Here is a 144,179-nt window from a genome sequence, read left to right on the forward strand (position 1 = left end):
AATTGTTACTGAGTGCCAGAGAATTGTTACTTGCACAGACACAGAATTGTTACTCGCACAGACACAGAATTGTTACTCGCACAGACACAGAATTGTTACTCAGGGCCACAGAATTCATACTCAGGGACAGACAGAATTGTTACTGAGTGCCAGAGAATTGTTACTCAGGGACACCTAATCGTTGAATTAAATAGTATGTCAGACAACATGCAGAGGAGTGGCAGAGGAGGCAATGTTTTAGGAGCGAGCAGACGTGGCAGCAGAGGAAGGGGTCGAGGCAGCAGTATTCGCAGCCAGAGGCCAGTGCTCCCGGTGTCATCCAGCGGTCGTGTCTCCACCGACAACCCTGCCGTCATTGATTGGTTGGCTCGGTCGTCTTCCTCTTCCCAGGTCACCTCTGACACCTACAGCCAACGGTCGGTGGGTACGTCAGACACAACCGTTAGTTGGCATGGCCCGGGAGCAAGCCCACTGAAATCACGTGTCCTCTACCTGCCCCTGTCCTTTGCTGTTCCCTCACCAAGCGAAGTATCGCATGCTGTGGGCTCAGCCCCACTGTACAGTGAGGAAGAGCTAACAGAGGGCGGTCAGGAACGGGGGGAGACATCGGCCTTTTCAGCAGCCAAGCGAACAAGTACTGGCGAGGAGAGTGGCTCGGTAGCCGGTCTAGAGACAGGTCTGTCTCCTGACCCAGACGCAGCCGAGGGGGCTAGTAGTGAGGCGGAGACCCTACTTGATGATGAGGAGGTTGATCGCACTTGGCAGCCTCGTCGTCATCAGGCAATTTCTTCCGCATCATCAGGAGAAGAGGGTGGCAGCTTGGCAGCGAGCAAAACAGTCGGTGGGTTGCCCAGGAGACAGCAGCAGGGTCGCATCAGTGTCAGTGGAGCCAAACGTCCACGGAGTAGAGCACCAGCTCCACTGCAGCCTACCACCACGGCCAGTAGTGGTGCCGGTGCGCACGGAGGAAGTAGCAGTCAGCCAGTGAAGAGTAGCGGGGGCAAAGTTTCCTACTCGGTGGTGTGGCAATTTTTCCTCAAGCCGCCCGAGGAAGTAAACGTAGCCGTATGTCGACTATGTGGCCAGAAATGCAAGCGTGGCCAGGGGGCCCATGTTGGGACTACAGCGTTGCGTCAGCATATGCAGCGTCACCATTCGGTGGCCTGGGAAAACCGTGATAAACATACGGCGGTTCTGCCTGCCCCAGCCCCCGCTCCATCACCCGCTCCGTTACTTGCTCCGTCACCCGACGTCGTCAATCGCCCTCTATCAGCCAGTCAAGGCTCCAACACCTCTGCTGAGGGGAGTTGTCGCTCGTTGGCATCTTCCGCTCGTTCAGATGCTCCTTCTCCTGCTACTCCTCTTCTCGGATTCCGTCAACAGTCTTTCTTGGAATCCGTATCCAAGAGACAACAGTTTGCGAGCACGCACCCGACGGTGCAAAAGCTGAACGTCCTCCTGTCCAAGTTGCTGGTGCTGCAGTCCCTCCCTTTCCAACTGGTGGACTCAGCACCTTTCCGAGAAATGATGGCTTGTGCCGCGCCGCGGTGGAGAGTGCCAAGCCGTCATTTCTTTGCCCAAAAGGCAGTGCCAGCCCTGCATTCACATGTAGAAGAGATGGTGGGCCAGTCTTTGAGCATGTCGGTCTCTGCCAAAGTGCACGGCAGCGCCGACGTGTGGAGCTGTAACTACGGTCAGGGACAGTACATGTCATTTACGGCCCACTGGGTGAACGTGGTGCCGGCACAGCCGCACCAGCAACTTGGACAGGTCACGACGCTTTTGCCTCCACGTTTGCACGTCCTTGGTCCAGCAAGCATGTCCGCCTCTACCACCTCTTTTTCCGCCGTGTCCTCAGCCGCCACCCCCGTGCCAAGTCCCATTACCCGACCGGCATATCACATGTGCAGGGCGCAACGGTGTCACGCTGTGCTGCACCTGGTATGCCTTGGCGAACGTAGTCACACAGGGGAGGAACTGCTGAGTGTAATGAACAGAGAAATCGACAGATGGCTGTCTCCGCGCAAACTGAAAATCGGAACCATGTTGACTGACAACGGAAAGAACATGGTGTCTGCTCTGCGTCAAGGAAGGTTGTGCCATGCGCCATGCATGGCTCACGTGTTCAATCTGGTTGTCAAGCGGTTCCTAAAATCCACCATCCCACTGCAAGACATCCTTAAAATGTCACGTAAACTGTGCATGCATTTCAGCCATTCCTACACCGCAAAGAACACCCTCATTGAGCTGCAGCGGCAGAACGGAATTCCACAGCATCGCCTGATCTGCGACGTTGCAACAAGGTGGAATTCAACCCTACACATGTTAGACCGCCTTTACGAGCAGCGAAAGGCCATCACCGATTTCCTGATGTTACAAGCGGATAAAGGTACTCCCCTGTGTAACTTAGATGTCAGCCATTGGCAGCTCATGCGTGACACCTGCCGCTTGCTCAGGCCCTTTGAGGAGGCCACGCTATTCGTGAGTCGGCAGGACTATGGGATGAACGACGTCATTCCTCTGTTGCACGTCCTGGAACAAATGCTGTTAACAATGGCTGGTCAGGGTGCGGTAGACGTGGCGCACAGATCTCAACGCCACATGACCCCTGTGGGGGCAGGACAGGAAGAAGAGGAGGAGGTAGAGGAGGACATTTGTGCTCAGGAATTATTGAGTGAAATGGGTGGTTTTTCCACTCAGCGGACAGGAGTGGAGGAGCAGGAGCATCTGGTAGAGGAGGAGGAGGAGGAGACAGAGGACCCAGACGCACCGTGGCAGTATGCTGTGGAGATGGAGGCAGGGAGTCCCTCGCATTCCTTGGCACAAATGGCCCATAGCATGCTCGGTTGCTTGCGTAGCGACAGCCGAATAATAACCATCAGACAGAGGGATGACTTTTGGCTGTCCACCTTGTTGGACCCTCGCTACCGGTCCAAAATGGTGGCCTTTTTCACACCTGCTGAGAGGGAGGCCAAAATTACGTACTATAAAAACCACCTATGTAGTCAGTTGGTCTCTGCCTTTGTGCGCCAACGTCCATCCTCAGACACTGTGGGCCCTGTGCGCTCGCGTTCCGCTGGCATGGCAGCAGGGGAGGGGTGGGGTGGTAGGAGCAGTGGCAGCTCCACCAGCAGTGGCTGCCTCAGTCTGCAGTCGATGATGAGTAGCTTTCTTCACCAGCGCAGTGAGGAAACTACTAACCAGCCGCAGCAGCAGCAGCAGCATCAGGTGGACCTGGAGCAGGAGCTCAAACAACAGGCTTGGGCCTACTTGGACAGCACCCTGCCAACCGAGGTAGACAATCCCCTTGACTACTGGGCAACGAAACTTGACCTTTGGCCCCAACTAGCTGAATTTGCCCTTGAAAGGCTGTCATGCCCGGCCAGTAGCGTGGCATCGGAGCGCGTGTTTAGTGCGGCAGGAGGTATTGTAACTCCGCGGAGGACACGACTGTCCACCCAAAGTGTGGAGAGACTCACGTTTGTGAAAATGAATCAGGCGTGGATTAGTCTGGATTTCAAACCACCAGTTCCTGACACAACTGACTAAATCCGCCATGAATCATGCCTCAAACATGTGCCACTTTCAGGTCTCCTCACACTGCTGGTGTGTTTAATTTTTTGACATAGGGTGCTGGCAGATTACGGGCCTCCTATAGCTGCTGCCAGGCCCCTAATCTGCCCCTATATACCGCCTCCTCATGCTGCTGCTAGGTCCAGAGTCTCTCATGGGTCCCTGTACGGCCTCCCATTGCTGCTGTCTCCATCGCCACACTCTGCTGCCATGTGCCACTTTCAGGTCTCTTCACACTGCTGGTGTGCTAAATTTTTTGACATAGGGTGCAGGCAGATTACGGGCCTCACATAGCTGCTGCCAGGCCCCTAATCTGCCATGGGCCCCTATATACCGCCTCCTCATGCTGCTGCCAAGTCTAGAGTCTCTCATGGGTCCCTGTACGGCCTCCCATTGCTGCTGTCTCCATCGCCACACTCTGCTGCCATGTGCCACTTTCAGGTCTCTTCACACTGCTGGTGTGTTAAATTTTTTGACATAGGGTGCAGGCAGATTACGGGCCTCACATAGCTGCTGCCAGGCCCCTAATCTGCCATGGGCCCCTATATACCGCCTCCTCATGCTGCTGCCAAGTCTAGAGTCTGTCATGGGTCCCTGTACGGCCTCCCATTGCTGCTGTCTCCATCGCCACACTCTGCTGCCATGTGCCACTTTCAGGTCTCTTCACACTGCTGGTGTGTTAAATTTTTTGACATAGGGTGCAGGCAGATTACGGGCCTCACATAGCTGCTGCCAGGCCCCTAATCTGCCATGGGCCCCTATAAACCGCCTCCTCATGCTGCTGCCAAGTCTAGAGTCTCTCATGGGTCCCTGTACGGCCTCCCATTGCTGCTGTCTCCATCGCCACACTCTGCCATGTGCCACTTTCAGGTCTCTTCACACTGCTGGTGTGTTAAATTTTTTGACATAGGGTGCAGGCAGATTACGGGCCTCACATAGCTGCTGCCAGGCCCCTAATCTGCCATGGGCCCCTATATACCGCCTCCTCATGCTGCTGCCAAGTCCAGAGTCTCTCATGGGTCCCTGTACGGCCTCCCATTGCTGCTGTCTCCATCGCCACACTCTGCTGCCATGTGCCACTTTCAGGTCTCTTCACACTGCTGGTGTGTTTAATTTTTTGACATAGGGTGCTGCAAGATAACGGGCCTCACATAGCTGCTGCCAGGCCCCTAATCTGCCATGGGCCCCTATATACCGCCTCCTCATGCTGCTGCCAAGTCCAGAGTCTCTCATGGGTCCCTGTACGGCCTCCCATTGCTGCTGTCTCCATCGCCACACTCTGCTGCCATGTGCCACTTTCAGGTCTCTTCACACTGCTGGTGTGTTTAATTTTTTGACATAGGGTGCTGCAAGATAACGGGCCTCACATAGCTGCTGCCAGGCCCCTAATCTGCCATGGGCTCCTATATACCGCCTCCTCATGCTGCTGCCAAGTCCAGAGTCTCTCATGGGTCCCTGTACGGCCTCCCATTGCTGCTGTCTCCATCGCCACACTCTGTTGCCATGTGCCACTTTCAGGTCTCTTCACACTGCTGGTGTGTTTAATTTTTTGACATAGGGTGCAGGCAGATTACGGGCCTCACATAGCTGCTGCCAGGCCCCTAATCTGCCATGGGCCCCTATAAACCGCCTCCTCATGCTGCTGCCAAGTCTAGAGTCTCTCATGGGTCCCTGTACGGCCTCCCATTGCTGCTGTCTCCATCGCCACACTCTGCTGCCATGTGCCACTTTCAGGTCTCTTCACACTGCTGGTGTGTTTAATTTTTTGACATAGGGTGCTGCAAGATAACGGGCCTCACATAGCTGCTGCCAGGCCCCTAATCTGCCATGGGCCCCTATATACCGCCTCCTCATGCTGCTGCCAAGTCCGGAGTCTCTCATGGGTCCCTGTACGGCCTCCCATTGCTGCTGTCTCCATCGCCACACTCTGCTGCCATGTGCCACTTTCAGGTCTCTTCACACTGCTGGTGTGTTTAATTTTTTGACATAGGGTGCTGCAAGATAACGGGCCTCACATAGCTGCTGCCAGGCCCCTAATCTGCCATGGGCCCCTATATACCGCCTCCTCATGCTGCTGCCAAGTCTAGAGTCTCTCATGGGTCCCTGTACGGCCTCCCATTGCTGCTGTCTCCATCGCCACACTCTGCTGCCATGTGCCACTTTCAGGTCTCTTCACACTGCTGGTGTGTTAAATTTTTTGACATAGGGTGCAGGCAGATTACGGGCCTCACATAGCTGCTGCCAGGCCCCTAATCTGCCATGGGCCCCTATAAACCGCCTCCTCATGCTGCTGCCAAGTCTAGAGTCTCTCATGGGTCCCTGTACGGCCTCCCATTGCTGCTGTCTCCATCGCCACACTCTGCTGCCATGTGCCACTTTCAGGTCTCTTCACACTGCTGGTGTGTTTAATTTTTTGACATAGGGTGCAGGCAGATTACGGGCCTCACATAGCTGCTGCCAGGCCCCTAATCTGCCATGGGCCCCTATAAACCGCCTCCTCATGCTGCTGCCAAGTCTAGAGTCTCTCATGGGTCCCTGTACGGCCTCCCATTGCTGCTGTCTCCATCGCCACACTCTGCTGCCATGTGCCACTTTCAGGTCTCTTCACACTGCTGGTGTGTTTAATTTTTTGACATAGGGTGCTGCAAGATAACGGGCCTCACATAGCTGCTGCCAGGCCCCTAATCTGCCATGGGCCCCTATATACCGCCTCCTCATGCTGCTGCCAAGTCCAGAGTCTCTCATGGGTCCCTGTACGGCCTCCCATTGCTGCTGTCTCCATCGCCACACTCTGCTGCCATGTGCCACTTTCATGTCTCTTCACACTGCTGGTGTGTTTAATTTTTTGACATAGGGTGCTGCAAGATAACGGGCCTCACATAGCTGCTGCCAGGCCCCTAATCTGCCATGGGCCCCTATATACCGCCTCCTCATGCTGCTGCCAAGTCCAGAGTCTCTCATGGGTCCCTGTACGGCCTCCCATTGCTGCTGTCTCCATCGCCACACTCTGCTGCCATGTGCCACTTTCAGGTCTCTTCACACTGCTGGTGTGTTAAATTTTTTGACATAGGGTGCAGGCAGATTACGGGCCTCACATAGCTGCTGCCAGGCCCCTAATCTGCCATGGGCCCCTATAAACCGCCTCCTCATGCTGCTGCCAAGTCTAGAGTCTCTCATGGGTCCCTGTACGGCCTCCCATTGCTGCTGTCTCCATCGCCACACTCTGCTGCCATGTGCCACTTTCAGGTCTCTTCACACTGCTGGTGTGTTAAATTTTTTGACATAGGGTGCAGGCAGATTACGGGCCTCACATAGCTGCTGCCAGGCCCCTAATCTGCCATGGGCCCCTATATACCGCCTCCTCATGCTGCTGCCAAGTCCAGAGTCTCTCATGGGTCCCTGTACGGCCTCCCATTGCTGCTGTCTCCATCGCCACACTCTGCTGCCATGTGCCACTTTCAGGTCTCCTTCACACTGCTGGTGTGTTAAATTTTTTGACATAGGGTGCAGGCAGATTACGGGCCTCACATAGCTGCTGCCAGGCCCCTAATCTGCCATGGGCCCCTATAAACCGCCTCCTCATGCTGCTGCCAAGTCTAGAGTCTCTCATGGGTCCCTGTACGGCCTCCCATTGCTGCTGTCTCCATCGCCACACTCTGCTGCCATGTGCCACTTTCAGGTCTCTTCACACTGCTGGTGTGTTTAATTTTTTGACATAGGGTGCTGCAAGATAACGGGCCTCACATAGCTGCTGCCAGGCCCCTAATCTGCCATGGGCCCCTATATACCGCCTCCTCATGCTGCTGCCAAGTCCAGAGTCTCTCATGGGTCCCTGTACGGCCTCCCATTGCTGCTGTCTCCATCGCCACACTCTGCTGCCATGTGCCACTTTCAGGTCTCTTCACACTGCTGGTGTGTTAAATTTTTTGACATAGGGTGCAGGCAGATTACGGGCCTCACATAGCTGCTGCCAGGCCCCTAATCTGCCATGGGCCCCTATATACCGCCTCCTCATGCTGCTGCCAAGTCCAGAGTCTCTCATGGGTCCCTGTACGGCCTCCCATTGCTGCTGTCTCCATCGCCACACTCTGCTGCCATGTGCCACTTTCAGGTCTCCTTCACACTGCTGGTGTGTTAAATTTTTTGACATAGGGTGCAGGCAGATTACGGGCCTCACATAGCTGCTGCCAGGCCCCTAATCTGCCATGGGCCCCTATAAACCGCCTCCTCATGCTGCTGCCAAGTCTAGAGTCTGTCATGGGTCCCTGTACGGCCTCCCATTGCTGCTGTCTCCATCGCCACACTCTGCCATGTGCCACTTTCAGGTCTCTTCACACTGCTGGTGTGTTTAATTTTTTGACATAGGGTGCAGGCAGATTACGGGCCTCACATAGCTGCTGCCAGGCCCCTAATCTGCCATGGGCCCCTATATACCGCCTCCTCATGCTGCTGCCAAGTCCAGAGTCTCTCATGGGTCCCTGTACGGCCTCCCATTGCTGCTGTCTCCATCGCCACACTCTGCTGCCATGTGCCACTTTCAGGTCTCTTCACACTGCTGGTGTGTTAAATTTTTTGACATAGGGTGCAGGCAGATTACGGGCCTCACATAGCTGCTGCCAGGCCCCTAATCTGCCATGGGCCCCTATATACCGCCTCCTCATGCTGCTGCCAAGTCCAGAGTCTCTCATGGGTCCCTGTACGGCCTCCCATTGCTGCTGTCTCCATCGCCACACTCTGCTGCCATGTGCCACTTTCAGGTCTCCTTCACACTGCTGGTGTGTTAAATTTTTTGACATAGGGTGCAGGCAGATTACGGGCCTCACATAGCTGCTGCCAGGCCCCTAATCTGCCATGGGCCCCTATAAACCGCCTCCTCATGCTGCTGCCAAGTCTAGAGTCTCTCATGGGTCCCTGTACGGCCTCCCATTGCTGCTGTCTCCATCGCCACACTCTGCTGCCATGTGCCACTTTCAGGTCTCTTCACACTGCTGGTGTGTTAAATTTTTTGACATAGGGTGCAGGCAGATTACGGGCCTCACATAGCTGCTGCCAGGCCCCTAATCTGCCATGGGCCCCTATATACCGCCTCCTCATGCTGCTGCCAAGTCTAGAGTCTCTCATGGGTCCCTGTACGGCCTCCCATTGCTGCTGTCTCCATCGCCACACTCTGCTGCCATGTGCCACTTTCAGGTCTCTTCACACTGCTGGTGTGTTAAATTTTTTGACATAGGGTGCAGGCAGATTACGGGCCTCACATAGCTGCTGCCAGGCCCCTAATCTGCCATGGGCCCCTATATACCGCCTCCTCATGCTGCTGCCAAGTCTAGAGTCTGTCATGGGTCCCTGTACGGCCTCCCATTGCTGCTGTCTCCATCGCCACACTCTGCCATGTGCCACTTTCAGGTCTCTTCACACTGCTGGTGTGTTTAATTTTTTGACATAGGGTGCAGGCAGATTACGGGCCTCACATAGCTGCTGCCAGGCCCCTAATCTGCCATGGGCCCCTATATACCGCCTCCTCATGCTGCTGCCAAGTCCAGAGTCTCTCATGGGTCCCTGTACGGCCTCCCATTGCTGCTGTCTCCATCGCCACACTCTGCTGCCATGTGCCACTTTCAGGTCTCTTCACACTGCTGGTGTGTTAAATTTTTTGACATAGGGTGCAGGCAGATTACGGGCCTCACATAGCTGCTGCCAGGCCCCTAATCTGCCATGGGCCCCTATATACCGCCTCCTCATGCTGCTGCCAAGTCCAGAGTCTCTCATGGGTCCCTGTACGGCCTCCCATTGCTGCTGTCTCCATCGCCACACTCTGCTGCCATGTGCCACTTTCAGGTCTCCTTCACACTGCTGGTGTGTTAAATTTTTTGACATAGGGTGCAGGCAGATTACGGGCCTCACATAGCTGCTGCCAGGCCCCTAATCTGCCATGGGCCCCTATAAACCGCCTCCTCATGCTGCTGCCAAGTCTAGAGTCTCTCATGGGTCCCTGTACGGCCTCCCATTGCTGCTGTCTCCATCGCCACACTCTGCTGCCATGTGCCACTTTCAGGTCTCTTCACACTGCTGGTGTGTTTAATTTTTTGACATAGGGTGCTGGCAGATTACGGGCCTCCCATTGCTGCTGCCAGACATGTAATCTGCCATGGGCCCCCGTACCGACTCCTCATGCTGTGACGTTGCAACAAGGTGTAATTCAACCCTACATATGTTAGACCGCCTTTACGAACAGCTAAAGGCCATCACAGATTTCCTGATGTTAAAAGCGGATAAAGGTACTCCCTGTGTAACTTAGATGTCAGCCATTGTCAGCTCATGTGTGACACCTGCGCTTGCTCAGGCCCTTTGAGGAGGCCACGCTATTCGTGAGTCGGCAGGACTATGGGATGAATGAGGTCAAATCGGCCATGGGCCCCCGTACCGCCTGTTCACGCTGATGCTGGTCCCACAGTGTGACCTGGGTCCCTGTACGGCCTCCCATTGCTTCCACTCTGCCATGTACCTCTTTGAAATCTCCTCACACTCCTGCGGTTGTCCATTTTGTCATAGGTTGCTGGCAGATTAGCGGCCTTCCATAGGTGCCGCCAGGCCCCATATCGACCATGGGCCCCCGTACCTCCTGGTCACGCTGCTGCTGAGCCCACAGTGTGACCTGGGTCCCTGTACGGCCTCCCATTGCTTCCACTCTGCCATGTGCCACTTTGAAATCTCCTCACACTCCTGCGGTTGTCCATTTTGTCATAGGTTGCTGGCAGATTACAGGCCTTCCATAGGTGCCACCAAGCCCCATATCGGCCATGGGCCCCCGTACCGCCTGGTCACGCTGCTGCTGGGCCCACAGTGTGACCTGGGTCCCTGTACCGCCTCCCATTGCTCCCACTCTGCCATGTGCCACTTTCAGGTCTCCTCACGCTCCTGCTGGTTTCCATTTTGTCATAGGTTGCTGTATGGCCTCCCATTGCTGCTGCCTCCACCGCCACACTGTGGCTCCAAACACTGGTTTTGGCCCCGTGACTGGCCAAAGGAGTGAAGTGTGCAGTGATTCTAAGATCGACGGCACTCATCTGCATGTCATACTGACAGACAGTATTATTTCTCTTCCCCAGCAGACTCCAAGGGCATTTAAATTAAAGGTACAGTGTTCTGCACTAATATTAAGTCTCTCTGAAGCCTAGAAACACCCTTTTTTAAGTTAAATTCACAGCGAATTTATTCGACTCGAATCGAATATTGTCCACGAATTCGCCGAATCAGTCGAATCGAATTTTTCATTTCTTCGCTCATCTCTAATTGTATGTTAGTACCAATCAAAAAAGTATCACGGACAGTACTCAATTGTTTCTGTTACTTTTGGTGATTCATTTTTTTTTAGGAAGGAGGAGGAAAAAAGATAGAAAGAATGGAGAGGTCATGTATCTTCTGTTTTACCATCAATAATGTAGAGTTCTCTGACTGAAAAAAGTGTAAGGAGTGTCCACTCTTTGCTAGGATCCACTACAAGAAGGTTTGGCATGACCACTTAGCATTCTCATTTATTGGCTCACGGGTTGGAGTAAAGAAAGAGGGAGGGGATGGAAAAAGGAAAGGAATGAGGGAAGGGATGGAAAAAGGAAGGAAGGAAGAGAAGGAAGGAAGGAGGGAAGGAAGGAATGAGGGAAGAGAAGGAAGGAATGAGGGTAGGAAGGAAGGAGGGAGCGAAGAGAAGGAAGGAAGGGAAGGAAGGAATGAGGGAAGGGAAGGAAGGAAGGAGGGAAGGAGGGAAGGAAGGAAGGAAGGAAGGAAGGAAGGAATGAGGGAAGGGAAGGAAGGAATGAGGGAGGGAAGGAATGAATGATAGAAGAAGGAAGGAATGAAGGAAGGAAAGGGAAGGAAGGAATGAGGGAAGGGAAGGAAGGAATGAGGGTAGGAAGGAAGGAAGGAAGGAAGGAGGGAGCGAAGAGAAGGAAGGAAGGGAAGGAAGGAATGAGGGAAGGAAGGAAGGAATGAGGGAAGAGAAGGAAGGAATGAGGGTAGGAAGGAAGGAAGGAGGGAGCGAAGAGAAGGAAGGAAGGGAAGGAAGGAATGAGGGAAGGGAAGGAAGGAAGGAGGGAAGGAGGGAAGGAAGGAAGGAAGGAAGGAAGGAATGAGGGAAGGGAAGGAAGGAATGAGGGAGGGAAGGAATGAATGATAGAAGAAGGAAGGAATGAAGGAAGGAAAGGGAAGGAAGGAATGAGGGAAGGGAAGGAAGGAATGAGGGTAGGAAGGAAAGAAGGAAGGAAGGAGGGAGCAAAGAGAAGGAAGGAAGGGAAGGAAGGAATGAGGGAAGGAATGAGGGAAGGAAGGAAGGAAGGAAGGAAGGAAGGAAGGAAGGAAGGAAGGAAAGAAGGAAGGAATGAGGGAAGGGAAGGAAGGAATGAGGGAAGGAATGAAGAAAGGAATGAGAGAAGAAGGAAGGAATGAAGGAAGGAAAGGGAAGGAAGGAATGAGGGAAGGAAGGAATGAGAGAAGGAAGGAATGAGGGAAGCGAAGGGAAGGAAGGAAGGAAGGAAGGAAGGAGGGAAGCGAAGGGAAGGAAGGAGAAGAGCGAAAGGAAGGAAGGAGGAAAGCGAAGGAAGGAAGGAAGGAGGGAAGGAAGGCATGAGGGAAGGGAAGGAAGGAATGAGGGAAGGGAGGGAAGGGAAGGGTAGGAAAGGAAACCCTCAACAATAATGGGCTTCCTGACTCCATAGTGTAAGAAATGCCCACTCTTCCCTAGGGTACACCACAATAAGGTCTGCCATGACCACAGAACATTTCCATTCATTGTGTTAACAGTAATGGGTTTTCTGGCTCACAAAGTGTAAGGAGTGTCTACTGTTCACTAGGGTCCACCACAAGAAAGTTTGGCATGGCCATCTAACATTCCCATTTAGTGGCTCTTAGGTTAGAGGAAGGAAGAAAAGTAGGAAGAAAGGAAAGAAAGGGTCATATGTCCTCTATGTTACCACAGTAATGGGCTCTCTGACTCATGAATGCCCATTCTTTGGTAGAGTATACAACAAAAGGTTTAGGGTAACCACCTAAAGAGGAGCTCTAGTCGTTTTTGTGTTTATTATTAATAAACACAAACTAACCTGTACCAGGATCTAGCGATGTGCTCACCCGAGCCATCCCTTCTTCTCTCCCTGACACAATCATCTCAACTGTGGGCAGGCAGTGGCTTCACAGCCGCGTGCCCACTGCGCATGTGTCGCACTATGCCTCCTGAAGTCTTCTGGGACCCGTGAAGTGTCCCCGAAGACTGTGGGTGGAAGGAGGGGGACCCCACTTCCGGCTCATTTGCCTCCCACACATAACTACTTGTTTCATTTGGACATCTGCATATACTGTAGGTGGTGGACTCCCATCAGCAACTATGTTTTTTGATTTAATTGGTATTTTTTATTTTTTTGTGTCACTTTTGAATAATGGTGTCACCCTCTGAATTTTCATTGTATTTGGATTTATGATGTTGGTACACATATCACATTTATTTTTGACAACATGATCCTTTGTATTGGGATATCTGTTACTTAGACACATTTCATTTAGTAACACAGAGCAACATTTGTATTGTTTTAATTGTCACATACTACAGAGCTCAGTGAGTGAAGGGAGGGGGGGGGGGTGTCCCCTTCCTCCAATCAGTTCTGTACTTTGTCACTTGGGGAACAGAAGTCTGTAATAAATGAAATGAGATTTCTTTAAACTCTTGCCCTCCAGAGGATTTACCCCCCTTCCTGACCAGGCCATTTTCTGCAATAAGGCACTGCGTTACTGACAATTGCGTGGTCATGCAACGTTCTACTGAAATTTATGTCCTTTTTTTCCCACAAGTAGAGCTTTCTTTCGGTGGTATTTGATCGACTGTGCGCTTTTTATTTTTTGCGCTATAAACAAAAAAACACTGAAAATTTTGGGGGAAAAAACATATTTTTGACATTTTGCTATAAAACATATTCCATAAAATTTTTTTCAAAAATCAAATTTCGTCATAGATTTCGGCCAAAATGTATTCTGCGACATGTCTTTGCTAAAAAGAAAACCCCAATTCGTGAAAATGAATTGGTTTCCGTGAAAGTTCTAGCGTTTATAAATGGTGGCATGTATAATGGGATTTTTATTTTTATATTTTTTATACTAGTACTGGTGGCGATCAGCGACTTATAGTGGGACTGCGGCGGGCATTCTGACACTGGGGGGAACTGACTAACTGCCACTGACATCCCCAGTGACACTAATACAGTGATCAGTGCTAATAAAAAGCACTGACACTGTACTAATGGCACTGGACAGGAAGGGGTTAATGTCTAGAAAGATCAAAGAGTTAATTGTGTGCTGTTTAACATTATGTGCTGTGTGTGTTTTACTAGGGAAACATGCTGCTGTGTATTTATCTGCTGTGCAGAGAAATACAAAGCAGCATGTCCTTGCTGGCAGGAGAGAGACCTGTGTCGTTTACACACAAGTCTCTCCTGTCAGTGTTACTCTGTGATCACCGCATGCCTGGTGAGGAATCTCTGTCCGGGACCCTGTGATTGACATCTGTAGCCGCCAATGGCGGCGCGGGTAGGGCGGCACGCTCGCGCCCCCTATCCGGAAATGCAAATCACGTGTATATATACGTGATTTTGCGCAGTATTTCTACTATAGGGCGGTGGGGAAGCCGTTAAATACGTATTTTACAAATTCATTGTTAGAGTGTCTACAACAAAGTCTCTACAGAGTAGAGGATCAGAGGTTCGCCAGATCTACCGACTGTCCAGCTGATCATCATTCTCCCAAACCTCTTTGGTAGAAACCACAGGACCAAAGCTGCAACATTGGTCACATGACCCCGACCAGCGTGAAGATTTGTAAGGATTTTGTTACTTGTGAGGGAGGGGGACTACAGAAGGAAAGGTGAGGGTAAGGGTACAGGTTGTCTGTACTCTGTAATACGCTCCCTCTGGGTCTTATGTACTTTCCTCTTATTTGCTTTCTCTAACAGGTTTATTCAGCAAATACGGGATGAATCTCTGCAGCAAACACTATGCTGAGCTAATGCGGCTTAGGATAATAGAACGTGATGAGTGTTTACTAAGACAATTAGGTTTCTGATCCTCGCTGAAGTGCAGCCAGAAAGGTTTATTGTTTTCTTCCTAGAAATTTAATAAGTGTCATTTAAAGCCGAGCTCCAGACGGTACTGGGGCAGGTTCATCTAGTGCCCTGGGCAAGGATGCAGAATGGCGCCCCCTTCCCTGCAGCTAATGAGTGCTGCACAATGGCATGGCACAGAGTGGCTACACTACACTTCATCCCAGACATGGTACATAGTGGCTACTCTACTCTTCATCCCAGACATGCTACACTGCACTTCATCCCAGGCGTGGTCGGGAGTGGCTACACTACACTTCATCCCAGGCATGCTACACTGCACTTCATCCCAGGCATGGCTACGCTAGGTGGCTACACTACACTTCATCCCAGGCATAGCACAGAGTGGCTACACTACACTTCATCCCAGGCGTGGCACAGAGTGGCTACACTACACTTCATCCCAGGCATGGCACAGAGTGGCTACACTACACTTCATCCCAGGCATGGCACAGAGTGGCTACACTACACTTCATCCCAGGCGTGGCACAGAGTGGCTACACTACACTTCATCCCAGGCGTGGCACAGAGTGGCTACACTACACTTCATCCCAGGCGTGGTACATAGTGACTACACTACACTTCATCCCAGGCGTGGCACAGAGTGGCTACACTACACTTCATCCCAGGCGTGGCACAGAGTGGCTACACTACACTTCATCCCAGGCGTGGCACAGAGTGGCTACACTACACTTCATCCCAGGCGTGGCACAGAGTGGCTACACTACACTTCATCCCAGGCGTGGGACAGAGTGGCTACACTACACTTCATCCCAGGCGTGGGACAGAGTGGCTACACTACACTTCATCCCAGGCGTGGGACAGAGTGGCTACACTACACTTCATCCCAGGCGTGGCACAGAGTGGCTACACTACACTTCATCCCAGGCGTGGGACAGAGTGGCTACACTACACTTCATCCCAGGCGTGAGACAGAGTGGCTACACTACACTTCATCCCAGGCGTGGCACATAGTGGCTACACTACACTTCATCCCAGGCATGGCTACACTGGGTGGCTACACTACACTTCATGGCACAGAGTGGTTGTTGCATTGGGAGGGGAATTGGAATTATTACTGGGGAGGGGAATTGAAATTTCTATTGTAGAAGAGGAATCTGAGTTGTTGCTGTGGGAGGAGAATTGGAATTGTTGCTGTGGGAGGGGAATCTGAATTGCTGCTGTGGTAGGGGAATCTGGATTGTTGCTGTGGGAGGGGAATTGAAAATGTTGCTGTGGGAGGGGAATCAGAATTGTTGCAATGGGAGGGGAATCCGAATTGTTGCATTGGGAGGGGAATTGGAATTAATACTGCGGGAGCAGAATTGGGGCTGTTGTTGTGGGAGGAGAATAGGAATTGTTGCTGTGGGAGGAGAATAGGGGTTGTTGCTGCAGTAGGAGAATTGGAATTATTACTGTGGAATTGGAATTGCTGTTGTGGAAGAGGAATCTGAATCGTTGCTGTGGGAGGGGAACTGGAATTGTTAGTCTGGAAGGATAATTGGGATTGTTTCTGTGTGAAGAGAATAGAGATTGTGGCTGTGTGAGGAGAATTGCAGTTGTTGTTGTGAGAGGGAAATCTGAATTGTTGCTGTGGGAGAGGAATTTTAATTGTTGCTGTGAGACGAAAATAGGGATTGTTGCTCTGGGAGGAGAATTGGAATTGTTGCTGCCGAAGGAGAATTGGAATTGTTGCTGTAGGAGGAGAATTGGAATTGTTGCTGAGGAAGGAGAAATGGAATTGTTGCCGCAAGAGGAAAATTGGAATTGTTGCTGCGGAAGGAGAATTGGAATTGTTGCTGTAGGAGGAGAATTTGAATTGTTGCTGTGGAAGGAGAATTAGAATTGTTGCCGCAGGAGGAGAATTGGAATTGTTGCTGAGAGAAGATTGGAATTGTTGCTGCGAGAGGAGAATTGGAATTGTTGCTGTGGGAGGGGAATTGCAATTGGTGTGGGAAGAGAATTGGAATTGCTGTTGTGGAAGGGGAATCTGAATTGTTGCTGTGGGAGGGGAACAGAAATTGTTGTTGTGGGAGGGGAATTGGAATTGTTGCTGTGGGAGGGGAATTGGAATTATTACTGTGGGAGGAGAATTGGAGTTCTTGTTGTGGTAGGTGAATCTAAATTGTTGCTGATGGAGAGGAATTTGAATTGTTGCTGTGGTAGCAGACTTGGGATTGTTGCTGTAGGAGAGGAATTGCAATTGTTGTTCTGGGAGGAGAATCGGAATTGTTGATGCCAAAGAGAATTGGATTTGTTGCTCTCAGGGTGGAAATCTGAATTTTTGCTGCAGGAGGGGAATTGGAATTGTTGCTGTGAGAAGGGAATTGTTGCTGCGGGAGTAGAATTTTAAAAATTTTGCTGTGGGAGAATTGAAATTGTTACTGCGGGAGGAGAACTAAAATTAATGCTGTGGGAGAAGAATTCAAATTTTAAGTGGGATGGGAATCTGAATTTTTGCTGTAGGAGGGGAGTTGGAATTGTTGCTGTGGGAGGAAAATTGGAGTTGTTGTGGAAGGGGAATCTAAATTGTTGCTGTGGGAGAGGAACTTGAATTGTTGCTGTGAGAGGAAAATAAGGATTGTTGCTGCTGGAGAATTGGAATTGTTGCTGTGAGAGCAGAATTGGTATTGTTGCTGCGGGAGGAGAATTGGAATTGTTGCTGTGGAAGGGAAAAAGGAATTGTTGCTGTGGGAGGGGAATTGCAATTGTTCTTGTGATAGGACACTTGGGATTGTTGCTGTGGGAGGGGAATTTGAATTGTTGTTTTGGGAGGAGACTTGGAATTTTTGCTGCCAAAGAGAATTGGAATTGTTGCTGCAAGGGAAGAAATTAGAATTTTTGCAGCAGGAGGGGAATCGGAATTGTTGCTGCGGGAGTAGAATAAACATTTTTCTGTGGGAGGAGAATTAGAATCGTTGCTATGAGAAGGGAATTGGAATTGCTACTGCAGTAGGGTAATTGTTGCTGTGGAAGGGGAATCGGAATGGATTCTTTCCTGGCCTCGATGGCAGGGGTCATGGCAAAGGGGACCCGGAAGTGATGTCACACATGACGGTTCCGGGTCAAGATTGGGAGGACAGCAGAACTGCGTCCCCTCTTCTCCTTCCCCTCTACCCGGTCGCACCCACTATGTTGGTCCCAGGCCCACAGATGGGCAAGCGGAGCCCGGGATACATAGCAGAAGGGGGGCACGGCGGGGGTAGCCATCGAACAGCAGTGCAGCTGCCCGAATGCTTCAACCGGACAAGAAAGCCCGGCTGCTTGCCCGCAGTGAATGGGCTGACAAAATCCCAGGCGCAAGGATGCAAATTCTAGTCACCATGGTGGGATTTGTCAAGCCCTGGAGTATGTCTGTATATATATATATATACATACATATACATGCATACATATTTTTTTTTTTCAACCACTTCCCATCCAGCCCATGTGGATAAACGGCCAGATGGGGGCGCTCTTGATGTGGGTGGACGTTTCAAAACGTCCCACACATCCATTGCCTGTGCTCGCTCCCTGGGAGCGTGCGGCACTGCAGTCAGTGCCCGCTGTGTCCAGATCACTGTACGGGATTTGTGTGAGGTCCCGATTCATGTGATCACTGATTGCTCAATCAGTGATCACAGTCACAGTAGTAAACAAGATGTCACTTCCTGACATCATTGCTTACAACTTATGAAATCTGTGACTGATTACAGAGATCACATGGTACAGGGCTATTCACAACAGCTTTGTACCATGTGACAAACTGTGACCAATCACAGCTCTCACAGTATTTCTCAATGGCTGCAGGAATGCAGCCAGAGAGAAGGAGAAATGGTTGCTTTTATAGCCTTTATGGGTGCAAAAGCAGTGTCAAAAAAGAAAAAAAAAATCTTCATCACCCCCCACTACGGTGACACTGTACTGCAAGGGTGCCAGTATGTAAAAAAAAAAACAACACATAAATAATCATATACAAAAATAAAATAAAAATGTAAAAAATTTTTTTTAGAAAAATTATAATTTTTGGTTATAAACTAATTTCTAATTAGTGTGTTTTTTTTGTTTTTTTTTACTAAAAAGGTAGATGAATACATATTGACCAAGATTTATGAAGAAAGATTATTTATTTGCAAATTTTTTTAAGAAAAACACTTTTTTTTTCAAAATGTTTTGACTCTTTCATTTATATAGCAAAAAACATTAAAAATCCCAGTGGTGAATAAATACCACCAAAATAAAGTTTTATTTGTCTAAAAAAAAATGCTAAAAAATTCATATGGGTACAGTGTTGCATGACCGCACAATTGTCATACAAAGTGTGATAGCACTGAAAGCTGAAAATTGTCTGGACTGGAAGGGGGTGAAAGTGTCCGGAATTGAAGTGGTTAAGTATATTTAATAAAACGTCAGATAAGTACAAAATACATTCATATGCAATATATAATAATTACTTGCCTAAAAAATATTTAATAAAAATGTGTTGTGTATTCCAGGCCAAAATATATACAGAAAACGCATTGAAAGCCGCTATGAATCACTTTAAGACCTTCAAGAAATCTACTTGATGCCGGAACGCTTGCTAAAGCTGCGGCTCTTCAGATGAGTATCTCAAGCTACGATGAAACCACCCTCGTGTCTTTAGGGCCCGTAATGTGTGTCGAAAATTAAGCATGTATCCAACAAAAATGTATCAGCCTCAGTTCTCGAGGTTCAAAGGTGAATTTTGACTTTCATGTGTCATGGAAAGCCAGCCGGGCCAAAGCCGGCGCGCAACTTTTAACAAGTTTCATTATGGCCCTTTGATGTGAAAATGTTTCTCTTCCATCGGTATTATGCCTTTCCCCGCAGCCCGCAGAGAAGTGCGTACCTAATTGCAATCACGAAATGCCTGGAGGAGACAGCCATTAATAATTCATCGGGCGAAATCACGCAGGATTGCCTTTTTGTGAAAGTGACGTCCCCTTGGTTTTATCCGGAGAGGTTGGGAGGGGAGCGCCGAGATGGCAGACATCACTCATTATCGGCTGAGCTTCAAACAGCGACAGCGAACGGCGCTAGGATGTGAGAGCTGAATCGCATGTTTACACTGACATCTACACGGGCATTCTGCTCCTAATTAGCTTTGATGGCGTTGGCTGTTGGTAGAAGTGCTGGGTGTAGCAGAGGGGCTGTAAATAATGGCGGTGTTGATCTGTTTTATACGCGCTGCCAGGGTAAAGTATCAACCACCGGAGGAGTTTTATCGTCTTTGGACGAGATCCTGGAGAGATGAGGGATCATCTTCAAACTTCCGGCTAAATGGAAACAATTAAAATGTATCATGTAAGCTCCAGTGCTGTGATACTTATCTCCCCTCCGGGGGGGAGGGGGCTGGCCTGGAACAAGCATGTGAATATTAGGTGTATATTTATTTTATTATTACAGGTACTTATATAGCGCCGTCAATTTACACAGTGCTTTACATATATATTGTACATTCATATCAGTCCCTAACCCTCAAGGGGTGTACAATCTAAGGTTCCTAACTTACATTCATACATACACAGACTAGGACAAATTTAGACAGGATCCAATTCTCCTACCAGCATGTCTTTGGAGTGTGGGAGGAAACTGGAGTACCCGGAGGAAACCCACGCAGGCACAGGGAGAACATGCAAACTCCAGGCAGAAGGAGCCGTGGTTCGGATTCAAACCAACGACCCCAGTACTGCCAGGCGGAAGTGCTAACCATTTAGCCACTGTGCTTCCCATATATGATTGTTATTCTGGAGGCTTGACTAAGGGATCTATGTATCAAAACTTTGCAGTGTAAATGTGTCAATCAGACGCAACAAATCTCCACCGTAATTTGCTTAATATATTTATTTCTTAGAATGGTCATCGCCATCTAGTGGCAATAATGCAGTATTTTTCCAAATTGAGGTATTTCAAGAAAAATACTGCATTATTGCCACTAGATGGCGGTGAGGAACCCAGAAAATAATTGTATTAAAGTGTTACTAAACCCACAACAGTACAATCAGTCTGTATATGCAGTAAAGCATGCTTGTTATACTCACTGTGGAACCTAAGGGGTTAGTCCTCTGCATTGTGTAAAAAGGCTGTTTGATCCTTTCTTCTTGGTTCCTCCCCTTTTTCAAGTGACCACCTCTTATCTTCAACAAACTAAAAAAATCCCAGCGCCAATCAAAGAAAGTATACAATTATGCAGCTGTGCACCAGTTAAAACCACCAATAATAAATAATACAAAAAACAGCGCAAAAATTAAATAAATAAAAATAATCACAAATAAATAAATGTCCGTGCAAAAATATATATATATAATATTTCAAACATAAGTCCTTATTTTCCCAAAAGGTCTGGAAAACGCCCTGTGGGTGGGGCGAAACGCGTTGACGCACTTCCGGTCTGCCGTCTTCTTGGCCTACGTCACTTCCGGTATTTGGAACGCACGCCGACTTTTGCGGTTCAAGCAGCCATTTTTGAGGTGGAAAGCTGGTCATCCTCTACAGTGATCCTTAAAGCGTGAGATCCCTATATTTACAATTTGGAAACTTGTTCCTTTGAAGCCTTTGAGGCTATTAAACAAGGCCTGTTATTTTATTGAAACATGTGAGTGTCCTTATTCTATGGATTTATATGGTATTGAGTGGCAGTATTACACTATGTAGCCTTTCTTTCCTTGCACACTATTGAGGATTCCATGGAGAAGTAGAGTGGAGTCGATTGCTGTATCTAAGCAGGGTGAAGAAGGCGATTTGAGTTCCTCCTGAGGGGCTATAGGATCCCTTATATCCTATGAGGCTTATTACTCACCTCCTTCTGGTGAGTGCGATCAATATTATTTTTCACGTGGTGATTAGGTGGAAGCACATTTTGGAACATTGTTTTGAAAATCCTTTTGGGAAAATAAGGACTTGTTTGAAATATTATATATATATTTTTGCACGGACATTTATTTATTTGTGATTATTTTTATTTATTTAATTTTTGCGCTGTTTTTTTGTGTTATTTACCTCTTATCTTCAGACTGCACATACTCAGTTTGGTGTGTAGTGCTAGAGATGTTTTTTTTTCTTGGGAGAGGAACGGGGTTCTGCATCACCCTGCATTCACTATATTTGGTCTCCCAGGATCCTGCATTCATTATATCTAGTCTCCCCGGACCCTGCATTCACTATATCTGGTCTCCCCGGACCCTGCATTCACTATATCTGGTCTCCCTGAACCCTGCATTCACTATATCTGGTCTCTCCGCACCCTGCATTCACTATATCTGTCTCCCCGAACCCTGCATTCACTATATCTGGTCTCCCCAGACCCTGCATTCACTATATCCGGTCTCCCCGGACCCTGCATTCACTATATCTGGTCTCCCCGGACCCTGCATTCACTATATCTGGTCTCCCCGAACCCTGCATTCACTATATCTGGTCTCCCCAGACCCTGCATTCACTATATCCAGTCTCCCCGGACCCTGCATTCACTATATCTGGTCTCCCCGGACCCTGCATTCACTATATCCGGTCTCCCCGGACCCTGCATTCACTATATCTGGTCTCCCAGGACCCTGCATTCACTATATCTGGTCTCCCCGGACCCTGCATTCACTATATCTGGTCTCCCACAGTACGCAGAACATGGAAGTGCAATTATTTTAGTAAATATAAACTGCTAAATACCTTTTCTCATCAGACGTTAGAGCAGTCTTGTGACTTCTATCAGTGTCCAGCCCAGCAGTAGCTAAAGCTTTTAGGAGGAGTTTTCTTTCTGATCTAGGAGGATGCGGAACCCCTGACCTCTGTCTGGATAGTGCTGATTGGCCCTGTGTTGGTCACATGCACTCTCCCAAGAAAAAAAAAACCTCTCTAGCAATACACACAAAACTGAGCATCTGCAGTCTGGAGATAAGAGGTGGTCACTTGAAAAAGGGGAGGAACTGAGAAGACAGGATCAAACATCCTTTTTACACAATGCAGAGGATTAACCCCTTAGGTTCCACAGTGAGTATAACAAGCATGCTTTACTGCATATACAGACTGATTGTACTGTTGTGGGTTTTGTAACACTTTAAGCAAATTTTGCTGCAAATACCTTGTTCCTGTGCATGTTTGACACGTTTGCAGAGCACATTTTTTATACATAGACAGCCAAGTGTTAAAAGAAGGATCCTTGTACCTTGAAAACAAAGTCACAATTGGCAACTAATTATCCTGTGAAACTGCGTGCATGTTGGTTTTTATGTGAATGCCAGCTCAATTGAACCTTTCTGGGCTATTTTGTCTATAGGAGGGATGTTCTTCATCCATAACAGAAGCCTGAATCAGGAAAGTACTTCATTATGGCCACTAGATGGAGCTGATGGTCATAAGAAATAAATACTTACTTGCTATGAATGTTACCACAATCTAATGACCATAGTGCAGTATTTTCCTGATTCATGTTACTCTTATGAATGAAGAACATTCCTCCTGGAGGGGAAATAACCTAGTAAGACCAGAATCTGCTAGACAGTGTACTCCATAAATGAACAGACCTGGTCAGACACAGCCCCTCTCTTCATTCACACTACAAGCCTGCATGCGGGTGTAACGGTTATCTAGCTGCTGTGACCGGGGCATTACAAACATCAGTTTTATCCTTCAGCTCCAGGCAGTGATTCAGCAGATCACCTTGCCCTGCTCCCCCTCCCAGCAGTGAATCTGAGCTCACTTCAGCCTGCTTACATTGAATATTTGAAGGCTGCCAAGTGGAAAGAGTGCAGGTAAATCATCTGCTGGGATGGGGTGCAGAGGTAGCTACGTCACTGCTGGGGGAGGGAACAGGGGAACCGGAGCCGCAGGGGCAGGGAGGAGGAGTAACTGGGATACTGAGTCTCTGCTGGGAGATGGGAGAGCTGAGCCACTAAGTCCCTGCTGGTAGAGGAAGCAAAGCTGCTGATTCACCGCTAGGAAGAGATGCAGGGGAATCTACAGTGGATATAAAAAGTCTTCACACCCCTGTTAAAATGTCAGGTTTCTGTGATGTAAACAAAATGAGACAAAGATAAATAATTTCAGAACTTTTTCCACCTTTAATGTGACTTATAAACTGTACAACTCAACTGAAAAAAAAAACTGAACTGTTTTAGGGGGAGGAAGTAAACATAAAACCCCAAGTCATTGATTGGAGGGGGAGCTGAACTGCTGAGTCACTGCTGAGAGGGTAAGCTGAGCTGTTGAGTCATGGTTGAGAGGGGAGGTGAGCGGTTGAGTCATGGTTGAGAGGGGAGCTGAGCTGCTGAGTCACAGCTGAGAAGGGGAGCTGAGCTGCTGAGTCACAGCTGAGAGGGGGAGCTGAATTTCTGAGTCACAGCTGAGAGGGGGAGCTGAGTTGCTGAATCATGGCTGAGAGTGGAAACTGAGCTGCTGAGTCATGGCTGAGAGGGGGAGCTGAGCTGCTGAGTCATGGCTAAGATTGGGGAGCTGAGCTTGTGAGTCACTGCTGAGAGGGGGAGATGAGCTGCCGAGTTATGGCTGAGAGGGGAGCTGAGCTGATGAGTCACAGTTGAGATGGGGAACTGAGCTGCTGAGTCACGGCTGAGAGGGGGAGCTGAATTTCTGAGTCACAGCTAAGAGGGGGAGCTGAGTTGCTGAATCATGGCTGAGAGTGGAAACTGAGCTGCTGAGTCATGGCTGAGAGGGGGAGCTGAGCTGCTGAATTATGGCTGGGAGGGGGACCTGAGCTGCTGAATCACGGCTGAGAGGGGGAGCTAAGCTGCTGAGTCATGGCTGAGATGGGGAGCTGAGCTGCTGAGTCACAGCTGAGATGGGGAACTGAGCTGCTGAGTCACGGCTGAGAGGGGGAGCTGAGTTGCTGAGTCACAGCTGAGAGGGGGAGCTGAGCTGCTGAATCATGGCTGAGAGTGGGAACGGAGCTGCTGAGTCACGGCTGAGAGGGGGAGCTGAATTGCTGAGTCACAGCTGAGAGGGGAGCTGAGCTGCTGAATCATGGCTGAGAGGGGGAGCTGAGCTGCTGAATCACGGCTGAGAGGGGGAGCTGAGCTGCTGAATCACGGCTGAGAGGGGGAGCTGAGCTACTGAATCATGGCTGAGAGGGGGAGCTGAGCTGCTGAGTCACTGCTGAGAGGGGGAGCTGAGTTGCTGAGTCACAGCTGAGAGGGTGGAGCTGAGCTGCTGAATCATGGCAGAGAGGGGGGAGCTGAGCTGCTAAATCACGGCTGAGGGGGAGCTGAGCTGCTGAATCACGGCTGAGAGGGGGAGCTAAGCTGCTTAGTCACGGATAAGAGAAGGAGCTGAGCTGCTGAGTCACTACTGAGAGGGGAGAGGAGAGTTGAGATGCTAATGATTCTATATCCCTGAGCTAAATTTTCTAGTTTTTATATCTGGATTATGTATTTTTTTTATACGTGTCAGTGACTCAAATATTGAATTGCACGTCTGCTAAATAGCTGGAAAAGAGCTATCACTACATCTCCCTCCACACCTATGCAGTGATCACAAGTGCTGTGCTGACATCATCACATCAGTGTGACAACTATGATTGGAACATTAGATTGCAAGTTCTTGAGTGGACATGGACTGAATCAAAAAAGTCAAATAAATTCAATAAAATACGACCTAGAGAGGCAATCTTCTGCAGATTTTTCTTCTCTACTCCTCTCTCTATCGCGTGCTTGTTTGATCTGTCTGGTATGAACAGTACACATCTTACACAACGCAGTTAAAAGACTTCCTGCGACCCCCTCTGGCTGATTGCATCCACTTTGGTGGGATTCCGTCCGCCTCCGCTTAAGTGAAGCTGCACTTATGAATAATCTGCCATCTTGCCGATTTAGATAAAGTCAAACGTAAAGTGAAAAAGCATTAAAAGGGATTATCCTGTATTGTCAAACGACACAGCGCATCAAGGGTTTAGGCGGCGTGGCTGCAAGGACTGTGCATGCGGAGTCCATTGTACTGAGAAAGAGGAGGTAGTGATCAAAGCGGAGCTGTACAATGAGCTGGGAATCAGGCTGATCACTGACATTATGGGAAGCGCCCTGTTTAGGCGGAATCTGGTTTAAAGCGCAATACCGCAGCGCCACCCGCAGGTAAGTGTGGGTCACTGTTATACAGAGAAAGAGTCCCACATTACAATACGTAAATGTTTAGGATCAAACAAGCTTTATTATATCATTTTATTACGATAAATAAAATTTATTATAACATGAATTCCTCTGCCCCTCTTTCCTCCACTATTGCTTAACCATTTCAATACCGGGCAATTTTACACCTTCCTGCCCAGGCCAGTTTTCAGGTTTCAGCGCTCTCACACTTTGAATGACAATTGCGCGGTCATACAACACTGTACCCAAACTAAAATTTTTATCATTTTCTTCACACAACTAGAGCTTTCTTTTGGTGGTATTTAATTACTGCTGGGGTTTTTATTTTTTGCTAAATTAACAAAAAAAAACCCAAAATTTTGAAAAAAAACCCACGTTTTTCTTTGTTTCTGTTATAAAAGTTTACAAATAAATAATTGTTCTTCATAAATTTAGGCTGAGATGTATTCTACTACATGTCTTTTGTGAAAATAACCCAAATTAGGATGTATTTTTTAGTTTGTAGGAAAGTTATAGAGTTCACAAACTATGGACTAGATCGGAATATTGATCAATCCTGAAGTACTGACAGCCAATCTAATTTCTTGAGCTCCAAGAATGTCAGAATAGTACAGATATCCCCCAAATGTCCCCTTTTTGCAGAGTAGACAGTCGGACGTACTTCATAAGATGCATGGCGAGTTTTTTGAAGTTGTATTTTATTTGTCATAATTTTTCGGAAAATGTAAAAAATTATTTTCACTATTTTTTTTTTTTACATACTGTCACCAGTGCAGTACAGCGTCATCATATAACTGGCATGGCGATGAACAGGGACACTGACTGGTGAAAGTATGAAAAATATATATATATATATATTTTTTTTCTTTTTATTATTTTTAATTTTTTATTAAATTTGTTTTTATTTTTTTAAGATTTTTTTTCATATTTTACTATGTTCAAAGTAGTACAATGTTACCATAGTAACATTGTACTACTTTGGGGAAGTGATCAGTATTTTTTTTTTTTTACACAATTTTCTTATAGCAAAGAATTACTTTGCTATAAGAAAGCATTTACCTGAATGACATAGATTCATTCTGGGTTTTTTTTGTTTTTTTTTGTGCTTAGCTGTGATTTGGCCACAGCTAATCACATGACATGTGCATGTGATTAGCTGTGACCATTCACAGCTAGGCACTAGTATACAATGGATGGCATGAATGAAGCCATCCATTGTATACAACTGTCATGTGACCTGCTGTGATTGGTCACAGCAGGTCACATGGTACCGGCAACGGGGGTCGGTACTCAGATCTGTCATCGGCCGTGTCCGAGGGATATGCTGCAGAAGACAATACAAAACTGGGAACATGTTACATGAGGCTAGTAGAGACCTAATCATGTGGCCTTCGAGCAGCAGGTTGTGCACCAGTGAGCTAAATGATGCTGGACAACCTCCACCCAGGAAATGAGGTGGGCTCTATCTTATGTGCTACATCTTCTAATGCACACTGTGCGAAGTTCACAGTGTGCAGTGAAATCAAAGGAAGCCACTCCAGTACAGCAGAGGAGTCTGTACAAGTGTTGAAGAGGGGAATGCCGGAGATCAGATTGAATGGTTGTGTCCTTTCCAAAAAGTCCGAAGAGCCTATATCACCGTCTATTAGAAAATCAAGTTAAAGAGAGAGGCTGGAAAGAAACAATCAAAGCTAAAAACACGTATTTAGCGATTTCCCCTCGCTCTGAGATTACAGGATGCGATTGGGTTACACGCAGCGAGCGCAGAAGATGAGATACATTTTGTAATTAGGGAGATTATTGATGTCTGTCGTTCTATTGTCAGATTGGACAGATGACAAAAAACAAATGGAAGGGATGAGCGGAGGAAAATGAAGCAGAAAATGGCATTGGTTACATTATCGCGTTCTCCGACTTCCTTCATTTCTCTGAGCCGGGTGGACGAGCCGTACACAATGTAGTGTTTTTGCATAAATTGAAATAAACAACAAATTAAATGTGAGTGAATTACATCTAGAGATGTGATATTGGCAAAACAGGGGAATGGTGTGTAACCCCCCCCCCCCATAGGAGCCAGATTGGACACGACGGGGCCACTCTTCTGTGCCTCAACCTTCTCAAGGACCTCAGCCCCTCTGACACACCAAGTACATCCAATATCACAGGAATTCACTGAATGTAATACTTACTACCCAATAGTAGTGCTATATCAAAGAAAACAGGCACCACACCAGGTACTAAAGGCAAATACAGGCGTACCTCAGTTTACGAATTTAATGTGTTCTGTGGGAATTTTGGTATTGCGAAACATTTGTAAACTGAAGTGCAGTTTCCATAGGAATGCACTGAAAACCAGTTAATCCGTTCCGGAGGTCAGAAAAAAGTATAAAAAAAAAGTATTTTATCTGTTCAAACTCCTTATGAAGTGCATTTTAAATGCATAAATACTGTAGAGGGACATTGTGACGATCGCACGTCAGACCCCTGACCTTCTTACCAAACTCGTGACCGAAGGACTAGCCAATCTGAAACCGCGATGTCACATGCGTAACAATGTCACACCCAGCTGCACCCTGCAGAACGATTTTCCAGCTAATGGACCACAAATCGGTATACCGACAGCCTGAATGCGATCGTTACTGGGTCAGGGTAATTACGCAATTAACCCTTCACACTGCCACCACCTCCTTTTTGTACAGAGAAAGAGGAAAAACTCAGCAATATCAGTAATAACACTATGATGGTTGAGATAATCATCTGTATAGCACTGTCACCGCAGACAGGTTATACAGAGGGCTAAACAAACACAGTAGCGCTCTTTTAGAGGCAGGAATTCGTAAATTGCATTAACGAGCTATAGAAACAATTCAACACTTTCAGAAAGAAAGATTTATTACTAAAAGGTCAAAAGGGTGCAATAAAAATATTTACAGAAAAAAGATGTAACCAATATATATAAATATACAGAGAACAACAGCACAGCAAAGAGGTAACAGAAAGGAGGTTAAAGGGTTAAAGTACTTGCCAATCAGCCTTGGGTTAATCAGATCAAGTTTCAGAGCAAAAGGGCACATCTCCCAAGTTGGTTCGGATGTTAAACGGGAGAATTCTTCAACTTCTTCTCTTAGGCCTGACAGCCTATTTTGTAGTCCCCCAGCAAGCGGTGTCTCTGAAGCCAAGGACCAATGCCTCATTTGGGGAGGGATTGTCTGGGTGGAGACCCAAACTAGAACCAAAATCTCTCATAACTCATATTTTGGCTCATAACTTTTCCTAGGCACAAGTACAATTCTACCCACAGGTAGATTAATATGCAGACGCATCTGAGGAACGGTTAGATATGAAATATAAAATACAGACTTGAATAATTCCAGAGATGTAATTTTCTGCTTTCCTAGGTATTCCAGGGAGTGTGACCTATCAAACAATTTGTCTGATCATGAGCAATCTGAAGATATGCCTGGTTTTTATGTAAGTCTCTCATATTCCAAGATATGAGAAAAATGGATTTAAAAGTGTTATCTAGTTTCCTACTCCTCTGGAATGTCTTTGAACTCAGGGGAAGGCTTGGGTTATTTTTTTACGAGGTGCCAGATTGCTCAGCTTCCCAGCCAGCCCGCCACCCAGCTCAGAGATGGTTTATAGCTCGGAGCTCCCTGCTGTGCCCTGGTTGGCCTGTGACACTTCCAACACACACACACCGACCAAATGTCACTGTGACTCTCAGAGAGGGAGGGGGAGAATGAGGGGAGATAAGTTTGTACAAGAAGGATGATCCTTTGCCAAGATGGAGCCAAAATGGTTGAACTGTGTCCATCTCTGTGGGCATGATTGCTACAGACATGATTAAAAAAATTTGGAAATGCATTGAAAGCCAATTAATCCGTTTCGGAGGTCAGAAAAAAGTCAAAAAAAGAATTTTATCTGTTCAAAACTTTTTATAAAGTTCACTTTAAAGGCTTAACTACTGTACAGGGACATGATTAAAAAAACGTTCTTGCTTTGAAAACCAATTAATCCGTTCCAGAGGTCAGAAAAAAGTCTTATCTGTTCAAAACTTTTATAAAGTGCACTTTAAAGGCATAAATACTGTACAAGGACATGATTTAAAAAAATTTGGAAATGCATTAAAAGCCAATTAATCCGTTTGTATTTCGAAAACAAATTCTGAAACCGAGGCATTATTTTCAATGACTTTTCATTCGTAAATCGAAAATTACGCTAACCGAGGCGTTCAGAAACCGAGGTACACCTGTATAATATAAGGTATAAATATTTAAATATAAAACTTAATACAAGCTGATAACTAGACCCAATAATGGTAACACAATTTAGCCTACCAAGTGATTAACAGTAAGGAGGAGGCAAAAGATGACAATTGTCCAGATCAGCAAAAACAGTAGCAAGGCCGCCTCAAAGCAGAGTTCCAGTGAAAATGAAAAAAAAAAGTCAGCAACTACAAAAACTGTAGCTGCTGACTTTTAAAAAACATACACTTATGCAGGCCATAGATGGGTCGAAAATCAGCCGATTTTTCAACCGCAAAAAAAAAATTGGTCGATTTTCGCACCGTTAATGGGTTAATTGGTCGGCCGTTTTTCTGGATTTTGTCAGATTTTTTTGATTGGTAAAGTTGGAAAAAAATCGGCCGATTTTGCCGATCGGACAATTTTTGCGGCAATGATGGGCAAATCGGCTGATCTTTTTACCGATAAAAAATCTGAGAAGAAGAATTCCAGTCCGCTATTATAAGAAGAGGAAGAAGAAGAAGAAGAAGAATTCCAGTCCGCTATTATATTTGACATGAAAAAGTATTGCGGTTGCAACAATGTATCTATTTGTATCCGGAAAAAAAAATCTGTATCCGAAATGGATACAAATAGATACAATGTTGCAACCGCAATACTTTTTCATGTCAAATATAATAGCGGAGCTCTCTGCAGGGACAGAAGTAATTAAATGCCGGCCATAGACGGGAAGAAAATCGGACGATTTTTTTTACTGTTAGTGGTAACATCGGCCTATTGAACATCCAATTTTTCGTTTTTTAGTTAAAAAAACGGCCGGTTTTCTTCCCGTCTATGGCCTGCATTTCCTGTCCCTTTCTCCCATGGTGTCCTCCCTGCAGCCCGTTTTACTGGCCAGCCAGTGTTACCAGCATCTTCAGTGTGGGCACCCGGCTGTGACAGCTTGCTGCTTCACAGTCGGGTACCCACTGCGCATTGGCGAGAATCGCTGCGCTTCCTGAATGGCCCCGTAGTCTTCTGGGACCTGTCACGTGTCCCAGAAGACTACAGGGAGGGAGGACAACTACTGCTTCCAATCGCTTAGGCAATCACAATGGAAGTGGAAGCGGGTACTTGTCAAATTTGGGTACCCGCTCCCCCCCGGTGCCAATCCTAATGGGGAGCGGGGGACCAGTCTTTAAAGTGGAACTTTCCCTTTTGGGTGGAGCTCCGCTTTAGGTGATAAAATGTAACTAAATGCACCAAATAAAAATGTGTGTACATGCAGGCTCTTTATTGCAGAGTGGACATGCAATGTCACTTCTACAATAAAGTACACCTACCTGCATGTCCACAATCCTTTGAGGAATGTACATGGAACTGTCAAGACAACTGAAGACTGGCTCCTGGAAGAAGCTACAAAGAAGATGGCGGCACCAGCAAGGGACTTCATGGGTGTTGGGCAATAGGGGAGTATTTTTGCCTTTACTTTAAGCCACGCCCAGTTTTTCTGCTCCCTCCTAGGGTGTTCCTGGTCTTCCATTGTCCTAGTCATGCTCACTTGTCACAATTTTTAGGCTCCATTCACACTAGGGCATTTCAAATCGCAGCTGGAATCGCCACGATTTGAAACTGCGGTGTGAGGTGTGATCGCATGTCGAGGTGCCATTCATTTCAAAGATACCTGAAAACTCTGGGCGTTCTTGCTGTGATTGTGGCTCGGCTTAGTGCTCAACAAACGTGCAGTGCTCACTAACAAAAACGTAGGATGCGCGATGCCCCAAAAAGGTTCAATTTTTGAGCATTGTGCATCCTGCGAGGGAAAAATCGCCACGCAACGTGCTATTGTGAGTTTGAATGCTATTATCTATTACTGGCAACCCAAATGGGAGCAGAAGCGGCAGACTGAGCCTTTAACCACTTCCTGACCGCACTATAACTGAATGACGGCTACAACGCGGTTGTCCAGTTTTGGGAGGCCGTCATATGATGTCCTCCCAGAACCGCACCCTCTGTGGTGTGCACCTGGCGCTCTCTGTGATTGCTGTATCCTTTGGACAGAGCTGGTCACATGACATAGTACAGGGTCAATCACAGTAAATACAGTGTCACAGTGTGAGAAAAGAACTGCAAATAACCAGCAACTGTGAAAGGAGGCATCTGCACTGATAATCAAGGCACCGATTATCAGTGCTGCCAATCTGTGCCCAACAGTGCTGCCAATCTGTGCCCAACAGTGCTGCCAATCAGTATCACTGATCAGTGCCCATTATTGCTGCCTATCAATGCCCATCAGTGCCTCCTCATCAGTGCCCATCATTGCTGCCTTTCAATTCCCATTATTGCTGCCTATCAATGCCCGTCATTGAAGCCTATGAATGCCCATCAGTGCTTCCTCATCAGTGTCCATCATTGCTGCCTATCAATGCCCATCAGTGCCTCCACATTAGTGCCCATCATTGCTGCCTTTCAATTCCCATCATTGCTGCCTATCAATGCCCATCAGTGCCTCCTCATCAATGCCCATCATTGTTGCCTATCAGTGCCTGTCATTGCTGCCTATGAATGCCCATCAGTGTCCATCATTGCTGCCTATGAATGCCCATCAGTGCCTCCTCATCAGTGCCCATCATTGCTGCCTTTCAATTCCTATCATTGCTGCCTATGAATGCCCATCATTGCTGCCTTTCAATTCCCATCATTGCTGCCTATCAATGCTCATCAGTGCCCATCATTGCTGCCTATCAATGCCCATCAGTGCCTCCTCATCAGTGTCCATCAGTGCTGCCTGATCATTGCAGCCTCATCAACGCACATCACTGAAGGAGAAAATGTACCTGTTTGCAAAATTTTATAATGAAAACGAAAACTTTACCAAAATTTTCGCTCTTTTTCATTTATAGTGCAAAAAATAAAACCCCCAATGTTGATTATCTGACCTTGGCTTGGTATCAAGGGATCCCTGAAATTTCCACTTCTTAGTGAGTGATTGAACAGTACTGATTGGCATGTTCAAGGCTTTGGATATCTTTTTGTATTCTTTTCCATATTTATAAAGCTCCATTACCTTGTTACGCAGGTCTTTTGACAGTTCTTTTCTGCTCCCCATGGCTCAGTATCTAGCCTGCTCAGTGCATCCAGGTGAGAGCTAACAAACTCGACTATTTATACACTGACACTAATTGCAATTTAAAAAGCCACAGATGTGGGACATTAACCTATTTGTGTGAAAAAATGATAAAAAACCCATATGGGTACAGTGTTGCATTACCGCGCAATTGTCAAAGTACGACAGCACTGAAAGCTGGCCGGGGAAGGAAGGGGGTGAAAGTACCCGGTAGGCAAATGGGTGATGCTTGTCACCCATGAAGGAGCAGGAGGTTTTTTTAAGGGGCAACAAATGTGCGCAGCATAGGCAGCTTAGGGCACCCGGCAGCTCATGGAGTATTTGGCTACATCGCGGTTCCTTTTTCTGCACGTTGTTCTGGGAACGCATTTGTAAATGACGCAGCGAAGCACTAATTCGGCAGAACCAGCACAGCCCGGTTTTGGAAAGGGTCAGGCACTTGTTTTTTGGCCCATTGAAATGGATGGACACCAAACTCCAGCGCCAGCCTTGTCACAAGTCACTGTGAGAAGGATTTACATACAGCTCACAATGTGGGCGGGGAATAAGCTTTGTCCAATTCTGATTAGCTAGTGTTTGGTGAAAAGAGGCGTGCCGAACGCGCTGATTGGCTCCCCGTCGCAAGGCAACAGAATCCCCACCTTCTGATCGGCAGCCCGGTCTCTTAGCAACCAGACGCCACTCTTCCCTCTAGTTGACACGGTTGCCATAGTGACGGATCCCATCCAGTGCAAGTGAAGAGCCGTCCGCCATGTCCGCTCAGGTCCTCGTCTCCCGCCCGTCCGCCCCGCAGAGTGTCCCCGCTGACAGCCTGCCTCGCCGATCGGTGGAGGCGCCCTATAACACCGGGGAGAGCTCCTCGTCCGGACTGGCCACCGCCGGCTTCCGCACCGCCAAGTACCTCCTGGAGGAGTGGCAGCAGGCCGCCTACACGTCCTTCTACCAGGCGTTCGGTGACCGGGACAGCTCGGAGAAGAGCCGCCATGAGGCCAAGCAGCTGTCGGCGGAGCTGGAGGCCCGGGCACAGCGCAGCCAGGCGGACTCCACCAAGAGGCTGGGAGAGAGGCTGCTGGATGTCCACTACTGGAGGGCGGAGCTGGAGAGGGAGATCCGTGACGTCACCGCCGAGACACACCTCCTCCTGCAGTGCAAGAACCGCCTCCAGGGGGCGCTGGACGCCACTGACATCCCCTACATCATCTCCACCGACAACCTGCACTGCCGGGAGCGCAGAGAGGGCGGGGAGCTGGTGCGGGACGGGGCGGAGCTAGAGCTCATCAAGGTAACAGCTTATCAAAAATGGGCGGGGGTGGGGCTTATCAAGGGGTAGCGCTGGGGTAGAGCTTACCAACGAATAGTGGATGAGGGAGGAGCTCAACCAGAGGCAGGACTGAGTTTGGTGCTTACCCAGGCAAAGCGGATGAGGGTGGGGCTTATCAAAGGACAGGGCTGGAGGTGGAGCTTTCTAAGGCATGGTGGATGAGGGTGGAGCTTATCAAGGCTAAGGGCTAGGGAGTGGCGCCTATCAAGGATTAGGACTAGTGGGTGGAGCTTGCCAAGGAACAGTGAATGAGGGTGGAGCTGATCAAGGGGGAGGACTGAGGGTGGTGCTTACCCAGGCACAACGAATGAGGGCAGGGCTTATCAAAGGACAGGACTGGGGCTTTCTAAGACACAGCAGATGAGGGTGGAGCTTATTCAGATTTAGAAGTAGGGGTTGGAGCTTACCAAGGCACAGTGGATGAAGGAGGAGCTTATCAAGAATCAGGGCTGGGGGTGGAGCTTACCAAGGAACAGTGAATGATGGAAGAGCTTATCAAGGGGCAGGACTGGGGGTGGAGCTTAAAAGGCACAACGGATGAGGGAGGAGCTTATCAAGGTGCAGGACTTGGGTGGAACTTATCTAGCACAGTGGATGAGGGAGGAGCTTATGAAGGATCATGGCTGGAGGTGGAGGTTATCAAGAATCAGGACTAAGAGTTGGAACTTACCAAGGAACAGTGAATGATCAAGGGTAGGGGAGGAGCTTATCAAGGGTAAGGGCTGGGGGTGGAGCTTATCAAGAATCAAGGCTAAGGGTTGGAGCTTACCAAGGCACAGCAGTTGAGGGAGGAGCTTATCAATGGACAGGTCTGGGGCTTATCAAAGCACAATGGAATAGGGTGGGGCTTATAACGGATCAGGGCTGGGGGTGGAAAATATCAAGAATAAGGACTAGAAGTTGCCACTTACCAAGGCACAGTGGATGAGGGTGGAGCTTATCAAGGGGCAGGACCAGGGGTGGAACTTACCAAGGCACAGTGGATGAGGGTGGAGCTTATCAAGGGGCAGGAGTGGGATAGATCTTGCCATGGTACAGCAGATGAGGGAGGAGCTTATCAAGGGGAAGGACTGTGGGTGGAGCTTATTAAGACACTGTGCTGGAAGGAGATTATCAAGGGGCAGAATTGGGCGTAAAGTTAATCATAGTACATGGGATAAGGGAGTAACTTAGAAAGGGGGTGGAGCCTATCAAGGGCACGGACTGAGGGGCTTATCAAGGGGCATAATTGTGGTACCGTGGCACAACAGATGAGGGAGGAGATCATCAAAAATCAGGCTTGGGGGTGGAGGTTATCAAGGCCCAACACTGGAGCTTGGTAGGACGTTTAGTGGGGCTTGCCAACACTCATCACTGTGGGAGGAGCTTATTAATGGGCAGGACTGAGGGTGGAGCTTATTAGGACACAGAACTGAGGGTGGAGTTTATAATGGGCAGGACTTTTAGTGGGGCTTGCCAAGGCTCAACACTGTGGGATGAGCTTATTAATGGGCAGGACTGAGGGTGGAGCTTAAGGCATGGGGGAGGAGCATATTAAGATGACGATTTTCAAGCTACAGAGGTTAAGGAATAGCTTATGAAGGTAAATGAATGGGGGTGGAGCTTATCAAGGTACACGAGCAGGAGGAGGAGTTTAAAGAACAACTCTGTGTTCAGTGCTCCACCCACCCAGTACTGCCCCTGAAGGTCCTCGTATGGATTTTCTGCTTTTTGTCATTAAACATGTCATTAGTCCGGTCATGTGACTCTGCAGGCCACCTCTTCTTCTGCAGGATGGGTGGTCCTCAGTGATGACATCAGAACTGCTCTCTACAAGATTGCACAGTTCATGTAGGCCCCTTGGTGATGCTCTCTTAGGCCCCCCTCACATCTGAGCAATTTGTAGCTCGCAGCTCCAAAACTCTCAGGGAGGAAAAAATCTATTATTTTCAATGGAGATGGTTCACACCTGCACTCCAAGTCGCCTAAAGCCAAACGCCTGAAGATCAAGCCATTTCTCAAGCTTTTTTTGTTGCTGAAATCGAGCAGATTTGCTTGTCTTTGAGTGGTTTTAATTCCATAAAAATGAATGGAAACACGAATCACACGTTTTAGCACGCATTTCGGAGCATTTTTCTGTTCAAATGAAAAAAAAATAATAATAAGTGAATAAATAAATTAAATAAATACACAGATAAATAGAAATAATCATAAATAAAAAATAAACAAAACAATTAAATAGTATGTAATAATACATAATAATTAACCCCTAGCCTTAACCCCATATATATATATATATAGACAATAAATAAAATATTAACCCCCAACTTTAACTTCCAGCCATCACACCTAACTCTAACCTTTCACCCTAATGCTAACCCTAACAAAAATGAATGCAAAATAAATAAGAGGAAGACAATAAATAAAATATTAACCCCTAACCCAAACCCTAACTCCAACGCCTAACTCCCAACCCTAATACCTAACCCTTAACTGTAAATGTAGCAGCTAACTCTAATCCTAACACCTAACCTTTACCCTTAACTCTAATCCTAACACTTAACCTTTCCCCTAACTCCAATCCTAACACCTGACCTTTACCCCTAACTCCAATCCTAACACTTAACCTTTCCCCTAACTCCAATCCTAACACTTAACCTTTCCCCTAACTCCAATCCTAACACCTAACCTTTACCCTAACTCTAATCCTAACACCTAACCTTTACCCTTAACTCTAATCCTAACACTTAACCTTTCCCCTAACTCTAATCCTAACACCTAACCTTTCCCCTAACTCCAATCCTAACACCTGACCTTTACCCCTAACTCCAATCCTAACACTTAACCTTTCCCCTAACTCCAATCCTAACACTTAACCTTTCCCCTAACTCCAATCCTAACACCTAACCTTTCCCCTAACTCCAATCCTAACACCTAACCTTTACCCTAACTCCAATCCTAACACCTAACCTTAACACCCTAACCCTATATATATATATATATTTAACCCCTAACCCAAACCCTAACTCCAACGCCTAACTCTAACGCCCAACCCTAATACCTAACCCCTAACCGTAAATGTAACCACTAACTCTAATTCTAACACCTATCCTTTACCCTTAACGCTAACCCCTTACCATAAAAATAAATAATAATAAATTAAATAAAAGCGAATGGAAAAAGATAAAAAAAACCTAACAACAAATGATGAAACAGATGCTATTTTTCTCTACTGGCTATTAAAAAAAAAGCCAAATTTCAAAACCGCTGTACAAAAACACGCATACCAGCACATAACAAAACGCCAGAAAAAACGCTAAAAAACATGATGCTCAGGTGTAAATTTAGCCTAAGGGAATGGGCCCATCATGTCCCACAATCACACATTGGCTACAGTCTTTTTGCTTGAGTGATGGTGAGCGTCACTCGACTCAGGTCTAGGACAAATAAAGGGGGTGAAGATTATATATAAATATATATATATATATATATCGTATCTCACAGAAGTGAGTACACCCCTCACATTTTTGTAAATATTGTATCTTCTTATAGCCTAGGCCATCTTTATGTAGAGCAACAATTCTTTTTTTCAGATCCTCAGAGAGTTCTTTGCCATGAGGTGCCATGTTGAACTTCCAGTGACCAGTATGAAAGAGTGAGAGCGTTAACACCAAATATAACACACCTGCTCCCCATTCACACCTGAGACCTTGTAACACTAACAAGTCACATGACACCGGGGAGGGAAAATGGCTAATTGGGCCCAATTTGGACCTTGTCACTTAGGGGTGGACTCACTTTTGTTGCCAGCGGTTTAGACATGAATGGCTGTGTATTGAGTTTTTTTGAGGGGACAGCAAATTTACATGTTATACAAGCTGTACACTGACTACGTCACATTGTAGCAAAGTGTCATTTGTTCAGTGTTGTCACATGAAAAGAGAGAATCAAATATTTACAAAAATGTGAGGGGTGGACTCACTACTGTGAGATAATATATATATATATATATATATATATACACATACATACATTGTATACAGTCTGGGGGAAGGGTGGACTCACTTCTGGGAGATATTGTATATTTATATTATATATATATACATACATACATTGTATACAGTCTTGGGGAAGGTGGGAGATACTGTATATTTCCATTGAAGGGTGCACTTACATATCAGAGCAGACCTCCTAGGTACATTGCACACCATAAACCAAGATGGCCGTACACATTAGCACGCTGTTACTCATGACACCGCCTTTGATATGAATTCTGGCAATAACCTACGTTTCCTCTCTCTCCTAGGAAGTGGATCTGATTAGAAACATTCAAGAACTTCTGAAGAGGACCCTGGAGCAAACCATCCAGCAGATAAGGTAGAGCGGGTAGTGGGAGGCCTCTGGCAGAGAGGCACCCATGGGCCAGTTAGCAGGTGGGGGATGGGTGATTCAGAAGATAAGGAATGGCAGATAGTGGAACAAACCACCCACAAGGAATAGATAATAATGATGCAAACCATCCAGCAGATAAGGTGTAGATTATAATGGCGGATTCCATCCATCAAATAAAATTTAGCAGATATTCACTGACATCACTCTCGTCATTGCTTCATTTTTTTTTTCAGATAAAACAACAAAGTTTAGTTTAATATATTATTTATTTGGAAGGAAATACATTGCACACATAACATCACAGAAAAGAGCAGAATGGATAGAAAGTGTTTTTACATTTGCAGGATCATAAGACTGCAATGACAGCCTGTAGCTGGCTGTACACAGGGGTGTCCCTAGGGTTGGTGTCCCCCGGTGCAATAATACTTGGTGTCACCCCCTCTGATGATCACCGTAGGATGGATCGGATTTGCGGAATGAGTATAATGGATCAGAGTCCAATCCATTATGCTCAATCCGCAGATCCGATCCATCCTGCGGGGATCGTCGGCTTGCTTTACAACTTACCTTTTTGTGGAGCGGGTCCGTTGTCACCCCATATAGGTTGCAATGCTGCCGATCCCTGCAGGATGGATTGGATCTGTGGATGGAGCATAATGGATCAGAGTCCGACCAACTATCCTCCCCAATCCGCAGATCCAAACCATCCTGCGGGGATCGTCGGCATGCAACCTATATGGGGTGACACCGGACCTGCTCCATGAAAAGGTAAGTTGTAAAGCAAGCCGATAATCCCCGCAGGATGGATCGGATCTGTGGATTGGGGAGCACAATGGATCAGACTCCGATCCATTATGCTCAATCCGCAGATCAGATCCATCCTGCGGGGAACATCGGCTTGCTTTACAACTTACCTTTTCGTGGAGCGGATCCGGTGTCACCATGTGCGGTAGGTGTCACCCGGTGCGGCGCACACCCCCCGCACCTGCCTAGGGACGCCACTGGCTGTACATATTACAGCCTTAGGCATGTATCTACCCAAAAAAAAAAAATACAAATGCATAGCTATTTATCCAGTGAAACTGCTAATACATTCATTGTGTATGAAGGGGGCAAAATTTAATGTCCTCAGGCTATTTCCTCTACAGGTCGAATGTTGTTCATTCGCAAAACAAAAACCCCCACTGTCCTTCGGGAAAATATCACATTGTGGCCACTAGATGGAGCCAAAGATTATAGAAAACTACAATGACATTTATAGATATATTTCTATAGCTGGTTGTACACATTACAGCCCTAGTCGTGTATTTAAACTAAAAATAAAATGGATAACTATTCATCCAGAAAAACTGCTAATACATTTGTTCTGTATGAATGGGGACAAAATTGGGGACAAAATTGAATGTTCTCAGGCTATTTCCTCTACAGGTCGAATGTTATTCATTCACACAAAGCACAGTGGTTTGGGACTGCATTGTGGCCACTAGATGGAGCTGAAGATGATACCAAACTGCAATGACACTGATAGATATATGTATAAAATAAATGTGATTGTGTAATCAACATCTTTCATATCGCGCCAAATGCAAATTATATGTAAAGGAGCTGCCCCTTATATAAATCCCCAAAAAATTCTGTAAAAATGAAAACACCAAATTAATGAAGTGTTTAAAGTGGCGCTGAATAAAATAATCAATAATGAATACAATGATGAATGATGAAAAAATATATCGTGAATACCCATAAAACTCAATAGTGATAACACAAGTATATAAACAGTCTGTGATTACTGTAAAAAGCAAAACAAACATAATAACATAACATGGACTGTCCATCACTTTTTATGTTTGTATTGCTTTTTACAGTAATCACAGACTGTTTATATACTTGTGTTATCACTATTGAGTTTTATGGGTATTCACGATATATATATTATTTTTTTCATCATTATATTCATTATTGAATATTTATTTAGCGCCACTTTAAATGCTTTATTAATTTGCTGTTTTAATTTTTAACGACTTATAGATATATGTCTATAGCTGGTTGTACACATACAAATAAACTTATAATATATGATGTAGGATTCTGAGAGCACTATGGGTTAGCTGAAGAGCAGGAACAGCAAATGCAGCCTGCTTAGAGGCACTTGTTCTCTGATTGAAAACTCTGAAATAGGGCTTTCTAATACGGGACAAGTCACCCATCTAACGGACCCTTTTTTATTTGTTTTTGATCAAAGAAGCAATAAGGGGGGAAGGTCAGGCCTCGTTCAAATGGGTGTACTGAGGTGCACACCTGTGTGAGTGTTGTGATTGCCCACATGGAAATGCACAGGCGTTCCGTTCATCCCTGTGCAGGCAGTCCCATTCATTTCAGTTGGGACACAGTGGCTGCATGGACCCAGCCGTTGCATCCGATTTGACTGGTGTGGGTGCACGGGCCCATACTGTCTGCGTTTAGGGATCCACGCCCACATGGCTGTCAGATTGGGAGCAGCGGCTGTGTCAGTGCATCCCCTGTGTCCCAACTGACATAAATGAGTGCATCCCCTGTGTCAGTCCTGGTCACCTGCCACCATCTAGTGTCGGCTGCTGGCTTTCATAGGGGAGAATATTTATTACAGTTGACCTTCAACCTTTGTCTAATGTTCCTTTCCCCTGCCTGTCCCTCCCCCCCTCCTTAAAACACAGTTTTTCAAGTAAAATATTTTGCCCCCCCAAAGTTCAGGTTAGCATTCTTGCCTAGCTGAGGATGACGTACCCAGATCCTGCACATGAACAGGAACGCTAGGGTCGGGAAAATTCTTTGTTGTGGTCACTAGATGGAGCTGGAGGTTATAGAAAATTGATGTTTATTTCCGATGATCTCCAATAACATCTAGTGGCCATAATGTGGTGTTTTCTCAAACTACTTTTTTTTTTAAAGCAGAAGTATGGAATAGACTAAATAATTAACAAATATTACCATAATCATGAATCAGCTGTTATTTCTTTCCTCTTGTCTTTTGTTTTTCCAGCAGCAGCACTTCATCTGTCATGTAGGTCCATTTGCCTTTCAAAAGTGTAGAGAGGGCGGTTGCAACTTCTTAGATCTACCGTCTATTTCTGTCCCTCCTCCAGTGGGAGATGTGGCCAGTGAAGAAGTTCAGGCACTGCTACTCCTTTGCATAAAAGTGGAAAATAAATAAGTGGCATGGACATGGCCGAGTCTAGGGGGATTTCAGTTGTGCCCCACATCCTGCATGGATGCTGTGTCCATTGAGCTCCTTCTCACATCTCCGTAATCCACACATTTTGGCCAAAGGCAGCACAGCTCCTCTTCCCCTCCTTCACCTCATTCCTTCTCTCACACAGCACAGATCAATTTTCTTACAGAAATCCTCTATCTGCACACTGTGTAGCTGCCTACTAGGCTGCTGCTCTGACTTGTGAAGTTCCCAGATAAGAATGGCTGTGCAGTACAGCATCCAGCTACACAGTGTGCAGCTAGAGGCTGTTTGTAAGAGAATCAATCTGTGTAAGAGAAGAAGAATGGGAGAGGAGATGGAGAAGAGCTGTGCTGTGTGAAGTCTTGGGAGCGAGCAGACAGCCCAGAGCCAACATCATTCAGATGAGAAGGAAATTGGGTGAATCAGCTGTTATTTCTTTCCTTTTGTCTTTTGTTTTTCTAGTAGCAGCACTTCATCTGTCATGTAGGTCTCAGTAATGATCCATTTGCCTTTCAAAAGTGTAGAGGGGGCGGTTGCAACTTCAGAAATCTACCGTCTATTTATGTCCCTCCTCCACTGGGAGATGTGGCCATACTTACTGAACGGGCACACACCCGAACAGTGAAGAAGTTCAGGCACTGCTATTCCTTTGCATAAAAGTGGAAAATCCTCCATGGATGCTGTTTCCATTGAGCTCCTTCTCACATCTCCATATGCTACACATTCTGGGCAAAGGCAGCACAGCTCCTCTACCCCTCCTTTCTTCTCTCACACAGCACAGACCAATTTTCTTACAGAAATCCTCTATTTGCACACTATGTAGCTGCTTACTAGGCTGCAGCTCTGACTTGTGAAGTTCCCAGATAAGAGTGGCTGTGCAGCATATCATCCAGCTACACAGTGTGCAGCTAGAGGCTGTTTGTAAAAGAATTGATGTGTGTGCTGTGTAAGAGAAGAAGAAAGGAGGAGGAGATAGAGATGAGCTGTGCGGTGTGAAGTCTCGAGCAGACAACCCAGAGCCAACATCAATCAGATGAGAAGGAAAGAGGGTGAATCCCGACAAGATTGTCGACATAAGAATCCAGAGAAGACTGTAGCTCTTCCCGCAGGTAATTACCTTGATTTTAACAAAAAGGGTGCACTTCTCAGAGGGCTGAAAAGATTTTTATGCATTAGCAGCTCACAAACAATTGGATTAAGATATAAAAGGTAAACCCATACTTCTCTTTTAATGAATAATATTCAACCTGTAGAGGAAATAGCCTAAGGATATTTGATTTAGCCCCATTGACACAGAGCAAATGTTTCAGCAGTTTCTCTGGATGAATTGCTGTGTGAACTTTTTTATAGATACACCCCTAATTTGTATTATCTACTTTAGATTTTCAGTGTATTTTGTGTATAAAATGCGTTGTTTTGGTAGGATCCATTTCTGTGCATGTGCACGGTCCTGCGAACTGTCCCTTGGGATTTCTGCGTCACTCATCTCTGGAGGCAGCTTGCAGGATCTCGTGCATGCGCAGAAATGGCGCCAAGTCTCTGTCAGGGCCCGCAGTGTGTTTTGACATACGCAGACTGGTCAGGTATACCATGGGGATCTGCCAGGTCCTGTAGACATCGCTTGCATTGGATATGAATTCAAGATGGCAGCGCAGAAGAGGAGCAGTGTAGGGAGAACTTTCCCTATAAGCAAGACAATGCTGGACTCCATGGACTAGTAAGTATACTTTGCTTACTTTCTACAGGGTTTAAGTTTTAGTATTTAAACCTTTTGGAGTTTGAAGTACTGCTACAGGGCGGCACGACTGCGCAAAATAACACACACATATATATATATATATATATATACGTTATTGCATTTCCGGGTACGGGACGCGCACACTGCCCTACCCGCGCCGCTATTGGCGGCTGGGGATGTCAATCACCAGGTCCCGGCCGGCGATTCCTGGCCAGCACTCGGTGATCGTCGGCAAAGCTGACAGGGAAGAGATCTGTGTGTAAACAGCACAGGTCTCTGCTGTCAGCATAGACATGCTGCTTTGCATCTCTCTGCACAGCAGAGAAATACAAAGCAGCATGTCTCCCAAGTAAAACAGCACATAATGTAAAACACACACAGCACACGGTTAACCCTTTGATCGCCCCAGATGTTAACCCCTTCCTACCCAGTGTCATTAGTACAGCGTCAGTGCTTTTTATTAGCACTGATCACTGTATTAGTGTCACTGAGGATGTCAGTGACAGTTATGCAGGCCATAGACGGGTCGAAAACCGTCCGTTTTGAAAAAAAAAAAAACGAAAAATCGGTCGTTCAATAGGCCGACGTTACCAACAATGGTTAAAAAAATCGGCCGATTTTCGTCCCGTCTACGGCCGGCATTTAATTACTTCTGTCCCTGCAGAGAGCTCCGCTATTATATTTGACATGAAAAAGTATTGTGGTTGCAACATTGTATCTATTTGTATCCATTTCGGATACAGATGTTTTTATTCGGATACAAATAGATACATTGTTGCAACCGCAATACTTTTTCATGTCAAATATAATAGCGGACTGGAATTCTTCTTTTTCACTTCTTTTTCTTCTTCTTTTTCTTCTTCTTCTTGCAGGTCATGGCTCATGTGCAGATTTTTTATCGGTAAAACGATCGGCCGATTTGCCCATCATTGCCGGGAAAATTGGCCGATCGGCAAAATCGGCCGATTTTTTTTCCAACTTTACCGATAAAAAAAGTGCCAAAACCCCGAAAAACGGCTGACCAATTAACCCACTAACGGTACGAAAATCATCCGATTTTTTTTTCGGCCGAAAAATCGGCTGATTTTTGACCCATCTATGGCCTGCATTAGTCAGTTCCCATCCAGTGTCAGAATGCCCGCCGCAGTCCCGCTATAAGTCACTGATCGCTGCCATTACATGTATAAGAAAAAGTAAAATAAAAATTCCAGTATATATACCTCCATAAGCTATAACTTTCACATAAACCAATTAATATACACGTATTGGGATTTGTTTTAGCAAACGTAGCAGAATACATTTTGGCCTAAATTTATGCCGAAATTTGATTTTTTAAAATTTTTTCATTGGATATGTTTTATAGCAAAAAGTCAAAAATATTGTGGTTTTTTTTTTTTAAATTGTCAGTCTTTTTTTGTTTATAGCCCAAAAAATAAAAACCGCATAGGTGATCAAATACCACTGAAAGAAAGCTCCATTTGTGGGAAAAAAGGAGATAAATTTCATTTGGGTGCAGCGTTGCATGACCTCGCAATTGTCAGTTAAAGTAGCGCAGCGCCGTATCGCAAAAATGGCCTGGTCAGGAAGGGGGGTAAATCCTCTGGAAGGCGAGGGGTTAAAAAATATTTTAAATTTTCACCTTTTTTCATCCTTTATTGCATATTAGTGCTGAGGATCTTCTTCAGCTTTGCTAGCAGTCACTTCCTTTCTACTGCAAGCAACTTTCTCAGGGTGCGCAATTGTCAGTTAAAGTAACGCAGCGCCGTATCGCAAAAAATGGCCTGGTCAGGAAGGGAGGGGGGGGGGGGGGGGGGATCCTCTGGAGGGAAAAATGTTTTTTGTGGCTGAAGTTGAACTTTAAATACCATCTGTTTTGGGAAGATATTTTAGTAACACCCATAAAGACTTTACTATTGACCTGGGAGACGTAAAGACCGTACACCTGTGTAACCCCAGCCCCTGGCCACGCGCTCACATCTCGTGGTTTTGTTTACGGTGATGGTGGCGTCAGACAGCTGTCAGTGGTTGCGAAGTATGGAGGAGAACGGCGGTTTGATGTTGTGTGATGAGCAGCTTCTCATACAGAAGTCTTCAGAAAGGGAAAGGTCAGAGGTGACAGGAGACGAACAACCGGATGATCGACAGCCTGGCAATGGAACGTGTCTGCAAAGGACTGTTAGGATCTGGAAAGCCATCATCTAAAGGAGCTTTATACTTCTCGGCAAATGGTTGAAATCTATTCAGGTCATCCAGGAAGGCAGTAGAGGGAGAAGAAAAGGAAGACATATGAAGTGATGATGAAGGTGGAGGAGAGGATGTGAATGGGGGTCACACTAATGAGGGAAGTATTCCATATTAATATAGAGAGCGCTTAGTGTATACAAATCATCCAATACCGCACTATATTAAGTACAGTGTTCATCGACATCTAAAGGCTCCTGTATGACAGTCTAAATAGGTCCCATATCCAGTCACTATGGGATGCAAAAGCCTCATAAATTAAAAAGAAATTTCCTCTACCATCCCTGACAGCCAAATTCACTATCCTTTGTGTCTCATGCACTCCCCCTCCCAGACACTGCAGCTCACAGTGCGAAGCTTCAGCAGCAAAGGCAGTGCTGTCAATCCACATAAGCACTGGGCAGGGCTGGGTGTGGCCAGGTGATGATTGACAAGCCACGCCCTGTGCAACATCTCCTCCCACTGTAGTGCAAGTTGGAACAGCCCACACAAGAGTGACAACTCTGCTGTAAATTTGGAAGCCGTGCAGTAGTGTTGTCACCACATCACAGGAAGCTGCATAAGGTGGACATTTTCAGCCGGACTGACAGGTATTTATGGGACTTTGCAGCAGGACTGAGAAACACCTGCAAGTGCAGATTTACTTACAGTTGAGTGCTGCAGAATATATATATATATATATATATATATATATATATATATATATATTTTTTTTTTCCTTTATTGTCCCCCTGTGGACCAGGACCATTTTTATATTTCTGCTATGGGCTTGTTGATTTGGCAATAACTTTGTCATTATCTAAAGCCCAACTCCAGGCACAAGAATAGCTCTGCATTGGTCTCCCCCCCCCCCCACACACACACACACACACAGCAAGAATTAACCACTTCAATACCAGGCACTTTCACCCCCTTTCTGCCCAAGGTCAATTTTCAGCTTTCAGTGCTGTTGCACTTTGACAATTGCACGATTATGTAACATTGCATACATGACATTTTTATAATTTTTTTAAACAAATAGAGCTTTCTTTTGGTGGTATTTAATCACCACTAGGTATTTCATTTGTTGATAAACAAACAAAAAAATAATTTTGTAAAAAAAAAAAAGTTTTTCTTAGTCAGCCATGCCAGTTATCGACTCTCCTTTCCTCACACAGTGACATCGGTTGAGGAAAGGAATGCCAAAAACTTGCAAGTTTGTTTACATGTGATCAGCTATGATTGTACACAGCTGATCACATGGTAAAGGGCCACTGTGATCGGTCCTTTACCTCGATCCGTGATCAACTGTGTCCAAAGGATACAGCGGTCACAGAGTGTGCCTAATGCATGCCCAGGGGGCGTCCTCCCAGAACAAGAGAGCCACACTGTAGCCGTATTTTGGCTGTGGCGCGGTACTGAGGTGATTAAAAGGTTCCTTGAGGCTAGGTGTGATAAGCTGTAATACTGTATTACTCGCTCCAGCACATTTCCCACCATTTGCATCCCTTGTGATAGCAATAAAGTTAAATTAAAAAAAAATGTAAACAGAAAGTGTACAAAAAAAAAGAAAAAAGAAAACTAAATGATTCCTAGATTGTAAGCTTGAAAGAGCAGGGCCCTCAGTCCCCTCATGTTTTGCATTGTATTGTTATTGTTCTGTCACATGTTCTGTCCCCCTTTGTAATGTACAGCGCTGAACGAACTATTGGCGCTTTATAAATACTGTATAATTATAATAATAATAAATTAGAAAAATGTTATGCGCCTGCCGCAGTGCAGTTGTTCATCCCTTGTGATAGCAAAAAAGGTTAAATTAAAAAAAAACCTAAACAGAAAGTGTAAAAAAAGTAAAGAAAACTAAATGAGAAAAATGTAATGTGCCTGCCGCAGTGCACTTGTTCATCCCTTGTCATAACAATAAAGTTAAATTAAAAAAAAAATTAAACAGAAAGTGTAAAAAAAAAAAAACTGAATGATAAAAGAAAAAAAAATTAAAGTGCCTCCGCAGCGGTGCTTACGCACAAATGCAAACACACAAGTAGGTCCCGCATGCATAATGAAAGCAGTGTTTGTACCACCCATGTGAGGCATCGCTATGAATGTCAGCGTGAGAGCAATAAGCACCAGAGCTCACATTTAGCTCACATTTAGCTCAAATTTGGTAACCGAAAAATCCTTTTAAAGAATCACCTATGGAGATTTTTAGGTACCATAGCTTGTCACCATTTCAGGGATGTGCGATATTTAAAATTTTGACATGTTTGGTATCTAATTACTCAATTTAACATCATCTTTTATCCAATCTTTTACCAAAACAATGTGTATTATATTGTGTTTGTGTGCACTATAATTCCTTCAAGTGTATTTTTTCCTGATTATTTGCATTTGATAAACGACTGCACAAATAACGTATGACATTAAAATTTCAACAGCCACCATTTTATTCCCCAAGGCCTCTGCTTTCAGAAAATATATACTGTTTGGAGGTTCTATGTAATTTTCTAGCAAAAAAAAAAAGAAGCAGATTTTAACATGTATGTGAAAAATTACAAAATTGCCCCAGTAAGCACGTGGTTAATATAGAATCTTCCTGCCAAACAGTCCGATTGTGGAGGTGGTAAATGTCTACAACAATGGAGAAGTCTGTAGAAGGTTATTTGCCTCTTTCCGGGGCAGGACTTGTGTGCAAAAAAAATATTTTTGAAAGAAAAAATATTCCGGTAGCGCATGCATCAATGATCAGTGTAAAAACTCACAAAAAGATATTATTCATATGTAAATAATAAATAATATTATTAATAATGATAATATAAACTGAATAATAATAATTCAAAAATAAAAGTCCAAATAATTCAGTCCATCAAGTAATCACCACATAAAAAAAATCATAAATAATTCATATTATTCCAAGGAAAAACAAATCATTCAGTCCATCAAATATTCACCACGTGAAAAACCTGTGCAAAAAATAAATTATATATATGTGCGGTGCTCCCCTCTCAGGTGTGCACTCACCAAACAGCGTTGCCTCCCACTCTCATGGTTGGCACTCTGAGCTTTGGTTAATAATTTTCCAAGGGTTAGATCAAATGATTTTTCCTTCAACTTGCGGCACTGGAATCCCAGGATAACCGTTCCCGATCTCCAAGGCAAAAAATCCTCCTTCTAATACTCCACTCACATTAGATCATATAGAAGATAAAAAACGAGAGAACCCTACATGGTGCAATACCATTTAAACAGTTTTATTGCCACAGTAGAGTGCTACTTACAGAATGCAAATATGTAGTAAAGCCCAAAGATGTTATTTGTATAAGCTTTCTCACCACCGCCGGCCTTCAATCTCAGACGCTCCTGTGTCACTTCCGGTTCGCGTCACTTCCAGCCGCTGCACAGGCTTGCCCTGATGCGTTTCGTCACTTCCGACTTATTCATAGGGGATCAGTAATTGATGTTATCTCAGAATGAACCTGCACTCAGTTGAGATGGAGTCTTTATTTGTGTCCATATTTGTTCCTTCTCAGGATGAACAGAGATGCCAAGGAGAAGCTGGAGATGGATTGGTCGGACAAGGTGGAGGCGTATGACATAGATGACAAGTGTGGAAGATACAACAATCAAGCTACCGATATCCAGTTTCATCACCATTCCTCAAAATTTGAAGACAAGTAAGAAGCAGTTGTGTGTTCTGTATAACAGGGGTCTACATGGTGGTCATACATGGGAGGAGAGATGGCGGAGGTGTTTTCTGCCTTCATGCATAAAGCTCTTCTTGTGTATGAAATGCAAAAACTGGGATGTACAGTGGGCATTCACCACTACACAGGTCTCAGAACCAAATGGAAAGATCATGGATATCCTCCATTCCCAGTAGCAATATTTATGACTGCATATATTTTCTTTAACTGGATAGCTTTTAGTATTTTTGAGCATGGCCATATTTTGAGTTATTAGTGCAAGGTTTACCTTAAACTGGTTGTAAACCTCTGACATGAAATATGAACAAAGCATATCCGTCTATAATACAGTAAATGTTCAATCCAGAGCACTACCTGTCATTTCTATCTGCTGCCTTGTTCCTCTGCTATCAGCATGAATAATTTCTGACAGGTTTTCCTGACACCAAAGGTAAAAAGGTGACGAGGAGGGATCTTCAGCCTGTGATTGACAGCTTCAGCTCTGTTCCTGTGAACTGTGTGGAGGGGGTGGGGGGATGTGTCTTCCCTCCAATCAGTTCCTAGAGCTCTCCTCGCTGAGTTCTGTAGAATGTAACTTCAGCTCCCCACCCCTGATTTCTGAAAGCTCAGACAACCTGTATAAGCCCAGGATTTGAACAGATGTAGAGAAGACTGCAGATAAACAGGTACAACTTGTGTAGGAGGATTTGTTTCATCTCTGTGTATCACCTGAGGCCGGTCACTTCACTGGGTATATGTAAGGGTTTACAACCACTCTGAAGTATTAGCTTCCCCCCAAACAAAAATGGCCAAACAATATACCTCAGTACTGCACTCTTAAGTCCTCCTGCGTAGTTCAGCCCCAGTCTGAACCCATTTTCTGTGGCCCCATGGTTCAAAGGACATGATAGCAACTCACCCTTGAGCTAACAGGAGAATGCTCTTCATTGACATGTATTTATGACCCACCTACCACTGGAGGAAAGCACAGGAGGGAGAAAAAAAGAGAAAAAGAAAAAAAGAGAAGATCCTTCTGCGCTTAAAATGGAGCCCTACAACTCAAGCTGCTGACACTAACCTCATACCCAATAGGTGAAGTGACTAAATATACAAAACAGTGTAGCGCTAAAGAAATACTAACCATAAATAAATGAATAAATCTGAACCCCCTCAATACACGCAGGGGGTAAAGGAATAGATTATATACAGAATAAAAATAAAGTGCAACACGTGAATTCCCTATGGGAATAAACAAGTGCAGGTGTGAACAGTGTCATATAATACAATAGTGAATGACACACAAAACCCGCCAATATAAATCAAATAAAATAAAAAAACATACATAATCAAATATGAGTCCACACAAGATGCATATAAAGTATCCAATAATGGTGCTCCAAAATAATTCTCATGCAAGTGATTGTGTGTATTCACTCCGTGTAAATCCTTAGTTCCGGGCGCCATGCAGGGTTCATCTGTCAGGTGGAAGCATTCGAGCAGCTACCCGATTGCTTCCACACAGCCCACAGTGCCAGCCGCCGCCCCCCTGCCCGCTATATATCCCGGGCTCTGCTTTCCTATCTGCGGGTCCAGGACTGGTTCAGTGGGTGCCAGCGGTATGCCAGGATGCCGGTATAGGAGAGGGAGAGCAGATGCATCCACTCCCCTCCTTGTCCTGACCCAGAAGTGATGTGATGTTACTTCCGGGTCCCCGTTGACAGATTCCCGGCCATCAAGGCTGGGAAAGAATGTAATGCAGTGCGATGTGCACCACATTACATTCAGTGGAGCACAGGGGAGACATGCAGGGTCTTTTAGACCCTGGATGTCTCAGAAAGGAGAACCTGTCACCAAAAAAATCACATAGGGGACTTTTTGTCCCCTATGTGATAAAAAAAAAAAAAATTTAAGTTACACCCAAGCATATAAACCCCCCAAAATTTTCAGGGCCCCCCACCCCCACATATACGCACGTACAAACGTGAAAGCATGCGCGGGGGCTCCTACGTATGAAAACGATGATTGTGATACTCATGTCACATATCGCCGTGTATGCCAGAATGAGAGCAATAATTCTAGCACCAGACCTCCTCCGTACACTATACTGATGACCTATAAGGGGCTTTAAAACACTACTTATAGAAAATAGAGGATACTAAAGTTTGTTGCCGTTTCACAGCGCATGCAAATTTAAGGTTTGACGTGTTGCATATTTATTTACTCGATGCAACCTCGTCTTTTATATTTTACAAAACAATTGGATCATTTATTGCTTTTTGTGCCCTAAAATTAACTTAAGTGTATTTATTACTGACATTTGCGTTTCCTAGACCTTTGTGATAATATTGTGTGATATAAAAAAAATTGGAACTACCACTATTTTATTCTCTAGGGTCTCTGATTTCACTAAATAATTCATGTTTTGGAGTTTTGTGTCATCTTCAGGCCTTAAATGATTTTTTAAACGTCTGCAAAAACCGCAAAAACAGCTCTGGCAGCGAAAGGGATAAAGGATAAGTCTGACACTCCCCTTTCCTAACGAGCAGCCAATCAGTGCTCATTACACTGCAAGGTCTCTCCCCTCCCTGCTACTTTCTGGGTGTGGTACTGGAGACAGGCAGGGAGGAGGAGATAAACAGCGCAATGTTAAAAATAGTAAACGTTTAAGTCGCCATAAAGCCCCTTTTGTCAGTACATTTTTGGGTATAACCCAGCAAATATGGTAAAAGGGGTGAAGCAAATTCTATGAATATAGCCGACGTAACACAAAAATGCGGCTTCACAGAACTGGGCTTTTTTCCGTGAGACTGCATATTTGCGTACATGTCTTTGTGCTGGGAGCACGCCACACTGTGCGCTCCCAGCACAAAGACCACGGTGTCACTGAGAGCACCGGGTTCCGTTCTAACGATCAGGACCCGGGACTCCCGATTCCGGGTCACATGATCGCTGTGATTGCCTCTGATTGGCTATCACAGTGATCAGTCACTGTACAGCCCGGCCCCCTTGTTTTTTTTTTCTCTCTCTATGAATGGAGGAGAAAGATACATTGTATCTCTCTAACTCCTGGCATAGAGCGAAAAAAAATGTTTGTTAGAAAAAAAATAAAAATAAATATTAAAAAATAAAATAAAGAAAAAATACCTAGATCAAGGTTTGATCTAGTTCAGTGTCAGGGTAAATGTTTGGGTCAGGGTCAAAGGTCCAGGTCAGGGTCAAAGGTCAGGATTTTTAATTTTTTAAAAAAAATGGTATTAGTGTCAGTTAGTGTCAGTGTGTTTTAGGTAAACAAAAAACAAAATGCGCACTATTGTTTCTGGGCTGTACTGTGGGTACAAACAACAAATAACATACACATACATGGTATCGCTGCGATAGTCAAGAGCTGGAAAATTTATTTTGGGTTGTTCTTTGGTGGTAGGTGTAACGTACATGTTAGATTTGAGTAGCTGAGATGTGATCTGTAGAAATATGACAATGTAGGTTTAGCTTCAGTCCATGTTCTAATAATATAAGATGTGTTCAGAATTAAGTCAGAGACATATGGTCACCAATTAGCATCTGAAGGGACAGAGCATCCTCTAGACTGGAGGTGACACCTGGATGCCAATAAGATTATTATTATTTTATTATTATACAGTATTTATAAAGCGCCAATAGTTCGCTCAGCGCTGTACATTACAAAGGGGGACAGAACATGTGACAGAACAATACCAATACAATGTGATACACGAGGGGTTCGAGGGCCCTGCTCTTTCAAGCTTACAATCTAGGAGGTTAGTCACCTTCTGGAAATCTGGAAGGAAAAGGCTCTAGACAGTTCGGCTTCATGACACAGCGGGAGACCAGAGGTGGTTCCGATGTGTCTGGGAGCTTTGACGTACATACACAGATCAAAGGAATATATTTCATCTCTTATAAAAGCTAAAATATTAGTTGCAGAGAGATGAAAATACTTCCTTCTGATTGGACACACTGTAGGCTACATCTGCATGTAAAACTGTATTTGTAGCCTATGTAGAATCCCAGAGAAATGCAGAAAATGGTTATATGGTGCCTGATTGCGACAGCTGGACAGTGATTGGTACTGTTGCGATCGGACTGATGTGCTGGTGTTGGAAATTCAATCCATGACTTGGTGATTCAAACTGTTCCTGGTCCAATCGACTTTGGGCATTTCAGTAGCCAGAATGTCCTGTGGGCTGGTACAGGAACACCCCCCAGAGTTGATTGGCCAAGGGCTAATGTAAAGCCTATGTCCATATTTCCATAAATTAAGGACCTGAGATATGGATGGTGTGATTTGTATGGAGCCGGTTCTATTGACTGGCGGATCGCGGACTTTCTCTGACTTGCTCCAGTCTCAGGATAACTCTTGGTAAAAGTTTTATTTCTGTTTTTATTCTCTTTTATTTTATAGTCAATAGCCAATTGTGTGTCTTCTTGTATTTTTTGTATTTTCTGTAACTTTTTTGTACATATTTTATGCACTGCCCACTTTCGGGATATTAAATCATAAAATTAATAAGTGACTTCTGGGTACTTAAGCTCGGGCTCATATCTCTGGGGAGATTGTGTTGTATTGCAGTGTCTTTATACACTCGGTCAAGTTCATTGCCTATCTGTATGCAATTGCACTACGTGTTGGCAGATTGTATGTAGATTATTGTAAAGTAGGATATCTGTGTGTGTGTGGTGGCCCAGCAGACCAGTCTGCGGATAAACTGTTGGGTGGTGGAAAGCTACCGTTTGTGGTGTGTCTGGTGTGGGGGTGTGTGGACAGTGGAAGAGTGATTAACACCGGGGTTCTAGCTTGTAGGATAGCTGGAGGAATCCTAGAAGGGGGTGCCAATTTCTAGGCTGCTCCTCAACCCTTAGTGTGCACCAGATTGTATATAAGATTCATATCTGCCTGTGTGTGGTCAGCCAGCTGGATTGGAGTGGAGTGTCCCTCTAGTGGTGGCCAGAGGTAGTGCGGGCTGTGAAAGTGTATCATGGCCAGTCATTTAATTCAGAATAAATTAAGTCCCCCTAATTCCCTCTTACCCCAAGTCACGGCCAGACATGCATGCCTCGGTTAGCTAGTCGCTGTGGGCGTGAGCGTGTGGGTGGGATCCGTGACAGTAAGTTATTGTAGTAACAAGAAACACACAGCTAAATTTAAAAAAATGTGTTTTTTTTTTCTATTTTGGGCCAGTTTTCCTTTGATAGTAAAAAAAATCAGGAGATATCTATTACCATTTACCACCAAATGAAAGCCCAATTTGTCCTGAAAAAAACCAAGGTATAATTCACCTGGATGTACAAAGTAGTTGTGATGATATGGACGGTTTTACTAACACATGTCAACGTTGAAAAATTGTGCTTAGGCATTAAGATTTGCTTTACCCTTAGGCGTGAAGGGGTTAACAACAACCACATTTACCTGTGGTGTACGAGAAGCCAATGAGATGGTTTAGAAATGATTGGGTTCACTGTCTGCCATACATGAAGTTCCTTCTAGTGGACTGTTTTCACCTATTTTATAAATGGTCACTAGATGTCAGCATAGCCTCACTGCCTGTGTCTGTGCCTTGCAATGCCTTCTCAGGCACTTGGCCATTTAGTGGGAGATAAAACTCATTGCTTTCCAGATTCTAGGGGGGGGGGGGGTGTTAGAGGTTCACAAGGTCAGGCTAAATGACATCATTAGAAACATAAATTATGTTCTCAGTAAATGTTGGCATAGAAAGGTATTTTCTTCTATTATAGCTACTGATATTATACTGGAACCATTTTGTACTATAGGAAGGAATCTTTTTTTTTTTATATATATATATATATATGGATAATTTTTAAAAACGATATTTAAAGGTCAGACACCCCAAAGTTACATTACTGATGTAATTCTTACTTTTGATGAGAAAAAAAGTTAATCCTCTTCAGGTCATCTATATACATTACAAGGAATAGTTAATGGCAGATTCTTACCTTGTTCTGTCCTCTAGATACTGAGCCAGGTCCTCGCTGTAACTTTCACTTTCCTGAATGGTGGAGCCTGCCTACTGTTGTTACATGATCAGTCCTAGTGTGGTAATAGGAACATTCCATCCCTAGCATGCCTGTACACCAGGGGTCTCCAGACAAAAGGCCAGTTTACTATCCTTCAGACCTTCTACGGGCCAGACTGTAGCCAGTGGGAGTAGTCCTGGCATTGTTAACTATGCCCAATCATTGGTGTCAGTGGAAGGAATAGTGTCCTATCATTGGTGTCAGTGGAAGGAATAGTGTCCCATTATTGGTCTTAATGAGAGGAATAGTGCCCCATCATTGTTGTCCGTGACAGGAACAGTGTCCCATTATTAGTGTCAGTGGGAGGAATATTGCCCCATTATTGGTGTCAGTGGGATCAATAGTGCCCCATTATTGGTGTCAGTGGAAGGAATAGTGTCCTATCATTGGTGTCAGTGGGAAGAATAGTGTCCCATTATTGGTCTCAATGAGAGGAATAGTGCCCCATCATTGTTGTCCGTGACAGGAACAGTGTCCCATTATTAGTGTCAGTGGGAGGAATATTGCCCCATTATTGGTGTCAGTGGGATCAATAGTGCCCCATTATTGGTGTCAGAGGGAGGAATAGTGTCCTGTTGTTGGTGTTGGTGGGAGGAATAGTGACCCATTATTGGTGTCAGTGGGATCAAAAGTGCCCCATTATTGGTGTCAGTGGGATGAATAGTGTCTCATTTTGATGTCAGAGGGAGGAATAGTGTCCTGTTGTTGGTGTCAGTGGGAGGAATAGTGTCCCATTATTAGTGTCAGTGGGAGAAATAGTGCCCCATTATTGGTATCCATGGAAAGAATAGTTCCCCATCTATGGTGTCAGAGGGAGGAAAAGTGGCCCAATGTTGGTGTCAGTGGGAGGAATAATCCCCCATCATTGGTGTCAGTGTGAGGAATAGTGCCCCATCATTGGTGTCAGTGGGAGGAATAGTGCCCCATCATTGGTGTCATGGGAGGAATAGTGCCCCATCATTAGTGTCAGTGGGAGGAATAGTGCCCCATCATTGGTGTCAGTGGGAGGAATAGTGCCCCATCATTGGTGTCATGGGAGGAATAGTGCCCCATCATTAGTGTCAGTGGGAGGAATAGTGCCCCATCATTGGTGTCAGTGGGAGGAATAGTGCCCCATCATTGGTGTCAGTGGGAGGAATAAGGACCACAAGGACCAAATAAAGGCGAAAAGTTTGAAGGGCCATAGTTTGGAGATCACTGCTGTAGATTTAGGGGCAAAATTAAATGTGTCCCCTTACCCATTTTACGGGCTCTTTGAATATAATTTTTGCTCAATACCAAATGTTTAGACCTTTCTGGCATTTCCCCTGTCTAATCTATAGCTCTACTGATTGGAGGGCTCTGGCTCTGACTCAGCAAGTGGCAGGTCAGAACACTACAGAGACACCACTGCTTCCACACAGAGCAAGGGTTCTTCTCTGTAGCTTGCTGGCAGGTGACCAGCTTCTCTACTCTGGCTGTGGCTGCTTTCTAAAGAAAAAGAGCTGTGTGACTCTGCGCACCTTTAGTTTTGTACCTAGAATGTGTTTAGCTGATTTCATCTGAAGGTTCGATAGGGTTGTAAGTGGGGGCAGTCTGTGAAATCACCCAGTAGGTTTTAATTCTATTGAAAAACATTGTAAGTGGTGTAAAGTCCGTCCCATCATCTATCTTACCAGGGATCTCAATACTGGCCACAGCCTCTAATTGGGATTGCATGTGTCATTGTGTCACATGGAGGAAGCTTGGCAAAGATGGCAGGAGGCATTCGATCTCCTAGGAAGTACCTGGAAGCACTGGGAATGCCATACACATTGGCTAAGCCATGTTTGTGACAACTGCTTGACCCAGTAGGGCTAGCACAAGGGATCAAGTGCAGAACACTGGCAGCTGATTGGTAGCACAGAGTACTGGGAAGTGATGACATCTGGGGGAAGGCATTTTTTTTTCGATCCTTTATACTAGCAAACTAGTAGGTTGGGTCAGATATTGCCTGTCACACATTTAAACAGAGCACCATAAGGGTGTATTGATAAAAAATGCATAGCTTTTCCTCCTTGAAACTATATATAAATTTGTTGGAACAAATGGGGCAAGGTTGAATGTTCTTCGGCTGTATTCTCTGCAATTCAAATGTGAGAGTGCAGAAATTACTACATGATGGTCTCTAGGTGGCGTTGAGGAGCATTCTTATGTCCTGTGATAGCCAGTGCCATCTAGTGGTCATAATGCACTATGTTCTGCATTCACACATTCGAATTGCAGAGAATAAAGCCAAAGAACTTTCCATTTGCACAGAACAGGTGTACATGCAGTTTTGATGAATGAATAACGATGCACGTTTTTATAGCCCAAATTTCAGGTTAGAATTAAACACAAATCCATAGCTCCACTCAAGACTGTCCTCACAACCTTGGTGACGGTCATCACAATCCGTCTCCATTCTTCATTGAAAATAGGAAAAAAACAGCCGCTCTCCAGTTAGCTCTTCTTGTGGTATTTTTAATCATCAGTGCATGATTATCAGTAATGGCTCCAACCCAGTCCCAGCCTTCCTTAACACATTTCACCACTTCTGGCTTGCCCACAAGGATAGGGGACTTTCCCTATCCTCTAGGCTTCCTTGACATGTTTCACTGCTCCTGACTTGCCTACAAGGATAGGGGGCTTTCCCTATCCTCCAGCCCTCCTTGACACCTTTCACCACTCCTGGCTTGCACACAAGGATAGGAAACTGCCCCATCCTCCAGCCTTCCTTGATGCCTTTCAACCACTCCTGGCTTGCTCACAAGGATAGGGGATTTCCCCCATCCACCAGCCTTCCTTTTTGCATTTCATCACTCCTGGTTTGCTTACAAGGATAGGGGACTTCTCCTATCCAGACTTCCTTGACTCATTTTACTGCCCCTATCCTTGTGAGCAAGATAGGAGCGGTGAGACGTGTCAAGGAAGGCTGGAGGATAGCGGAAGTCTCCAATCCCTGTGTGCGAGACAGGAATGGTGAAATACATGAAGGAAAGCTAGGTGATAGGGGAGTCCCCTATTCTTGTGAGTGAGTCAGGAGTGGGGAAACGCCTCAAGGAAGGCTGGAGGATAGGGGAAGTCCCCAGTCCTTGTGAGCGAGCCAGGAATGGTGAAACAAGTCAAGGAAGGCTGGAGGATAGGGGAAGTCCCCAGTCCTTGTGAGCGAGCCAGGAATGGTGAAACAAGTCAAGGAAGGCTGGAGGATAGGGGAAGTCCCCAGTCCTTGTGAGCGAGCCAGGAATGGTGAAACAAGTCAAGGAAGGCTGGAGGATAGGGGAAGTCACCAGTCCTTGTGAGCGAGCTAGGAGTGGTGAAATGCCACAAGACAGGCTGGAGGATAGGGGAAGTCCCTATCCTTGTGAGCAAGACAGGAGTGGTAAAATGCATAAAGGAAAGCTAGATGATAGGGGAGTCCCCTATTCTTGTAAGCGAGCCAGGAGTGGTAAAACGCCTCAAGGAGGGCTGGAGGATAGGGGAAGTCCCCAATCCTTGTGAGCGAGACAGGAATGGTGAAACGCATGAAGGAAAGCTAGATGATAGGAAAGTCCTCTATCCTTATGAGCGAGCCAAGAGTGGTGAAACAAGTCAAGGAAGGCTGGAGGATAGGCGAAGTCCCCAATCCTTGTGAGCGAGACAGGAGTGGTGAATCGCATGAAGGAAAGCTAGATGATAGGGGAATCCCCTATCCCTGTGAGTGAGTCAGGAGTGGTGAAGCGCATCAAGAAAGGTTGGTTTTGGGTTGGAGACATTATTGTATGCAGTCTATGCACTGATTAATAAAAAAAACTACAAGAAGAGCTATTTGGAGTGCTGCTGATTTTTCCTATTTTCAAGATATCAGGTTACTGGCACGCCAACAGATTTTGGTGTTAGGTTGCTTGCTACACTGTATACCTAGATGTAAAACCCTTGAACAGCTAGATTGCGTTTACCACGTGCATCTCATCATCTCATTCTACGCATTTCACAATGATGGACTCTCAGTCCATGGCAATGACAGTCTAATGAGCTGCAACGGACTCGCTCTTTCTCGATTCTATCTCGCTAATGCATTATTAATGATTGTCTCTTTATCACACTTTAAGGCACATTAGTATTTATAAAGCATTCAGGTGTATCTTTCTTTAGGGAATGTTGCGTTCTCCTCTATTAAATGATAAGCAGAACAGCAGTTAGAATCCAGGCTCACATACAGGCTGTTAACTCATAACTCAGCCATATGATCAGAATGCCATCAGCCTTAATGTAGATATATAGGATCGTTCCCAGCATCTCCCCGCTGATAGACAGAACAGGTCCCTCTCTTTAAACGTGGAATGAAAATTGTATTTACTGCACATTTATTGCTGAATTTAATTTGTTAATTGACTGTATGAATTTTGGTAAGCTTCTACAGCACAATATGAATCACTTTTTTAATTAACATAAAGAAAGCGCTCGCAGGATAAAAGTTTAAGTGTCATTGTAAAAGCCAGCATAGATGAAAGGGTGATTTGAAAGTCACCGGGGTGTAATTAATAGGAGCTCCACTGGTCTTCTTACTAAGGATTGAGTGTCAGATTCATCAAGAATTCACTATACATTCATCAATAAAGCTTTAACTAATTTAGGAAGTAAACACAGTGATTGGGCAGGGAAGGGGGGGGGGGGTAAGATAAAGTGTGCTGTCTTACTAATAGTTAGCTGAAAGCTAGCTGACAGAAGCAGTGTTGTGTTTTATTCCAAAATTGAATTTATTTCTGTGAATATTTGTGTAAAACTACAAAACAATTACATAAACTGAAGTTACAATATGCTTGTAGACATGTCTCTCATAAAGGCCTACAATGAACACATTTATTGTAAACAGCTACCTACAAATCACAACAAATATATTCAAATGCGATCTGAATATATACATGACTTTAACAAACACAACAAATGAACTTACTGGCATATGTGTATCAAAGGTAGAATGGAGGAGACCTTCATTGGTGTTCTTCAGGAAGCTAAAATGGCTGCAGTGGTAGATGGAAATCTTTAGTAATAAGACACTCCCTATTCCTGTTGAAAGGAATAATAACAGGTGCAGTTGTAGTGAACACCCAGTAGATGGCTCCCTACTCAATACAATGATGATATACAGAACAGAAAGGCACTGATAAAGAGACCCTGTCACCAGACCGTTCATTTTGTATAAAATCTTTCTTTTCACATATGCCAGAACGTTCATTTTAACAGAACTCTTCCCAGAAAGCTAGATTTACACTAGTGCAGGTTGGGAACATGTGCAAAATCATGCGTTTACCGACATGTGCAGAAAAGTGCTGCATGGCGGTGCCATTAATTCCTAATGGCACTCCGACAAATCTGCTAACACGTGCGTTTTTTTCACAGTCCGCAACATCATGCATTTCAGTGCAGCACAATTTTGCAAAGAGGTCAGGGACTTCTTTTCCAGATTTCTCATGCGTAGGACAGCCCATTGAAATGAATGGGCTGCTCTACATGCGACGCCCAGGAACGTGCAAAAACGCGTGGAAATGCTTGCAAAAATAAGTATAAACAAAGCCTGAGATTATATCTGTATTTAAAGTATTTTATTTATGGTATTTATTTGTAAAGTCCCCCTTGTGTAGACATCCAAAGTCCGGAGATGCTTGCTGGGTGCCACCATTTTGGATATGGTGTCCGCAGCACCCAGTATTGCTCTCCATCAGTTCCCCTAGCACAGACTCCTTCCTCCTTGCATGTCATAGTTGTGTCATTGCTGTCTGTGCTGACCCAGGAGCTACATAAAAGGTTATGTAAGGAGGTGAGTGGTGGAGGAGCTGGGCCAGCACAGAGTAATTAGACACTATGGCATGAGCTATGGCATGCAAGGAGGGAAGAGGCTGTGTTAGGAAATTGACTCTTCCTGTAGTAGTCAAATATTCTTACAAGCTCAGAAGCACATTGCAAGTGAATAAAAATTTGTTTAGGAAACGCTGCAAGTAAGCATTTACACACCTTGATTTTTCTGTGCGCCTGCAATTGTTGATGGGGGTCTCCAGGGGCAGACTGACAACTCATGGGGCCCCCGGGCAATAGGGGATCATGGGGCCCCTGTGTCCTTGCCCAAACTCAAAAAAGCCTATGAAAAAGGTACCAGGGGCACCACATGGGGCCCACTACTGACCCCGGGCCCTCAGGCAGTGCCAGAGTTTCCAAATGGTCAGTCCGCCCCTGGGGGTCTCTCAAAAGCAGAACTTCAGGCATACAGCTAAATGCTTATATAGCACACTTCGTATGGGTGGTGACTCTTAATCCCGCGGTCACTCACAGCCTGGGTCACCACTGCCAATCGGGAATGAATTAGCCCTGGTTTACACTGACCCTAGGTTCACATCTGTGCGGGTGGTGCCTCTGCGGATCCACACGAAAATCCGTGCAGCCGCACCACCTGCACAGAGAATTGCGGACCCGCGGGTGGGTGCCATTAATTCTAATGGCGTGCCGCCCGCACTGGAAAACGCAACCGTACTGGGAACTGAGGTTCCCGTGTAGGCTGCATTTTCCAAAGAAGTGCAGAGACTTCTTCCCTGCGTGTCACGGGCACGGGAGTCCATTCAAATGAATGGGCTCTCGTGCCCGCGCAAAACGTGGCCCGCACGGCCGCATATATATTAACCGGGGGTAAATGCGGCTTTGAAATCATGCTACTTCAGTATCAGTGCGACTTCATGTGCGGCTTGCCGACATCTGTACGACTTCATGTGCGGCTTTCCGACATCTGTGCGACTTCATGTGAGGCTTGCCGACATCTGTGCGACTTCATGTGAGGCTTGCTGACATCTGCGCGACTTCATGTGAGGCTTGCCGACATCTGCGCGACTTCATGTGAGGCTTGCCGACATCTGTGCGACTTCATGTGAGGCTTGCCGACATCTGTGCGGCTTCATGTGAGGCTTGCCGACATCTGTGCGGCTTCATGTGAGGCTTGCCGACATCTGTGCGGCTTCATGTGAGGCTTGCCGACATCTGTGCGACTTCATGTGAGGCTTGCCGACATCTGTGCGGCTTCATGTGAGGCTTGCCGACATCTGTGCGGCTTCATGTGAGGCTTGCCGACATCTGTGCGACTTCATGTGAGGCTTGCCGACATCTGTGCGACTTCATGTGAGGCTTGCCGACATCTGTGCGACTTCATGTGAGGCTTGCCGACATCTGTGCGACTTCATGTGAGGCGTGCCGACATCTGTGCGGCTTCATGTGAGGCTTGCCGACATCTGTGCGACTTCATGTGAGGCTTGCCGACATCTGTGCGACTTCATGTGAGGCTTGCCGACATCTGTGCGGCTTCATGTGAGGCTTGCCGACATCTGTGCGACTTCATGTGCGGCTTGCCGACATCTGTACGACTTCATGTGAGGCTTGCCGACATCTGTGCGACTTCATGTGCGGCTTGCCGACATCTGTACGACTTCATGTGCGGCTTGGCGACATCTGTGCGACTTCATGTGCGGCTTGCCGACATCTGCGCGACTTCATGTGGGGCTTGCCGACATCTGCGCGACTTCATGTGAGGCTTGCCGACATCTGTACGACTTCATGTGAGGCTTGCCGACATCTGTGCGACTTCATGTGAGGCTTGCCGACATCTGTGCGACTTCATGTGAGGCTTGCCGACAACTGTGCGACTTCATGTGAGGCTTGCCGACATCTGTACGACTTCATGTGAGGCTTGCCGACATCTGTGTGACTTCATGTGAGGCTTGCTGACATCTGTGCGACTTCATGTGCGGCTTGCCAACATCTGTGCGACTTCATGTGAGGCTTGCCGACATCTGTATGACTTCATGTGAGGCTTGCCGACATCTGTGCGACATTATGTGCGGCTTGCTTCATGCACAGATGTAAATGCAAGTTGCATATGAAATCGCAAAAAATAGTGCAGGAACCTTTTTCAAAGTCGCACTGATTTGAGCTGTTCCATAGCTCCAAATAGCCATATCTAATTCAGCGTACGTGTTTTCTACCCAAACATGGGATATACATTTTTGCATAGGCTGATCCTTTAAGGATTTTCATTTCTTATCAGCAAAAAAAAACTTCCTAACCTTCCAAAGATGAGCTTCTTTCATACCTGTGTTTTCTAATTTTGTTTTGCATTTCCCATCTGAAAATCATTATTCCCACAGGTGCTTTTTTTTCTCTGTTCTTCCTAATTATTTGTTGATAGTCTATTTGGATATACTCTTGTCACACATGACTAAGTCACAAAAGTAGACAAATTAGAAGTATATTTTCCTTTGCTGCATTCGACTGCCTACGTAATCTCTTTTTCATACAAATCCAATTTAATTAAAAGAAAGTATGCAGGGATTTGCATAACCAGTTTTCAGAAACAAGTTTAAGGAAGCATGTTTTTATTATTGCTTTTTTTTTTGTAACAAAAAAGTTTGTTTTGCAGTTAAATCTCTTATCAAGGGATTGCCTATCTGTGCTGGTTCCGTATACTGTAAGTGGATAAAAGAAAAAGAAAAAAATGAGGTCCCATTTAGACTTTTCTATTTTAACGTGGTTTTAGCAAGAGTTTTCTGTGATTCATTTTGATCTATTTTTTCGTTTTTAGGGGTTATCTACTGGTACAAAATATATCATTCTTAGAAGGAATGTACTGTGATTATGGTCTGATGACCAGTGAAGAAGGGCCCCCTTACATTGGTGGTCAGTAGAGGAGGGCCCACTTACAACGAAGATCAAACAAGACAGGCTCCATTATGCCGTTGAATAATGGAGCTTGCATTGTTGGTTAGTGGACAAGGGCCCCCTTACATTAGTGGTCAGTGATGAAGGGCCTCTCTTCATTGGTGGTCAGTGAAAAAGGGCCAACTTACATTAGTGGTCTGTGATGAACGGCCCCTTATATTGGTGGTCGGTGGAGTGGGGCCCTCTTTTCATTGGTGATCAGTGAAAAGGCCCCTTTACATTGGGGGTCAGTGGAGAAGTGTCACCTTACTTTGGTATTCATTGGAAAACCTTACATGGTTAGTCAGAGGTGAAGGCCCCCCTTAGATTGGTGCTCACTGGAGAATGGCCCCCTTACATTTGAAGTCAGTAGAAAAGGGCCTTTTTTTACATTGGTGGTCAGTGGAGAAGGGCCCTCTTACATTGGTGCTCAAAGGAGAATTACCCTCTTATATTGGTTATCAATGGAGAAGGGTCCTCTTACGTTACTAGTCAGTGGAGAACGGTCCCCTTACCTTGGTTGTGAGTTGAGAAGGGCCCCTTACATTGGTGGTGAAAGGAGAATTTCCTCTTTTATTGGCTATGAGTGGAGAAGAGCCTTCTTACAATAGTGGTCAGTGGAGAAGGGCCCCCTTACATTGGTGGTCAGTGGAGAAGGGGGTCTCTTACATTGGTGGTCAGTGGAGGAGGGCCCCCTTACATTGCTGGACAGTGGAGGAGGGCCCCCTCACATTGGTGGTCAGGGAAGAAGTGACCCCATACATTGATGGTCAGTGGAGGAGGGCCCCCTTACATTTGTGGTCATTGGAAAAGTACCTCTCTACATTGGTGGTTAGTGAAGAAGAGCCCCTTTACATTGGTGATCAGTTGAGGAGGGCCTCCTTACATTGGTGGTCAGTGGAGGAGGGCCCCCTTACATTGGTGGTCAGTGGAGGAGGGCCCCCTTACATTGGAGGTCAGTGGAGGAGGGCCCCCTTAGATTGGTGGTCAGGGAAGAAGTGACCCCATACATTGATGGTCAGTGGAGGAGGGCCACCTTACATTTGTGGTCATTGGAAAAGTACCTCTCTACATTGGTGGTTAGTGAAGAAGAGCCCCTTTACATTGGTGATCAGTAGGGAGGGCCCCCTTATATGAGTGGTCAGTGACATGTCCCCTATAATAAATGGCAGGGCAGCATTTTCCAGACTGAAGAGTGAGACTCAGACAAAGTAAGTAAGTCAAAAAATAAAATATAAATCTATCATAACTCACCACACAGTTATATTATTGCAAAATTGCTTATTCCAGATCTTACATACTCCTATGCCTAGTAACATCTGCTCTTTCGGCAGATCACATTCTCATACGTTACTTTCAAGGACAGTACAAAAGTCTTTTGTTATAAAATAAAATATAATTTACTTTTGCTAAGACTTACTTTTATTTAGAAAATGGATTCCCAGTATAGGAATGATACCACCTTGGCTTAACAGCTCCGGGCAGACATGACTGTTACCATGGCAACCAAACATTTCCTGAGCTTTCATCATGTATCCTCCACTCGTGAGCCAATCAGAGCTTAAATATAATTTATTAGGATCTATTTCTCTAGTTTGTATAGTCACAGGTCATGGTGCTTAAAAGATTTTAGGACCTTGAGCCTTGGTTGCACATAATCAGGGTTGTCTGATAGCAACAGATCTGGTCTTGTTCAAACTACAATGGAGATTAGCATGTTTTATTGACCAGTGTCCAGTGTTATAGAATGTCTGGGGCAGGTCTTGTTTTAAACAATGTCAAAAGGCATTATTCCCATTTGTGGTGGTTCTAAACGCGCCTCTGAAAGGGGATCCGCGGTTGATCGCTTTTTTAAAGACGGCTTAGAAATAGTTTCCAGGCATTCGGGAGGCAATTCTGCTGATTCCTAATTGCCTGTTCTTTTTTCTATCTCAAAGGGGATTTTACACTAACATACTATACCTCAACCGTGAGACAAGCTTTGGCAAGTTGTGGTATTATCCTATCGAATTCAATGCATGCCCTTGTCAAGTGGCACTGCTTGCTAAACAGGAAATGCTGTAAAAAATTTGCCGTACCATGTCGCAGCTGCAACAAGGTGTATGAATAAAGCCAGCCTTTAGTAATCCACACCAACCAATTAGATTTCAACACTACTGCATTCCGTCTACAAAAAGTTGTGGATAAGATAGAACGAGCTTGGAGCTGGGCAACAAAAATGGTGACCGGTCTGAGAGGTAAAACGTATCAGGAGCAGGGGCGGACTGACAACTCATGGGGCCCCCGGGCAATAGGGGATCATGGGGCCCCTGTGTCCTTGTCCAAACTCAAAAAAGCCTATGAAAAAGGTACCAGGGGCATCTCATGGGGCTCCCTACTGACCCCAGGCCCTCAGGCAGTGCCCGAGTTTCCAAATGGTCAGTCCACCCCTGATCAGGAGGGACTTTGAGTACTTAATATGTCCTGTTTGGAGCAACCTTTCTCAACCTTTTCTGCCCCAGAGAAAGCCCTAAAAATATTTTTAGGTCTATGGGAACCCTTACTAAAACCAACTAATTGGGAGTCAATGGGGAAAATGCTCCTTATATTGGTGGTATGTTGGAAGAATGCAACCCTTATAGTGGGGGTCAGAATGCCATTCTTAACCACTTCCAGTCCGGACACTTTCCCCCCCTTCCTGTCCAGGGCAGTTTTCAGCTTTCAGCGCTATCACACTTTGAATGACAATTGCGCGGTCATGCAACACTGTACCCATATGAATTTTTTACCATTTTTTTGAGACAGATAAAGCTTTATTTTGGTGGTATTTAATAACTGCTGGGATTTTTATTTTTTTTGCTATGTAAATGAAAATGTTCAAAAATTAAAAAAAAAAGTGTTTTTCTTATAAAATTTTGCAAATAAATAATATTGCATCATAAATCTTGTCCAAAATGTATTCCGTTATCTTTTTAGTAAAAAAAAAAAAAAAAAAGGCCAAATTAGTTTATAACCAAAAATTATAATTTTTTAAAAATTTTTTTTACATTTATATTTATTTTTTTTATATTATTATTTATTTATTTTTTTACATACTGTCACCCTAGCAGTACAGTGTCACCATGGTGACACTGTACTACTTGTGGGGGGTGATGAAGATTTTTTTTTTTTTACACTGATTGCTTTTACACCCATATAGGATGTAAAAGCAATCATTTCTCTTTCTCTCTGTCTGCATTCTTGCACTCATTGAGAAGTACTGAGTGAGCTGTGATTGGTCACAGCTTGTCACATGGTACAAGGCAGTTGTGAATAGCCTTGTACCATGTGACCTCTGTGATCATTCACAGATTTCACTAGTAGTAAGCAATGATGTCACAAGTGACATCTTGCTTACTACTTTGCATGTGATCACTGATTGGCCAATCAGTGATCACATGATTGGGACCTCGCACAGAGGTACTGTCCGACGATCGGTGTTTCACTCTGTCCGGAGGACACAGCGGGCACCGGATTGCGATGCTGCGTGCTCCCAGGGAGCGCACACAAGCATGGTGCGGGGAGGCCGTTTATAAATGGCCACCCGACCCTGTAGTGCCACCGTCCGGCTGTTTTTTTTTGCTTTGCCTAGTGCCCTTGGTCCTGGAACTATGAAGGCACCATCAAATAGAAGGTCATCCAGCCACAGATCAAGGAACCCCTTGCTACCTCTGAAGAAACCCTAGGGCTCCACGGAACTCTGGTTGAGAATGGCTGGTCTGGAGGAAAGAAACGAAAGGGGAGACATGAGTGAAACCTTTAAATACATCAAGGGGGTGAATAATGTTCAGGAGGGCAGGATTTTCAATATGAAACCAAGATCAAGAACACAGCAACATGACCTCAAACTAGTAAGAGGAAAGTTCAAAAAATGTATCCTACGAAGTATTACTTTACTGAAAGAGTAACAGATGCTTGGAATAGACTTCCAGCAGAGTCAGTCAGCCAACAGTAAGTGGATCCAAACATGTTTGGGACAAACGTAGATCTGTACTCAAGAATAAAAAGATATATAAACAAAATATAAACAAAATAACACAAGGGGGGGGCAGACTTGATGGACCACTTGGTGGCTTTTCTCCTGTCACTCTTCTGTGTTTCTAAATACATTTTAAAGCAGAATTCTAACCAAAAAAGCCCATTAAAGATAAAATAATTATTTTTATTAGAATACAGGATTTGTACAGCGCCAACAGTTTGCGTAGTGCTTTGTGATAAAACATTTAAAAATAGCCTTGCTGCATTGCTTACTTTTAGTCCCTTCAGTACTTCTTTTCTGCCACTGGTTCAGTGCATAAACTAACTGGTTCCTTGTGCTGCTTCTCCCTGTCCTACTCTGAGCTATGCTGTACAGAGAATGCAGGAGGCCAATACCAAGTCACGTTCAAGGAACCTGCACTTTTTGCATTAAAGTGGTTGTAAACGTCTGACATGACATATGATCAAAGCATATCCCTCTATAGTGTGTACTTGTCTCAGTCCAGAGCACTAAGTGTAATTTCTGTGTGCTGCCTCCTTCCTCTGCTATCTGCATGAGGTGTCTGACAAGCTTTCCTGACACCAAGTGGTAAAAAGGTGATGGGAGGGAGCTCCAGCACACAGCCTGTGATTGAAAGCCTTAGTTCTGTTCCTGTGTGCTGTGTGTGGGGGGGAGTGTCCCTTCCTTTCAATCAGCTCTCAGAACTCTCCTCACTGATCTCTGCAGAGTGTAACTTCAGGACCTGGGTTTCCTGGATTAGGGACTGGGCATTGCTTGCCATGGTTTTAGGCACATTGGGGCTGATCTACTAAAACTAGAGTGTGCACAATCTGGTGCAGTTATGCATCGTAGCCAATCAGCTTCTCACTTCAGCTTGTTCAATTAAAGCGGAGTTCCACTCACTCTGTAAAAATAAAAGTCAGCAGCTACAAAAACTGCAGCTGCTGACTTCCACTTACCTGTCCCACGATCCCACGTTAACCCCCCCCCCCCCCGCAGCCCGTTTTACCGGCCGTCTTGTATTCCAGGTGTCCGGCATCTTCAGTGTGGGCACCCGGCTGTGACAGCTTGCCCACTGCACATGCGCAAGTAGCGCTGCGCTTCCTGAATGGCCCCGTCATCTTCTGGGACCCGTCACGTGTCCCACAAGACTTTGGGGAGGGAGGGTAGGAGGACAACTTCCGTTTCCGATCGCCTAGGCGATCGCAGCGGAAGTGGGAGCAGATACCTGTCAAATTTGGGTACCCATTCCCACCCCCCGCTCCCCAAAGGTGCCGATCCTTAATGGGGAGCGTGGGACCAATCTTTAAACTGGAAATTCCCCTTTTGGGTGGAACTCCGCATTAAGCTTTGACAATAAAACTTGGAAGCTGATTAGTTTCTGTGCAGAGCTGCAGATTTTGTACCCCCCGATTTTAGTAACTCAACCCCATAGTTGGGTTTGCACTGTGATGTTCTTGTATTTCATAACAGTGGCTATATGCGTTATCGTTATTTATACATTTTTCATATTTTTTACTCTTGCTGAGACATCATGTAATATATTTTTCTTTTAAAGTACTTCCACTCCCGAATCCTGGGCCCAGTACAGCCACGACAACATATACCGTGCAGAAAGGGAGAGAATGGGTTCAATCAATCTTCGCTCTCTTATTGACAATATCCTCCAAGACATTTCTGAAGACCTGCGATCTCAGTGCGATAATGTCAACAGCGCCTTTGCCAAGCGCTGTGAGGAAGTGGAGGATGCCAAGAGGAAGATGGAGGATCACTTGAAGAAAGTAAGTATAAATTTTATTAAAAGAAATGGAAGGTGTGAAACAAAAGGAATTATCTTCGGCCCATTTTCCGTAAAGCTTTGCACTGAAAGCTAACTTTGCTCCCCTAAAACCCTTTTCTTTCTGCAACATGAAATTCCTTCTCCCGTTTTTTTGGTTTGTTCACCTTTTCTCTTAATTATTCGTGTTCCATCCCATCCTCGTCCTCCATTCTCACCTAGGGACGAATTATGTGTTCCACTCCTGATGCCTCTTAGGATATGCACATGAGATATCAAAGGAGGCTTTGACTTGTATATATCGGATGGAGGAGGAGAGCGGTCCTGGTGGTGCGTTATCTGGGCTTGGAAGAGACAGTGGGCTCCCAATGACAAGATCGAGATCAAAAACCCAAACAAACCGAGCACTGAATTTGAATTTTCTAAGCGTTACCAAATTGGAAATGTGGGCTTTGGTTTGGCAGCACTCCAGTAACCAAGGACCACTCTCAGGAAAAAGGGAAAGGACCCAGAGTTGAGAACCCACACACATACAATTAGAGTGCCCATGAGTCCATGGTATTTTAATGATAAAATAGATTCTGCTATGAATCATTTTTATCATTAACTTACCTTGGTTCCTTGGCCTTTTTTTAGCGCTTGCAGTGATCATATTGGTGGCCAGAGACAGTGCGGCAGTAGAAGGCAGATCACAGTAGGACTAGGTTCACTGGGTTGGTGAGTATGTGAATTCAGGACAACCCAGCATTAGGTAAAAGCGGATTTAAAAAAATAAAATAACTGGGTATCTCTAAAAGTATGCATAGATAAATTCCTGACATGTCACAATATAACAATATCATTTGTCAAAAATACTCTACCTTTTATCATGAAAAAGCCGTCCTTAAGCTCCAGTTCAGTGACTTTGCTAAGACGGAGATCCCTAAAGTGTTGATAGAGCGTTGGGCACTTGTATAAAAGTAACTTTCCTGAACGTTGGTGAAACCAGTAAAGGTCATTGTAGTAGCCAAAAGATAACCGAAAAATTTAAGAGTGCCAACAATGTTTATTTAATATGTCCAACTGATATTCGTTTGCCAAAGAGTCACAGGAGTATCCAATGTGTTTTGGTGACTCACCAGTCCGCACCAGTACCCTGAACAGGCCCTCCACATAGATTTTTTTTAATGAACTATTTCATTCCCATCTGGTAGTTTTTGTTCTGCCACTATAAGCCCTGATGAAGTGCTGGTAAGCCCCCAAAACATGTGTGACTTTCTGTGACTCTTTGACAAATAACATTCAACTGGACATATTAAACATCATTGGCACTCGCCTTTTTGCTTAGACCAGTGGTCCCCAAATTTTACTAACAAAGGGCCAGTTTAGTGTCCTTCAAACTTTAAGGAGGCCACACTGTGCCCAGTGGGAGTAAGCAATGCCCCATCTTTGGTACTAGGGGGCAAAATAATTGGTACCATTGGGAGGAATAGTGTCCCTTCATTGATGTCAGTGGAATAACTAGTGTCCCATTTCTGGTGTCAGTGGCATGAATTATGCCCTTTTGTTGGTGTCAAGGGCAGGAATAATGCCTCAAGGGCCAGATAAAGGCAAGCAAAGGGCTGCATCTGGCTACAGTTTGCAGATCACTGGCTTAGGCTGAGATGATGTAATCAGTCTGCTGCAGTCAGGAGGAGGAATTTCCTCAGTCTTCTCTACTCTGATGTTGTAAATTGCAGCATGTCACTTGAATTACTCGCTGGCATCCTAATAGTTCACTCTGCTGGAAAGGTCTGTGCACCTGAGTTTCAGAGCCCCCCCAACTTTAGAGACCATTATTTGGAGGGGTCTTATCCTACCTAAATTATATTATTTTTTCAAAAAATATTACACTAAAGAGCTGCAGCGTTGTAAGTTCTTGAAGCTGTATTTGGCCCCATTTCCTCTTGCTTAGGGATGAGCTTACAGTTGACATAGACAAAATAGTTTTTTAATTAACATCATCAGTTTACAGTTTAAAGAAAACCTAGTCTAGAATTAATCGGTCTGTCACAAGCTTCTGATAAAGTGCTAGCTGCCTCACTCCACCATCTCCTTCTCAACACATCTATATAAACATTATTCACCAGAGGAATCAATACCGAATGTAAAGTAAGTAAGAAGATTAAGTAAGTATCTAGGCAGCATATACAGTCATGGCCGAAATTGTTGGCACCCTTGATATTTTTCCTGAAAATCAAGTATTTCACACAAAAAAGGTATTGCATTAACACATGTTTTGCTATACACATGTTTATTCCCTTTGTATGTATTGGAACAAATATAAAACAGAGGCAGAAAAGCAAATATGACATAATGTCACACAAAACCCCAAAAATGGGCTGGACAAAAGTATTGGCACCCTTAACTTAATATTTGGTTGCACACCCTTTGGAAAACATAACTGAAATCAGTCGCTTCCTATAACCATCAATAAGCTTCTGACACCTCTCACCCGGAATTTTGGACCACTCTTCCTTTGCAAACAGCTCCAGGTCTCTCTTATTGGAAGGACACCTTTTCCCAACAGCAATTTTAAGATCTCTCCACAGGTGTTCAATGGGATTTAGATCTGGGCTCATTGCTGGCCACTTCAGAACTCTCCAGCGCTTCTTTGCCATCCATTTCTGAGTGCTTTTTGACGTATGTTTGGGGTCATTGTCCTGCTGGAAGACCCAGGATCTTGGACGCAAACCCAGCTTTCTGACACTGGGCCCTACAGTGCGACCCAAAATCCTTTGGTAATCCTCAGATTTCATGATGCCTTGCACACAGTCAAGGCACCCAGTGCCAGAGGCAGCAAAACAACCCCAAAACATCATTGAACCTCCACCATATTTTACCGTAGGTACTGTGTTTTGTTCTTTGTAGGCCTCATTCCGTTTTCGGTAAACAGTAGAATGATGTGCTTTACCGAAAAGCTCTATCTTGGTCTCATCTGTCCACAAGACGTTTTCCCAGAAGGCTTTTGGCTTACTCAAGTACATTTTGGCAAACTGTAGTCTTGCTTTTTTATGTCTCTGTGTCAGCAGTGGGGTCCTCCTGGGTCTCCTGCCATAGCGTTTCATTTCATTTAAATGTCGACGGATAGTTCGCGCTGACACTGATGCTCCCTGAGCCTGCAGGACAGCTTGAATGTCTTTGGAACATGTTTGGGGCTGCTTATCCACCATCCGGACTATTCTGCGTTGCAATCTTTCATCAATTTTCCTCATCCGTCCACGACCAGGGAGATTAGCTACAGTGCCATGGGTTGCAAACTTCTTGATAATGTTGCGCACTGTGGACAAAGGCAAATCTAGTTCTCTGGAGATGGACTTGTAACCTTGAGATTGTTGATATTTTGCCACAATTTTGGTTCTCAGGTCCTCAGACAGTTCTCGTCTCCTCTTTCTGTTGTCCATGCTTAGTGTGGCACAGACAGACACACAATGCAAAGGTTAAGTGAACGTCTCTCCTTTTTATCTGCTTTCAGGTGTGATTTCTATATTGCCCACACCTGTTACTTGCCCCAGGTGAGTTTACAGGAGCATCACATGCTTGTAACATTCTTATTTATCCGCAGTTGTGAAAGGGTGCCAATACTTTTGTCCAGCCCATTTTTGGAGGTTTGTGTGACATTATGTCGAATTTGCTTTCTTTCCTCCCTTTTTTTGTTTTGTCCCAATACACACAAAGGGAATAAACATGTGTATAGCAAAACATGTGTTAATGCAATACGTTTCGTGAGAAATACATGATTTCCTGGAGAAATATCAAGGGTGCCAACAATTTCGGCCATGACTGTAGCTGAAGACACCAACAATGACTGTATAGTCTGAATTGTTCCACAGAGGATTGATCTGGATAAACGGTTGTTGCTATGGATTTTAACGAAATAGTTTTTACATCTTTATACAAGTATACTTTATATTCTGTAAAAGCACTTTAAAGTAGAACGTCAGCCAAAAATGAAAATCCCTCTGTGCAAAGTTCAGAACAAATATTAAACATTAAGAAGAATTCCAGGTATAGGTATTTTATACATAGTTACATTGGTCCAGCTTGGATCAATGTATCTATGTATATACCATGCCTGGCCAGTGCCACTGGAAACTGGAAATCACTGAAGTAGACAGCGCAACTCCATTGATCTCCATTGCTTCCAGGTCCAGTGGCTGGCCTGCTCCATTCTGAACACAGGTGGTCTGCCACTCAGCACGGGTACCATTCAGGGAATGCTCTGGATTCTGTGAATGAATGCAAAGCATTCTCTTATTGGAAGATATAGTAATCATAGTGTCACCACTTGGCCTCCCCACCTCATCTAATCAGAGAATGCTTTGTATCCCCTGAAACAAAGCCCTGCCCGACACCCTCAGGTCATCTGTCTATTGAGAGCTGACCCATTGCCAATGTAAACTATTTAACTGCATAGGGGAACATTGGGTAGGTGGAACTTTTTTCTGGAGAGGGATCAGGGCTTAGACCAAGCATTTTCAATTAGGGTTCCATGGAGCCTGGTTTCTCCAGGGTTGGCTAGGTGTTCCTTGAGCTGTGGCTAACTGACCTCCCATCTGATAGTGCCTGCATAGCTTCAGGTCCAGCGCCACATGGCAGAGCCATCAGCATGATTGCATGGGTGTCATTCTTCCCACTTACCACCACCAATATAAGTGGGATTTTCCTAATGATCCCCGATGGACTAGTTTTACCTGGGATTCCCTGAGATCTGAAAATTATTTCAAGAGTTCTTCTGAGGTAAAAAGGTTAAGAAAAGTTGGCTTAGACTATAGGTCACATAAATGTATTCCTTGGTAACAAAGCGAAACCAAGAAAAGTGGGGTGCACAGAAGAAGAGTCTAGTAATGGTATAATAGCAATCATTCTGTTTAATGTTCTCATAGCTAGTACATTTGAAGTCCAGTTTCAGCCACAGATGATTGCTGCTTGTGTGATATGAAGGTACAACTTCCACCCAAAACTGGATACATTAATAAAAAACACACAACCTGGTCTCTTCTTGGTCATCATGAAGCCCTTCCCCTTGCCTTTGTAATGGCTAAAGAGGCTGATGGGAAATTCAGGAAGGCAGGAAAGGGCAGGGCATAGAGTGCCCAAGGAAAAGCATCACATGACAAACGCATCTTGCGTGCCCCCCGAAATGTTTCACTAGCACTAATTGTAATATGATTTCTTTAATAAATATCTGGATCGGATGATGTGCATCTATGGTGTGCTGGGAACATATATTTTCTTCAGCTAGAGATCTGGTCTCTTCCTCTTTCCCCTGATAGAAGGTTCTGTTATATTAGGATTGAAATTTATTAAAAGCCAAAACTTTAATTTCTTGCTTTGGAACTTTAAATTGACTAGTAAATGAATAAACCTTTTCATTTTCTTCTCATCTTAGTTGATTTAGGGATAATTCCCTTAATTTTCTCTTAGACAACCATCTTGGACAGTTGTCTCTGCAACAAGGTTTCCAACCTTTCCTGTTGAAGTGACAACTCAAAAGCTAGACTTTCCCTCATTTTCAGGCTGACTTTTGCCCTGGATTTAACCATTTAACATTGGGAGGCTTTGGGCACATTATGGGGGCACCACATCCTGGTAAAATCCTTTTTCTTTTTTTTTCAAAGCATAAAACAGACTTTTGAGGTGCCACAAGAAAGCCACAGGATACAACAAAGTAAAATAAGGGAAAGTATACACACCTATATAAATGTATTTTTACAAAATATTAACATTGGACCACTACATATTATGCCATAATTCAGACAAAAAGATACACAGAATTTTTCCACATACTGTAATCAGACCCTCTTGGATAAGTTTACATCAGCAATGTCTACAACTGACAAACACAAGTCTCCCATGTGGGGCAATAAATTATCACTTAGCAGGTATTATCCTTTATTATAATGACATCATGTCCCTCTACGCATTTCGAAGTGCCTGTTCCCTGCTTCCTCAGGAGGATGAGACCCAAAGAGGTTGAATGCTATGCAGCATTACCTAAATAAAATAAAAAACTTTGACCCTGGGACAAACAGGGGGGAATATCTCCAGTGGAAACATAAACTGCAATAAAAGGCAGATAGGGGTTGTGATCCTTCAACACTATCCAAAACTACAAAATAAAAAAATTAGTTATACATTTAGGGCTCATTCAGCAGCCCTTGCCACCCCTCCAAAAGAAAGCTGTGGTGAGTCACTGTTCAGAAGGTGGTTGCCTCCTTACTGCCTGAAATGCTTGTATCAGAGTACCGCAAGCACTTGGAATACATGTGATTGCAAGGCAGTTACATTGTGGCCCCATTCGCTTGCATAGGTTGAGGTTGGTGGTGGTACTGCTTGCCGAACGTGACATCGGCACGGCACATGTACAATCCCAAGTGGCAGTTAGGCATTCAAGGGGCAGTGTCAAGGTCCTACCTTTTCCCTGAGGTTATGTTACTCCATGTGCTGGCGTCCATCTTGGATTTCTGCTGAGCATGGTGGGAATCCTTTATGCCTTCAGGTCTCTGAGGTCCATCCCCCAGAGGGGTGTGGCTGATGACATATAAGCCTGTGGTCCGCACATGCTCTTTGCACTTGTGTCTTGTGTCTTTGTGTTGCTATTACTCTGTTCTGACTCTCGTGACTCTCCTGGAATCTGACTCGGCTTGTGACTCGACTATTCTTTGCGTTCTCCTTTGATCTGACCCTCTGTTGCTGAACCCGGCTCGTGACCTGTGATTCTCGTCTGCTGACCTGTACCGTTTTGTCCCGTTGTTGACCCGGCCTGCCTGACTACTCTTTTGTCTTTTCCACCAGCTACACGCCATTGGCGGCGGCCATTACCGCAACTGAGGTGTCTCGGGGGCCGCGACCTGGTTCCTGGCTGCGTCAAGTCCATCCCCACCATCAGGGGCCCTGGTGAAGGGCAGCCTGGGACTTAGACTCCGCACCCTGAGGGACTTCGGTCTGTGGGTGATGGTTGTCGTCAGCCAGTGCGTTACATTGTTAGGCCTGCCTGTCCGTTCCTCAGCTCCTGCCCTGACAGGCAGTACAACCACAGCTCAAGCGCCTGTTTTTCCCTTCTCTCTGGTGAACGAGGCTTTATTGTCCCAAGTGATACTTCAGGAACATCTAGGAAGTCTCATGCTGTGACACCTAATATGTCAGACTCTGCCTTACCTTGTGTCTCCTCTGGGTAGCAACAGAGGTATATTAGGTGATGAAGAAACATAAATGATCATACGGTTTCTATTTTGTATGGCTCTCAGCTATTATTAGCACAATTAATTTAGTCCCATATTTTCTTTGACCCTTCTGCCCTGGTATTAATTCTCCTGCCAGTTTCCATAACAACCTTTCTGGGTACCAGTTCCTTGTCACATCATTAGAAAAGGGACTTGGAATGCTATCAGTCCCACTTGTTGTCTGAGCTTCGGAGATATGTCTCTCGTCGGGAGACACTTGTTCATTAGCTAGACCTTTTGGCATCCTATTAAGAGACATGTTTGTGAAGTCACAAAAAGTTAAATGGTGCTTGTGCTCTTTTTTCTGTAATATTTAGTAACATCTTTACATGGATGAACAAATCTTAAAGTGGAACAACATTTTCAGCAGGCAAAATGGTGGCTCCCAAATTAAAGTGAACTTATACTTTGCCCATTTAAGATGAAACAACAGGTTCAATGTAATGCATCCTCATGGGAAGCCCTATTTAAAATTCACTCTAGTTGAGTTTACTCAGGGTTTAGCAATCTCACCCTACCGTATGTGACAGTTCTGGCCCAAATCACCAAGCACCTGCGCTGTCACATGAGAGGAAGGGGAGAGAGTCAAATACTTTCCCATACCTAAGTAATTTCTTTTTCTTTCTCCCGGCAGCCAAAAGAGTAGCAGATGAAGGAAAGGTGTGAGCTGCTTGTGGAAAGTATTAGAAGTGAACCCCAGGAATTAGACAAATGCTACCCATTGGGACCCGCTGCACTGCAAAGGTTAAATGCTTGTTTAGTCTAAAGGTGCAGCTATACATTGTATTACTTGCCCTATTCTATGCTCCAGCAGGTTCCAGTTCTGTTCTTTTCTGCCCAAAGCTACTGGCAGTGGGTGGACTGTGGGCAGTTTCTCTACCTCCTCATGTCCAGTGCAGGGCTATTAACCCTGCATTGTACATGGAGGAGGAAAGCACACAACAGTGGCTGAGAGTATCTTAGAGAGCCAGAATTATTATTATTATACAGTATTTATAAAGCGCCAATAGTTTGCTCAGTTCCATGGATGGGGAAACCTGCCAGAGCCAGGAAAAGAGTAAGCATTTTATCTTATTCCTGCTCCTCTAGACTAAATGAGAATTTATCCGTTGTAGCACAGGGGCGCCCACTGCTCATCTTGGTGTGTGGTCAGGATCGCACACAAGTGTAAATCGTGGTGCCAAGTTACATAGTTACATAGTTAGTCTGGCTGAAAAAAGACAAAGGCCCATCCAGTTCAACCATTAAAAAAAAGAAAAAAATTGTTATAATCTTACACCCGATCCAGAGGAAGGCAAAAAAACCCAGCAAAGCATGATCCAATTTGCTCCTGCTGGGAAAAAAATTCCTTCCTGATCCCCCGAGAGGCAATCAGATATTCCCTCGATCAACTTTACCTATAAATGTTATATCCAGTTATATTCTGTGTTTCTAAGAAATAGTCCAAGCTGTACAATTAACACCTTCAATAGGAAGAGGCTCAGTGGTGAATCAATCTGCAAAAATATAAAAAAAAATGTAAGCCACAATCCAAAATGTAACTCTTCTTTCTGTGTTATAGAATGATCAAAAAAAAGACTACATACATTGATGTCTCCACCCAAAACAACCTTCCTTGATGTGTTTCACCATTACTGGCTTGCTCACAAGAAGAGGGGAAGACTTTCCTGTCCTTGTGAGCAAGCCAGTAGTGGTGAAACATGTCATGGAAGGTTGGTGTCAGTTGGAACTTACATTTTTTTATACCTTTGATTGAAAGTAGAGATGGACTGTGGTAGCCAGCACCCTGGTTATCCCTGTTATATGAAAGGTACAAGTCTGAAGCAGAGCCAAGGATTTGAATCAATCTGCAATTCTTCAACACATTGACAATATTTTTGATAGAGAAGATAATCTGTAACAAAGATGAAACACCAGCATGTAGAGGTTCACTGGAAGTAGTTGCCAGGTTAACCAAAACTCAATCCCTTGAGTTGACAGGTTTCAGGGCAATTATTACTATTTTCAGTAGTTATTCAATAGCACACAAAACCAATTCACAAATAAGTAAAACACACTAAAAACAATAAATAAAACAAACAAACAAAAAAATACCAAACGACATTAAAAAAAAGACTACATACATTGATATCTCTACCCAAAACAACCTTCCTTGATGTGTTTCACCACTACTGGCTTGCTCACAAGAAGAGGGGAAGACTTTCCTGTCCTTGTGAGCAAGCCAGTAGTGGTGAAACATGTCATGGAAGGTTGGTGTCAGTTGGAACTTACATTTTTTTATACCTTTGATTGAAAGTAGAGATGGACTGTGGTAGCCAGCACCCTGGTTATTATCCCTGTTATATGAAAGGTACAAGTCTGAAGCAGAGCCAAGGATTTGAATCAATCTGCAATTCTTCAACACACTGACAATATTTGTGATAGAGAAGATAATCTGTAACAAAGATGAAACACCAACATGTAGAGGTTCACTTGAAGTAGTTGCCAGGTTAACCAAAACTCAATCCCTTGAGTTGACATGTTTCAGTGCAATTATCGTTATCTTCAGTACTAATTCAATAGCACACAAAACCAATTCACAAATAAGTAAAACATACTAAAAACAATAAAACAAACAAAACAAAAAATTACCAAACGACATTAAAAAAAAGACTACATACATTGATGTCTCCACCCAAAACAACCTTCCTTGATGTGTTTCACCACTACTGGCTTGCTCACAAGAAGAGGGGAAGACTTCCCTGTCCTTGTGAGCAAGCCAGTAGTGATGAAACATGTCATAGAAGGTTGGTGTCAGTTGGAACTTACATTTTTTTATACCTTTGATTGAAAATAGAGATGGGCTGTGGTAGCCAGCACCCTGGTTATCCCTGTGATATGAAAGGTACAAGTCTGAAGCAGAGCCAAGGATTTGAATCAATCTGCAATTCTTCAACACACTGACAATATTTTTGATAGAGAAGATAATCTGTAACAAAGATGAAACACCAGCATGTAGAGGTTCACTTTAAGTAGTTGCCAGGTTAACCAAAACTCAATCCCTTGAGTTGACATGTTTCAGTGCAATTATCACTATCTTCAGTAGTTATTCAATAGCACACAAAACCAATTCACAAATAAGTAAAACATACTAAAAACAAGAAATAAAACAAGCAAAACAAAAAATACCAAACAACATAAAAAAACTAGCATAAATATATACAGCATTAGCACTAAAATCAAAAATTACATACAATTTATGTAAATATTAAATTGATAAAAAAAATCTAGTACAAACTAAAGTAGTTATATTGATAATGAAATCCAGGGTGAAGCGGATTAGACAGCAGTATATACTTACAAGTAACTATAATTACATGTATAGTATAATGATTCTAACGTGTTATTATGATTAAACACAAATTAAATCAAGGAGCACAGGAAATTATATAAGATCTGTGTAGGTGTTTGCCTGATAATGGTATGCAATAAATGCAACTTTGTTCATAATTAAATATAGTTTGGATTAAATAAAATGTAAGTGCAAGGTACTATAATTATGTGCCGTGATCGGAATGTGTGAACTATGGTTACAATATACAGTATGCGAAACTCTATAGTCCATGTGAATGGTAAATAGATACCACTAGCACACACTCAGATCACCACACATAATGATAGTAACTTGGACATTCCACAATATATCCCCTTATGAACAATATTGCATTGATTCCAGTTGCATGTCATTATCAACTCAACACGTACCTGTTTTTGTGCCTTGGACATGGAAACAAAGCTAAGCCCCTCAACTATGCACAGAAACATAGGAGCTAGGGAAAATGACAACAGGAGCTCTGGACTGATAAGTCAACATTTGAAATAATTGGCTTTAGCAGGAAGCAATTCCTTTGCAAGGGGCTGGAGAGCATTCCAATGAGTGTCTGCATGCAACAGTGAAGCATGGTGGATGTTCCTTGCAAGTTTGGGGCTGCGTTTCTGCAAATGGAGTTGGAGTTTTGGTCAGGATCAATGGTGTCCTCAATGCTGAGAGATACAGACAGATACTTATCCATCATGCCATACCATAAAGAAGGCGTGTGAATGGCCCCAAATTTATTCTTGGCCTTGTGGCCAACTACGTAAATGGCCTTGTGGCCAATGATGTGAATGTCAATGATCCCAAACATACAGCCAATGTCATTAAGAATTACAGTATCTTAAGGGTAAAGAAGAACAAGGAGTCCTGGAAGTGATGATTTGGCCCCCACAGAGTCCTGATCTCAACATCATGGAGTCTGTCTGGGATTACGTAAAGAGACAGAAGGATATCAGGCAGGCTACATCCAAGGAAGATGTGTGGTTAGTTCTCCAAGATGTTTGGAACAACCTACCTGCTGAGTTCCTTCAAAAACTGTGTGCCAGTGTACCTAGAAGAATTGTGAAGTACTGAAGCCAAAGGGTAGTCACAGCAAATATTGATTTGATTTGCATTTCTCTTCTGTTCAGTTACTTTCCATTTTGTTAATTGTTAAAAACAAACTATTATCACTTCTATTTTTGAAAGCATTTCCAATTTACAGCATTTTTTCGCACCTTCCTAAAACATATATATATACTGTATAATTATGATTTAAATAGCCCACATATACATTTAATTTGTGTATAGTCATAATACCGCATTAACATCACTATATTAAACATGTAATTATAGTAATTTGCAGCTATTTGCTGCCATCTAATCCCCTTCATCCAGGATTTCATTATCAATATAGCTACACTGAACCACACCAGATTCTATTCACCCAATATTTATATGGATTATAGGTACTTTTTTATTTTAGGTTTAATGTTATATATATTTTTATGTTAATAGGCATTTTTGCTATTTAAATAGGCATTTTGATTTGTGTAATTTTTTTTAGTTTGTTTTACCTAGTTGTAAATGGCCTTGTGACCCAAAATGGATTTTTGGCGCATTTGATTTTAATCTTCTGTATAGAATTACGGACTTTTGAATCCATATACCTATACTGCCTTCCATGATAGGGTTAATCATCACGTGTAATTTTAGCTTCAGTTAGTATTTTGGTATATTTTTGCTATACCTGAATTTAACTTTGTCAGCCTACTATTGTATTACTCTTGAAGAAGGAGTGATGTTTGCTCCAAAGCGTATTGAGTTTTATTAAAGGTTTTTTATTTTAGTCTCCTTACAGGATTGAGTTTTATGATTCATCTAGCCCTGTAGATACCATACTTATAGAAAGCTATTGCCGTGCAGTGTTAACTCAGCAACTTCTTCATGTGAACCTCTTCAGGTTGGCATTTCATCTCTGTTACAGTTGATACACTTAGAGTATTATCTTTTCTATCAGAAATATTGTCAACTTTTGACACTGATGCTTTTCCTATTGGCTACACACCAAGGTGCACAGTGTACGTCTATTCAAGTATTCCTGTGAATTTACTGGTATTCTTGGAGGTCCCCTGTTTCTTGTATTTTTTCAAAATTACTTGTTTTTGTTAGAAGCTTTGGAAGACCAATTTGGAGAAATTGTACCCTACTGTTGTACTACTTTGCTCCTCCTGTTCAGCGGGTTTTTTTTTATTGTTGTTGATATTTTGTTACTATCTTCCATTGAGAAGCCATGGATGCTTTGATTTAAGAACCCTTTGGATCAGTGTGACAATCATTTTTGACCTTGTCCTGTTTGGTAAAGGTGGGGAAAAAATATATGGCCTGGAAGAGTATATGGCACTGGTGAGGTATCTCCCACCTCCCCTCCCCTGGACACATTGGTTATTTGTTTTTTTTTTGTAGTTTCTGTCGTTCTGTATTTTTTTTGCCTTCTTTGTAGTTGACTTTGTTCTTATTTCCACTTTGAGGTTGTGGTCTTGCTGTTCCCATGTCATAGCAGCGGGTAGGGGTCTGTGGAATTAAGGCAGTGCTGTCTTAAAATGGATGGGCACATCTTAGAAATGGGTGTCCCTTCCCAACATTAGGTTATGATGGTAACATTTTCTTTATTGGGTTGTATCTGAGAGTACGTAGGTGGTTAGTTGTCCCCAAGGACAACTAACCACTTTTTGCCAGTGTTTACCAGGACAGAACACGAGAGAAAATCTAACATTTTACATTTGTCAATAGAATAGGATTGGAGGGATTTGATCCCCCCTCACTCCATATGGTTATAGATGCTATGAGATGGTTGCTGAAAAGACTGAACAATGGATGTTGCCTTTGCACTGTAATCCAAATAAAAGAGGTCCCACCAGCTCATTGATAGACTTGCATGTGGAGTAGTGCCAGTTTGGAGCCATCAAAGGACTCCAGAGGACACCAAAGCAGTAGTGAATGATGCCTGAAGAAGGAATTCTTTAATGCTCCGAAATGTTGCTTCATCCAATGGGGACACCTGCTCCAGTGATAACTGCTAAGAGGAGATTTCCCCTCATTTTTGGGAAAATTATCTCTAACCTTTTCTTGTCTCTCATAGTGGGGACACAGATAGCAATGAAACCCTTTCCTACTCCATCCACAACCTGATAAAATAACTTTCATCTGGAGTTCAATAAAGTTTAACCTAACTGACATTTCTGGCATGAACATCTGTCCTCTGTTTTTGTTTTAATAAAGTTGATTTGAGGAGGAGCAATGTTTAGCCTTACAAGTTTTGTATCAATTGCCTTTGTGGTAGAAGACGAGACCCAGAAAGGGGTCCAAACCTGCAGCTGAAGTTGCATGGCCAGGCATTTAGACATTGGAGTAATACCTTGGGAAAACATTGTATGGATAGATGCTGTTCGGTCATTCATTATATCCATTACAGTGTTTATTTCCGGTATCCAGCCATTTTGACCCTTTTCTAAATAAAAAACATGCAGTCCAGACAGGGTCACTAATTTAAATAAGATGGGTGTATCAATGATATTTCTGCTGCTGTTTTGCAGCCAGCTGACATGTTCCTATGTAAATAGGCCTTGATTTATTCGGCACAGCTTTACGGCTATAAATACTAATATCCTTGCAAATATTTGAGCGCCTACAAGAGCTACAGAGCATGGTTATTGCTTAGATAAAAAAAGGATGAGCTTCCACAAAAAGAAGAGCTAAGACTGATTCTATCTAAGCCATTTTTATTTTCTTTGTCTTTACACAGACTCTGAAGGAGATCGGAGATCAAGAGAATAATATAGCAGCTCTCAAACAAGCCATTAAAGATAAAGAGGCACCTATGAAAGTGGCTGAGACGCGTCTGTATCAGCGCTCCTACAGGCCTAACGTGGAGCTGTGTCGGGACCCTGTGCAGTTCCGGTAAGTGGATTATTTAGCTGCCCTATTATTGATGGAGCCAACTGCACAGGCCTTCTGAGAAGTCAGGGGTTCCAAGTGCAGAGCTGGGATGGGATGTCTTAAAAACGGAATTGAGGCACAAAATAAATTTGTGTTCTTTGTGTAACATCAACATTTGCAGGTCTTTGTGAAGAACATTGGACCATCCACCTTGCCACTAAACTAGCCTAAATTCTTATAACCCCACACATATCATAGACACTACTGGATCTCCATAGAGTTAGGGTCCTTGGTGGGAATTAAACCCAGGACACCAGTGCAGTGAGGCAAACAATGCCATAACCATAACCATGATGCAACTGTATAGCTGTCTCTGCATAATTCTCCTGCTTATTTTTCCTCTTTCTGCCTTATCTCCCTTATCTTTCCCTCTCTCGGACCATTTACTGTTGTCATCCCTCACGTTCTGTTGGTTTTTTTTACTAATCCTCATGTAGCACTACCCCCTCAGGAGTCGCTGAGTTTTTGGGACCCCCTAAAGCTCTTCACAGCCAGGCAACACGTATTTTCTTCCACACTTTGCACACTGGAGACAGTAAACAGTCCTTGAGCTTGGTTTTGTTGTTTTATTAGGGGTTAACAACTTGGATGGGGTCTAAGGGTATATGGGATGCCCAAGGAAACTGTAAATTTGAGGACCACTTAGAGCAACTATGTACAAAATGTTGACCAAAACAGTCTCTCCTCTAAGAGCATCCAAATCTCTTTGGTGTGTCTCCTCAGACTCCAGATGAATCCTCCACTTTGCTACCCTGTGGGTATTCCCAGGGCAAAAGGGCCCAAGAACTGTAGATTTAGAACAGTAGACTAGGTGGGTATTGCCCCTTACCGCCCTCTCCCCTTATCTGGCCCAGGGGGTGTAGAAGTACTCACTCTGTCTTTCCCAGTTAGTTTGGTGAGTTGGTGGCTGCATTCAGGCCTTAAGCTGGGCTGGCTTCTTCTCTGCTTCACAGACTGTCCTCCCAAGGAGACAATGGTTTCCTCCCACACCTCAAAGACATTCTTCTAAGTTAATTGGCTCCTGTCTCAATTGTCTCTAGTATGTGGTGTATGTATGAATGTGAGTTAGGGACCTTAGATTGTACACCCCTTGAGGGTTAGGGACTGATGTGAATGTACAATATATATGTAAAGCGCTGTGTAAATTGATTGATGGCGCTATATAAGTACTTGAAAGAAAAGAAAAAAGAAATCACAGGAGTTTTTATTGATTTATGAACTTATTTGATTTATTTGTCGAGGTTTTCTAATGGACTCAATTTATATGACACTTAATTTATGCACTATGTATAATTTTTAAGTTTATATATTCAGCGTCACATATTTTTGGAAAAGGTTGGACACATGGTTGGATGTTGTTCAGTGCAGCTGGATAATTTATGGTTTAATTGTATCACTAAAGCGCAGTGTAAGAGGTTTTATATTGGTTTCACAACTCATCAAGCATACCCTTCCCTGGAAGAATGAAGGGGCTTTTTGCCCTTTGTACGAGGTGGGTGTAGGCCTTATCTTTTCCAGCAACCATCTGTGCACTGTAATACAGGGATTGGCTGAGACAGTATAAATATTAATTCTGCCCATTTGCCTGTGTTCCAGAATCACCCAGAGATTTATACATTGCAGGAGGAGTAATCAAACCTGCAGCCTGTGAAACACAGAACAGACCTAAACAATCACCAGAACTAAATTTACCTAACAACAAAATGCAGCTCCACTGGATACAGTGGGCCAGAACTAAATTTACCTAATCCTACCACCTAACCAGGAGAGTGCTACATCTACATCCCTCCCAGGGGCGGACTGACCATTTGGAAACTCGGGTACTGCCCGAGGGCCCGGGGTCAGTAGGGGGCCCCATGAGACGCCCCTGGTACCTTTTTCATAGGCTTTTTTGAGTTTGGACAAGGACACAGGGGCCCCATGATCCCTTATTGCCTGGGGGCCCCATGAGTTGTCAGTCCGCCCTGATCCCTCCTTTCCTGTTTCTCCATCTTTCCTTCTCATTTTCTTTCTCACCTTCTCACCCTATTTCCCCCAGCCATCTCCTCCTTTTCTTTACATGTGTTCAAGTGCAAAACCCATCAAAAGACTGCATTTGAACTACTTTGCCTGCAACAAATAAACATCTCAATAGCAACCGCTGTGTCCAATGAAAAGCAATGCAAAGCAGATAAAACAAAGTCCACACTGCATATTTGAAACAAAAAGGGATCTGCTGATGCAAACTTCAAACCACAAGTCAAATGGAGGAAAACAAACCACATCTACAAAAAGGCTTCATTTGTGAGTTTGCAATTCTCTCTTATTTTATCTTGTTTCTGTGTTTAAAGTAGTATTAAACCCCTAGGTGTTTTAGATGAACTCATCGGCTGCAATAAAATAAACATTCCCAGTAAACTATTTGTTAAAATTTTTACAGTAGCACTTGCAGTTTAGAACTTTCAGTGCTGTTGGCGCCTGCTGTCTCAGCACTGCTTCCCTGAACTTCCAAACCCCACAGGAAAGAGTTAACAGTGGAAACTGCAGTCTTTAGCCAGTCTGTCAGCTTGAAGAAGGAAGGGGGAGGAGAAGGGAGGAGCAGAGGAGTGCATTGCCATCCTAAGCTATAGGGCTGTGCGTTTCTTTTGATGCACACAGTGTAAGGAGACACATCTCTAGACTCTGAATGCAAGGATGGCTCCATAGGATGCTGCAAAAGAAAGAAAGCCACCCTGAAAGAGGAAACATATATGGCAGTGGTCATGATACCAGGTTAGACTGGAAGACAAGCAAGGAGTACACGATAAAGAAACTGCATACTCAGTAAGTGATTAAATCAGCTGCTGAAAGTACTTAAAAACTGAGGGTTTAGTATCACTTTCAGCTGAAGAGTGCATTCCTGTTCTGAGTACTGAAATTTAATAGTTCCAACTATGGGGGGCGTGGCTTAATGGTGACACCTACATGTAGTACTACCCCCATAGGAGCCACCAAGTAGATTGCCCTGATCCTTTCCCCAATATTTTCCTCACAGCCACACTCCAATCCCTCTATGCTTTTTCTGATGCTTTAATGAGAACTTGGACAGCTAGTGGGTAATGGTAGGATACTCCAGTGACCCTTAGCAACTATTTAAGGACACTGAACTTCCTCTTGTAGAACTATGAGCCAAGCCTTTATACAGTAAAGAGAGGTCTGGTCTTTGTAGTAGCAACTTGAGAATTGTCTTCTTCTTTGGAAAGTCCAAGCAAAGTCTGTTCACTAAGAACCGAGTAGACTAAGCTCTTCAGGACACAGGACAAAATGTCCCCATTAAGCCATTGACAGGAGGGATGGCCTCAGCACACAGTCACTTGGATCTCTCTCTCTTTAGTCTGTACTCACAAATGTCCTTGAAATATTGGTTGCTTCCTTCCAATATCCTTGCGACACTTTTACCATGTGGTACCAGACTAGATCCTCTGAAGACAGTCCATCGGTCAGCTTTCAGCAAAGTGGGCCTCCAAGTAGCCCACCTGAGGCCTCCACCCCCTGCAGGCCAGATGACCTAGAGGGCTAGCAGCCCCCCAGGCTGTGAATTCCTTTTCAGGAAAAAGACCAGACTGCTCTCTGTCCCAGAGTATTTATACAAACTCCACTCACCATCTGGGCACCCCTCACCAGGGATTGGCCAGGGCTGTATGAATATTCAACTGCTGATTAGGCTCTTCCTGCCCACTGACATCCAGAACATTTTTGGACCAGCCAGGGGAAAGCAATCAATCCTGCAGCCACTGAAACATAGAACAGGCCAGAACAATCAACACAGCCACACTGATTACAGTGAAACAAAATGAAATCCGCCTAATCCTAGCACCTTTCATGGAGGACGCTACATACATATGATAACATTGTAGGTGAGCATCACATGCTTCAGTATCTCACTCCATCAAACGTACGACAGAGAACAAGCAAAGAGGCGGCAAATACCCTGAGAGGGGACATAGGAATAACCTCAAAAACTTGCCTGACATGTACTTTTGCTTGTGCCGGACACCATTAAACACAGAACATGCTTGAGGTTATCTGTCCTTTAACTAAATACAGCTGCCTGTCACTTTATAGTGTCTTCCAGAGACAGATTGTTAGTTTTCTTTAAATTATCATGTTGGAAGATTATGATCCCTTGGTAATGTGCTATCATTTCATCGTTCTTCGCTGAAGTGTTTAAAGATTGATGAGGTGGCTCTTAATAATATGTCTCAGTCAATTCAAATCAGAGCCCGCTTCCGAGACTCTGAGGAGCAATGAGTCGTGGCTTAGCCACACTACAGTCCACTTTCCTTTGATCACACAGGCAGGACAGAGGTGAAGGCTAATCAGACTGATAAGGGAACAAACTAGATTGGGGTGATACTTTACCACCGGAAATCAAAATGGCCCAAGGCCTGGCAATGCCATTAATGTAGAGCCTCTAGAATTGAAACCAGGTCAGAGGCCAGAACTTAAAGGAAATATGCAGTGCTTCAGCTTGTATTCTCCGCTTTCATTATTTATGATCAGGGGTGAAAAATAAAATTGATCGTTCTATTCACTGGCCCCTACATCATTACTGTGCCTTCTTGTGCTGTAAGGGCTTGGGAATCAAACCACAGTACTTTAGCGAGGGCCCAGTATCCAACACACCCAGAAGTACACTAATACCAAAAGTATTGGGACACCTGCCATTACATGCACATGAACTTTAATGGCATCCCTAGTCCGGGCCCTCTGTTTCCTCTTGTACCAAATTGTATTGTAACTGTCATGTCTGCCTTCATTTTGTAAAGCGCTGCGCAAACTGTTGGAGCTATCTAAATCCTGTATAATAATAAAAATAAAAATGAGGCTTAGTTATTTGCACACTCAGTAGCTGGGAGACTGCATCTGATATCAGCACAAGCTCAGGCAACTGAGAAGTATATTTCAACCTTTCTGTGGTCACCAGAGGTCACCAGAAGATTAGACAAATTTCTCCACTCTTTCCAGTTCTGCAAATTGCAGTTGTGCGATCCTCGATGTGATGCGCCAGTCTCTTCTGGAGTGTGTCAGTTATCCAGTAATGTGGATGATATGTCAGGTATAAGTAATGAGATAACTGCTGCATTGTGAGTAGCAGACTGTAGGCAGCTAATCCTAACCCTCTGTAGAGGATACGAGGGCTGAGCCTTGTCATTCTTCAGCAGACATCCTTGTCAGATGGCTTTCTTTGTGCATTTCCCAACAATAAACCCACACTGTATTTTGTCGTGCGATAAGTTTGCAATTTGTTTTCTTTTTTGTTACTGTTGAATACCTTCCCTGACCTGTGCTTGGATAGGAGTGCGTTCCTACATACGGTGTCCTTCCAAAGCTATTGAAGAGGTCAGAGAAAGCAATTGGTACAGCTATTGTAAGAGTAAATACCAAGAGAGATGAATGCTTCTAACAAGGCCGGAATGCTAGCAGACAACAGTGAGGACATGTTTTTCTTTCAGAATACCAGGAACTAGGGACAAGTTGTTTATACCACAAGTCAGAGAGAAAGAAACCATATAGAAGAAAATATAATAAAATGTCATGACTATACTTACAGAAGACAGCACCCATTATTCATCACACTATTCATCTCAATGCTGATATTAGTTTTCTTTGTAGTTCTTTCAAGGATACCTTTCCACACTTTCCCCTCATAAAATTGCTAATTTAGGCCAGAGAAAGCAATTTAAACAGTTATTGTAGCAGTAAAATCCCAAAGCACATGATACTTCCAACACTGATAAGTCCAAAATGTGAAAGTACACGAGTGAGGACTTGCTTTTTGTTTTCAGATTTCCCAGAATTAGGGACACATAAAACAAAAAATTGAAACCGCAATAAAAGAAAACGTTATAAAATGTCATGGTTGTGCTTCTAAAAGTGGCTAAATGGTTACACTTCCGCCTGGCTGTACTAGGGTCGTTGGTTCAAATCCCAACCACAGCACCACCTGCCTGGAGTTTGCATGTTCTCCCTGTGCCTGTGTGGGTTTCCTCTGGGTACTCCGGTTTCCTCCCACACTCCAAAGACATGCTGGTAGGTTAATTGGCTCCTGTCTAAATTGGCCCTAGTATGTGTATGTATGAATGTGAGTTAGGGACCTTAGATTGTACACCCCTTGAGGGTTAGAGACTGATGTGAATGTACAATATATATATATATGTGTAAAGCGCTGCGTAAATTGATGGCGCTATATAACTACCTATAAAAATAATAAATAAATTATTATTCATCACATTAATCATCTAAATTGTCAGGACCAGGATCTGAACCTACAACTTCTGCTGCATGCGGCAATGTCTCCTCTTGCTGAGACACCTGAGATACTGGACAGCTCCCTGTCTGCTCCTTTGACTTTGCCTTGTCTCTTATTTAGAGTCAGCCTTGAACTCTTTACTCCTCCCATGAACTCCTAATTTAAAGTGTTACTAAACCCCGGACCCTGCATTCACTATATCTGGTCTCCCAGGACCCTGCATTTACTATATCTGGTCTCCCTGGACCTTGCATTCACTATATCTGGTCTCCCCGGACTCTGCATTCACTATATCTGGTCCCCCCGGACCCTGCATTCACTATATCTGGTCTCCCAGGACCCTGCATTCACTATATCTGGTCTCCCCGGACCCTGCATTCACTATATCTGGTCTCCCTGGACCTTGCTGGTCTCCCACAGTACATAGAACATGGAAGTGCAATTATTTCAATAAATATAAACTGCTAAATACCTTTTCTCATCAGCAGTTAGAGCAGTCTTGTGACTTCTATCAGTGTTCAGCAGAGCACTGGTTAAAGCTCTTAGGAGGAGTTTTCTTTCTGCTCTAGGAGAATGCAGGGCCCCTGACCTCTGTCTGGACAGTGCTGATTGGCCCTGTACTCATCACATGCACTCTTCCAAGAAAAAAAACAAACCTCTCTAGCAATACACACTAAACTGAGCAAGTGCAGAATGGCTACAGGTTCAGCCTGGCTTATCAGGAGATAAGAAGTGGACATTTGAACAAGAGGAGGGGCAGAGAAGACAGGATTAACCCCTTTGGTTCCACAGTAAGTATAACAAGCATGCTTTACTGCATATACAGACTGATTGTACTATTGTGGGTTTAGTAACACGTTAATGTGGAGTTCCACCCAAAAGGGGAGGTTCCGCTTTAAGGACTGGTCCCCCGCTCCCCATTAAGGATTGGCACCTTTGGGGAGCAGGTACCCAAATTGGACCCACTCCCACTTCCACTGCGATCGCCTAGGCGATCGGAAACAGAAGTTGTCCTCCCTCCTTTCCCGTAGTCTTGTGGGACACGTGGCAGTTCCCAGAAGACTTCAGGGCCATTCAGGAAGCGCAGCGCTACTCGCGCATGCGCAGTGGGCACCCGGTTGGGATGCCGCAAGGTGCCACAGCCAGGTGCCCACACTGAAGATGCCGGCGCCTGGAACACAGGAAGGTCGGTTATAACGGGCTGCGGGGAGGACACCATAGAATCAAGGGACAGGTAAGTGGATGTTTTTTAAAAGTCAGCAGCTACAGTTTTGGGTAATGGAGAAACCTGAAACTCTACCTCACAAAGGTGAGACAAGGCTGTGAGCTGTTGTTCCTGCTCACTAGATGAAGAAGCTGCATTTCATTTACAACCTTGTGCATTAAATCTGCTCTTTCTACGCAGTGTTCTTCTGACTCATTTCTTCCCTTTCTTCACATTGACATTATGCTGCTTCCTCCTAGTCATGACTTGGTACCAATAATTGTTTTCTCCCCTCAGTTGTCTTCAATCTGCTCCCGATGCTTCTTCTCTCTCTGTCTCCCTCACACATTCCAGTTCTGCATTCTGTACCCTTGTCCTCATGTCTGGTTTAGCTGACACCAGGGGTGGACTGACCATTTGGAAACTCCGGCACTGCCCGAGGGCCCGGAGTCAGTAGGGGGCCCCATGAGATGCCCCTGGTACCTTTTTCATAGGCTTTTTTGAGTTTGGGCAAGGACACAGAGGCCCCATGATCCCCTATTGCCCGGGGGCCCCATGAGTTGTCAGTCCGCCCCTGGCTGACACTCATTATCATCTCCTGCATTCTCCATCCAAAACAGGTCCCCCTCTTCTCTGATCTTTGTTTCATATGTCCTAATGTTCTTCTCTGCTGTTCCAGCAATTTTTTTATTAACTCAAAGTGGAAGTTAAGTCAAAATCTAACTAGGGCTAAACCTACTCCCACCCCCAAATAAGACTTTTCTATGTGCCCTGTGAAGGAAAAGCTGCCTATATTTACCTATTCTGAAGATACTCTGGTCCGGTCACATGTTCAGGTCCCAGATCCAGCTTCTGTGTAGAGGAGGGTCAGCCAACAATGGAAGCCCCATAGTAAGCCTATGGGTGGGTGACGTCACCACACAGGCTTCACAGCCGTTGTCGGCGATCTCTACTCTTCACTGAAGCTGCCACTGGAATGATCATGTGACCGGACCAGAGTTGCATCAGAATGGGTAAGTATAGGGATTTTTTCTTTCACAGATTGAATAGTCTTAGAATGGGGGTGGGTAGGTTTAGCCATATTTGGATTTTGATTGAACTTTTTACTTTAAAGTGATTGACAGGCAGTTTTTTTTCAAAATAATGAACATGTCAAACTTACCTGCTCTCTGCGGTGGTTTTGCACAGAGCAGCCCCAATCCTCCTCTTCTTGGGTCCCCCTCTGGTTCTCCTTTTTCCTTCTCTTTACGGGTCCCCTGCTGGCGCTCCTGTTTCCTCCTCTTTACGGGTCCCCCGCCGACACTCCTGTTTCCTCCTCTTCTTAGGTCCCCCTCTGGTTCTCCTGTTTCCTCCTCTTCTCGGGTCCCCCTGTGGTTCTCCTGTTTGCTTCTCTTCTCGGGTCCCCTGCCGGCGCTCGTTTCCTCCTCTTCTAGGGTCCCCCGCTGGCACTCCTGTTTCCTCCTCTTCTCGGGTCCCCCTCAGGTTTTCCTGTTTCCTCCTCTTCTCGGGTCCCCCTCTGGTTCTCCTGTTTCCTCCTCTTCTCGGGTCCCCCGCAGGCGCTCATTTCCTCCTCTTCTAGGGTCCCCCGCCGGCACTCCTGTTTCCTCCTCTTCTTAGGTCCCCCTCAGGTTCTCCTGTTTCCTCCTCTTCTTGGGTCCCCCGCAGGCGCTCCTGTTTCCTCCTCTTCTCAGGTTCCCCTGCTGGTGCTCCTGGCCACTGTCTCTTGCCAAATGCTCTCACAGCAATCAGCTTACTATGGGGGCACCCAAGCAGGCTCATTCCTGAGCCACTGCTCTGTGTGTCTATTCACACACAGACGTGGCTCGGCCCCATCCTGCACTCTCTCCTCATTGGCTCGCTGGATGTGATTGACATTGCTTTCTCAGCCAATCAGGAGGGACAGCTGAGGCTCTTGTGCACATCACTGGATTAAGATGGGGCTCAGGTAAGTATTGGGGGGGAGCTGCTACACACAGAAAGTTTTTTATCTTCATGCAGATAATGCATGAAGGTGAAAACCTTGATCCTTTACAACCACTTTATGTTTGCTGTCCTTTTCTGATCTTTGAAGAGTTGTCCTGCTCATTTCCCATCACTTCATTCTCCAACATATCTTTGAATTGTGTCCAACTGCTGTTTACCTTCTCTACTTTCCTTCATCAAATATCCATCGAGATTTGATCCTGATGCCTTCTCTGTCCCCTTGTTACTCAATCTAATCTTTCCTGCCCAACACCACCATTCATCCCCCAACTCTATTAGCTCATGATCCCCAAACCCACCACCATCAGGTCTTGCTTTCTTCCCCTGAAAGGAACTATATATACCACATTAGACTAGAGTGGGATTGTTGAGAAACCATATGCAATTACATGTGTTTACATGCGTTTCTGATTTTATCTTTGAAAAATGGTGCTATTTGTGGACATAATTTCAACAATCTTTAAATCAATTTTTCTAAGGTCAGACTAGAAAATGAAGCAATTATACTGGCTGAACCACTTTGTATTAGTTCCACTGTATAGCTGTGGCATGTATGTTTTGTCAGTAGCATAACTATGGTTGTAACTGGAATGTAATAAAAAATAAACCATCATGGGTGTTCCCATAGCATAATAGAAAAATGATGTTAGATTTTACGGGAGGAAGATTATGGAAAACAGAATGAAGGCAGGAGTTTCTTACGGTGGAATGTTTGCCTATATTTCCCTAGACATCTCATAATATGTATATCAATCTTCAATTCTGTGTTTATTCAGGCTGGTGAGTGAAGTGGGTGAGCTGTCAGAGTCTGTGGAGTTCCTCAAGCAGAAACTGGAGGAGGCAGAGCAGTGTCTCCGCAATCTGGAGGACACCAGAATGTCTCTGGAGAAGGATATTGCTAACAAAGCCAACACTCTGTTCATTGATCGGGAGAAGTGCATGGCCCACCGTACTCGCTACCCCACCGTGGTGAAACTCTCCGGCTACCAGTAGAGGAAGCTGAGAATCAGCATCATTTGTTCTTGTTTGGTTTTTTTTTTGCTGATTTGATGTGCAGAAACTCTTTGAAATTCTGTTTCTTGTTGTTCAGTTTTGAGTAAAGCTTAAAGCAGAAATAAACTGAGTTGAGCACAACAAACTGAAAACACTATGAATTCGTTTTTTATTATTGGAAGCAAACTCCCCCATCCATTCATGTCTCCATGCTTTATTTTGTTGATAAATCCTTTGAAAATCACACCCTAGCAATTCTAGTTGTGGCCATCTTGAGTGAGGGCAGATGATTCATGTAGCATTAGCTTCCTGGAATCCATCTGTGTAAAGGAACCGACCCCAGACTGTGTTTGGGTACTTCCGTTAGACTACCGCTTCCCTGTCCGAGCACCAACAACAGACACCACAGCCGACCATACAAGCCTAGTTTATTTGAACACAGATACAAGATATATACACTTAAGGGGACAATCCCCCCTCCTTGCATAATGACACAGGGAGGGGCAATCTATATTTAGTTACAAGAGACACACAGGTATTCAAACGTCACACCAGCAGACAGTCCTATCAGGAGGAAGGGCTGCTGGAGACACCCCCCCCCTACTAAGTTAATATACATAAACACATACATCCCATAATAGTTTGCTCCCAAGCAAGACAAACAATAGAACAATGGAATGCAGCCACACAGCACCAAATAATCCACAACCCCCACCCCACCTATCTCCTATGCATGGTCTACACAATATTAGAACAGATCACCCTGTACCCCTAACAGGCACAGGATGACTTACACATAAGAGGGATATGGGGAGCTGAGACAGGGGTCTCCCCACCTCTCCAAAGTGAGCTGGGTTCCATGGGCCCCCCACCCAAAGTGACTCCCATCACAATCTGCCCTTATCTCAGGCACACAGGCAGAAAAGTGCTTAAAGCGGAATTTCATCCAAAAGGGTAAGTTCCGCTTTCTGCCTCCTCCCCCCTCCTCTCCCACTTTTGGAAACTTTTATTTTTTTGGGGGGGAGCAGAGACCTGGTTTTGACAGGTATCCACTCCCACTTCTGCCCGGAAGTTACCGCCACCGTTTTCCTGCATCCTTCTGGGACAAGTTACAGGTCCCAGAAGACTACGGGACCATTCACAAAGCGCAGTACCAGGGACCCAAAAACCAGTGAAGAACCAGGGACAGCGCTAGATCCCTGGACAGATAAGTGTCTTTTTATTAAAAGCCAGCAGCTACAGTATTTGTAGCTTTTGTCTTTTCATTTTTTGGGGGGAGACTCAAGCTCCTCTTTAATTGAGAAAGCCCGTCTTCCCCTCATCCAGATGAAAGTAAAAAAAAATGTCAATGAAGACTCCTGGGATGTATGACATAATTTTGGCCTAGACCAGAAACCAGGAAGTAAGGCAGGCCATAGACGAGTCAAAATATGAAAGTTCTGTCGTAGGGAAAAATGAAAATAGCTCATACGACTGTGCAATCAGTTGCTTTATTTCTTTAATAAAAATCCATCATATTGGATCAGGCATTTTTGATTGTGGCACGAAAATCGCATGTTGCAGCTAGCACACTAATGATGTGAAAAATGAACAATTCAAAATTTGTATTCAGTTTTTGCATTGTCTATGACTTGCTTTATTGAAGAAATGTAAAAAAATAAAGTTTAGAACAAGTAGATATAATATACTTTCCTATCTATTTACTAATGTTAGTAGCATAATGATTCTAATCAATTCATGCTGATTGAGAGTTTAGTTCCGATTTATGTTGACTTAGTTATTAAAGGAACTATGCAATAAAGCAGTGATACCTTTTTCTTGATTTTCTCTGTTTTATCGTGTCAGCTGCTGATGACAGTGCAGATAATGTACATCCTGATACCTAGCCTCTGTGTCATGTTTATTGTCAAATCCATAGGTTGATCAAGGGATGGCTTCCATTGCTGAACTTTGAAGTGGAATTAAAGGCAAATCCTAACCAAGGCTAAGTTCACATCTATGGAGGATGTGGTTGATGTGTTTTTCCGGTGCGTTTTGTGTTTTTGATGCTTTTTTAATGCATTTTGGCTAATAGGAAAGTTTGAAAGTTCTGTTCCTGTAGTGTGACTTTATTAACCACTTGAGCTCCAGAGGATTTACCCCCCTTAATGACCAGGCCTCTTTTTGCTACTCGGCGCTGCACTAATTCAACTGATAATTGCGCGGTCATGCAATGCTGCACCCAAACTAAATTTACGCCCTTTTTTTCACACAAATAGAACTTTCTTTCGGTGGTATTTGATCACCTGTGCGCTTTTTATTTTCCACGCTATAAACAAAAAAAGGCCAAAAATTTTGAAGAAAAACAATATTTTTTACTTGCAGCTATAAAAAATATATAGTAAACTCAAAGTTGGTTATAAATTTAGGCCAAAATGTATTCTGCTCCATGTTTTTGGTAAAAAAAATCCCAATAAGTGTATATTGATTGCTTTGTGTGGAAGTTATAGCGTCTACAAACTATGGTATAGATACTGCAATTTACGCCATTTTTCTGCTATACAGCGCTGCGCTAGTTTAATGGACAATTGCGCGGTCATGCAATACGGTACATAAATGAAATTTACATCCTTTTTTTTCCCACAAATTGAGCTTTCTTTCGGTGGTATTTGATCGCCTGTGCGGTTTTTATTTTTTGCACTATAAAAAAAAGGCTTTTAATTTTGAGGAATAAAAACAATATTTTGGACTTTTTGCTATAAAACATGTCCAGTAAAAAAAAATGTAAAAATCAAATTTAGTCATAAATTTCTGCCAAAATGTATTCTGCGACATGTCTTTGCTAAAAAAAAAAAACCCAATACGTGTAAATTAATTGGTTTATGTGAAAGTTATAGCGTTTACAAATGGCGGGAAAGATACTGGGATTTTTAGTTTTTTTTCATACTAATAATGGCGGCGATCAGCGACTTATGGCGGCGATCAGTGACTTATGGCGGCGATCAGCGACTTATGGCGGAACTGCGGGACTGCGGCGGACATTCTGACATTGGGGGGTACTGACTTGGGGTCACTGACATCCCCAGTGACACCAATACAGTGACCAGTGCAAAAAAAAAACCACTGACAATGTACTAATGGCACTGGGCAGTAAGGGGTTAACTTTTTTTCAGGGAAGGGTTATCTGTGTGAGGGGAGTGTTTTACTAGGGGGCGGGTGTGTGTGCTGGATGGGGACAGGCTGATCGGAGAGAGAAACTCTTCTGTCCCGATCAGCTTGTCCTCGAGCTGTCAGGGAAGTAACAGAAAGCACAGCTACTGCAGCTGTGCTCTCTGTCACTGATTGCCGCCGATCGCCGGGAGATAGCCAGTAAGGACCGGCTGTGACCCGGCGACTGACATCCGTGGCTGTGATTGGCGGGACAGGTAGGGCGGTGGCGCGCCTTGCGCGCGCCCCCTACCTGTTTACAAAACACACGTTTTAAAACGTGGTTTTGCCTGCCCGTGCTGCCCTGCCAACATATTTATACAGTGGCTGGGTGGCATGTGGTTATTATTATTATTATACAGTATTTATATAGCGCCAACCGTTCGCTCAGCGCTGTACATTACAATGGGGGACAAAACATGAGATAGTACAATAACAATACAATGCGATACACGAGGGGTTCGAGGGCCCTGCTCCTTGGAGCTTACAATCTAGGAGGAGATCGGCAATTAGGTGAGGGTGGGGTAGGCTTTCCTGAAGAGATGGGTTTTCAGGGTGCGCCTAAAGGAGAGGAGAGTAGGTGATAGTTTGCTGTGACTTTACACTGTCTGGCACTCAAGTAGCATTGAAGTAGTGCAGGAACCTTTATGTGTCCAAAGTCACATGTTAGGGTTGGGGTTAAGGGTTAGGGTTAACCTCCCTGGTAGTCTGATTTTGTCAATAGCGGTGTCAAAGCTGTTTTGCATGGAGATTTGTTGTTTTATATTGTAGGCTGTAATTTTTAGGAATAACTCACTTAAATCTGTCTGAACAAGAGTCTAGTAAACATCCCGGGTAGGATAAAATTTGAAACACGAAGTCATAAATTATAATATAATAAATAATCATAAAAAATAATAATATAATAATAAATTTAATTCAATAATATAATCAAACCAAAAACACTGAAATGTGAAATATAGCGCCAAGTTCACACATCACTGAGCAAAGTCGCAGAATCGTTTTCAGTGTCTGATGACGAATTTCTCCCACGAATCATTATCACTCAATTCTGCAAGTGGTTCTGATTTACTATCACTGTTCTCTAGCCGGTCTAAAACCGCTTTTGACCTAAAGGGACGCTTTTTGGATGCCATGGATGTTCTCAAGTTTCCCGGTAAAAGTGCAGGCAGGGCACTGGACAGGAATCTGTGCGGAGAGATACAAAGCAGCATGTCCATGCTAACAGGAGAGAGATCTGTGTTTACACCCAGATCTCTCCCCTCTCAGCCCTGCTGCCAATCCGGGAGTCCGGAATAGCCATCTGGGACCCAGTGATTGGCATATCCAGCAGCCAATAGCAGCGTGGGTAGGGCAGTGTGCGCCCCCTGCCCAGAAATGCAAACTTACATATATATACACACATGATTTTGCGCACCAGAGCTGCTCTGTAGCAGTATATCTGCTATGGGGCGGCTCTTAAGTGGTTAAAAATGGCAAGCTGGTCATGATACACAGTGCTAAAACTAGACTCCTCATTTAGGCTGGCCATACACTATACAATTTTTGCCCAATTTCCTTTGGATTTACCTTCAACTATATAGTGCAAGGGCGTGCCTGATTGGATACAAGTGAAAGTGCTGTTTGGGTTTGACCTCATATTATATGGTTTTCGGTAAATCTGAAGCAAAAATCTCAAGAAAATTGTATAATGTCGACCCCCTCATGTTTTGCATTGTATTGGTATTGTTCTGTCACATGTTCTGTCCCCCTTTGTAATGTACAGCGCTGAGCGAACTATTGGCGCTTTATAAATACTGTATAATAATAATAATAATAATAATGTATGGCCAGCCTTTTGCAGGCCATAGATGGGTCGAACATCGGTTGATTTTTCAGAAAGAAAAAAAAACCCTGAAAAAATTGGTCGTTCGTTCGGCCGACGTTACCACCAATGGTAAAAAAAACAAAATCATAAAGTTTACCCCATAACGTCTGTCCCTTCCTTGCAGGTCATGGCTCATGCGCGGGTTTATCGGTAAAACGAGCGGCTGATTTGCCCATCATTGCCAGGAAAATCGGCCGATCGTCAAAAATGGCCGCAAATTTTCCAACATGACCGATAAAAAAAACTGCAAAAAAATGAAAAATGGCCGACCAATTAACCCACTAACAGTGTGAAAATCAGCCGATTTTCAACCCGTCTATGGCCGGCATTAGGATTTGCATCTGCTTGAATATTGCCTTTTTGTGTCACTATAATCTTATGCAGTGTCTGTTTCATCCATAAAGAACATTTCTTTACAAATCACGTTCTCTCTTGTACAAAGCAGGAATAAAACTTTATGATGATTGTATAGGAACGAGGTTCTCGCATAAATTTGCTTTTACTCCAGCAATACTTGGAAATGTTCTGTTGTCATGACAAATCCAGAGGACAAAGCACCACCGTCTCTCCTGTGTAGGACACAAGATAAAACCTGCTAAGAGGAGAGTAAAAATGGTCAGGTATAAATAATGGTCCTCTTAAGGTTAGAGGCAAGTGAAAGACATGATAGCTGAAAAAAGATCCCTGACTAAGGTCTAAGTAAGTAAGTACTAAGGTCGTTGGTTTGAATCCCAACCACGGCACCACCTGCCTGGAGTTTGCATGTTCTCCCTGTGCCTGCGTGGGTTTCCTCTGGGTACTCCAGTTTTCTCCCACACTCCAAAGACATGCTGGTAGGTTAATTGTCCCTAGTATGTGTATGTATGAAATAAGTTAGGGACCTTAGATTGTACACCCCTTGAGGGTTAGGGACCTTAGATTGCACGCCCCCTGAGGGTTAGGGACCTTAGATTGCACGCCCCCTGAGGGTTAGGGACCTTAGATTGCACGCCCCCTGAGGGTTAGGGACCTTAGATTGTACGCCCCTTGAGGGTTAGGGACCTTAGATTGTACACCCCTTGAGGGTTAGGGACCTTAGATTGTACACCCCTTGAGGGTTAGGGACCTTAGATTGTACGCCCCTTGAAGGTTAGGGACCTTAGATTGTACGCCCCTTGAGGGTTAGGGACCTTAGATTGTATGCCCCTTGAGGGTTAGGGACCTTAGATTGTACACCCCTTGAGGGTTAGGGACCTTAGATTGCATGCCCCCTGAGGGTTAGGGACCTTAGATTGTACACCCCTTGAGGGTTAGGGACCTTAGATTGCATGCCCCCTGAGGGTTAGGGACCTTAGATTGTACACCCCTTGAGGGTTAGGGACCTTAGATTGCACGCCCCTTGAGGGTTATGGACCTTAGATTGTACACCCCTTGAGGGTTAGGGACCTTAGATTGTACACCCCTTGAGGGTTAGGGACCTTAGATTGTACGCCCCTTGAGGGTTAGGGACTGATGTGAATGTACAATATATATGTAAAGTGCTGCGTAAATTGACGGCACTATATAAGTACCTGAAATAAATAAATAAATTTAGAGGTACTGTTCATGATTTAGAGTTATTTCAGCGCCCCTGGGGGTTGATATTGCACCCAATACCGCTGCATAGTGTTTTGTGATTTTTATTTTTATATCTGGGACTGAAGCTGGCCATACACTGATTGAAATGCAGTCTGTTCAGCAAGGAACAGTAGAATCAGAGTGTGGCCAACCCTGTTCGACAGAATCGAATCGCTTGATTGACTTTCTATCAAAGGGACATGTTAGAAATATTTCCTACATCCTCTGATCAGTGTATTGTAATGGGTGGGGGAGAAATTCCTACATCCAGCATGTTTGTGTAGATGGATGGAGGCATCTGGCCATGTGTGGCCAGTTTAGGACATAATGGTGTCAGCTGGGATATCAGCCTAAGCAGCCAATCAGTGCCCCTGGTTTTTCATAAGATGAACCTCGCAAACACTATTCCTGAAATAGCTGCATTCGTGCTCTAGGGCAGTGGTGGTGAACCTATGGCACTCAGAGCCTTCTCTGTTGGCACGTGAGCAAGTCGCCCCAGCAGCCAAGCATCGGATAACAGCGCACACAGGGGCCATGCACATGCTCGGAAAGGAGTAGCGGCACCAGGCGATGACGTCACGAGCCGAGACTCATTAGCCGCGACTTGTCTGAGCTTTCGCATGGACGGTCAGTGCACTGCCAAGGATATATATATTGGACTGGCTGTGAGTTTTAATACATTAATTTTTATTAACACAAGATTTTAGCGTGTGCTGGTGGTCAGTGGAACTTTGCCTCCTTGTGATGGTGGTCAATGGAACTTTGCCCCCTTGTGCTGGTGGTCAGTGGAATTTTGCCCCCTTCTGATGGTGCTCAGGGGAACTTTGCCCCCCTTGTGCTGGTGTCAGTGGAACTTTGCCCCTTGTGCTGGTGGTCAGTGGAACTTTGCCCCTTGTGCTGGTGGTCAGTAGAAGTTTGCCCCTTTGTGCTGGTTTTCAGTGGAACTTTGCACCTTTGTGCTGGTTTTCATTGGAACTTTGCCCCTTTGTGCTGGTGGTCAGTGGAACTTTGTTCCCTTGTGCTTGTGGTCAGTGGAACTTTGCCCCCTTGTGCTGGTTGTCAGTAGAACTTTGCCCCTTGTGCTGGTGGTCAGTGGAACTTTGCCCCCTTGTGCTGGTTGTCAGTAGAACTTTGCCCCTTGTGCTGGTGGTCAGTGGAACTTTGCCCCCTTGTGCTGGTGGTCAGTGGAACTTTGCCCCCTTGTGCTGGTTGTCAGTAGAACTTTGTTCCCTTGTGCTTGTGGTCAGTGGAACTTTGCCCCCTTGTGCTGGTGGTCAGTGGAACTTTGCCCCCTTGTGCTGGTGGTCAGTGAAACTTTGCCCCCTTGTGCTGGTGGTCAGTGAAACTTTGCCCCCTTGTGTTGGTGGTCAGTGAAACTTTGCCCCCTTGTGTTGGTGGTCAGTGGAACTTTTCCCCCTTGTGCTGATGATCAGTCTAACTTTGCTCCCTTGTGCTGGTGGTCAGTGGAACTTTGCCCCCTTGTGCTAATGATCAGTCTAACTTTGTTCCCTTGTGCTGGTGGTCAGTGGAACTTTGCCCCCTTGTGCTAGTGGTCAGTGGAACGTTGCCTCCTTGTGCTAATGATCAGTCTAACTTTGCTCCCTTGTGCTGGTGGTCAGTGAAACTTTGCTCCCTTGTGCTGGTGGTCAGTGGAACTTTGCCCCCTTGTGTTAATGATCAGTCTAACTTTGCTCCTTTGTGCTGGTGGTCAGTGAAACTTTGCTCCCTTGTGCTGGTGGTCAGTGGAACTTTGCCCCCTTGTGTTAATGATCAGTCTAACTTTGCTCCTTTGTGCTGGTGGTCAATGGAACTTTGCCTCCTTGTGCTGGTGATCAGTGGAACTTTGCCCCCTTGTGCTGGTGGTCAGTGTAACTTTGCTCCCTTGTGCTGGTGGTCAGTAGAACTTTGCCCCCTTGTGCTGGTGGTCAGTGGAACTTTGCCCCATTGTGCTGGTGGTCAGTGGAACGTTGCTCCATTGTGCTGGTGGTCAGTGGAACTTTGCCCCATTGTGCTGGTAGTCAGTGGAACTTTGCCCCCTTGTGCTGGTGGTCAGTGGAAGCTCTGTTATTGTGGTTTTTTTTTTTAAGACAAAAGATGTTAATGTACAGGTTGTTTTTTCTAAACTAAAACCTTAGTATTCAGGTTTAATTGCATTGCTGGCACTTTGCAATAAATAAGTGGGTTTTGGGTTGCAGTTTGGGCAAAGGTTCGCCATCAGTGCCCTAGGGGAAGCTCAAACTGGCTAAAGGGTGAATATTCCAGCTCTGTGTTCATAAGTTTGCATAGGGAGCAGCATCAATGGCTATGGTTGATCTTTGGATTTAGATTTGCCTTGAAGCAAACTTAAACCTGAATTCATCTAATGCTCCCAGAATATAACTGGATATAACATTTATAGGTAAGGTTGATCCAGGGAATATCCGATTGCCTCTCGAGGGATAAGGTAGGAATTTTTCTCCCTGCAGGAGCAAATTGTATCGTGCTTTGCTGGGGTTTTGCCTTCCTTTGGATCAACTGTGGGTGTAGGATTATAACTTTTTTTTTTTAATGGTTGAACTGGCTGGACTTTTGTCTTTTTTTCAGCCAGACTAACTATGTAACTATGTAGCTCCCTTCAGAATAAGGCACATTTTTTTGTATATAGCAATCAAGTGAGTCAAAGGGAACGTCTGCTTTGACAAGCAAGCTTGTGACTAGTTTAGAGCTTGGTTTCACTTCAAACTCAAGTTCGTCCAAACCCGTTAGCTGGTGATTTTCCACTCCATAGGTGACATACACAAATGGGAGGGAATGCTCTTGATATCACTGGCTTAATATGGCCATTTTGTCTTATGAGGTCAATGATGTCATGAGCATGCCCGCCCCTTTGTATATGTGCAACTGAGTGGCAGGGAATCTAACACCAGCTACTCAATGGCCCAGCAATGCCAGCTAACTTTGGGGTTCAAACAAAACCTGTTTCAGACTAAACCCAAGTTCATCGCTACTTGTGACTCATAAATCCATTTGCTGTACTGTATGTTCCCATTTAGAGGAGCTCTTGTAAAACACTTGACTAAATCTGAATGGTAGCTTTATGGTAGCTTGTCAATATGATTAACCCCTTCACGCCGGCCGCACGCAAATGTGCGGCCTCCCGGTGTCTGGGCCTAGACACCAAGCAGCCACACATTTGCATTCATGTAACAAAAAACATATGTGCTGAGAGCGCGCGCCCTGCGCACTCCCAGCACACATGTGAGGTACTCACGGAAAGGTCCCGGTCCGCTCTTTCGATTGGGACCTTTCCCGATCATGTGACCAGCCGTGACGTGACGTCACGGCGGCCACATGACACTGAGCCCCTGTTATGATCCGCCAGGTGGTGCCCCTGGCTGCCCACTTGACAGACCTACCCAAAGCGTGGAGTCTAAGTCCCGGTCTGTGCTTTCACCAGGGCCCCTGATGGTGGGGATGGACTTGAAACAGACCGGGACCAGGTCACGACCTCCGAGCAGGCCCACCAGTGGCAGGGGGAACCTCCGGGGATGTGTGGGTACCAGGAGAGCCAGATGTGAGGAGGACGGCAGGACCTAGCAGGATGGATCACGAGTAGTGGTCCCGTGGGGTAGGCGAGGTACAGAATCCATAAATAAAAGGAATGCAGCGCTCATAAAACGTGAGTAAATAATATTAAAACACAGTCCGGTGAAAACAGTGCTCCTTGATTCCCAGTGCAAATGGTAGAATTTCACACTAACCAGAACGCGCATAGGTAATGCGCATGTGTATATATATATCCTGACGATCCCCTCTCCACTCAGGTCTGGTCAAGTGTGTAGCTGGGAAAGATGGAGATCCTACGCCCTCATGTGGTGAGAAAATGATCCGGCAGGTCAGAGCAGTATCAATCTGGAAAAGCCTCCAAAGGAACTGGCACAGGAATCCCCAGGGCCTTTAACAAGTCAAAATGGCCGCCGGGCCTCCTCGTGGCACCGGCGGCTTAGTGTCAACGGCGTCCTGGGTCCCCTCTGACGCGTTTCGTGCACACGCACTTCTTCAGAGGTGGAACATAGAACCTATGTTCCACCTCTGAAGAAGTGCGTGCGCACGAAACGCGTCAGTGGGACCCAGTTCCTTTGGAGGCTTTTCCAGATTGATACTGCTCTGACCTGCCGGATCATTTTCTCACCACATGAGGGCGTAGGATCTCCATCTTTCCCAGCTACACACTTGACCAGACCTGAGTGGAGAGGGGATCGTCAGGATATATATATACACATGCGCATTACCTATGCGCGTTCTGGTTAGTGTGAAATTCTACCATTTGCACTGGGAATCAAGGAGCACTGTTTTCCCCGGACTGTGTTTTAATATTATTTACTCACGTTTTATGAGCGCTGCATTCCTTTTATTTATGTATTTTGGGACTTTTATGTGTTTTCCTATGATGTTCAGCTGCTCTGCATTGTAGACGAGCACTTACTATACATTATTATTCTCTTAGAGGTACAGAATCGGCAGGCGGAGAATCGTCAGGTCACACGCAGGGTCAGCAGGATAAGTCAGTCCGTAGAGAGGTCAAACAAGCCGGGGGTCAGGATGGGAGAAGGCAGAGTAGTCAGGAACAATCTGGGTCAAACGCAGGCGAAGGCAGAGTAGTCAGGACAATCCGGGTCAACACAGAAGTAGGCAGCGTAGTCAGGGTCAAAACACAGGTACAGGACTCAGGAACTCAGATAGACCTTGCGGCAATTACTGACAGTGCAGGGCATCTTTAAATATTGCGCCCTGCACTGTCATTGGCCGCCCTGGACGCGCCCCCGGGCTGTCATTGGCCACCCGAGGCGCGCCCGCGGCTCCCACTGCGCATGCGCGGCGTCCTGTCATCCGCGGCTCACCGGGACCTGGTGCCTGTGTCCCAGCGCGAGCCGCCGCCAGCGCGCATGCGCCGGCCGACAGGACGCCGCGATCCCTGACATTGCCCCCCCCCTATGGGCACCCTCTGGGAGCCCCACTGATCTCTCCACCGCGGGTGGACACGAAAAAATTCCCGGATGAGCCTGGGGGCGTGAACATTCTGGATGGGTTCCCAAGAGTTCTCCTCAGGGCCATAACCCTTCCATTTTATCAGGAACTGCGTCTGGCCCCCCCTCTTTCGGCAACTGAGAATAGTTTCTACCTCATATTCCTCTTGTTCACCTATGGTGACTGCCTCGGGAGGTCTGGATTGGCGATCCGGGAAGGAATCTGGTCTGGATGGTTTCAGGAGAGAGACATGGAACACAGGGTGTATTTTGAAAGACTCCGGGAGCTTGAGTTCGTAGGCCACTTCATTGATCACCCGTTTAATTGGAAACGGACCAAGGTACTTCGGTCCTAACTTCCTGGAAGGACACAGCATTTTCAAGTTGGTCGTAGCCAACCAAACCTGATCCCCTGGCTGGAGCAACAGCTCTCCTCTTCTCTTCCTGTCGAACGCCTTTTTACTATCTTCTTGGGCTTTAGTGATGGCCTCCTGAATCGTCTTGTTATTGACAGAAAAGAAATGCAAGATATCTTGAGATGCGGGTACCGGATTTTCGGGCATTAGGTCGGGGAGAAATGTAGGATGATATCCGAAATTGGTAAAAAACGGTGATTGTCCCGTAGCTGAGTGGTTTGAGTTATTATAGGCGAACTCTGCAGAAGGTAACAGTGTTAGCCAGTCGTCCTGAAGGTAGGAGGTGTAGCATCTGAGGTACTGTTCCAACGTTTGATTGGTCCTTTCCGTTAGCCCGTTGGTCTGTGGATGGTAAGCGGATGACAGTGACAGTTTGATTCCTAATGCTTCACATAAGGCTTTCCAGAATCTTGATGGGAACTGGACTCCCCGATCCGATACTATGTCTTCGGGAATCCCATGTAGCCTCACTACTTCCTTGATGAATATCCGTGCAGTCTCCGGTGCCGACGGGGTTCTTTCCAGGGGCACGAAATGAGCCATCTTTGAAAAGCGATCCACGATCACCATTATAGCAGTGTAGCCTTGAGACGGTGGGAGTTCGACTACAAAATCCATGGCAATCATTTGCCAGGCCCGTTTGGGTATTGGCAATGGACGCAACAATCCCCAGGCCTTGCTTCTGGAGGGCTTGTTCCTTTGGCAGGTGGGACAGGTCTGGACGTAGCGCTCGCAGTCTTTGACCATGTTTGGCCACCAGAATGAGCGCTGCAGTAGCTCCAGAGTCTTCGTCACCCCAAAGTGCCCTGCCATTGGATGGTCGTGGCAGTGCCCCAGGACCAAAGTTTGAACTCCTTCTGGCACCACGATCCGATTTTCCTTCCAAAGCAGACCATCGCGGTTCTGGAGAGGCGACCCAGGCGGGACTGGCAGTCCAACGGAAGCGTCAACCAGTCTGGAGCGAAGTTCCGTTTGCAGGACGAGGAAGCTTCCGGATGGCAAAATTGTGTCAGGTAACACTGTATCGTCGGGGTCCTCAAACATGCGGGACAGAGCGTCTGGTTTCGTATTCTTAGACCCAGGTCGGTACGTTATATGGAAGGTAAACCGAGAGAAGAAAAGAGCCCATCTCGCCTGGCGTGGTCTCAGTCGTTTCGCTGTCCTTAAATACTCGAGGTTCTTGTGATCCGTGAATATTAGGACTGGGTGTGTGGCTCCTTCCAGGAGATACCTCCATTCTTCTAGAGCGGACTTGATAGCCAGGAGTTCCCGATCTCCAATATCGTAATTGCGCTCCACCGGAGTCAACTTCCTGGAGAAAAATGCCACAGGATGCAGTAACTCCTTGGTACCACTCCTTTGGGAAAGAATCGCTCCTACCGCGTTTTCGGAGGCATCCACTTCCAAAACATATGGAAGAGAATAATCTGGATGGCAGAGAATGGGAGCAGAAGTAAACAATTTCTTGAGCGTGTCGAACGCGGTCTGGGCTTCGGGAGTCCATTTAAAACGGATCCCTTGTTTAGTCAGTTGCGTGATTGGGGAGACCAGCCCTGAGAAGTTCCTGACAAACTTTCTATAAAAGTTTGCGAATCCAATGAAACGCTGTACCCCCCTCTTATCGGTGGGTGTTGGCCAATCTAAGATCGCCGTGACTTTCTGGGGATCCATCGCGACCCCCGCGGGAGAGAGGACCAGTCCCAAGAACGTCATTTTACACTGTTCAAAACAGCATTTTTCTGCCTTGGCGTAAAGCCCGTGTTGGCGTAAACGTGCTAAGACCTTTGCCACATGCTCCCTATGAGCCTCCAGTGAGGGTCAAAATATCAGGATGTCATCTAGGTAGACAACCACGAAGACATCGAGGAACTCACGAAAGACATCATTGATAAAGTGTTGGAAGGTGGCCGGTGCGTTACAGAGCCCGAACGGCATCACCAAATATTCGAAATGACCGAATCTCGTACGAAAGGCTGTCTTCCATTTATCCCCCTCCCTGATACGAACAAGGTTATATGCCCCCCGCAGGTCTAATTTAGTAAAAATCGCTGCTGACCCTAACCTCTGGAGGAGCTCGGGGACTAGGGGTAACGGATAGCGATTTTTTACTGTGATTTTATTCAGGTCTCGGTAGTCAATACAGGGCCGTAACGATTTGTCTTTCTTTTCTACAAAAAACAACCCAGCCCCGGCCAGGGACGTGGACGGGCGAATAAATCCCTTCCGCAGATTGTCATCAATATACTCCCTCAAAACTCCTGATTCTAGTTCCGACAAAGGAAAAATGCGACCGAATGAAATCTCAGATCCGGGTAGGAGGTCTATGGGGCAATCGTATGAACGGTGCGGGGGAAGAATGTCTGCTCCTCGCTTACTGAACACGTCTAGGAAATCGTGGTAGGCCGGAGGGATAACCTGAGACAGATCCGTATCACCATCCATGCATAGGAGAAACCGGGGAGGCACGGGCCCTGGGACATGGCAGTGATCCCGGCAGTATGGTGACCGAAATTGAACCGTTCCCTTCTCCCAATCAACCTGGGGGTTATGGGCCCGCAGCCAAGGAAGCCCCAGAATGATTGGGAAAAGGGGGGATGCGATGTTATCCAGACGGAGGAACTCCTGATGATGGTCAGCCATCGTGGTAAAAATAGGGGGAGTCTCCTGATCCACCACTCCCGACTTTATGCTAGACCCGTCTGCTAGGAAGATGTTAAACCCCCTTTCTTTGGTCTGGAGGGGAATCTTTTGCCGGTGAGCAAAAGTAAGATCGATGAAACAACTACATGCTCCCGAATCAATGATTGCGGTCACCGACAGGGTTCCTCCGAGGAGCTGTAAAGACACAGGTATTGCCAGGTAACTAGATAGATCACCCCTTTCTGTAGGTAAAGGAAAACAGGAAGCGGACTTACTCATTTTTGCAGGACAGGAGCGCACCTGGTGACCAGCTTTCCCACAATACAGACATAGGTTCTGCGATCGTCTCCTCTGACGTTCCTCGGCCGATAAAGTGGAACGGGCCAGTCCCAGTTGCATGGGTTCTGAGGTGTCCCCTGCTTCCGTGCTCCGGGTATGGTTCCCTGGGGTTGGAGCTGCTTCTCTCGGTGGGATCCATGCCACCCTTTGACCCTGGCTGCTCCTTTCCAGGCGACGCTCTCTCAGTCTGCGGTCAATTTGGATGGCCAACTCTATCAGTTTCTCAACAGAGTCCGGTAGTCCTACTCGTGCTAATTCATCTTTTAGCGACTCAGACAGCCCGATGCGGAACTGGTGACATAATGCCGCATCGTTCCACCTGGTATCTCCCATCCAACGCCTAAAATCAGACGCATACTCTTCGGCTGCCCGGCGGCCTTGCCGCAGAGAGTATAGAGTAGCCTCTGCGGAGGCAGCCCGCTGGGGGTCGTCATATAGGACGGCCATGGCCTGAAAGAACTCAGTCACGGAATCAAGATGGGGGTCACGCTTCTCCATCAGGCTGTGAGCCCAATCCTGGGGCTCATCCTGAAGGAGAGAGATTAAAAAAACCCCACCCTGACGGTCTCGACGGTGAACGTGCGGGGCTGCAGGTCAAAAAATAAAGTGCACGCGTTCCGGAAGGCCCGGAAGCGGCTTCGGTCTCCACGGAATCGTTCCGGCAGGGGAACGCGGGGTTCGGGAGCTAGGGGTGCAGCAACTGCTCCGGGTGACTCCGCAGTTGCGGAACTTGGAGCAGGGGGAGTCTGGGTGGCTAACGTCTCCATGCGGTCCTCAAGACGGGTGCAGCGGCTGTGAAAGTTCTGGACGGCCTGGGTCAGAGTCGCCAGGTGCTGGCATATATCCTCTAGGGACGCCGGTCCTCTTCCTGGCTCTGTCATGGCCGCAAGGTACTGTTATGATCCGCCAGGTGGTGCCCCTGGCTGCCCACTTGACAGACCTACCCAAAGCGTGGAGTCTAAGTCCCGGTCTGTGCTTTCACCAGGGCCCCTGATGGTGGGGATGGACTTGAAACAGACCGGGACCAGGTCACGACCTCCGAGCAGGCCCACCAGTGGCAGGGGGAACCTCCGGGGATGTGTGGGTACCGGGAGAGCCAGATGTGAGGAGGACGGCAGGACCTAGCAGGATGGATCACGAGTAGTGGTCCCGTGGGGTAGGCGAGGTACAGAATCGGCAGGCGGAGAATCGTCAGGTCACACGCAGGGTCAGCAGGATAAGTCAGTCCATAGAGAGGTCAAACAAGCCGGGGGTCAGGATGGGAGAAGGCAGAGTAGTCAGGAACAATCTGGGTCAAACGCAGGCGAAGGCAGAGTAGTCAGGACAATCCGGGTCAACACAGGAGTAGGCAGCGTAGTCAGGGTCAATCAGGGTCAAAACACAGGTACAGGACTCGGGAACTCAGATAGACCTTGCGGCAATTACTGACAGTGCAGGGCATCTTTAAATATTGCGCCCTGCACTGTCATTGGCCACCCAGGACGCGCCCCCGGGCTGTCATTGGCCGCTCGAGGCGCGCCCGCGGCTCCCACTGCGCATGCGCGGCGTCCTGTCATCCGCGGCTCGCCGGGACCTGGTGCCTGTGTCCCGGCGCGAGCCGTCTCCAGCGCGCATGCGCCGGCCGACAGGACGCCGCGATCCCTGACAGCCCCGTCCCGCCCACCTCCCGGCGCAGGACCTCCTCTTCACGACGGGACGATCCGGCGTGAAGGGGTTAAACAGCCTGAACATTTGATATATTTGACCTATGGCATTTCTTTTATTGATGGCATCTAGAGTTTGTAGGCAGAAATGCTTCCCTCACAGAAACTGATGTAGGTAGGAAATAGAATGGGTTACACCACAGGTGTCAAACTGGTGGCCCTCCAGCTGTTGCCAAACTACAAGTCCCACACTGAAACACCAGATTGCCAAGACCAAGAACCCATGTTTCTGCAATTGCTTGAAATACCTGGAGTCCTGTTTGATATAGAAATCGTGTACCAGCTATAATAGAAGCAAATGACTTTTGGATTATCCCTATTGCATGCAGACTGGAATATTTGCTAGGAAAGTGGTTCCTGTAGCAAAAAGAAAAGAAAAAAGAAGAATAGCGGAGGACAGATATGACTAGGTGAAGAGGGGAAAGAAAGACAGGAATGGGTTAAGTTAAAGGGGGTGGTCAAAAAACATGAAGGCTACCTGACTGGTGATGGGTAGTACAGGGTGGGATCTTTGGCAATTTTGGGGAGTGGTGGGACGAGCCAGTGCTAGAATTGCAACTGAAGAGGAAACTTCCCTCCCACCCTCCCTTGGGGTTGTTTGGGTCTTGCAGTGCTTGCTTTGTTCTGCTTTGGGGGCAGTTAGTCTTTGGAGGCGCCAAATTATTTTAAGCAAAAGCGTATGGTTGGGACCCATTTGTGGTATGGTGTGCCTGGGTGGATTCCGGTTAACCAAGGTTTGACTGGAAGGTGGAGGTTCTACACTGCGAAAGGTGTTTTGTCTCCAAGCCGGTGCATTGTGGATGGAGTCCTAGTCTGAAGATTATGGTTAAGGTTCCACAGGGGGATATCAATATTGTTTGGTGCCTTCGTAGACCAACAACATATCCTGTATGTTTCTGTTTTAAGGAATGTTCTTGTGATTTAAGCTGAATTGTTAATAAAAGGCCATGAAGGCCATTTTACTCCAATGATGTTTGGTCTCCTTTATTGATATGGAGAGTTGGGGAGAAGGGGTATTTCAAGAGAGTCGGTTTGGGGATGGTGTCAGGAATGGACTGGCCAGCAATGGTGGGACTCACCTGCCTTATGAGCTGCAGTACCAGGGCTGGCCAGCGGGTGCTCCCAGCAATCAGAGACTCAACCTTGCAGCCAGCTAAACACCTGGAACTGATTATACTGGTGTATTTAAGGGATGGCCAGACCTGCAGACTGCCTTGGTGTGTGTTTCTCCTGGGCCCTGTATCCTGTTCCTGCTCCCTGTTCCTGTTCCTGTCTGATTCGTTGCTGACCCTGCTCTGATCCCTGGCTTTGTCTGACCATTCTCCTGCTTCTGATCCCTGGCTTTGTCTGACCATTCTCCTGCTTCTGATCCCTGGCTTTGTCTGACCATTCTCCTGCTCCTGATCCCTGGCTTTGTCTGACCATTCTCCTGCTCCAGATCCCTGGCTTTGTCTGACCATTCTCCTGCTTAACCCCATACGTTCTGACCTCCTGTTGATAATCCCGGCCTGCCTGACGACGCTTGCATTGTATGTACTGTTATCTGTGGGTGGTTGGTTTGGTTTGTTTGCACTGTGTTATGTTTTAGTATTGCACTGCGTTTATGTTTGTATTGTTAGTGTTAATAAATTATATTTATAACATATCTGAAGCCTGCGTTTCCCTGCGTCAGTCACATACCTCTGGTCACACCCTGGAGCCCTAACAGATGGTTTATTTGCTATGGTCCTAGCTAGCATATCTCTACACTAGTCAAGAACTGGTAGTGTGTGCATGTGTGTTGTATTGTATTCCTGTAACCAGGGGCGGACTGACAACTCATGGGGCCCCTGGGAAATAGGGGATCATGGGGCCACTCTATCCTTGCCCAAACTCAAAAAAGCCTATGAAAAAGGTACCAGGGGCATCTCATTGGGCCCCCTACTGACCCTGGGCCCTCGGACAGTGCCCGAGTTTCCAAATGGTCAGTCTGCCCCTGCCTGTAACTGTAAACAGTTTAAATACACAGCACTCTTGTTTAGTGGAATACTGTAGTTTGTATACATAGCATTCCTGTTTGCTGAAGACACGTTAATATACCATTAGGTAGTTTCTTTGGCATTACTGCAAGAAATAAACATACAACAAGAACTATCAAAACTACTACTTATATCCCTAAGTATTGGAAGAAAAAAGAAATACCGAAAGAGGAGGATTGGATAGAAAGAGTAAATTGGATTAGTAAGATGGAGAAGTTATATTATATACAGGAAGATAAGTTGGAGGTATATGCCGTGAAATGGGAAAAATGGGAAAACTTTGTAGCAAATGTGAGAAAGTGAAAAGTAGAAAGTCATAGAATGGATAGATGGGTAGAATAAGCTTGCTTTGGATAAAAGATAGTGAAAAATGCAGAGTGGGGAGGGATTCGGGAAGGGGGTAATGTTTTAAGAGGGGAAAAATAAAGTAATAAGAAATAATTGTATATTTATTATGAATGAGATGAAAATGTTTTTGTAATTACTGTGAAAAACCAATAAATATTTAAATTAAAAAAAAAACAAGAAACTACTACTTATAAGCCATAAGTGATTTATCAAAGCTATATAAATAGAAAAAAACATTCTAAAATGTTATATTTACACATCATATCAAAGCTTAAGAATCAAACATTCAGCTATTCAGTGCATTTGTGGATTTGAAAGGGATATTGTACCTACGTTTAGAAAAAAAAAACCTTTGCAAATATCAAGTGCCTCATTTTTTAATCTCACAATAGCAAAAAGATATTCAAGGAAAATAAATGATTATTTTTCCTTTTTTTTCTTTGCTTCCATTAGAGAAAGGGAGCAAAATCCGATTTCTAAACCAGAATATACATTTCCTTTTAGTTTATATATCCATTTACTGTTCATACTTAGTAATTCCCTATCATATACCCGTTGCAGTCAATATATAATATTTTTTATATAATTTATTAATAATAATTTTGTGATTAGTGCTTTGGTGATTTCCCAGTGGCGTGAGCAGCTTTTTTGATTTTGTTTAAATTATTATTTGTAGGTGTATATTAGTAACTATTCATTTTTTTATAGCAGCGCAAGGGTATTATATTCACATTTTTCAATCATAATATCACATTTTTCATTTCCCTATCATAATATCTCTCTCAAGTATCTGGATGTACTCTACCCACAATTTGCACAAACATACCCTCCAGGGTTCCATCATGTTTTAGATTAAAATGTCGCCCCTCAACAGTTCTCAGATTACCCGACATAATACGATATTGGTGTTCATAGACCTTTCTTCTTAACGCTCTAATATTTTTTTCTAATATAGAATGCATCACATTTTTCACAGCCTATATTATATATTATATATTCTGTGGAGCAATCTGCTTCAGGATTAATAAAAATTCGTCTCTTATCCAAAAGGTCAATTATTCTTCCTTCTCCAATATATTTACAGTACTCAAAACTTACACATTTATTTGTTCCTCAGTACAGGGAGACTTTCTCTCACTATAGTGACTTTTTTATTAATGGGTTCTTTAATGATTTTTCTTTCCTATACTGTATGTCATCATATTTTGTCATGCTCTGCTGATATTGTCCAGTGTTTATTTAGAATTCTTCACAAATCATCTGTCGACTACCATAGGTGGTTATCAATTTGACATTTTCCATTTCTCTTTTTTATCTCTTCTTTCCTGATTTTATAATAGATTTCTTACAAACACTATATTTTGCTCTATGATAGACTCTTTTTAACTACTTGACCTCCAGGAGTTTTTACCCACTTCATGACCAGGGCATTTTTTTTTCTATTAAGCACTGCGCTACCTTAATTGGCAATTGCTCAGACATACAACCCTCTACCCAAATTACATTGATATCATTTTTTTTTCACACAAATAGAGCTTTCTTTTTGTGGTATTTAATCACCAATGGGTTTTTCAGTTTTTATTATATTGTAATGTACAGCGCTGAGCGAACCATTGGCGCTTTATAAATACTGTATAATAATAATATAAATGAAAAAAGACTGAAAATTAAAAAAAAAGATATATGTATCTTATGGACGCACACAGCATGGCTTTGGAATAAGCTCACACAAGAGAAGAAACAGAGAGCGCTGGTGAGGGACCCCAGAAGCAGAGATTGCGGGCCACTCTGTTCAATACAACTGCACAGAGTGAGTAAGTATAATGCCCCTCTAAATAGGCAGGGGGAGCTAGAGTTCAGATTTTAGTCAGGAGGGCAGCTCGGATGTAATAGTTAGCAGGCTCAAATTTTGGTCAGAGCTGAGAGGCTCTGCAGGTCAGTTCACTGATACCTCCCCCTGCTCTAGAATCTTGGAGAAGATTCTAGAAGCAGTGGGCGGGGGTGAGGAGGGGTTGGCCTGCACACTTAGGCGGCCCTGGCCAATCCCCAAGCAGGAGGTTTGGCATGGGGCCAGGGCAGCCTTTAAATGTGAGAGAGGAGGAGAGCTCGAGTGGAAGATAGAGTGAGAAGGCTGAGGTGCAGGAGCCTGGGAGGGGGCCCAGTTGGGACAGAGCTCACCTCCAGGCAGTGGCGCTGGAAAGGGAGGAAAGCTCAGGACCTCGGCGGCCCTCAGAGTGAGGACCACCTGTGCAGCAGGAAAGAAAACGGCCCAGTAGAAGGCCTGGAAGCAGTGACCGACCCACCAGCTCATAGGCAGAGGAGTAGACCTACAACCACTGGGACAGGATATTAGGATTGAAAAAGGTTAAGGTTAAAGAAGCACCCTTGTGGGAAACTGGATTAGCTCCTTGCCTGGAACTGTTCATCTTAAACTGACAGGCACTGGATCCCCTGCCCAAGGATTCCTTCAGACAGCTGGATAGAGGAGGATCATCTGGGGTCTGGGGTAGTACACCAGGAGATCTCTCCAAGAAGAGAATGTGCTGTATAAGGACTTGTACATAGTTCCAGGAAGTTGTCCTCATTTGTAGTTCCCTTGGGCATCCTCTACACCCCTTACCAGGGGCGGACTTACCATTTGGAAACTCAGGCACTGCCCGAGGGCCCGGGGTCAGTGGGTGGCCCCATGAGACGCCCCTGGTACCTTTTTCATAGGTTTTTTTAGTTTGGGCAAGGACACAGGGGCCCCATGATCCCCTATTGCCTGGAGGCCCCATGAGTTGTCAGTCCGCCCCTGCCCCTTACCCCATCCAAGTTATAAACCCCTTAATAAAAACACAAGACCCAGCTCAAGGACTGGTTACTGTCCCCTGGAAGTCTATGAGGAATATGTGTTGCCTGGCTGTGCAGGACTATAGGGGGGCCCAAATCTACAGCGACTCCTAAGGGGGTAGTGATACACATGTTTATTATGAAAAAAAAGCCTTTAGAACCGCTTGCAGAATTGGCTACATGTTTGCAGGTAGTGTCTTCCAGTGCCACAATTTAGCATCTACTGAGAAGCTTGCACAGCCTCCCCACGTCATTGGGATGTAATGGTTGAAATATTTTCTCCTAGATTGTAAGCTCTAAGGAGCAGGTCCCTCTGTTTCCTCTTGTACCAAATTTTATTGTAACTGTAATGTCTACCTTCATTTTGTAAAGCGCTGTTGGCGCTATACAAATCCTGTATAATAATAATAATATTTCATAATACACCCAGAAATGAGGATGTATCTTTGCCAGACTTCCCAATGGGCAACCAATTAAAAAAAAATGTCATCAACAGAACTGAAAGAGAATGTATGAATAATATCTCCAGATAGATATTTCTATGTTCTGCACGTTATATGGTCACCATCATTTACATAGTTCCCTTTAAACAGTCTTCTCTGACTGCGATCTCTCCTCGCCGCTATTATCCATTACGCCTGTTTTTCCTACTGACACTGCAAGTTACATAAAGGTGAGTGAAGTATGCGGAGATTCCCCGGGGACTCGTTTATCAAACCCATCCAAGTCTCCCTAAATCCAGGACTTTGCAATTTGTAACAAAGCTTAACTTGTCTTGTTTCACACTCTGCACACCTAATACCATAAATCAGCGCACAGCACATTATATTTAATGGTTCCATGCCCTCCCCGAGCATTTAGACTGGTTGGCAAAAGCGTTGACACAAATCCTGTAAATCCTGTTTCATAGATGGAGATTCTTGTTCTGGTTTGTGCTGAGGATGGGTATTTCAGAAAAACATATTTACATATTCCCTGCTGTGTCCCTGTGTACCTTACCCTCAGCAAATGGATGCTAATTAGCGTGAACGCGCTGACCTTACGTTTCTCATGTTTGTTCAAAAAATAGTCTTTATATCCGCAGAACCATCCAGGGATTTTTAGACCTTTTAGGTCCCTTTCTTCTTGTTTTTGCATGTCAGTACATTGAGACACCTCAGACTCCATCAAGATCCATCAATGAGACCTTTGCTGTTGAATTTAATAGAACTGATCTATCTGCTTTTACCCAGTTTATTTCTGAAATGTTTTCCAACTTTCTGCACATCTCTCCACTGTCTACACTGTGATGTACATTATATACTCCACACTGTGATGTACATTATATACTCCACACTGTCTGCACTGATGTACATTATATACTCCACACTGTGATGTACATTATATACTCCACACTGTCCACACTGATGTACATTATATACTCCACACCGCCACACTGTGATGTACATTATATACTCCACACCGCCACACTGTCCACACTGTGATGTACATTATATACTCTACACCGCCACACTGTCCACACTGTGATGTACATTATATACTCCACATCGCCACACTATCTACACTGTGATATACATTATATACTCCAAACCGCCACACTGTCTACACTGTGATGTACATTATATACTCCAAACCGCCACACTGTCTACACTGTGATATACATGATATACTCCACACTGTCTACACTGTGATATACATTATATACTCCACACTGTCTACACTGTGATATACATTATATACTCCACACTGTCCACACTGTGATGTACATTATATACTCCACACCTCCACATCTAGGACTGCGTAAATGATACAAGAAATGGTCAAAGACTGTGGACATGCTGCAGGAGACTGTCAAAGACTGTGAAGGTGATATAGCCCATACCCCTCTACTCTCTTCAATGTGCTGTACATTACTTACTTCATATCACTCCACTCTAAAATGGTCTGTGCTGTACATACTCCATACCATACTGTTTTCATAGTGCTGTACATTTATATGCCATACTGCTACTTTCTTATTCCCAGGGCTTTTTTTCAGCGGAAACGCAGGGGGAGACAGTTCCGGCACCTCCAGCACTGAATGTATGTAATGCCAAGGGGTGCTGGGTGTACAACAAGGTCTACTGATACTGGCTTCTGAAACTTCTATTGTCACTAGAGGGAATGTATTTTTTTCATGGCGATCTATTGTTGCTGGTGGGAGATCTAATGTTGCTTGCGGTCCCCTATTGCTGGAGGAGATCTACTGTTGGAGGGAGAGGTCTATTGTTGCTGTGGCTGCTAGAGAGTCTTTTGGTGCTGGCTGCTGGGAGATCTGGGGGTCTATTGTTGTTGGGGTGGTTTTTTGTTGCAGGGGCCCGTTGTTGCCAGGAGGGGGAGGTCTATTGCTGCTGGCTGCAGGGGATCTACTTTACTGCTTTTATCATTAACAAATTCCACACAAATTACTCAGCACCACAAAATGATCCTTGGTTCTGTTTTTCGCTAAAAGGAGCGGTACTGGGAGGTGGGGAGGGGATGGAACCAAGGGACGGTGCTCGGAGGTGGGTAGGGGGAGGAGACAAGAAGTGACTCCAAAGGGGGACTCCCTGCACCAATTCTCTAAGACAGAGGTCTCCAAAGTTTTCAAACAAGGGGCCAGTATACTGTCCTTTAGACTTTGGAAGGGCTGAATTACGGCCAGCCAGGATGGAAAATGTCCTGGCCTCAGCATCAGTGAGAATAAACATGGCCGCAGGGTTGATGGTCACTAGGAGGAATAGTGCCCCATCACTGGTATTAGTGGGAGGAATAGTGCCCCATCATTGGTATCAGTGGGAGGAATAGTGCCCCATCATTGGTATTAGTGGGAAGAATAGTGCTCCATCATTGGTATTAGTGGGAGGAATAGTGCCCCATCATTGGTATCAGTAGGAGGAATAGTGCCCCATCATTGGTATTAGTGGGAAGAATAGTGCCCCATCACAGGTATTAGTGGGAGGAATAGTGCCCCATCATTGGTATTAATGGCTGCTGGGAGATCTGCTGGGAGATGGGGCACTATTCCTCCCACTAATACCAATGATGGAATAGTGGGAAGAATAGTGCCCCATCATTGGTATTAGTGGGAGGAATAGTGCCTCATCATTGGTATTAGTGGGAAGAACAGTGCCCCATCACAGGTATTAGTGGGAGGAATAGTGCCCCATCATTGGTATTAATGGGAAGAATAGTGCCTCATCATTGGTATTAGTGGGAAGAATAGTGCCCCATCATTGGTATTAGTGGGAGGAATAGTGCCCCATCATTGGTATTAGTGGGAGGAATAGTGCCCCATCATTGGTATTAGTGGGAGGAATAGTTCCCCATCATTGGTATTATTGGGAAGAATAGTGCCTCATCATTGGTATTAGTGGGAAGAATAGTGCCCCATCATTGGTATTAGTGGAAAGAATAGTGCCCCATCATTGGTATTAGTGGGAAGAATAGTGCCCCATCATTGGTATCAGTGGGAAGAATAGTGCCCCATCATTGGTTTCCATTGAAGAAGTACTGCTCCATAGTTGGTTTCAGTGGGAGGAATAGTGCCCCAAGGGCCTGATAAAGGGTAGCAAAGGGACACATCCGGCCCTCGGGCCGCAGTTTGGAGACCCTTACTCTAAGAAAAAAAGCTCTGCTTATTCCTAATACCATACAACTACTAAACCTCAGTAATCAGTAAGTAACGAAAACATATTTAATGACTGTTGAGCAATACATACCTTGTATAAACGGTATTCTTTAACCAATATCCATCCGGAGTTGAGCCTCACATAGAGCAGTATGGAAGGACTTCACCTTCCATCTCATTTGGATGAGTCAGCCCAGGTGCAGCTGCTACCAATTTTCAGGTTCCTCTCTGAGCTATCTGCACGGAACCTGTTTTAATGAGTAGTTTCATTTAGCTCGTCATTTCTCTTTCTCAAATACTCTGCATACTGTGAAAATGAAAGCAGCAAGCCCAGAAAATTCTCTGTATCCCATATATGCAAACAAAGGGAGCTGCATTGCAAATGATAGGAACCGTCCAAGAAATAAAGTCATTTTCTGTAATTCTGGTTCCGATAATATAATATCACAATGCAGCTAAGGAAGCAAACTCTAGCTCCTGCTGTGCTTTGTTGACGCCTCTGGCCTACAGGGAGGCACAACAGATTGGGTCAGTTATTATTGTTGTAAATGGACAGTGAGGCTGGAGAATAACATAAACTATGCCACTGGTAAGTCTTATGTATACAAAAGAGAAAAATTTGTTCTGTGTGTCTGAAATTGTGATTTGTGTTCAGCTATGATATGTTGATGTGTTTCCAGCACAAAACATTATGGTCATTAATATACACAATATGGCCAAAAGTTTTTGTGAACACTGGACCATCACACCTATGCTATATAGCCCAAAGAATGGCGATTTCCAGTGATGGGTACTGTTAATGCTACACCATGCAAAATAAACAAGTACTTCCAACCTGCAGCCAACATTTCGGGGAAGGTCCTTTTCTGCTCCTGTATGACTGGGCTCCTGCGAACAAAGTCAGCTCCACAGAGACATGGTTTGATGAGTTTGGTGTGGAGGAACTTGAATGGCCTGCACTATGCCCTGACTTCAACCCTACTGAACTACTTTGGGATGACTTGGAACATCAACTGCCAGCCATGTCTTCTCATCCAACATCAGTAACTTACCTCACAAATGCTCTTTGTATACAAATTCCCACAGGCAATCTCCAAAATCTTATGGCAAGCCTTCGCAAAAAAAGTGGTGACTGTTATAGTCATAAAAGGAGATGGTGGTGGTGGGGCTTCCATCCCTGTGCCAACAGTTAGGGAATGTCACTTCCAACCTCGAGTCAACAGTTTGGGGAAGGTTCTTTTCTGTTCCAGTATGCCTGTGCCTCTATGTACAAGGTCAGCTTCATAAAGACATGGTTTGATGAGTGTGCGGTGAAGGAACTTGAGCAGCCTCTAGAGAGCCTCAACCCCACTGAACATCTTGGGAATGAAAAGGAACATCAGCTGCCAGCCAGGTCTTCTCATCCAACATGAGTAATAGTATTTGACTGCGCAAATGCTCTTTTATATTCAAATTACAACAGACACACTCCAAAATGTTTTGGAAAGCCTTCCTAGAAAATTGGTGCCTCCGAAAATGAATTTTTCGTCTTAAAAACTAACCTTTTTTTTGCCCCGAGTCCCATTGAGAAGATTTTCCTTTACTTCATGTCCCATAACTAAAACAGGATGTAAGAGGAAATCCCTCCAAAGGGAATCCCTTGTTGTCACCATAACTAGTGTCCCATTTCCCATCTATTCCTGTTCTGGTGACAACCCACGATTTGGGACTTTCTTTCAGTGATATGGTAAACAGCACAAATAGAGACTTAATCTCCCTATTGGAAACACAGTCCGCAAGAAAAAACAGATATCCTAATCCTTCTCCATTCTATTCAAACATATGTTTTGCCTTTAGATATACTTTAATGGCCATGGTTTTGGAACGGGAAATCCAACAAGCTCATTTAGGTATGAGTGTCCAGTGCTCACAAACCTTGGCCATACGGTGTATAATTATAAATGGGGGTAGACTATTAAGCAAATCTATTTGTCCAGAATTGGCAGGGAACTGGTTCACTTTTTAATGCAAAAAAAAAAAAAAGCCAATAAAATAATTCATCCATCATACAAATAAAGTAGTCTTTTTTGGACATTGTAAACCAGTAACAGGTCCAGGGGCAAATATTTCCAGAGCCAAGTCCTCAATTCCCCAGGGCCAAATATTTCCAGAGCCAAGTCCTCAATTCCCCAGGGCCAAATATTTCCAGAGCCAAGTCCTCAATTCCCCAGGGCCAAATATTTCCAGAGCCAAGTCCTCAATTCCCCAGGGCCAAATATTTCCAGAGCCAAGACCTCAATAACCATGGCTTACCCTGGATATCCAGTAAGTATTCATTATGCAGCAGTCCCCTTCTGGATGTATTTCCAGTGATTGGTATGGATTTACACACTAGGCAACATAATAACACATGCTGGAGCACAGGTGCATGAGGGACTTCGATAAAGTGGTGGCAGAAAACACACAGATCAGGAGACTCGCTTAGAGCTGACATCGGGATTATCATCGAAGAAACGTCAGGAATACCAACCATCCACAATCCACTTGAAAGACATTCTGCATTAAGCATACAAAGAGCTACGAGTTTACACTGCTCAGGAAAGCTTAACCAGTTTGTTTCTGGTTTGTCTGGAGCCACCGGATGCCAATAATTTCCATGTCACAGGATTTGTATGCTTTTTCCTTGGAAAATGATGACCACACATGTAGCAAAATTCCTATCCTCATGAATGTAAGGTCCTCTCGCAGTGGGTTGTTAAGCCAGTTCCCGTGTTGAGGCCCACTGCATTATTTCCAGCGATGGAAGGTCTTAAACCCCGGTTCCATTATTCAGGCTCTATACACCTTCACTTACTTATGTAGTACTACCCCCTCAGGGGTGGCTGAGTAATTTTTTGGGTTCCCTGTCTTGCCTGACCCTGCTATGAAAGCCCAACCCCTGCTGACACCACCTTAAAGCTCTAGTCAGAGGAACCCTCTGGCTACAACCACAAAATAGACTCACAGACAGTTAAAGTGAACTGATATCTTGGTTGTATTGAGATCAAATGTAAGAACAGTAAAACAACAGAAACTTTTGTGTATAAAATAATAGCTATCACTCATTTTCAGGTACAAGTCAAACACGACAAAATCTCAATCAGTCATGGACGTCCTGAAATTCAGAATTCAGCCAGTAACCCCAGTCCTGAGATGTCTTTCCCCAGTGAGCAAGATAAATACCAAACAGAGTAGATGGCTCACTTTGGGCACTCAAAGGCGGGTGGTGGGGTTCAATTCTGGGGCAAAGAAAGAGCTCTTGAACTTAATAGGCCAATGTCCCTTTAAACATAAAATCTTCTGCGTGCTTGATGGGGCCCAAGTTGGTGCACTTTAAGAATTCAAATCCCTCTGAAAGCAAGGTACAAGTTCCTTAATAAGGGGTGAAAACAAAGGCACGGAGCTACCCCTTTAAATGGCAGGTAACTTGAACGGTACCCCTGAAACACACACAGGGGAAGATGTAGATTTAGGCAGGGATAAAAAAAAATGAGCAGCAGCCCTTTCTGTAAGCATTAACTCCTCTTGGGTCCCCAGTGGCAAACTGCCACAAGGCAGGAGCTCTTTGGTGAATGTGGACCAACTGTGGTGGAAGAAATCATGCGGCTTAGCTTGCAGAGGGCAAGACACAGCAGTGGGTGATTGGATTATGTGCAGTAACCAGTAGGCCTCAACATGTGTAAGTTGTGAACAGTGTTAGTTAAACTAGGCAGAAAGCAGCAGACTTGAGCAATGTCACTGGCAACGTGAATGGCTTGAGAATGGAACTCTCTCACCCAATCTGTGGCATAGGTCAGGTAATTGATGGTCTCTCTGCAGATGGGGGCCCCCAGTGTTCCTGTGGTTCTCCCTTCAGAGACAGGGGTGGACTGACCATTCGAGCATTTGGGCAATGCCCAAGGGCCCGGGGTCAGTAGGGGGCCCCATGAAATTCCCCTGGTACCTTTTATAGGATTTTTTGGGTGTGCTTTGAGTGTGGGCAAGAACACAGGGGCCCCATGATCCCCTATTGCCCGGGGGCCCCATGAGTTATCAGTTCAGAGATCACCCTGAATAGCAGCACTCCGGACCACCGTCCCACAGGACAGCTCAACAGACTCGTCAGCGGTGCCAGCGGTCTTTCCCCCGAAGTATAGGCATACACTCAATACTATAGGAATAAAGAGACTCGGTCCACAACCTCCTTGAATTCCTCTTTACTGAAGTTGCATAACAACAGTCAACAGGTGAATATTATTCCATCATCCATGTCTGGCCAAGTTCTAAACTCTTCCACTCTGGCAGGGATTCCTTCAGCTTTCTAACTTCCAACTATCCTGATGGTGCCCCCTCGGTGAAAAATGGAGTACTTTCCCCCAGGGCAGGGGTAGGCAACCTGCGGCTCTCTAGCTGTTGTGGAACTACATTTCCCATGAGGCATTGCAACATTACAAAACTGACAGTTACAGCTATGACTTGCAGAGGCATGATGGAACTTGTAGTCCTGCAACAGTTGGAGAGCCGCAGGTTGCCTACCCCTGCCCCAGGGCAAGCAACATGGTGGGGCTCTTATATTATAGCGGCTGAGACCCTGACTCTCCCACAAGGGTCCAAACCAGACTTCTCACTAAAACCAAGGACAGTTCTCCTATTCAGGGGTGGACTGACCATTTGGAAACTTGGGCACAGCCCGAGGGCCCGGGGTCAGTAAGGGGCCCAATGAGATGCCCCTGGTACCTTTTTCATAGGCTTTTTTGAGTTTGGGCAAGGACACAGGGGCCCCATGATCCCCTATTGCCCGGGGGCCCAATGAGTTGTCAGTCCGCCCCTGCTCCTATTCTACCCTGTGCCCTGTGTGACCCCTAGACAACATATTAGCTAAATACCTATTCCTCCCTGCCTAGTGCTAGTGGATCAACCCCTGCTGCAACCTCTCACCTTGTGACTTGTTACAAAGTTACAATGTGCAGTCTGATCATTACGGGAGAGGAGACTGAGAAATGCTTCCTCGTGCCTACAGCAGACTGATGACATTATCTCAGCCAAGTTTAACACCCCGGTCACATCGGGTGCGACTTGGCATGCAATTTGCATGACATGCGACTTGCAAATCATATGCCAAGTAGCACCCTATTGTCCGCAATTAGAGCGGTCAAAGCGGTGTGGATATGACTTGGTCGGAGCCACACCGATTTCTAAAGTAGTATATGTACTACTTTTGGTGAGATTTGCATAGACATCTGTGTCAGATGTTTTGCAAATCATACCTGAAATCGGCATCTCACCCGACTTTGAAATCGCGTGACTTCACTGTAAGTCGCACAGTTTCAATGTCGGGCTTGATGTGACTGGGGGGGTTAGGGCTTGTTAACACCAGAACGACACTCTATCATGCAGCCGCTGGTATGCACTTTGGTCAGTGCATCTGGTAGCTATTTGACACAATCGGACCCAAGACAAATTGCCTTGTCTATGCGTCGGACTGTGCTGAGAGTGGCTGCTTATGAAATCTGTAGGAAAATATTCAGTATTTGCTGGAAACTGGAAAAATATAGTTGGGAGGGGGCAGGGGCGGACTGACAACTCATGGAGCTCCCGGGCAATAGGAGATCATGGGGCCCCTGTATCCTTGCCCAAACTCAAAAAAGCCTATGAAAAAGGTACCAGGGGCATCTCATGGTGCCCCCTACTGACCCCGGGCCCTCGGGCAGCGCCCGAGTTTCCATATGGTCAGTCTGCCCCTGGGAGGGGGTCACTTTGGCCTTTTTCACCTTGGTGACTAAAGTCCTTCATGTGACACGGCCCTTGGGGTTCATTCACACAGGCGGCCTGGGGACAGGAAAAAGTAGGCAGTTGAGTCGGGTTTTTTATTTTAACACCCGACTGACTACCTAAACCAGGACATGCGTTGCTCAAAACTATACACACAGAAATGAAAAGCTCTGTTGCGTTTGGTGGACAGTACCGCCGCCAAAACCCGGCTCATCCACATGAATTGGGCCAAGCCGCAACCACCCTGCACCCATGTGCAATGCAAGCGGTTGTGGTAGAGTGGTTTGCCTTTTCGAGGGTTAAAACAGCCAGAGAGGAGGTGATAGATCAACTCCTTTTTTTTTTTTTTTTAAGTCCGCAAACATGCAACTATAAACGTAAAAACCCGTAAGTGTTCACAAAAAATGTGCAAGTGCAAAACACCACACGAAAAAGTGCACTTAGGGGTGTGCTGTGTCTAGGGGCTTGGACCGCTTACCCTGATCCCCCGGGGCACGAAGCTCCTGACGGGGACAAGGTTCCCAATTGGTCCTCCTGGCCAAAAGGCCTGGTGGACCACCGTTCCTTGTGTCCAGCCGAAGCCAGACACACAGTACTTGGTCAGGGGGCTCTCCCGAAGAAAAGCCCCCTAGGGATCAGGGGAGGAAGGAACCAAAAGGCCACACATCCTCCCCCTAGACTTCAGGGTAGGCCCGAGGACCCACACCATCCATCCGTGAAAACACACACATAAGCGAAAGAAAAATAAATGACAAACGTGGGAGGTGAAATAAATTAAATAAATAGAAAATAAAAAAAATGGTACCGTGCCAAATTGTGCACAGACCAGGCCCTGAGGCCCGTAGCAAAAATTGCCCTGGTCCTAGCCAAAAGGCGCTGTGCAAAAAGAATGTAAAAACAGTGACCATGTGCCATGTTCACACAGTGGGGTCCCACACCCAGGTGTTACTAGTGGCACCCCTGAGAGCGTCTACTCAGGGGGCACCGAGTTTGCGGACTTTCTGCCTTCTCAGCCCCTGGCCAGACCAAGGTAGATCCGTCCAAATCAGGAGGTACTGGGTCTTTCCAGTGTTCCCGGAGGAATTACTCCCAGGGCCCCAGAACGAATCATGGCGCTCCCCGGTTTCTGTCCCTCCGGTACTAGCCTTCCGGACCCCCATCATACCAGTGAGGGTACTATACAACAGCCACCCCCGCAAAGCTAGAATGGCCGGGAGCACCCCCACTGGACACTGATAAGAACAGATACTACACTTGATCTTAGCCAAAAGGCCGAGAAGTGGTGATAGATCAACTCCTAGCCACCTAATCTCTTCTGAAAATCGATCCACTGCAGATTGATTTTCAGAGGGTGGCAAGAGCTGACTCAGGTCCAGGGGTGGACTGACAACTCATGGGGCCCCCGGGCAATAGGGGATCATGAAGCCCCTGTGTCCTTGCCCAAACTCAAAAAAGCCTATGAAAAAGGTACCAGGGGCATCTCATGGGGCCCCCTACTGACCCCGGGCCCTCAAGCAGTGCCCGAGTTTCCAACTGGTCAGTCCGCCCCTGCTCAGGTCTGAATGAGCCATTCATAGGTCTGGAGGACTGCAACTGAACAACTCAAATAACAAGCTGTCATGAATATTTTTCACCGCTAGGGGGCTCCCCTGGCTTACAACTCAATTACTGCAAATTAAAAAAAAAACATGAATGTCTTCAGTCCTTTTAAAATGTGATTTTTTTTTTTTGCATGTCAATTAATTCTGAGATGTGTTTTATTACCTCCTACTTAAATCAGACTTTTCACTATTAGATATGTCTTGCAAGTTTCTGGATCTGTAACCGGTCAAATTGACGTGTTATTGAGACTATAATAAGGGGCTATTAGCTGAGTTGTGAGTACAAACACACAATGGGTGCCATCTGCTTAATAATTCATCATTTCATATGCTAATATGTCCTATTATGCTAGAAAGCAGAGGGTTTTGTTTTGTTTCTTATAAGTTTTTACACCATAATGTGAAAGTTGTTAACATTCCACATTCAGATTGGTATGCATAATGTAACAAGGACCCGCCACGAGGCCGGCAAGATGGGCCACATGAAGGTCAAAAGCTGACGCCAGCCCAAAATGAAGTTTAAATATGAACATAGATGCTTATATTTTTAAATAATTAAAATGAAAAAGATCGATGCGGCGCTCCCTTCACATCTAAAGTGAATCATGATAAATGCATGTAATATAAACACATGTGCTTGTATAATAGATGGGAATACAACCCCAAGTGTTATAGAATACAAGAAAAAGTCATCAATAAGTTACAGTAAAGCAAATAGTTCAATTCAATCAATCTGTGACAGTCCAAAGCAGGGGCGGACTGACCATTTGGAAACTCGGGCACTGCCCAAGGGCCCGGGGTCAGTAGGGGGCCCCATGAGATACCTTTGGTACCTTTTCCATAGGCTTTTTTGAGTTTGGGCAAGGACACAGGGGCCCCGTGATCCCCTATTGCCTGGGGGCCCCATGAGTTGTCAGTCCGCCCCTGGTCCAAAGATATCCTCCTTGGTGCAGCACATCCATCTTCTTCCCATATGTGATGAATTGAATCTATATTAGCCACCTTCATGCAAACATGACTCCCATCACCTGAATCATACTGCGCTCACCTCCGTAATTAGACCCGAGAACATACATTATTAGGTGTAGATGCATCTTTCCCACCCAAAAGGGGAAGTTCTGCTTTAATGCTTTGTCCCCTGCTCCCCATTAAGGATTGGCACGTTTGGGGAGTGGGGGGATGGGGGGGTGTGTGCCTTTGGGGAGCAAATGTATGTATGCAAATTTTTATTTGGTGCATTTAATTACATTTTACAACCTAAAGTGGAGCTCCACCTAAAAGGGGAAGTTCCACTTTAAAGACTGGTCCCCCGCTCCCCATTAGGATTGGCACCTTTGGGGAGCGGGTACCCCAATTTGACAGGTACCCGCTCCCACTTCCGCTGTGATCCCCTAGGCAATCGAAAGTGAAAGTTGTCCTCCCTCTCTCCCACCCCATAGTCTTCTGGGACACGTGACAGGTCCCAGAAGACTACATGGCCATTCACAAAGCGCAGCGCTACTCTCGCAGGCGCAGTGGGCACCCGGCTGTGAAGCCGCAAGCTGCCACACACTAAAAATGCCGGTGTCAGGGAGAGAAAATGGCCGGTGAAACCAGCCGTGGTGAGGACACCGCAGGACCGAGAGACAGGTAAGTGGCTGTATTTTAAAAGTCAGCAGAAACAGTTTTTGTAGCTGCTGACTTTTATTTTTTTTTTCTGCTGGAACTCCGCTTGAAGCCTAGGTTCACATTCATGCGATGCGGCACATTGTATGTGATTCACACAGGAACCGCACCGCATTCCTGTACAAATCACATGCGATTTCTGTACGGTGCAATTTGAGTCATACATTTTGTATATCTCAAATCGCACCGCGTCCACACCAGAAAAGTAGAAAGGTGCAGGACCCTTTTTTTGTCCGCACCAGAATGGGATCGCATAGGTATTCACACCCATGCAATGCTATTCTACACATCGCACCGCATTTTGCGAACTGACATTGGGGTGTCGTTAACATAAAGTACACCCGCAGCGGTTGGTATGAACGGGGTGCAATTATGATGCAGTGCGGAAATAAATACCCCCAACATTGACGTTAATGGAAGCAGTAATAACCCTCAACATTGGTGTCAGTGGATGCAATAATAACCCCCAACACTGGCACTAATTGAAGTAATAATAACCTCCAACATTGCTATCAGTAGATGCAATAATAACCCCCAACACTGGTGTCAATGGCAGTAATATTAACCCCCAACGCTGGTGTCAATGGCAGCAATATTAATCCCCAACGCTGGTGTCAATGGCAGCAATATTAACCCCCAACGCTGGTGTCAATGGCAGCAATATTAACCCCCAACGCTGGTGTCAATGGCAGTAATATTAACCCCCAACGCCGGTGTCAATGGCAGCAATATTAACCCCCAACGCTGGTGGCAATGGCAGCAATATTAACCCCCAACGCTGGTGTCAATGGCAGTAATATTAACCCCCAACGCTGGTGGCAATGGCAGCATTATTAACCCCCAACGCCGGTGTCAATGGCAGCAATATTAACCCCCAATGCTGGTGGCAATGGCAGTAATATTAACCCCCAACGCCGGTGTCAATGGCAGCAATATTAACCCCCAACGCCGGTGTCAATGGCAGTAATATTAACCCCAACGCTGGTGTCAATGGCAGCAATATTAACCCCCAACGCCGGTGTCAATGGCAGTAATATTAACCCCCAACGCTGGTGTCAATGGCAGCAATATTAACCCCCAACGCTGGTGTCAATGGCAGTAATATTAACCCCCAACGCTGGTGTCAATGGCAGTAATATTAACCCCCAACGCTGGTGTCAATGGCAGCAATATTAACCCCCAACGCCGGTGTCAATGGCAGCAATATTAACCCCCAACGCCGGTGTCAATGGCAGCAATATTAACCCCCAACGCCGGTGTCAATGGCAGTAATATTAACCGCCAGCACTGGTATCAATGGCAGCAATATTAACCGCCAGCACTGGTATCAATGGCAGCAATATTAACCCCCAACGCTGGTGTCAATGGCAGCAATATTAACCCCCAACACCGGTGTCAATGGCAGCAATATTAACCCCCAACGCCGGTGTCAATGGCAGCAATATTAACCCCCAACACTGGTGTCAATGGCAGCAATATTAACCCCCAACACTGGTGTTAATGGCAGCAATATTAACCCCCAACCCTGGTGTCAATGGCAGCAATAATAACCCTCAACATTGGTGTCAGTGGATGCAATAATAACCCCAACATTGGCACTAATTGAAGTAATAATAACCACCAACATTGCTATCTGTAGACGCAATAATAACCGCCAACACCAGTGTCAATGGCAGTAATAATAACCCCCAACACCAGTGTCAATGGCAGTAATATTAACCCTCAACACTGGTGTCAATGGCAGCAATATTAACTCCCAACACCGGTGTCAATGGCAGTAATAATAACTCCCGACATTGATGTCAGTGAATGCAATAATCACCCCCAACATTGGTGTCAGTTCTTTTAGACCCCTACACACACACACACACTGGTGGTCAAAGACAATTAAATTAAATCTCTCCACCCCCCTGCATTTGTGGGCAGTGGCACTAAAATGTAACCCTCCCAGCCACCAATGCGCTGGGAAGGGACCTAATGCAAATATGAAAAAGTAAGGTTTGCAGTATGCAGTATGTGTAAATTGGCAGCTTTTGGTAAATGCATTTCTGATTTTAAAAAGCTTTTTGGTTATTTGATTAGTTGGCTGCATTTGTTTATTTTTACGTTCTTTTATTTTCACCTTACTACTCTACAAATAACACATTTCCTGTCCTAGGGTGACAACGCTCACTTCACTGTATTGAAAGAGCAATGGTTGTACAGTCTGTACATCTGTCCAATCCTAAAGAGTTACTAAACCCACAACAGTACAATCAGTCTGTATATGCAGTAAAGCATGCTTGTTATACTCATTGTTTTCTCTGATCCTCCCCTTCTTACACAGTTCCCAATCCATCTGCAGATAGAACAGAGCATTGGGGGCAAGTTGCACATGCTCAATTTGGTGCATTGTTAGAGAGGGGTTTTTTTTCTTGGGAGAGTGTATGTGATCAGCACAGGGCCAATCAGCACTGTCCAGATAGAGGGTCAGGGTCCTGTAGTCTCATAGCACAATCATGGGAGAATGAAAACGCCTCCTACAAGCTTTAACATGTGCTCAGCTGGACACTGATAGAAGTCACAAGACTGCTCTAACTGCTGATGGGAAAAGGCATTTAGCAGTTTATATTTACTAAAATAATTACATTTCCATGTTCTGTGTACTGTGGGAGACCAGATATAGTGAATGCAGGATCCTGGGAGACCAGATATAGTGAATGCAGGGTCCGGGGAGACCAGATATAGTGAATGCAGGGTCCGGGGAGACATGATATAGTGAATGCAGGGTCCAGGGAGACCAGATATAGTGAATGCAGGGTCCAGGGAGACCAGATATAGTGAATGCAGGGTCCGGGGAGACCAGATATAGTGAATGCAGGGTCCTGGGAGACCAGATATAGTGAATGCAGGGTCCAGGGAGACCAGATATAGTGAATGCAGGGTCCGGGGAGACCAGATATAGTGAATGTAGGGTCCCGGGAGACCAGATATAGTGAATGCAGGGTGCGGGGAGACCAGATATAGTGAATGCAGGGTCCGGGGAGACCAGATATAGTGAATGCAGGGTCCGGGGAGATCAGAGATAGTGGATGCAGGGTCCGGGGAGACCGGATATAGTGAATGCAGGGTCCGGGGAGACCAGATATAGTGAATGCAGGGTCCGGGGAGACCAGATATAGTGAATTTAGGGTCCTGGGAGACCAGATATAGTGAATGCAGGGTCCGGGGAGACCAGATATAGTGAATGCAGGATCCGGGGAGACCAGATATAGTGAATGCATGGTTCCGGGGAGACCAGATATAGTGAATGCAGGGTCCGGGGAGACCAGATATAGTGAATGCAGGGTCCGGGGAGACCAGATATAGTGAATGCAGGGTCCGGGGAGACCAGATATAGGGTCCGGGGAGACCAGATATAGTGAATGCAGGGTCCGGGGAGACCAGATATAGTGAATGCAGGGTCCGGGGAGACCAGATATAGTGAATGCAGGGTGCGGAGTTTAGTAACACTTTAAGCTAGCTATACCCTTATAGGTTTATCTTTTTCTGCCTGTGGACTGAACAAGAATCCAAGAGATTCCACCATCTACGTGAAACAACTACTGTATTCTGATTCTGACTGTATTCTGAAGTCACTGTTTGCCTGACAATTTTTCCACCTCCCCGCCCTCATTGATTTGACCTCACTCATAATTAGAAAATCAAATTAATGTTTTTAAAATGAATATTTTCTAACAAAAATCTAGTATATGGCGAGCTTTAATAGAAGGTTCATTTAACTTCAGAATAAATTGGCTTTTTCCAAAAGCTGGTTGACTACAATCTAAAGGGCATCCTACTTCCATTGACACAAACATGGGTCATCCCCACCTCCACTGACACCAATGTAAGGGACATCCATGAATAAAAATGACTGAATATCTACTGTGACTTAATTGGGTTTACAAAGATTATCAGTAAATCATCAACTGCTCCCTCTTTTGTCCTCCCCATCCCACATCTCCATATATTTATACTCTCACTACTGACCTCAGATCAGCTGGTAACCTCCTTTGCTGGCAACCGTCTACCAACAGTCTTGCAAGTTGAAGAATTTTCTATTGGGAGATATAGTTAAAAGTTGTGTATGTGCAGTACATTGTACCCAAAGGATGTGGACGTTGACTGAATTGAATTATGTAGTGGACTACATCTATGGCATGACATAGGCATTGCCCTCCAACTTACTTAAGAGTGCTATTATCCTTTAAGTGTCCGATGAATTGAAAGGTACAGCAAGTCCCAGTAGTGGAGTATTCTAATGGAGCAAGTCATGTCCAAAGGCCAACTGTCTGTCTCTTCTTCCACTCTATTCATCACATTACCATCCCTTCCGCATGACTGAGCAGTACCATATCCTCTCCCTCCAGAGTAGGCTTTAACTTTGACATACCCTAAATCCACATTACATTTTGATGACAGGTTCTCTTCAAATGTCTGGTTCCCTAACTGAAAAAATTGATTGCTCCAGTTTATTAGGTATAAGCAGCAAAGCACTGTAATTCATTCGCTGTCAATTCATTGTTTAATAATGTAATTAGTGTGAAGAACAAGACAGGGCACTGGGAGCAGTATCCAGCAGTGCGGTCAGAAAATCCATCCAAGTGATTACAACGCATGCCAATGATGAATGGCCTGTAACACATTGCGGCTGACTAGGATTAAATATGCTAATCTGTACCTGCCCATTGGCCGTACTGCCCTCCCTCTACCCATTTAGTAAATAAGAAAAGGTCCATCAACTTGGCAAGAAATACATGTGTCTGTACGGACAATGATTTAGCCATAAAAAGGGCCTCTTTGTATTGCTTACAGAGGGGACCTTGTTTAAGAGTCGGCGCCAAAGTATTTCTTGTATCATTGCATATTAAAGAAGGGGACTATCATTTATTCTCCAAGGATCAGGGCCCTCCTATCCCTCTTGTATTGAACTGTATTGTTGCTGTATTGTCCCTCTTTATATTGTAAAGTGCTGAGCAAACTGTTGGCGCCATATAAATCCTGGATAATAATATATAAATCCTGTATAATAATAATATATAAATCCTGTATAATAATAATATATAAATCCTGGATAATAATATATAAATCCTGTATAATAATAATATAAAAATCCTGTATAATAATAATAATATATAAATCCTGTATAATAATAATATATAAATCCTGTATAATAATATATAAATCCTGTATAATAATATATAAATCCTGTATAATAATAATCTTTTATTGGGCTTTAGATATACACAGAAATGTGATTTGCTTATAAGAAAACGGTACAGAGGATGTATTGAACCATTGTTGGCCTCTGCTTCACAGAATACTAGATCCAGGGCTGATATGCTGAATGGTGGCTTTAATACTTTCTGAATGGGGGTAAAGGAGGATTTACTAACTTCAGTTCACCCCCAAAATCCCCCGCCATGCTTAACCCCCTAACTGCACCAATTTTCCAGATACAATCAGAGGACCTGATAGACATTGATGCGTGGATTGATCTCCTGCACATCAGTGCTTGACCTCCAAAGTAAAGGAAGGTGTGGAAAACATAAGAAACCCACACCAAAGATTTAGGAGGCCATGAATATTTAATCCAGTATTTTTTATCCAATATTTAAGTTGCAAGTCAACAAGCCAACTTGTTTTTGGGGCTAAAAGGTCCCACCTTCATCAGGGCTTAAACTACTTGTTTGAATGGAATGTTGGACTCGTGTGGGTTAAAAGAAGGAATTTTCTACTTGGGAATAAACAAACTCTTTTTTTCCCAAAAGCATGCTTCAGCACATGACTGTGTGGGAATTTTTACTCCCACTAACTCCTATGTAAGAGGCATCCTAGCTCCACTGACAGGGATAAAAGGATCAAGCATACATACATCAATGCAAGGAACATTCTTCACCAAATGACACCAATGTAAGGGACATACATTGCTTCAACTGTCACCAGCGTAAGAGGCATGGATACGCCAATGAATAGGGCATCCTGCTTCCACTGATACCATCTTCATAATGTTGACCCCCAATGTAAGATATTTCCTATATTCTGTGGCACCAGTGCATACCTCCCAACTTTCTGAGATGGGGATGAGGGACACCAATAAGCAAAAGTATGTATTCATAGGATGGACCCCCTGTCACACCCCTTACAAGGAAAATGAATATGCAAAAAATGATTAGTTAAACCCACAAGTGTTTTTTACCACCACTATTCCTTTATGTTGGCTTTTGAAATGTACAAATACAACAATTAGAAAGTGGCTACAAGGCTTAAAACGGAAAAACACTTTTTGATAGATAAATAGTGCATTTTATATACAACTATATAGATTATAGACTACATAAGACCAAAATGAGGGACATATGAGAAAGGAAGAGGGACAGAGGGACTTTGTTCCAAATGAAAGACAGTCCCTTGAAATCAGGGACAATTGGGAGCTATGCCAATGTAAGGGACATCCCACTACCACTGACACAAATGTAATGGACATTATTATTATTATACAGGATTTATATAGCGCCAACAGTTTGCTCAGCGCTGTACATTATAATGGGAGACAGTACACGAGACAGCACAGTAACAATACGATTCAGTACACAAGGGGTTCGAGGGCCCTGCTCCTTGGAGCTTACAATCTAGGAGACATACATTACTCCCGCTGACAACAATGCAAAGGACATACTGTACAATACTCCCACCAACACCAATGTAAGGGACATACAATTTTTCCACTGACATCAAGCTAAGGGATATACACTACTCCCACTGACACCAATGTAAAGGATATACACTACTCCCACTGACACCAATGTAAAGGATATACACTACTTCCACTGACACCAATGTAAAGGATATACACTACTTCCACTGACACCAATGTAAAGGATATATACTACTTCCACTGACAGCAATGTAAAGGACATACAATATTCACACTGACACCAAGCTAGGGGATATACACTACTCCTACTGACACCGATGTAATGGATTTATACTACTCCCACTGACATCAATCTAAGGGACATACACTACTCCCACTGACACCAATGTAAGGGATATACACTACTTCCACTGACACCAATGCAAAGGACATAGAATATTCCCACTGACAACAATGTAAACGACACACAATACTCCCAGTGACACCAATATAAGGGATATATACTACTCCTACTGACACCAAAAAAGGACATATAATAATCCCATAGTTATCAACAGAAGGAGCATATACTGCTCCCACTGACACCAATGTAAGAAACATACACTTCTCCCACTGACAACAATGTAAGGGACACACTCTACTATCACTGGATCCAATATGAGGGACATACACTACTACTACTGACACCAATATATGGGAAATACTCTGTCATCACTGACACAAATATAAGGGACACTAATATAAGGGACTGCTGACACTAATACTAGGGGCCTTTACTACTCCCACTGACACCAATGTAAAAGGCATACGCTACTCCTACTGGCACCAGTGCAGGGTGCATTAACTACTCCCAATAACACCAATGTAAGGGGCATATACTTCTCCCAATAACAACAATGTAAGGGGCATATACTACTCCCAATAACACCAATGTAAGGGGCATATATTACTCCCAATAACACCAATGTGAGGGGAAGATACTACTCACTCTGACACCAATGCAAGGGGCATATACTACTCCCAATGACACCAATGTGAGGGGAAGATACTACTCACTCTGACACCAATGTAAGGGGCATATACTTCTCCCAATGACACCAATGTGAGGGGAAGATACTACTCACTCTGACACCAATGTAAGGGGCATATACTTCTCCCAATGACACCAATGTGAGGGGAAGATAGTACTCACTCTGACACCAATGTAAGGGGCATATACTTCTCCCAATGACACCAATGTGAGGGGAAGATAGTACTCACTCTGACACCAATGTAAGGGGCATATACTTCTCCCAATGACACCAATGTGAGGGGAAGATACTACTCACTCTGACACCAATGTAAGGGGCATATACTTCTCCCAATGACACCAATGTGAGGGGAAGATAGTACTCACTCTGACACCAATGTAAGGGGCATATACTTCTCCCAATGACACCAATGTGAGGGGAAGATAGTACTCACTCTGACACCAATGCAAGGGGCATATACTACTCCCAATGACACCAATGTGAGGGGAAGATACTACTCACTCTGACACCAATGTAAGGGGCATATACTTCTCCCAATGACACCAATGTGAGGGGAAGATACTACTCACTCTGACACCAATGTAAGGGGCATATACTTCTCCCAATGACACCAATGTGAGGGGAAGATACTACTCACTCTGACACCAATGTAAGGGGCATACACTACTCTCAATGACACCAATGTAAGAGGTATCCTACTTACACTAATACCAATAGAAAACATTCTTCCTAACACTGACCACCAAAGTAAGGGACAGTCTTCTTTCCAACTGCACCAATGCTGGAGACATTTCATTCTATTGGCCCTCCATGTAGGGGCTTATTTCTTCCCCGCAATTGCTTCACAGCCAGTGACAACTGTGGAATTTTTGTTTCCTCCTCACTTTCTCTCACTTTGACAATGGTAACCAGGACCAATAGTGAAGTTATCTCTGCCCAGCAGGGACAAATTTAGTGGTAACATCTAAAAAGGGTTCTAAGCCTTTCCCTCTTTATCCAAAACTAGGAGAAAGTTTTGGTCGGAGTTGGCCTTTACAGACATCTTCAGTCGGCTTGGAGTAAAGCCAAGATATCGATTCTCCACCACCCAGAACAAATTCTAAACCTTAACCATCCCCATCGCAACTCAATGATATTGAAAAGAGCTGACAGGAAATAGGAAACTGTTGATTAGTATCAGCGAGGCTTTCGGGGCAGTCTATAGCTGGAAAATTTAATGAGACGGTTTTCAAATTAGCAAGACTTACAGAAAATCAATACCAGGTGACAGTTCCGCCATAGGGGGATAGACCGCTACGTTTCCTCCAATAGATCTTAGGCTTCCATGGTATTCTGTGTACATTTGGCATCTTATCAATGGGAGGAATCTGGGGGCTTTTAACTGCAATGAGCAGAGAGAGGTAAATAATACAACAATTCAATAGTCAGCGGCTTATTTTACAGGGCAGGTTCAAGAGCAATGGAGCAATGGTCATGTGTAAATGCAGGATTTCACCTTTCATTAGTGAAAAATAAAAAAAATACATCTCTGTAGTGAAGATGAGTATTGCAGTCTGAGATTTTTTTTTAACATCTGCAGAGGGACAAAATTATTTTTAAAAATGAAGCCCAGAGTTGGGCTAAAGGGCCCGTCCACATCAGAATGAGGAGCTGGAAACTCACGTTCCGTGCGAATTTCCTGCACCGTATTCAAAATGCACTCGGTGTGAAGTCTGCTCCGTGTGTCAATGTAATCCTATTGACACCTCAAATGCAAATCGCAAATGCGTTTGCCTGCACCAGATTGCATGGTACCGCAGCACTATGCGACCCAGTCAAAGTTAATTTTTAAACAAATCCGGTGCGATTTTAACCCATTCAGATGAAAGAACTGAAAATTGCATCACGCTGAACGCACTCTATGGGCTCTAAGGTAAAAACAGCCCCATGATTCCGTACTGTTGGCCAAACGTTTAAAATGTATTCAAATCCAAGAACAAAAATGTATTATGTTGAAGCTTACTAGTCTATTGATGTTGTGGCTACATTCACTTTCTTTTTCCAGGCTGATAACATTCTCAGCAAGTACTGAAAAATATATATTGATCCTGCCAGACATCCACTGTCCCTGTTTACAGTTTTTCTTTTGCAGTGTTCATGCTCTGGGGTTGTTCAGGTTAACTGTGTTTATGTGTACAGACCAAGTGTTACAATGTATCTTTCTGCAACATTTGTCCTTGACTAACCTGCAAGGATGGTGCATCTGAAAAGGAAGGGTTGACACCATTGGATCGACTTTCCTGCTCTTTCTCAGAAAGTTACCACCCCCTGCAAGTCATACCACATAAAAGGGGATCACTTTGTGCCCCGGAGGCTGAAGAGTTGTATCTTTCAAGATTTAGCCATTACTCTGTCAATCTGAGCCCTCATCTGGGGGCCCAGTCAGGGGTCCCTATGAGGTCTGGAACCTGAGGACGTACATGGATTTATAGCTGACAATCATGGACTTACTGCCTTTTATGGAATTTCACCAGATCATGGACTCTAAGTGATTACTTGCTGCCTTTTGTGGATGTACTGCCTGTATAGACTCTTGCCTTGAAAGGGTTGCTTTGAACTTGCCATCTGCCTAAGGTACAGTCAATTTATGGGGCACCTAAAGAACTCTGTACATCAGGCGTATCCAAACTTTCTAAACAAAGGGCCAGTTTATTATTCTTCAGACTTTAAGAGGGCTGGACTGTGGCCAGTGGGAGTGGAAATTTTGCTGGCATCAGTAAACATCAACACATAGGCACCACATGGTATTATTAGGAGGAATAGTGCCCCATTGTTGGCGTCAGTTGGAGAAATGGTGCCCCATTATTGATGTCAGTTGGAAGAATAGTGTTTCATATCAGTGGGAGGAATAGTGCCAGATTGTTGGTGTCAGTTGGAGAAATGGTGCCCCATTGTTGATGTCAGTTGGCAGAATAGTGTTTCATATCAGTGGGAGGAATAGTGCCCCATTGTTGGTTTCAGTTGGAGAAATGGTGACCCATTGTTGATGTCATTTGTAGAAATGGTGTCCCATTGTTGATGTCAGTTGGAAGAATGGTGTTTCGTATCAGTTGGAGGAATAGTGCCCCATTGTTGGCGTCAGTTGGAGCAATGGTGTCCCTTTGTTGATGTCAGTTGGAAGAATAGTGTTTCGTATCAGTGGGAGGAATAGTGCCCCATTGTTGGCGTCAGTTGTAGAAATGGTGTCCCATTGTTGATGTCAGTTGGAAGAATAGTGTTTCATATCAGTGGTAGGAATAGTGCCCCATTTTTGGTGTCAGTTGGAGAAATAGTGCCCCATTGTTGATGTCAGTTGGAAGAATGGTGTTTCGTATCAGTTGGAAGAATAGTGCCCCATTGTTGGCATCAGTTGGAGAAATGGTGCCCCATTGTTGATGTCAGTTGGAAGAATAGTATTTCATATCGGTGGGAGGAATAGTGCCCCAAGGGCCGGATATAGGCATGCAAAGGGCTACATCTGGCCCGCGGACCGCAGTTTGAGGACCACTGCTGTACATAATGAGGTGTGAAAATGTTGTTTGAGAACTGTTCCTGTGTTATCCTTAACTGCTTCAGTAAAGATCATTTTTTGTTCTTTAAATCTTCCTGGTTTGAAGTCTCTCTAAAGGGGTGCATGCATGGCGTATCAAAGAATGTAGAGCAGGGTGCTAGAAGATTAGAGGAGATACAGTAAGGAAAGTCCAGCATATAGGATGCTCTCTAATGTTGGCTATATTGCTATTGTGAGGGAGTAACGTATTTGTGTCACTTGCAAAAGCAGCCAACCAGCCAGGGAATGGGTGACAGGCAAGGGTGACTGACACTCTGGTAGAAAAGGGGTGTTGTGCTTGGCTCCTTCACTAGCAATTAGCTCCCCATGCACTGGGACCGACCTTGCAGCACAGGGTGCCTAGAAAACTAGACGGGAGTCACAAGAGAGGGGAATGCATAGGGCCCTGATGAGAGATAACAAGCATAGAGTAGTACGCAGCGGTGTATTTAGGTTTTGTGCTGCCCTAGGCAACAGAAAAATCATCTGCCCCCACAGACACCGACCAACACCCCCTCTCGCGGAGAGAGCTAGACATTGACCAACAACACTCTTGCCCCCCCTATATATAGATAGAAAGGAAGACACTTATCTTCTGAACTCCTAGCATCCCCGTGAACGAGAGTCAGGCTCTGCTTACACCACCAAGCAGCCTTCAGCCTCTCTCAGATCCCACCTGGATCCCATCTTGCATGTCCCTTCTTCCATCTCTTCTTCTGAGGAGAGGTGCTGCCCCCCTAAAAAATGCCTCCCTAGGCAAGTGCCTTGTTTGCCATGTGGTAAATACACCCCTGGTAGTACGTCTTTGGTAAAGTATGTTTCCTTTATCCAGTAGCAACAGTTAGACATGCCACTTGGGGTGAGGTGACAGGCTTGCTGAGTTGCTGGAGACCGGTACATGCTCCACGGTAGCTGCTCAGAAATGCTGCACACCTGGGAAAGTGGTGTTCACTAAAAGTAGTTGTGTCCAGAGTGCCTAGTGTTAACAGTATGAGGAGTTTGGCCACGGGTTACAAAAAAAGTTAATTGTGCAAGTTGCTGGTTGTTTCTGAGTTGGGAGTCATGAAAGAAAACAAATTCAGCCATCACCTTTAAGGACTGGTAAGCTGCAATATATATTATATGTTATTATTGTTCATTTGAATTAGGAATACTGTCTTTGAGATGATTTCAACTAAATTAAAGGTTGTAAAGGCTGAAGGTTTTTCTTTGCATAAGGGTAAGAAACCTTCTGTGTGCAGCAGCTCCCCCAGCCCTCTCAATACTTACCTGAGCCCCATCGAGATCCAGGGATGCGAATGACAGCCTCGGCTGTCCCAGGTCTCTGCCCTCCCCATTGGCTGAGACAGCCGATAACTCCCACTGCTGTCAATCACAGCCAATCAGCCAATGAGGAGCGAGGGGGGTGGGGCCATGCTGCAGCTCCATGTTTGAATGAACACACAGAGCAGTGAGTGCCTCCATACAAGCACCAGACACACAGGAGGAGCCAGGAGAGCCTGCGGGGGACCCGAGAAGAGGAGGATCCAGGCTGCTCTGTGCAAAACCACTACACACAGCAGGTAAGTATGACGTTTGTTATTTTACAAAAAAAATGTAACCTTTGGAATCGCTTTAGGGACTTCACACCCCCAACACTATACATTTTATTTTTGAGACTATCTCAATTATATTTGAGGACTTCAAACCTCCAAAAGTATACATATTAATTTTAGGACTATCCCATTTATATTTTAGGACTTCAAATCCCCAGAATTATAAATATTATTTTCGAGCCTATCTCAATTTTGAGTTCTTCAAACCCCCCCAAAATTATAAATAATATTTTTAAGACTATCCCATTTATATTTGAGGACTTCCAACCCCCAAAATTATAAATATTATTTTAAAGACTATCCCATTTATATTTGAGGACTTCGTACCCCCCAAGTTATAAATATTATTTTCAAGCCTATCTCAATTATATTTGAGAACTTCCAATTTCCAAAATTATAAATATTATTTTCAAAACTATCTCAATTATATTTCAGGACTTCAAACCTCCAAAATTATAAATATTATTTTTGAGACTATCTCAATTATATTTGAGGACTTCAAACCTCCAAAAGTACACATATTAATTTTAAGACTATCCCATTTATATTTTAGGACTTCAAATCCCTAGAATTATAAATATTATTTTTGTGCCTATCTCAGTTTTGAGTTCTTTAAACCCCCCCAAAATTATAAATAATATTTTTAAGACTATCCCATTTATATTTGAGGACTTCCAACCCCCAAAATTATAAATATTATTTTCGAGACCTATCTCAATTATATTTGAGGACTTCAAACCTCCAAAAATTATAAATATTATTTTAAAGACTATCCCATTTATATTTGAGGACTTCGTACCCCCCAAGTTATAAATATTATTTTCAAGCCTATCTCAATTATATTTGAGAACTTCCAATTTTCAAAATTATAAATATTATTTTCAAAACTATCTCAATTATATTTGAGGACTTCAAACCTCCACAATTATTAATATTATTTTTGAAACTATCTCAATTATATTTGAAGACTTCCAATTTCCAAAATTAAAAATATTATTTTCAAGACTATCTCATTTATATTTGAGGATTTCAGACCTTCAAAATTATATTATTTCAAGACTATCTCAGTTGTATTTGACTTTAAACCTTCAACATTTTATATATGATTTTTGAGACTATCTCAGTTATGTTTGAGGACTTCAAACCTCCAACACTATATATTAATGTTGAAACTATCTCAATCATATTTGAGGACTTCAAGCCTCCAAAATTATAAATATTATTTTCAAAATTAACTCAATTATATTTGAGGACTTCAAACCTCCAAAATTATAAATATTATTTTTGAGACTATCTCAATTATATCTGAGGACTTTCCAAATTTCCAAAAAGCCTCCACCTAACAAAAAAACTTACCAGGAAAAAAAAGAAGATAGCCACACTTCGGATCTGTAAGCCGCTCTTACACCTGGTTG

At 44.8% G+C, this 144,179-nt stretch overlaps 1 protein-coding gene and 1 pseudogene across 1 annotated transcript; one reads left to right on the plus strand and one right to left on the minus strand.

The window, feature by feature from the left end:
* Window positions 1-33,848: 33,848 nt before the first annotated feature.
* TEKT4 (tektin 4) lies at window positions 33,849-97,078 on the plus strand. Its single transcript, XM_089656031.1, has 6 exons — window positions 33,849-34,432; window positions 38,757-38,827; window positions 49,539-49,682; window positions 70,010-70,232; window positions 84,612-84,766; window positions 95,040-97,078. The coding sequence occupies exons 1-6, from the start codon at window positions 33,902-33,904 to the stop codon at window positions 95,254-95,256; spliced, it is 1,341 nt and encodes a 446-aa protein (XP_089512157.1). The 5' UTR covers window positions 33,849-33,901; the 3' UTR covers window positions 95,257-97,078.
* A 30,715-nt stretch (window positions 97,079-127,793) lies between these two features.
* On the minus strand, window positions 127,794-127,909 carry LOC149442984 (U2 spliceosomal RNA; annotated as a pseudogene).
* Window positions 127,910-144,179: the final 16,270 nt, after the last annotated feature.

The sequence above is a fragment of the Staurois parvus genome, unplaced genomic scaffold (genome assembly GCF_062004578.1).
Source record: "Staurois parvus isolate SC_StPar_1 unplaced genomic scaffold, SC_StPar_1.0 ptg000882l, whole genome shotgun sequence".
In the NCBI taxonomy this organism is placed as follows: domain Eukaryota; kingdom Metazoa; phylum Chordata; class Amphibia; order Anura; family Ranidae; genus Staurois; species Staurois parvus.

What these genes read in the sequence shown, in the direction of transcription:
- TEKT4 (XM_089656031.1), top strand. Translation starts at nt 33,902, where the DNA reads ATGTCCGCTCAGGTCCTCGTCTCCCGCCCGTCCGCCCCGCAGAGTGTC. An exon ending in CGGAGCTAGAGCTCATCAAG is followed by an intron (nt 34,433 to 38,756) that starts GTAACAGCTTAT and finishes TCTCTCTCCTAG; the next exon opens with GAAGTGGATCTGATTAGAAA. An exon ending in CAAACCATCCAGCAGATAAG is followed by an intron (nt 38,828 to 49,538) that starts GTAGAGCGGGTA and finishes GTTCCTTCTCAG; the next exon opens with GATGAACAGAGATGCCAAGG.